The 144,179-nt window shown below is 43.4% G+C and overlaps 1 protein-coding gene across 2 annotated transcripts; it reads left to right on the forward strand.

Moving 5' to 3' along the window:
• The first annotated feature begins 9,746 nt into the window (after positions 1 to 9,746).
• On the forward strand, positions 9,747 to 91,017 carry NSUN3 (NOP2/Sun RNA methyltransferase 3). 2 transcript variants are annotated; one of them, XM_077480172.1, is made up of 7 exons: positions 9,747 to 9,903; positions 18,067 to 18,330; positions 26,337 to 26,416; positions 26,910 to 27,253; positions 41,967 to 42,121; positions 45,654 to 45,775; positions 90,748 to 91,017. In XM_077480172.1, the coding sequence occupies exons 4-7, from the start codon at positions 26,998 to 27,000 to the stop codon at positions 91,004 to 91,006; spliced, it is 792 nt and encodes a 263-aa protein (XP_077336298.1). In that variant the 5' UTR covers positions 9,747 to 9,903; positions 18,067 to 18,330; positions 26,337 to 26,416; positions 26,910 to 26,997; the 3' UTR covers positions 91,007 to 91,017. The 2 variants fall into 2 exon arrangements, with proteins under 2 accessions (XP_077336298.1, XP_077336297.1); XM_077480171.1 differs by lacking the exon at positions 26,337 to 26,416.
• The last annotated feature ends 53,162 nt before the right edge of the window (positions 91,018 to 144,179 follow it).

A 144,179-nucleotide genomic window follows, 5' to 3' on the forward strand; every position in this document is an offset into this window, starting at 1 on the left:
TTGTGTTCACACGCTCGGAAAATCCGACAACAGACATTTGTCCGCGGAAAATTTTATAAGCCTGCCATCCAACATTTTTTGGTTAATTCTCCTTTAGGGGTGTGGCAGGGGGCGTGTCCTATGCCTACTTACACTTGCTAGTAGGTGTCCCTCTTTCCCATCTCAAAATGTTGGGAGGTATGCACTACTATTCCTTTATATTGGCTTTATAAATGTACAAATGCAGCAATTTAGAAATTGGATGAAATGTTTAGCACTGGGAAACACTTTTTGATAGATAAATAGTGTATTATATATATAGGTATATGCATCAGACTGAAATGAGGGACAAATGAAGAGGAATGAGGGACATTGTTCCAAATCAGGGACAGTTTCTCAAAATCAGGGACAGTTGGGAGCTATGCAAGTAATGCTTCTAGGAGCAAGGAAATGGGAGCCTGGCCGGAGTTCCTTGGTAAGCAGCCCATAGATGATAGGCAGAATACAATGATTACTTCTAGCGGCTATAGCTGTTAGCAGTAATCACATGTAGAAAAATCCAACAGGCTAGTTGTACCCATGTTGATCGGTGGATCAACGTGGGTACAACCAGCCTGCCCATAGATGAATCAAACCTCAGATTGTCCCTGCTGATCCAGCCTAACTTCAGTACATGTATGGCTGGCTTTATACTGTGTTGCTTCTAGTACGTCAATATGTTAGGCCTTTTTCCATATATATTGTCTAGATTAAGTGGAATCATGTTTTTCCTCACGTCTTCCCTTTCCAAAGTTCCTGACTTCAAAGCCAACATTGTTTTCAAACATTCTTCAAGTCTCCGTTACCAGATATTATCTGGATAGGAAAGAGCAAATATTTGGAAATGCACATTGTAATGTGATTAGGAATCCACTGTCAAATTATCACTTTATCTCTGGGATAGTGCTTATACAGTGATTCCACATGATCCTACAGACCCTACCCAACACCAGTGGCTTCAGCTTCTGAAGGTACACATAAATAGAGATGATTGTTGCTAGTTGGGGATTGATCGGGTTGGGTGACGATGACTGTCCATTACAGTCCAGACCATTCGGGAATTGGCAGTCAGTTAGTTTGGAATGTTTTAACGCATAACTCTTTTCTCTCACATATATTGAGTACTGAAGTTGCCTCCCTTCGTACTTGGGTACTCACATGTATCACAATAACATCAAAGGTGCCCATAGCCATCTAGACCCAGTCTGAAGTCTTTCCAGGTAGAATTTTGCATGGACAGGAACACTTGCCAACCAACAAAGCCTAACAAGGTTGTGTTCTAATCCCCTTCTAAGCCCTTGTACACACAGTCAGAGATTCCAATAACCAAATCCGTCTGAGTTATTCCGACGGATTAATTCCGGACCAGGTCCAGAAGTGATGTTGCATACACATGGTCGGACTAAGTTGTTGGAAAATCCAATTGTACATAACGTGATGACGTTATTTCGTTACAACGGGGTTACGTTCAGGCTAGTAGCCAATAGCTTTGGTCTAGGAATTTCATCTGAGCATGCGTGGCACTTTGTCCGTCGAAGTAGGCTACACATGATCGGAGTATGTCCGATCGGAGCATTTTGTCGGAAAATATTTCTGGCAAGTTGGAAAAGTTGGTCCGACGGATATTCCGACAGAAACAGTCCGATGCAAACCACACACAGTCGGAATATCCGACAAAACGCTCTGACAGGAAACATTCTGACGGAATCTCCGACCGTGTGTACAAGGGCTAACATGTAATGCTTTGTATCACTTTCAACCAATGCTGTAAGAAGCCCATTTTTTAGAGCAGTGTTTCTCAACTCCAGTCCTCAAGGCACCCCCACAGGTCATGTTTTCAGACTTTCCATTATTTCGCACAGGTAATTTGATCAGGTTTACTGTCTTAGTAATTACCACAGCTGTTTCTGAGGGAAATCCTGAAAACATGACCTGTTGGGGCCCCTTGAGAACTGGAGTTGAAAAACACTGTTTTAGAGTACTTAGGCTTCAGACGTGTGGTTGGCGTGCAGAAAAAAATGTGTGGTTGAGCAAGTGTTTATAGGCTTATATGTTTATATATAAGTGGTCACAATGCTTTGCTTCACGCCAATGGCAAAGTTTCCCCGACATGTAATGACTACACAAACAAGCAAATGGGGAAGCGTTGCAAAGCCCCACAAGTATGTGCAAGGCATGCAGATGCAACATGTCTGTTGGCAAAAATGGGGTTAAAACAGGCAATAAAGAAGCACCACATCGCTTACTCATCACTAGGGATGGGCGAGCGGTTCGGCCCGAGCATGAGCATTACATAAACGGTTTGACCCCACCCCCCTCTGATGCCCAGGGAAAGTCCTCATGCGTTAGAGGGGGACAGGGTCACCCGGGAACATCACCGTGTGGCCCGCCCTCAGTTATATAAAAACTGTCAAATCGAAGATGCGTCATACAGTGGGTGCCTCCCATGGAGGCGGGTCGGTCGCAGCTTTGTTTTGTTTTTTTTCGGTCCGTCGGCGGAGCGAGAGAAGAAGATGGATGGATTTCGTGGGACAATTTTTATTTTTTTTGTTTTTTAATAAAGGACTTGTCCCAAGCTGTGTCTTGTCTTTTGTACCATTTTGACACTTTTTTGTGAAATGGTAGGGGTACATTTGTTCACACGGGGGGGGGGGAGGCCGGGATCCCCTTGTTAAAGGGTGCTTCCAGATTCTGATAAGCCCCCCGCCTGCAGACCCCCACAACCACCGGGCAAGGGTTGTGGGGATGAGGCCCTTGTCCCCATCAACATGGGGACAAGGTGCTTTGGGGGGCTACCCCAAAGCACCCTCCTCATGTTAAGAGCATGTGGCCTGGTACGGTTCAGGAGGGGGGCACTCTCTCCCCCCCTCTTTTCCTGCGGCCTACCAGGTTGCGTGCTTGGATGAGGGTCTGCTATGGATTTTTTTTCCACATTTTTTTTTTTTTACATTTGGCATGGGGTTCCCCTTAATATCCATACCAGACCTGAAGTGCCTGGTATGGAATTTGGGGGGACCCCCACGCAATTTTGTTTTTTAATTTTGGTTTGGGGGTTCCCCCTAATATTCATACAAGACCCAAAGGGCCTGGTAATGGACTGGGGGGATCCCATGCCATTTTTTTAAAATTACTTTTATCTGTATGGCCGGGACTGACAATTCATTATAGCCATTTATAGTACTTTTAAATGACTTTTTTTTTCGTTTATTAATGTCATTTTGTGCAGGGACTGTTCTAAACACGGGAAAAATGTGCCACTTTACAGGCATACTATAGACACCCCCCAGGTATGACATTTAAAGGAATATTTCACTTTTATTGTTTCACATTATTAAAATCACTGCTCCTGAAAAAAACTTCAGTTTTTAAAACAATTTTTTGCATACTTACATGTCTCCTGGGGCAGGACCCAGGTCCCCAGACACTTTTTATGACAATAACTTGCATATAAGCCTTTAAAATTAGCACTTTTGATTATTCATGTTCGTGTCCCATAGACTTTACCGGTGTTCGTGTGTTCTGCCAAATTTTTTGCCTGTTCGTTATGTTCTGCTGCGAACCGAACCGGGGGGGGGGGGGGTGTTTGGCCCATCACTACTCTTCACATGTCAGTAGCCTCTGAAGTGCAATCCGAATGCAGATCGAGCTTCAGAGAAAAGAGAGGTTTAGACGCAAGTATAAATCTATCCTTAGTGAGTCACCACTGCAGTGCAGCATAAGGGATATCTGGTTTGAACATATAAAGGTTGATCTGCATCATAAGGTTATCCATAAAGAGATCTCTCCTCTAATCTGGAGTTGCATTGTACAAGGACATACTGTTTTATACTGGACCTTGGTTATGACTGCACACACTCTGCAAGGACAGTTCCCTTTTCTAAGAAGAAAGGCAATATTTGCTGAGCTGCCAGAGAAGGTCTTTACGTATTAGAAAACTGCTATCAGTCCTAACAAACGCAGACACTATGGGTTTAAGAAGACAGATTACATAACTTAGAAAGTCAAGGTCTAAAAATTAGGGTTGTATTACTAAAGGAAAATACACTGCACACTTTGCAAGAGCAGTTGCAGTCTAAAGGGCATTTACCCCAGAGCTTAGTAAATGAGAAGAAGCTCTGCTGACTTCCGTCACCCAATCGCGTGAAAGCAAAAATGCATTATTTTTTTCATATTCCTTGCATACAGTATAAATGAGTATTGTTTGCAAAGTGAAGTTTCGCCTTATTTACTAAGCTCTGGAGCAAACGCCCTTGCTGAGTAAAACTACAATTGCAAAGTGCAGAGACTATTTGCCTTTGGCAAATCAATCCCCATTGCATATGCCTGGGTTCAAGGAGTACTTGGATTGTAGAAGAGTATGTGCAGAAATAATAAGTATGGATGTGCTGATAAACTCACTTTAATCCACATCAGACTCCACTATATACAGGCATACCCCACTTTTAAGTACACAATGGGGTTTATTTACTAAAGCTAGAAAGTGCAAAATCAGGCTCACTTCTACATAGAAACCAATGAGCTTTCGGGTTTCATAACCAAAGCTTAATTGAACAAGCTGGGGTTAGAAGCTCATTGGTTTCTATGTAGAAGTGAGCCTGATTTTGCACTTTCTAGCTTTAGTAAATAAACCCCATTGTGTACTTAAAAGTGGGGTATGCCTGTAAGTTAAAAAAAAAAAAACCTTCCCTAAGCAGGTCCTGCAAAACCGGAGTTTCACTTTTTAGTTGGTAAGGAGCACCACCCATTATCCTTATTTTGGCAACCTGGGAGATCGCTTTTAATTGATTGTGATTTGTGAATACAACATAATCAGCTGCGAGTTTCATGTACAGACAATGTAGTCTACACCGGTGTGTCTTCTGGCTGGGTACAATAGGATACAACAATGTTGGTTTCGCCTTCTTTTCATATTCAAACTACTAAGTGAAATCCTCTGTCAGCGATTGTTGAAGTAACGCCGTCTATCATGGCACAAACACCATGCTTTTGTTAGTTGTAATGACTGGGCAATCAATCTCATTTACAATATATACAGATCACACACAGTAACCCTGTGTCTCCTTCAGAATCGCATTATCACTATTTTGTATTTTGTCCAAGAAGATCCACCCATTAACAGACCTTGAGGGGAATGTATAGTATTTTCAATGTTTGCACTGTACACATACACACACACATATATATATATATATATATATATATATATATATATATATATATATATATATATATATATATACACACACACACACACTATCTCACCAAAAGTATTGAGACACATGTCTTTACACGCACATGAACTTTAATGGCATCCCAGTCTTATTCCCGATACACACGGTCGGACATTCCGACCACAAAACCCGTCGGATGTTTACCGACGGATTTTGTCCGAAACTTGTGTTCCATACACACCGTCACACAAAGTTGTCGGAAAATCCGATTGCTTGGGAACGAGGTGACATACAAAACGTATGACGGGACTATGTAGAGGCCAGGAGCCAATAGCTTTCGTTTCCAAATTTTTTCTGAGCATGCGTGGCACTTTGTGCGTCAGAATTCTCTACACACGATCGGAATAAGTCTGATTTGATTTTGTTGTCAGAAAATTTTAGATCCAGCTCTCAAACTTTTTCCATCGGAAATTCCGATGGAAAAAGTCAAATAGAGCCCCCACATACGACCGGATTTTCCGACAACATAATCCGATCTGACTTTTTCCGTCTGAATTTCTGACCGCGTTTATGGAGCATTAGTAAGGTTCAATATTGAGTTGGCCCACCCTTTGTAGCTATAACAGCTTCAACACTTCTGGGAATGCTGTTCACAAGGTTTAGGAGTTGTGTCTATGGGAGTGTTTGACCATTCTTCCAGAAGCTCATCTGTGGGGTCAAGCACTGATGTTGGACGAGAAGTAGGGTTGCCACCTCATCCCTTTAAAACCAAATATTAATTACACAGGTTCTGTGGCTGATTAAGCTGGCAATTAAACTCACTTGGTGCCTTATCTGCATTAAATTTGCCTCAGAACCTGTGTATTTCATATGTGTTCAGGTTTAAAGGGATGAGGTGGCAACTCTAACGAGAAGGCTTGGCCTGCAGTCTCCACTCTAATTCATCCTAAAGGTGTTCTATCGGATTGAGGTCAGGACTCTGTGTGGGCCAGTCAAGTTCCTCCACGTCAAACTCACTCATCTATAACTTTATGGGCCTTGCTCTGTGCACTGGTCCAAATCATTTGGTGGAAGGGGGATTATGGTGTGGGGTTGTTTTTTTTTGACCCCTTAGTTCCAGTGAAGGGAACTCTTAAATTGATATTAAAGTCTTGATTTTTTTCCTTAAAAAATAACAAACAAGTTATACTTACCTGCTCTGTGCAGTGGTTTTGCAAAGAGTAGCCTGGATCCTCCTCTTCTCAGGTCCCTCTTCTGTGATTGGCAAGCCAAATGATTGGTGAGTTGCAATATATTACATTTTGGGTTTTGGGTTTAGTACCGCTTTAAAATAGTTAATGTTCAGATTTGCTTTAACAATTTTATTGCACTTGAACAGTTGAAAACATTTCCGAGACCAACTGAAAATGATGAATTGTACATTAGAGCAGGATTTATGACCTGGTGCAGAATAATGATAAGAGGGAACACCTGGTTAGTCAGTTACCTGGAATAGAAAGGAAACTAAACACACGAGGCCTGCGACTGAGATAAAGGACAGCTGGGCAGGAACAAACATTACACACCTTCCTGGCTACCTTTCAGCTCTCAGTATTTCCGTACACTGCACTGCTTTACATGATCCTTTCTTGTAGCTCTAAAAAATTACAAAGTTGCAAACTGGGACCAGCAATCCTGTTCAGGCAAAGGCTTCACTTGTGCTAAGTATAGAAGTTCAGAAGTTTCTACTACTGCTTCCTAAATTGTTTTTTTATTTATTTTTTTGCTATTTTTGGGGGGAGACGGTCATTTTCAATGGCCTTAGCTACACCCGCGACTCACGCATTAGGCATGTGGTAGTGGTGTGACCACATTTTATTTGGGTACAGAGTCACATGACCGCACAATTGTCAGTGAAAATAATGCAGTGCAATATTGCAAAAAATGGCCTGCTCATGAAGGGGGGGGGGGGGGGGGGTAAATCTTCCAGAAGGCAAGTAAAATTGTAAGAAAAATAAAGAAAAAAATAGCCAGATCAAGGCTTGCTCTAGGTCAGTGTCAGATCTTTGACCCTAACACTAACCCTGGCACTGATCTAGATCAAGCCTTGATCTAGCTATTTATTTCTTTATTTTTCTTTCATCTAATTTCTACATTTTTGTAATGGTAAATGTCAAAAGCCAATAAAAAGGAATAGTAGTGGTGAAAAAAATAAAAAGAAACACTTGTGGGTTAGGTAGTTCTAAAGGCTCAAGGTTTTTTTAACATGCAATCACAGCCAGTGAGCCACTGAGGAGAGAGAGGGGGTGGGGCCGAGCCACAGCGCTGTGTGTGAATGGACATGCAGAGCAGCGGCTTAGGAGCAAGCCTGTTTGGGTGCCTCCATAGCAAGCTGCTTGCTCTGGGACACTTGGCAGGAGGGAGGAGCCAGGAGTGCTGACAGGGGACTCGAGAAGAGGAGGATCTTGTCTGCTCTGTGCAAAACCACTACACAGAACAGGTAAGTATGACATATTTTTCTAATAGGTGTCCCTTGTTCCTAATGCCTTCTCTCTGAAGTACAATCCAAGCGCAGATCGCTCTTTAAAGAATAAAGCTCACACGAACAAGTAAGAAGGATTTCCTCTTACTTCCTCTTTTGACTATGGGACAGGAAGTGAAAGGAAATCTTCCCAAATGGAACACAAATTGCAAACAAAATCTTAAAGCGGGGTTCCCACTTAAAAAAAAAATAATAATAATTAAACGTCAGCAGCTACAAATACTGCAGCTGCTGACTTTTAATAATCAGACATTAGCCTGTCCCAGGGTCCAGCGATATGAGGGAATCGAAGCTCCACTCGTCCCCCCCTCCGCTCGGCGGCGCCGGCATTTTAACTGTGGGTGCCCAGCTGTGCTTTCACAGCCGGGCACCCACTGCACATGCGCGAGCCAGCCACGCACTGGCCACACGATCATCTAGGACCTGTGACGTGTCCCAGATGATTGACAAGAGGGAGGGGGGAGAGGTGATCTCCCTTCCTGCACCGAAGTAAGTGACATCAGGAGCCCAGGCGCCGAAGGAGGCAGACTATGAGGGACCCCCTAGCAATAGGCATTTAGATGTGAGTAAAAAAATATTTTCTCCAAATTATTTTAACTTTTTTTAAGCACATTAAAGTGGATGTAAAAACAAAATGTTTTTTATTTTATTTTTTATGTCATAATGTAGAGTATGAGATTTCCTATCATTTGAGCCCATTCTTTCCACAAAGAGTTAATCCAGCTCTGAGCAATCCTCTTTTATTGTTCAGTCCTCCCCCTTGCTGTGAGTGACAGGTGATTTACATATCTCGTGCACTAGCCTGAGACATGCATTATTTTTTAATTCCCTCCCACTCCTTTCTTCTGCTGCTCTGCAAGGATTGGCTGTTCCACACCTCAGCATGATTTGGCCTGCTGAAGTCATGTGAGGACTTTTCTGGGTTTTGACTGGATGTTAGAGATCATAGCAGAAGTTCAGTGTAAGAAATACACAGGAGAAAATGCATGTTGATAAAGGGAGTGTAGAGGTGGGTGGAGAGTCTACTGACATCACGACTCCACCCACTGAGCCCTGGAAAACAGACCCATCCACAAAATCTGCAGTTTTTTGGGTCTCATAGCAGACAGAGGGGAGATATTTGGCAGATAAGTATACATGCAGGGGGCATGTATATCTATATCCTTCTAGATAACCAATATTGCAGTAGTTCAGAAAGGATGAGAGTGCGTTTATATCCACTTTAATAATTTTTTTATTTGGGGTGGAACTCCACTTTAAAGGGGTTGTAACCAAATGGAAAACAAATTTGTCCTAAAGTGTTACTAAACACACAACAATAAAATCAGGCTGTATATGTAGTAAAGCATGTTTGTTATTCTCACTATGGAACCTAAGTGGTTAATCCTCTGCATTGTGTAAAAAGGTTGTTTGATCCTGTCTTCTCTGACCCTCCCCTTCTTCTACTGTTCCCAATCCATCTCCTGATAGTACAGAGCCCTAGGAGGCACGCTGCACATGCTCAGTTTGGTGTGTATTGCTAGAGAGTTTGGTGCATGTGATTAGCACAGAGCCAATCACCACTGTCCAAACAGAGGGTCGGGGGTCCTGCAGCCTCATAGTACACTCAGAGGAGAATGTAAATTCCTCCTACAAGCTTTAACCAAGCACTGATAGAAGTTACAAGACTGCTATATACTGCTGATGATAAAATGTATTTAGCAGTTTATATTTACAAAAACGATTGCATTTCCATGTTCTGTGTACCGTGGGAGACCAGATATAGTGAATGCAGGGTCATGGGTTTTATTAACACTTTAAGTTCCAGGCACTCTCTTTAGGTTCCCTCTTTGCAAATCCAGGATTGTGCCCCCTGAATTTGTGTACTTCACCTTTCCCGGCTGGTCTTACACAGTGTACAGCCGCTGTACATTCAGGTCTATTCGTTTACATAAACTGGAACTTATACTGATAATTCTGGTAAATCTTCCCTCAGTAAAGATGGCGGCTCGGGTATCACAGGACACCTCACTGTACTGCACTGACCTCAGCAGACATGCCACCGGAATCAGACTACACTTCCCAGAATGCCTCCCTGCAGGAAGATTAGACCGACCAGCGTGGCGTTGTCACGTGGTGGCTCTGGTTAACCCTTTCCCGTCCGGACAGTCATGTAGACCAGGGAGGACCCCACGTGGTTTGTGCCATTAGAAGGTGAGGAGAACTTCCATGAATGAGAGGATGAGCTGGGAGCGTCATGGAGGGAGGCGTGACATGACTGATGGGGAATGCTGGGACTTGTACTTTGAAAGTTGATGAGCTGTAGGGGTTACACTGCAGTGTGTTCTGTTCTGTGCTTACCCAATATCTGTTTATTTCTAGTTGTGCTGTGTGATGACACCCTGCGGGCATTGCTTTCTTACTTTACGTGCTGCCATTGCTGAGTGATCAGCCGTGGAAACTCAGTGATGTCACACAGTGACACTTTTATATCAAACTGCTTGAAATCAGAGCTCTATACCCTGATAGCAGACACAGGAGCCATTGGGGAGATTTACGTCACTTCCTGTCCCAGTGACACAATAGGAAGTTAGAGGAAATCTGTACAAAAGAAGAGATCTAGTGTTTTAGGACTGCTTTTCCTTTGTGGCTGTCATTGCTGTGCGGTTGGCGGATCAGAGGTGATATGTTGCCTCCCAGTCTCCTTTAACCTGCCCTGTGATGTCATTTTTGCGGTGGCACCCCCTCTGGCCACCATGTTTTGTTTAAAGTAGAACTATAGGCAAAACCTTTTTTTTCCCTTTTTTGATAGAGTAAACCTTTCACACTGAGGCGTTTTTCAGGTGCTTTTGGGCTAAAATTAGCGACTGAAAAACGCCTCCCCTGCAGCCCCAATGTGAGAGCCAGAGGGCTTTCCCACTGGGGCGGAGCGCTTGCAGGACGTTAGAAAAAGTCTTACAAGCAGCATTTTAATAGCGGTGTCTACACCACTGCCCCTGCCCATTGGAATGCATGAGCACCGCTGCCAAAGCGCCTGCAAAATGATTCAGCAGCAGCACTTTTCGAGCGCATTTAACCCTTTCTTCAGCCACTATCAGAGGTTAAAAACGCCCGCTAGTGGCTGAAAATCGCCACTAAAACAAGCGTCACTTTACCGATAACGCGGAGTGGTGCCAGTGTGAAAGGTGTCTTAGAGAGGGTTACGACCTCTGTAAAATGTATTTCTGCCATCTGTGTCCTATTGCAGAGATTTCCCCTCACTTCCTGTCCCATTGTCAAACAGGAAGTGAGGGGAAATCCCTGCAAATGATGTGAAGTCGCTTTTGGGGGATTATAAAAAAAAAACGACTCAACCGCCCTCTGGCCACCCATGTGAACGAGCCCTTAGCCCCTTCCCACCGCCACCTCCCAGCCTTTTAAAAGCTTCTTAATGCCGGGAGGTGAAGGTGGGCATTCAGGTCATGTGACCGATGTGATTGGCAGTCACAGCTGTCACGTGATCAGTAAGCTCCCGATTGCAAGTGTGCATTGGGAGCTTTACGGTCCCCACAGGTGACTGTGATGGGAGCGCGCCCTCTTGGCATAGAAAAACGTTTACTTAGGGCCACATATAAGCAGCCTCTCAGCATTAACCGCTTGCCTATTGGTAGAGCGGCACGATTCTGGGCAAAATGAGAATCACTATTTTTTTGCTTAGAATAAAAAGATCACAATTCTTGCAATGTAAAATGTTTTTTTTCATTAATTAATTCATTAACCACTTGAGATCCGCGCTATAGCCAAATGACGGCTACAGCGCGGATCTCCTTTTCCGGGACTACGTCTATTGACGTAGTCCCGTGTACGAGCGGCCTGCGCGCCCCCTCTGTGATCGGCGAGTCCATGAGACTCGCCTGATCACCGATCCGTGCAAGGGGTCGATCCCGACCCCTTATCACGTGATCAGCTGTCAGCCAATGACAGCTGATCATGTGATATAACGGAGCCGGTAATCGGCTAGTATCACGATCACCGGCAGCCGTGATCGGGACATCAGTACCGATCACGGCCAGCAATGCAAGCGCCCACCTGCCCCCTGCCAGTGCCCATCTGCCCCCTGCAGTGCCACCCTAATAAAAAGTAAGTGCCCCCCGTCAGTGCCACCCAGCAGTGCCACCCAGCAGTGCCACCCACAGTGCCCACAGTGCCACCCACAGTGCCCACAATCTGCCTCAAAGGTGCTGCACCCTAGTGCCGCCCATCAGTGCCCAGCAGTGCCGCCCATCAGTGCCCAGCAGTGCCGCCCATCAGTGCCCAGCAGAGCCACCTATCAGAGCCACCTATCAGTGCCACCTATCAGTGCCCATCAGTCCCATCTATCAGTGGTACCCATCCGTGCCACCCATCCGTGCCATCTTATCTGTGCCCATCTTTGCCCATCAGTGCCGCCTTATCTGTGCCCATCGGTGCCGCCTTATCTGTGCCTATTAGTGCCGCCTTAACTATGCCTATCAGTGCCCACCAGTGTAGCCCATCAGTGCCCACCAATGCAGCCCATCAGTGCCCACCAATGCAGCCCATCAGTGCCCACCAATGCAGCCTATCAGTGCCGCCTAATCAGCGCACTTCAATGAAGGAGTCAGCAGCATTTTATAAAAGGTTTTGTCCATACATAGGAGAATGTCTGGGGGGCACTGCCATACATGTACAACCTCCGCAGACACAGCCGGGTGCTCTCCATACATCTGTGTCGTGTGGATGGCACATGTTCCTTCTGCTGAGTCTCAGGAGACATGAGCGTTTTCTTCCTGAGCCAACGCTGCCATGGCACCGAGTACCCAGCGGAGGGTGGCAGGAGACTCCCATAAGTGTGATGTCTTTCTGTTGTTTGCCTGTGTCTTAGCAGCATTACATTGGGGGCTCCTCATCGGGAGGGTGACGAGTTCAGTGAGATTTGGGAGGAGTGTAGAGTAAGTTCACCTTTACGCCAGCTTGTCAAAATGTTCCCAATTCACTACAGTGTCCCCGATATGTTACAACGCTGTGATCAATTCCCCAGAAAAAGGCCCACCTCCTCATCTTCTGACACCATTGTCCTCCCCAGTCGAGATGGTAGGAGGCACCCAGTGGCGGATGTGTATGAACAAGCATTTACTGGCCTCCCTCCCCAACCCACTGTCTCTCGCAACTCAGTGACCACTCTGTGCGTACTTACTCCTCCTGACCCCTGCACTCTATGGGATACTTACTCCTCCTGACCCCTGCACTTTGTGTGATACTCCTCCTGACCCCTGCACTCTGTGCGATACTCTTCTTGACCCCTGCACTCTGTGCGATACTCCTCCTGACCCCTGCACTCTGTGCGATACTTACTTCTCCTGACCCCTACACTCTGTGCAATACTCCTCCTGACCCCTGCACTCTGTGCAATACTCCTCCTGACCCCTGCACTCTGTGTGATACTCCCTCCTCCTGACCCCTGCACGCTGTGTGATACTTACTCCTCTTGACCCCTGCACTCTGTATGATACTTACTCCTCTTGACCCCTGCACTTTGTATGATACTTACTCCTCCTGACCCCTGCACTCTGTATGATACTTACTCCTCCTGACCCCTGCACTCTGTATGATACTCCTCCTGACCCCTGCACTCTGTATAATGCTCCTCCTGACCCCTGCACTCTGTGCGATACTTACTCCTCCTGACCCCTGCACTCTGCGATACTCCTCCTGACCCCTGCACTCTGTATGATACTTACTCCTCCTGACCCCTGCACTCTGTGCGATACTCACTCCTCCTGACCCCTGCACTCTGTGCGATACCCACTCCTCCTGACCCCTGCACTCTGTGCGATACTCACTCCTCCTGACCCCTGCGATACTTACTCCTCCTGACCCCTGCACTCTGTGCGATACTTACTCCTCCTGACCCCTGCACTCTGTGCGATACTCCTCCTGACCCCTGCACTCTGTGCGATACTCCTCCTGACACTTGCACTCTGTATGATACTCCTCCTGACCCTTGCACTCTGTATGATACTCCACCTGACCCCTGCACTCTGTGTGATACTCACTCCTCCTGACCCCTGCACTCTGTGCGATGCAATACTCCTCCTGACCCCTGCACTCTGATACTTACTCCTCCTGACCCCTGCACTCTGCACGATACTTACTCCTCCTGACCCCTGCACTCTGCACGATACTCCTCCTGACCCCTGCACTCTGTGCGATACTCTTCCTGACCCCTGCACTCTGTGCGATACTCACTCTTCCAGAGCCCTGCACTCTGTGAGATACTCCTCCTGACCCCTGCACTCTGTATAATGCTCCTCCTGACCCCTGCACTCTGTGCGATACTTACTCCTCCTGACCCCTGCACTCTGCGATACTCCTCCTGACCCCTGCACTCTGTATGATACTTACTCCTCCTGACCCCTGCACTCTGTGCGATACTCACCCCTCCTGACCCCTGCACTCTGTGCGATACCCACTCCTCCTGACCCCTGCACTCTGTGCGATACTCCTCCTGACCCCTGCACTCTGTGCGATACTCCTCCTGACCCTTGCACTCTGTATGATACTCCTCCTGACCCTTGCACTCTGTATGATACTCCTCCTGACCCTTGCACTCTGTATGATACTCCACCTGACCCCTGCACTCTGTATGATACTTACTCCTCCTGACCCCTGCACTCTGTGTGATACTCACTCCTCCTGACCCCTGCACTCTGTGCGATGCAATACTCCTCCTGACCCCTGCACTCTGATACTTACTCCTCCTGACCCCTGCACTCTGATACTTACTCCTCCTGACCCCTGCACTCTGCACGATACTCCTCCTGACCCCTGCACTCTGTGCGATACTCTTCCTGACCCCTGCACTCTGTGCGATACTCACTCTTCCTGACCCCTGCACTCTGTGAGATACTCCTCCTGACCCATGCACTCTGTGCAATGCTCACTCTTCCTGATCCCTGCACTCTGTGTGATACTCACTCCTCCTGACCCCTGCACTCTGTGTGATACCTATTTTTGACCCCTGCACTCTGTGAGTTACTTCCTGACTGCTGACCAATTTTTTCAGGGCAGATTAAAAATGTTATTTTGTGGGTGTGGCTACGAAGAAGGGGTGTGTGGTTTTGTGGGTGTGGTTATAAAAGTTTTGGCGGTTAGCAGAATGTCCATGGATTGTATTTTTCAAATCTGGTCACCTTACATCCTGGCCTCACACACATTACAGCCCCATAGACTTCTATGGAGCTCTCTTCCTTCATCTCCAGCCATGACCACAGGCTCATTGAGGTGTGTGGGGCTGTAATGTGCAGGCGCAGTCAGGAAAGTGAGACTTGCTGAAGTCACAGCCATTCGATTGAGGTAAGTATACATCTGTGGGAGGAAAGGGTGGGGCAAAAAGAATAGGTGCTCATTGTCTTACACTGCACTTTCAAATGTCAGCAGTGCCAGTACTGGAAGGTGACCTGGTATCAGCCTCTTGCAGTCCCTGTACAGCAAAGCTGGAATATGAGAGGAAAGAGCAGTACAAGGAGCCAATTAGTTCATGTGCCGACAAGAAGCATGCTGATAGGAGGAGAAAGCAGAGTGACAGGGAGGTGAACTCATCACCGTGGTGTTTCTTCCTTATCAGTCACAGGCTGGGGTGGGTCCAGGATGATCTGGGTTTAGAGAAAAGGAGTTGGATGATACTGGCCATGTTACTGAGGCCACCTAGTGGCAGAAACGAAGCACTGCAGGGGAAATCTCTGGCATGAAAGTGAATATTGTAACAAACAAAAAAAAATATTTTTTTATTTTATCTTTTATTAGGCTATTAATTTTTATCCAGTTATACATTTTGTACTTGATTCACCGGGGTGCAAAGGCAGTAGGCAGTAGACCCCTAATGTCTTCTTTAAGGGAACCTGTCTTATACGGTATGCGGGGTCCATTAGCTACCTATGTGATAGACATAGAAATGACAAAACAAATATAGTAACACACTGTAAAAAAGTAAAGAAACATCAATGTTTACAAGAACATGGCAATGCACAGCCATTCACTTGTATGGCAGGCTGCACACGGCACATGCAGCTCCCTGGAATCAGGAAAGTGTCAGGAAATTACGACAGGCATTTAAAATCTAAATACTGTAATTCTATTGTTATGTATTACAGAGATAAAAGAGCCATGTTTTCAAAACCTCGGCATCCCAGCGTGCCGTAGGATGTAGCAAAGCTCTGCCTTTCCTGCTCTACTTTGTGTTGGAAGACTTTGAACATTGTGTGCAGATATAGACGCCTGCTGATTACTGTGTATTCAAACCAGATCAAATACATATAAAGTATTATAATATAGTTGGTGCAGCGGTATAATTACTTTGACCGATAAAATTACAATAAGTATATGCTGTAAATAAAAAACGTAAAAAAATAAAATGCTACAAAAGGTGCGAATAGGGAAAAGTTACATGAAAGAGAAATTATAATATAAGCATTGTGAAAAAAAAAATACACTTTTCCTTAAAGTAAATACAATGTGATATGTTGTTGTTTCCACATAGAAGTCAACCGATTATCGGAGGCTGATCTTCACCTTTTTTGAAGCATCGTTATCAATCACAAACTTATCGATGTTACCGATATTGCTTGAAGGGGTTGTAGCGGGTGATGCCTGCAGCTGCAAGTATCACCAAGGTAGCGTTCTTTCGATGGGACAGTCAGCTTTCTTGTGATGACAACCAATGCGGCTCAGCAGCCGCTTGGCTGTTATTACAAGCAGCGTCAGGGGGCATCCAATCTGCTGCTCCACCGGGGCTCCCGTCCCCCCCCCCCGGGAGGGCCGAACAACCAGCCGCCACATCCGCCAGATGGCCGGAGACCCGGAAAAAAGTCAGATCAGCTTTGTTCAGGTCTCGGATCTAGTAACCTGGAAGCAATGTCATGACATCACTACTGGATTAATGACATCCTAAAGGCACCAAAAAAAAAAAAAAAAGTAGAAAGTATTCAAGAACTCCGATCTTGACGTTTTGAATACTTTCACGTGCAGAGGAGGGGTTTGGGGTCCCAGATCCCTCCATAAAGAGTACCTGTCACTGTCTGTTACTGTCACAAGGGGTTTACATTCCTTGTGACAGCGATAACAGTGATTAAAAAAAAAATTAAAAGGACAGTGTAAAAATAAAAAGTTTAAATCTACACAATATCAGCTCCTGATATTGGCTGTCTGCCTGAAAGGCAGCCAAGAATCGTTATTGGCCCTGAAAAAATTATATTGGTCGACCCCTAGTTCCACATTTTCAAACTATACTCTTCTAAGGCCATCACTAGGGATAAGCCCGATGTTCGACTCGAACATCGGATGTTTGCCGAACAGTGAACAATATGTGGTGTTTGCGGCAATTTCGAAAGCTGCCGGAACACCGCTAAAGTCTATGGGACACTAACATGAAAAATCAAAAGTGCTAATTTTAAAGGCTTATATGCATGGTATTGTCATAAAAAGTGTTTGGGGACCTGGGTCCTGCCCCAGGAGACATGTATCAATGCAAATATTTTTTTTTTTTAAATGTCTGTTTTTTCAGGAGCAGTGATTTTTTCTTTTTTTATGCATAAAGTGAAACAATAAAAAAGAAATATTCTTTTAAATATCGTGCCTGGGGGGTGTCTACAGTATGCCTGTAAAGTGGTGTATTTTCCCCATGTTTAGAACAGCACCACAGCAAAATTACATTTCTAATGGAAAAATTGTCATTTAAAACTGATCGCGGCTGTAATGAATTGTTGGGTCTCGGCAATATAGATCAAACTCACTGAAAAAAAGAGCAAGTACTGGTACGTGATTGTGCCTAGCTGTGCCATTCTATATGTGCAGGAGGCGGTCCTTAAGTGGTTAAAAATGATTAACATGTTGAGGGGGAGAAAGGAACCAGGAAAGGAAAATATAAGCAAATCAAAGTTCAGCATTCTGCTAAGAGAATCAGAAATGAGATCAGGAGACAGCCAGGAAATATATGAGCTAATTAGGGGTTAATATAATAATAAATGATAAGAGAACTCTATTAGAAGGGTAATTATATAGTCAGGTTGAAAAAAGACACAAGTCCATCTAGTTCAACCAAAAATAAAATAAAAACAATTCAATCCCATATAGTAATAGAATGCTTTAATATCCCTATTCCCATTCTATTCCATTCTGCAAATGACAGAAGGATAATAAACTGAGCTGAAGTATAAGTACATTTATATATCTGTCATACTTATTTTTTACATTTATAAATAAAAGTTAAGTTTTATTGGTTTGGGCTTGATGTGTGAGCCGCACTTCCTATTTGTATTGATAAATTGGATAATTTCCCTCTGACCTTCAAGTCTAATAATCATCATTTTTTTTTCTCTGCAGCTCCAAGTTTTACACAGCCCTGCTGAACATGACAGCGAAGTTTGTTTCTGGAGGGATCGCTGGCAATGCTCTGGTCATCGGGGTCCCCAGTGCAAAGCAGATTTTGGCCAGGATGTCTCGGTGACCATCAAATTACTGTTCGCATTTTGTATTTTTTCTCTGCGATCAGATGGGGCGATTTAGGAAACAGATCTGCAGATTTGTCCTAGATTACTTTGATCAAGCGTATTCAAAAGAACTTGGAGACCACTGGCATACTGTCAGGTAAGTAAAGTGCACTCAGAGCAGAACTACACTACATATGGGTAACCACAAACCAAAAACACAATTTAATCCATTTTTAACCACTTCAGCCCCGGAATATTTTACCTCCTTCCTGACCAGAGCACTTTTTACAATTTGGAACTGCGTCAATTTAACTGACAATTTGGTGGTCATGCAATGCTGTACCCAAACAAAATGTGCGTCCTTTTTTCCCCACAAATAGAGATTTCTTTTGGTGGTATTTGATCACCTCTGCACTTTTTATTTTTTGCACTATAAACAAAAAAAAGTGTCAATTTTGAAGAAAACAAAACAATATTTTTGCTATAATAAATATCCCCCATTTTTTTTAAAACACATTTCTTCATCAGTTTAGGCCAATATATATTCTTCTACATATTTTTGGTAAAAAAAATCTCAATAAGCGTATATTGATTGGTTTGCGCAAAAGTTATAGCGCCTACAAACTATGGGAAAGTTTTATGGCATATTTATTATTATTTTTTACTAGTAATGGTGGTGATCTGCAATATTTAGCGGTACTGCGACACTGTGACGGACAGATAAGACACTTTTTTTAACAAATTTTTGGGACCATTGATATTTATACAGCAATCAGTGCTATAAATATGCACTGATTACTGTGTAAATGTCACTGGTAGGGAAGGGGTTAACACTAGGGGGCGATCAAGGGGTTAAATGTGTGTTCCCTAAATGTGTTCTAACTGTAGGGGGGATAGGACTGACTGGGGGAGGAGACATATTGTTGTTCCTACTTGGTAGGAACAAATGATATGTCTCCTCTCCCCTAACAGAACAAGGATTTTTTTTACACACACAAATCCCCATGCTGGCTCTCATGCACGTGATCGTGCCCGCTGGCCACGTGCAGCAGGTATGTGCCCTTTGAAGGCTCTTAAAGGGGAAGACATATCGTATTGGGTTTCGCCCAGTGGTGCCATTCTGCCACAGTATATATACGTGAGCCGGTCAAGAAACGGTTGATATTCAAAGTAAATTCGCCCATCCATCCATGTCTCTATGCTTTATTTTGCTGACAGATCACTTTGAAAAACTTCCCCTGTTATTTCTGGCCATGGCTATCTTGAGTGCAGATGATTCATGTAGCGTTTACTTTCCAGAATCCATCTGTTCTTAGCTCAGGCGCACAAGAAGGGGGGCGTGATTAGCTGAGAAAACCCCTTTTTCCCCTCTTGAAGACCCCTTGGATGTATGACATCATTTGCCTAGGCCTAGAAACCAGGAAGTACCTGATAAAATAAAAAATAAATAAAAAATGTAATGATACTTTTCTAGCTACCGTATATACTCGAGTATAGGTCGATCCGAATATAAGCCGAGGCCCCTAATTTACCACAAAAAAACTGGGAAAACTTATTGACTCGTGTATAAGCCGAGGGTGAGACATGCAGCAGCTACTGTTACAGCTTAAAAGAGTGGAAAAGAGGGTCAACAATGCCCATCTGCAGCTGCATACCTCCCTGTGTCCCTCCCTGTGTCCCTCCCTGTGTCCATCCCTGTGTCCATCCCTGTGTCCCGTCCATCCCTGTGTCCATCCCTGTGTCCATCCCTGTGTCCCGTCCATCCCTGTGTCCATGCCTGTGTCCCGTCCATGCCTGTGTCCCGTCCATGCCTGTGTCCCGTCCCTCCCTGTGTCCCGTCCATGCCTGTGTCCCGTCCCTCCCTGTGTCCATCCCTGTGTCCCGTCCCTCCCTGTGTCCATCGCAGCCTACCTGTCTCTTTGCCTTCTGCAGCCTCTGTGTGCCATGCCGCACCTCTCCTCCTCGTCTGACAGACGGCGGCCATTCCACTGTTCAAAAGCCGCGCCTCTCTGTCTGTGATAGGCGGAACACTCAATTTCCCAGCAGTCAGTGTTCCGCCTATCACGGACATCCTCTCATCCTCGTCCGTAGTATGAGAATGAGCGGATGTCCGTGATAGGCGGAACACTGACTGCTGGGAAATTGAGTGTTCCGCCTATCACAGACAGGGAGGCGCGGCTTTTGAATAGTGGAATGGTCGCCGTCTGCCTACCTGATCTGCGTCACTCGAGTATAAGCCGAGGGGGGCACTTTCAGCCTAAAAAAAGGGGCTGAAAATCTCGGCTTATACTCGAGTATATACGGTATTTATTAATATTAGCAACATGAGGATTTAAAATAGGTGGTGTTGACTGAAAAAGTAAAGTTTCACTTTAAATTATAACACTATTTCCACTTTAAAGCAGGACTAAGCTGTATCTGAGCACCACAAACTGAAAATACTATGTAATTAATTTTTAATATGCAATGTAAGTTCACCCATCCATCCATGTCTCCATGCTTTTATTTTTGATGAGAAATCACTTTGAAAAACACTCCCTAGCACAGGGATATGCAATTAGCAGACCTCCAGCTGTTGCAAAACTACAAGTCCCATGGGGCATAGCAAGACTCTGACAGCCACAAGCATAGCACCCAGAGGCGTGATGGGACTTGTAGTTTTGCAACAGCTGGAGGTCCGCTAATTGCATATCCCTGCCTTAGCATTTCTGTCTGCGGCCCTCTTAAGTATCAATGAGTGGTTCATGATGTTTTTTCTTCATGGAATCCACTTGCCTTTAGCTCAGGCATACAGGCAGGGGGGCATGCTTATCTGAGAAAGCTCTTCCTCCAGACGAAATAAAAAAATGCAAGACTCCTGGAATATAAGAGATCATTCTGGCCTAGGCCAGAAACTGGAAAAAAAACCTGAATCAATAAAAAAAAAAGGTTGAAATGAGTAAATAAAATATAACTTCCTATCTATTTGCTGAAGCTAGCAGCTTAAGGGTTAAAAAGTAGTTAAAGCTGAACTGTGGGCATAACCTTTTTCTTTATTTTGGATAGAGAAAGGGAGGGTCATAACCCCTGTTATGCCGCGTACACACGACCGGACTTAGGTCCGACAGACTTTCAACGGAGTTCTGACGGAGTTCTGACGGACTTTCCGAATGAACGGACTTGGCCACACACAATCACACCAAAGTCCGACGGATTCGAACGTGATGACGTATGACTGGACTAGAATAAGGAAGTTCATAGCCAGTAGCCAATAGCTGCCCTCGCGTCGGTTTTTGTCCGTCGGACTAGCATACACACGAGCGGATTTCTCGGTAGGAACTGGGTCCGGCGGAGTTCTGTCGGAAAAATTTGAAACATGTTCCATTTCTAAAGTCTGTCAGACTTTTGCAAATCAAAAGTCCGTTGCAGCCCACACACGATCGAATAGTCTGCCGGAATCATTCCGTCGGACTTTTGATGTTGAAAAGTCTGGTCGTGTGTACGGGGCATCAGTTTATTTTTTGCTATCTGTGTCCAATTGGGGGGATTTGCCTTCACTTCCTGCCCCATAGCAAAACAGGAAGTGAGAGGAAATCCCTGAAAATTAAGGGAATCCCTAGGGGACCCCCGCCAGATCACCAGAACTAGTGTCCACATTGGAAGGTTTCCCTTCTATTACTTTTCTGGGGACAACCAAAAATTTGGGATTTTCTTTTACTTTCACTTTCAACAATAATGGTAAACACGGGAAAAATCGAAAGAGTGAATCTCCTTAATGGGGGCACAGATAAAAATAAAAACTGACAGGCGTTCTAATCCCTCTCCGATCAATCCAAAACGAAAAAAAAAGTATTGATTTTAGTTGTACTTTAATGTTGATTTAGTTCCACTTTAATCATCATCAGTTATGCATTAGGGAAGCCGGATGTTGGTCTGAAAGGCTGAACTAACAGATAGGAAAAGAAGGCTCTGCAGCAGTGGTTCTCAGCCTGGGACGGTTAGGGGTACCCGGAATAATTGAATACTAGTTGGAAAAAAAAGGCAGTGGCATAACATGAAAGTGTTGCTTTGTCGCAAAGCGATATTAGGTGGTGACCGTGCAGGCTTTGATGGGCAGTAGACTTGTGCACAACGGAAAATTTTGTTTAGTTTCGTGTCTTTCGTAAAATACATAATTTTCTTCTGTTATATTCGTTATGTTACGTTAATACGTTTTCAGATAATTCGTTATTATTCGTAGAGTGTCGAATTCATTCGTTCGTATTCGTTGAAATTCGCTGTTTATGTATGTATAGACATTCGTGATAATGATTCGTAGTTGGAAAGTCATTTGTTTATTGAATCTTTTAACACACACAATGACAACGTCTCTTCTCCTCGGCTCAAATACAATACAACACCCTTCTAACTCAGTTCTCAGAAATGCACTTTGCCAGTAATCCAACCTCCGGCACAAAATGAATTAGCTGATTGGACTATAAGATTTACTTTGAGCTGACCTTTTGTTTCATTAGATCTTTAAATAGTTTACCAAATTCATTCGAATTCATTCGTTATATTTCTTTCGTATTCGTTGTTATTCGTTATTTTTTTATTCAGACATTCGGATGCATTTGAATGTCCGAAAGATGCAAAATTCGGCCGAATTCCGATTAGTTATGAAACGAATTGCACAAGCCTAATAAGCAGCATACATGAAAACTTACCAGGAATCACCTGGTAATACCGGCTTTTTGATTCAGCTACTAGCTCTCCAGGCTTAACGTGAAATGTCTGGTGCCTGCAATGTCTGTAAACGGTGAAGTCACTCATGTAATTCAGTCTGTCAGCACCAGAAATGTCAATAGAGCAGAGTGCTGATGCTGGGAAGGAGGAAAGAGCAGGGAGAAGGTGTGGGCTGTGCTCTCTCCTCCTCCTGTCCTAGCACCTCGGTCTCCATTATGTCGACAAGGAGGGGCCCCACCTCTTTCTGTGACTGTGTCAGCTAAACACACTTAGGACCCAGGAGATCCTGACTCCTGCATTACTTAACTCCTGCACTCTGTGCATTCCTAACTCCTGACTCCTGCACTCTGTGCATTCCTAACTCCTGACTCCTGCACTCTGTGCATTCCTAACTCCTGACTCCTGCACTCTGTGCATTCCTAACTCCTGACTCCTGCACTCTGTGCATTCCTAACTCCTGACTCCTGCACTCTGTGCATTCCTAACTCCTGACTCCTGCACTCTGTGCATTCCTAACTCCTGACTCCTGCACTCTGTGCATTCCTAACTCCTGACTCCTGCACTCTGTGCATTCCTAACTCCTGACTTCTGCACTCTGTGCATTACTAACTCCTGACTCCTGCACTCTGTGCATTACTAACTCCTGACTTCTGCACTCTGTGCATTACTAACTCCTGCACTCTGTGCATTACTAACTCCTGACTCCTGCACTCTGTGCATTACTAACTCCTGACTCCTGCACTCTGTGCATTACTAACTCCTGACTCCTGCACTCTGTGCATTACTAACTCCTGACTCCTGCACTCTGTGCATTACTAACTCCTGACTCCTGCACTCTGTGCATTACTAACTCCTGACTCCTGCACTCTGTGCATTACTAACGTCTGACTCCTGCACTCTGTGTATTACTTACTTCTGACTCCTGCACTCCGTGCATTAGTTACGTCTGGAGCCCTGTACTCTGTGCATTACTTAGTCTGGAGCCCTGCACTCTGTGCTTTACTTATTCCAGACCCCTGCACTCTGTGCTTTACTTACTCTGGAGCCCTGCACTCTGTGCATTACTTACTCCTGACTCCTGCACTCTGTGCAATACTTACCCCCGGCCCCTGTGCTCTGTGCATTACTAACTCCTGATCCCTGCACTCTGTGCATTACACACTCTTGGCCCGGAGCAGTGTGGGTTTAGGTTTTATTTACTTTACACATTTAACCTCCCTGGCGGTATGATTCGTTCTGGTTTTAGGTGCTGAAAGCGGTACAATTATCTTGCATGGAAATCTGGCGTTTTTTTTTGTAGTCCTGTAATTCTTAGGAATAACTCTTAAATATGTTCAAACCAGAGTCTAGCAGACATCCCGGTATGATAAAGTTTATAATATAAAAAAGAATAATAAAAATTATTCAATAATGTAATCAAATCCTAAAACACTGAAAAAGGGACACTTTTTGGTTGCTATGGACAATCTCCAAATTCCAGGCAGAAAAAACAGTATTTATAATATAAAAGTGCATGCAGGGCACTGCACAGACCACTAGGGACAAAGGGGTGTGTAATTTTTTATACAGTACTGTAATCTGTAAGATTACAGTACTGTATGTGTTTTGTGTCTTTTTACTTTTTTGAATTTGGCGCCGATCTCCGCTCCCGTGCGCTGTAACGCCGCAGGGAACGGAGCTCGGCGGCATTCGGCACTGTGAATCGAGCGGAGGACAGCTCGATCACACAGCGCGGGGGACATCGCTGGATCCAGGGGACAAGGTAAGTAACTTCTCCCTGTATCCAGCGATGCGATCCCGAGTCTGGCTCGGGGTCACCGCTTATGATAGTAAAATCCCAACCCGAGCCAGACTCGGGATCACCGCCAGGGAGGTTAAGACCCTCCACAGTGCATTTTGGTTACATCTACCATTTGGTGCAGGGCTCCAGCTTACTTACTGTTTTGGGGAACAATTTATGGAAATAGGCCAAGGTATACGCATGTGAAAAAAAGCTTGGAAAACACTACTGTACAGCATCCTGGTGCCAGATAACATGAGCAACTGGGGCCTTGACATCAGCTTTGTTTTAAAGTGGACCTATTTCATGAATGTGGCCAAAATCCTACAGGTCACCGAAGCACTAAGTATTTCAAGTCAATGGGAATCGTGGAGCTCCTATTGTTTTGTGAGAGTTTGGGAGACCCAATACAAATGTGAATGTTTTTGGAGCAATTTTTTATAGCACAAGTCATTAGGCTGCTGGATCTTGCATGCATAGAGAAGAGCGTAAAATCAGATTCTTCCAAACTCTATGCAGATGGTGCCCTTGTGGGTCTTAAACCTATAGAGTCTGACAGTAATGCTGTGAAGGTACTTCCCTACTTAATTGCAGTCCACCCAATGTACAGTATATTTATTTATTTATATAGCCATAGCAATGTTTGCAGTACTATAAAGAGGATATAGAACCAGTTATAAAGGAATAAACTTGCACGCTACTATGTGTAATTTTATCTTTATAAAAATATAAACCTATGGTGAAAATAGTCAAAATAAACTCGGAAAAGGAAAAGGAAAAAATATATAATGTATAGTGACCATGAATTAGCTGCAACCACTTGGTAGTGTACCCAAAAAAATGACGTAATCAAATGTAAAAGGAAGAAGTAAGAGTGGTGCACTTATTCAGCAACGTGCCATGAATTAATATACTTAAAAAATGAACATGATAAGTATCCAAAAACATACAAATTAATAAATATGAATAAAAGTCCAACTAAAGCCCAATGGTGGGAGTCAGTTCATATAGAGATAAGAATCTCATAGGAGTAACACGATAGAAGAAAAAACAGAGAACACATCAATCCAAACATCGACTGTTATATTTATGAATTGGTCGCTCCCCTCCAAAAATGACCCAAAGGTCAAACAAAGAACAGCCATGTAAAAAGTAAAATATTGCACTATGGCTGTTCTTTGTTTCCTTTGTGCGCCATTTATACAAGAAGTGCCATTTCATGGAGTGAGCTGTTTTCTCTTCATATGGAGCTTCCTAAGCTGTTTTGATACCAAGATCTGGACGTAGTTCTTCGTCTTCGCTTGGGACCTGGATGTCTCTACAGATCCATCAGCAGGATATCTGATGAGCCTTGTTTGACCTTTGGGTCATTTTTGGAATGAATGGAGCAGCAGTTTGACCTATAGCGCCTGCAAAACACCCTCGGTGTGAAAGGGGTCTAACAGTCTATTTTTTTGGATTGATGTGTTTGTTGTCTGTTTTTTCTTCTATCAAGTTATTCCTATGAGATTCTTATCTCTATATGAACTGACTCCTACCATTGGACTTTTAGTTGGACTTTTATTCACATTTATTTATTTGTATGTTTTTGGATACTTATCATGTTCATTTTTTAAGTATATTAATTCATGGCACGTTATTGAATAAGTGAACCACTCTTATTTCTTCCTTTTACATAGGATCTAGAACCAGTCATCGCAGTCACTGCCCTTGGAGATTTTTCAGTGCCACACTATGGTCATACAGCCATAAACACATGGTACGAATCACATTCATTCATTCCTATGCTTTGAAACACATATCCATCATTGTGCACATGTGTAAGTATATGTTTTTCTGGCCATGAACTTGCCTTTTACTATATTCCTATGTGTTATTTCACAATAAATGTATGTGCAGATGATTATTGTATCTCAAGATCCTTAAATTGGAGTTCTAGCCAATACTGTTCTCATTAGGTTTGGATGGAATAGTGAAGGCTTGTCAGATTTTAATGCTGGCCTTGCCCCTGTTGGGGAAATTTGCACTTACTACTTGTCCCCACTGCCACACAGGAAATTATAAGAATCTCCAAATGGCGACATAGACATCAGTATAAAGTTGCCTGAGTTCCTTTCCCGCAGGATATGTCCCCCAGGGGTACAGACAATAGTGAAATCCTGATGTTTGTTTAAACCCTTCCCAGCTCTATCCAAAAAAATAAATAAATTGAGTTGCACAATAAATTGCCTTTTGCTTTTTCTTGTCTGCAGGGAGGTGCTCACAGATCCTGGGCTCTGGCAGTATGCTGTGCTGCTAAATAATTACCAGAACACTGTGGAGACGGAGAATCATTTGCTTATGCTGGGATACCATAAACTGTTCAGTGACAACTTTCCTAACAAGCAAAAACTGATAAAGTGCTATATTAGTAAGAAACCTGGAAAGTTTCCTTCTCAGCGACATCAGAGTGGAAAGATCAAAGACTACTATATACTCAATGCCTCATCACTTCTCCCAGTTCTAGCGCTAGATATTAAGGATGGTGAGATGGTCTTGGATATGTGCGCTGCTCCTGGTGGAAAGTCTGTAACACTTCTGCAGTGTGCCTCACCAGGTAAATGCCATTGATTAATATCTTTATTACTGTAATTATTTTCTCCTTGTTCAGAGACTTGAGACGTGCCATAGGAGATTATCAGAGGCTGAGCATATAACGCAGGAGATTGCCAGTGACTGGGTAAATGCCCCAGGATACAGTCAGAGACTAGGGACAATCTGCAGGAGATGGCCAGAGACTGGGGGCATGCCACAGGAGAAGGCCACTGACTGGGGACAATCCACAAGAGACAGTTGGAGACTTGGGACATGCCACAATAGATGGCTAAAGACTGGGGATGGTCAGAGACGGTGGACATGCAGCAGAAGACAATCAGACAGTGGACATGCATCAAGAGACAGACAGAGACTGGGGACATGCCACAGGAGGCAATCAGAAATTGTAGGCATGCAGCAAGAGACAGCCAGATACTGGGGGGTTGGCTCCTTGTTTTTAGTGCAAGGTCTGTCTGCTCAAAGGAGAACTCCAGGCAAAAACTTTTTTTCTATGCCCTTGTTGCTGATCTCCTACCTTCACCAACTATGGCATCCATCTTTTGAGCTCAGTAGTTTGTCTGTTATAGCCTGATGATTTTCAAGAAAACCCTTAATCCCCAGGGGTTTCCTGTTTGTAAGATCGGTGGCTCCTATTCCTCCTGTACCCTCAGCCACGGGTCTTGGCACTTCCCATTTGTAATCCTATCTACAGCAAGCAGATATGTACATCCGTCCCCGCTTGCTGTAGTGGGCGGAGGGGTCCCACCTCCTGGACCGGCATTCCCTGCTGCACTTATGGCCACTGATAAGCTGCACTGATGGGCACAGGCTGCAATGATGAGGCTGAACTTATAGGCACTCCCTGACACATATTTTTAGCTTATGTTAGCTCATGTGTCAGGAAAATTTCTCAGTAGTGACTCGTGCTGATAACAGAGGAACAAAGAACCAGAGAGAAATGACAAGTAGGCCCCATTCACACTTGAGTGTTTTGTAGCTTAAAGCCTGCAGCTACAAAACGTTGGAGGGGAAAAAAATCTATTATTCTAAATAGAGATGGTTCACAACTCCACTCCATGTCACCTGAAGCCAAACGCCAGAAGCTCAAACAATTTCTGGACCCTTTTTTGTCACTCAAATGGGGCAGATTTGGGCGTTTTTCTTCTTTTACTTCGTATCCTTGACTCAAGTACATCCTTATTTAAAAAATTTCAGATAATTAATAAATGAGTTGGACCTCAAATTTCAGCACCTAAAATCATACATGTAATGTCAGACTAACATTATAGTTTAATGTACACCAACAATATTGCGCAAAAGAAAAATTGAAAAAAAGAATAGAAGAATATAAAGAAATGTATATGATGAGCAGCCAACACGCTAAAACTAGGGATTTTTTTAGCTGGAAAATCGGTCAAAAATGTAGTGCAAGCGCTCAACCTATATACACTTCTTATAGTGCTACAAAATGATATATGCTCAAATGTATATATAAAATTACCCAAAGGGAAAAAGTGAATACACTGTTATAAAAGTACAAAATATAGAAAAATATATACAGTGACTTATATATGTATATATATAACAAAAAATAGTGGTAAATAGGATATTATATCCCAAAGAGAGGAGACAGTGACTGTGGATATCTGTAAACAATAATCACAGTGATGAAGTCCATAAATGGATATATAGTCCAAAACAATCGTGCAAAGTGCCAATAACAGCCAGGGTTCTGTGATATTGTGACCGAAGAAGACAATATTTCACCATGTGACGATCCCACCACCGTATGGGGTGCAGGCTTACCGGATCTATATGACCCTAGCAGACATACGCCTCAGGGGTCAATCAAAGCTTGCGATCCCAACAAAAATGGTCTCAAGGATTAGATGTGTCAGTCATGGCATATACGATCCCAACAGATAGCGAGATGTGGTCAATATTCCTCATGTGCATGTACAAATCCAACAACGACTCAGGCATAGAAGATGAGAAGACAAAGCCAACATGGCATAATAACGTTTTTAAAAAAACTTTAATAAAAAAAATTTTTTTGCTAAAACTCACATTTCCAAGAAGAACAATCAAGCGTGTCAGAGAGATAAAAATGGCAGTAGCGGAGTCCTCCCAACATTATAGTTTAACCACCTCAATACAGTGCAGTTACACCCCCTTCCTGACCAGACCAATTTTCAGCTTTCAGCACTCTCACAGTTTGAATGACAATTACTCAGTCATCCAACACTGTACCCATATGAAACTTGCGTCCTTTTTTCCACACAAATAGAGCTTTCTTTTAGGCCGCGTACACACGCGGGGACTGTTCGCTGAAACTGTCCGCTGAAACCAAGTTTCAGCGGACAGTCCGCTCGTGTGTGGGCTTTCAGCGGACAGTTTCAGCGAACAGTCCGCTGAACAAGGTTTTTCGGAAATTCCGAAAAACTGTCCGCTGAAACCTTGTTTCAGCGGACAGTCCCCGCGTGTGTAGGCTTGTTCGTCAAACAAAGTTGCGCGCATGCTCAGAAAGGATTTTCACGCCGAAAGTTATGATGCAGTGTATAGGACGTCGTATTTTTCGTCCCGTCGTACGTGCCGTTCACGTCATCGCGCACGGTTTCAGCAAACTGTTCGTCCGTCGTGTGTGGCCATGTCCGTCCATGCTAATTTTGAGCGGACTGTTTGCCGAAACTGTTTGACGGACAAAGTTGGGCGAACAGTCCCCGCGTGTGTACGCGGCCTTAGTGGTATTTAATCACTAGTGGGTTTTTTTTTTTTTGTGCTATAAATAAAATAAAACGTACATTTTGTGAAAAAAATGCCTTTTTCTTTGTTTTTGTCATAAATTTTTGCTAATTAGTAATTTTTCTTCATACATTTTGGCCAAAATTTATACTGCTACATATCTTTGGTAAAAATAACCCACATTAGTATATATTATTTGGTTTTTGTGAAAGTTATAGAGTCTACAAACTATGGTGCCAATCGCTGAAAATTGATCACTTCTGATCAGGCCTTTAGTACATCAGGTGTACCTAATTTCTTGAGACACTAACAAGTCAGGAAAGTACAAATACCCCCCATATGACCCCTTTTTACAAAGTAGACATTCCAAGGTATTAAGTAAGTAGCATGATGAGTTTTTTTAAGTTGTCATTTTTTCCCACAATTCTTTGCAAAATGAAGATTTTATTTTTTATTATTATTATTTTTTTACAAAATTGTCATATTATCTGGTTATTTCTCACACACAACATATGCATACAACAAATTACACCCCAAAATACATTCTGCTACTCTTCCCGAGTACGGCGATACCACATGTGTGAGAGTTTTACACAGCCTGGCCACATACAGAGCACCAACATTGATGTAGTACCTTCAGACGTTCTACGAGCAAAAATGACGCATCTCATTTCTCAACCACCTATTAAACTTTTGAAGGCCCTGGAGTACCAGGACAATGGAATTGCCCATAAAATTACCCCATTTTGGAAAGCAAACATCCCAACGTATAATCTGTGAGGCATAATGAGTCTTTTGAATGGTTCATTTTTTTCCAGAAGTTTTTGGAATATGTGGAAAAAAATTAAAACGCATTTTTTTTACACAAAATTGTCAATTTATGAGATATTTCTAACACATAGCATGTATATAGCAAAAATTACACCCCAAAACACATTCTGCTACTCCTCCTGAGTATGGCGATACCACATGTGTAGGACTTTTACACAGCCTGGCCACATAGAGAGGCCGAACATTGAAGTAGTAAGTTCAGGCGCTCTAGGAGCATAAATGATACATCTCATTTCATTCCTACCTATCACACTTTTGAAGGTCCTGGACCACCAGGACAGTGAAATTACCCACAAAATGACCCCATTTTGGAAAGCAAACATCCCAACGTATATTCTATGAGACATGGGCTGCAAATAGGTACTGGGGTACTCTGATGGGCTGGAGATAGGTACTCTGGTACTCTGATGGCCTGGTGACAGGTACTCGGGTACTCTGATGGCCTGGTGACAGGTACTTGGGTACTCTGATGGCCTGGTGACAGGTACTTGGGTACTCTGATGGCCTGGTGACAGGTACTCGGGTACTCTGATGGCCTGATGACAGGTACTCGGGTACTCTGATGGCCTGGTGACAGGTACTCGGGTACTCTGATGGCCTGGTGACAGGTACTCGGGTACTCTGATGGCCTGGTGACTGGTATTTGGGTACTCTGAAGGGCAGTGACAGGTACTCATATGGACTGTGACAGGTACTCGGGTACTCAGATGAACTGTGACAGGTACTCGGGTACTCAGATGAACTGTGACAGGTACTCGGGTACTCAGATGGACTGGGACAGGTACTCGGGTATTCTGATGGGCTGTGACAGCTACTCGGGTACTCTGATGGGCTGTGACAGGTACTCGGGTACTTTGATGGGTTGTGACAGGTACTCGGTTACACTGTTAAACCGTGACAGGTACTCGGGTACCCTGATGGACCATGACAGGTACTCAGGTACTCTGATGGACCGTGACAGGTACTCGGGTACCCTGATGTGCCGTGACAGGTACTCGGGTACCCTGATGTGCAGTGACAGGTACTCGGGTACTCTGATGTGCCGTGACAGGTACTCGGGTACTCAGATGGACTGGGACAGGTACTCGGGTACTCTGATTGGCTGTGACAGGTACTCAAATACTCTGATGGACTGTGACAGGTACTCTGATGGACTGTGATTGACAGGTACTATGAGGGGTGGTGACAGGTCCTCTTTATTGGGAGGGGGCACAATCAGTGTGATTGGTGTACACTAGGCGGTAACGAGATGTTACCGCAATCTCCTCCTCACACACGATCGGTGTGTGAGGAGGAGAACCCGGTAACATCTCGTTACGGCGGTTTGTTTACATTTTAGTGATCAGCTGCGATCCTTTCACAGCCGATCACGTGGGTAAACAGCCGGCCAATGGCTGTTTACCAGCGTTGGTGACGAGCAGTGTTCCCGGGGAACACGCCGCCACCGACGCGCAGCGCGCTCGCGATCGCGCGCATGCGCCGTGCACAGCCGGGGTGTGACCATCTGTGATCGGCCGTGACTTCATCACGGCCGATCACGTGGTAAACAGCAATAACCAATGGCTGTTCACCCCCTTCGGTGGCGAGCGGTGTCTCCGTGACACGCCGCCACCGAAGAAACATGGATGCGCACGCCCGATCGTGCGCATTCCCTGTTTAAACGGGAGGCCGTCATATGACGGCCTCCCGCCACAATAGGTGCGCCGCCTGGCCGTCATTTGACGGCCGGCGGTCAGCATCTAGTTAAAGCAGGGGTCTCCAAACATTCTAAACAAGAGGCCAGTTTACTATCTTTCAGAGTAAAGGGGGCTGGAATGTGGCCAGTGGCAGCAGTAAATGTCCTGGTGACAGTGGGAGTAACATCTTTAATCTTTACTGACATCTTTAATGAAAGGAATAGGAGAACTTTTGCCCATTGTTGGTGTAAGTGGGAGGAATAGTGCCCCATCATTGGTGCAAGTGGGAGGAATAGTGCCCCATCATTGGTGTAAGCGGGTATAGGTTCTTTGCAACCTATAAAGTGTTTTGAAACATACTTTGCATAATAATTTGGAACAGTGCATTGTAATTTTTAAATTTTTTTTTTTTTTTTCAAAATAATCAGTAGGAGGTTTGTTCAATAAAATTTGAATTCTACTCTTAATAGTTGATAACATGAGAATTATGCTGACTGTTGTATACATCAATTATTTAGGTAAATGAGAAAAATATCATTGGCATAATAATTTGGAACAGGGTATAGATTAAAAAAGTATCTAGTTTTCCTTGCATTGCTTCCTTTTTTGCAAAATACCCGGTAAACCTGCCAGTCCCCATGGTCAATCTGACCACTCCAGGGCATGGAAGCACATCCATCAACAATTTAGAATCACAGAGGGACGCGGATTAAGTTGCACTGCCTGTGAGCATTGAAATTGCAGTATAAAACTCAAAGAAATCACAACACATCAGTGTGAACCTAGCCTAAAGCTTAGGACAAACGTTTAGAAAACTGTACAAAAAATATCGTACTTAGAGTGATTGTCCGATAATCTGATCTTTAGTACACATTGGTTGAGAGCCGATCGCAACATTATCCCAAAACATGAACATTTTTCTTGTATGATACCAGATCGGATGACTTTTGTTTAACCACTTAAGGAGCGGAAGGTTTTACCCTCTTAATGACCAGGCCATTTTTTGCGATATGGCACTGCCTTATTTTAACTGACACTTGCGCAGGCGTGCAAAGCTGTACCCAAATAAAATGTATATCACTTTTTTCCCCCATAAATAGAGCTTTCTTTTGGTGGTATTTGATCAGCTCTGCGATATAAAGAAAAAAAGTCAACAATTTTGAAAAAAAAAAAAACAATATTTTTTTACTTTTTACTAAATACATATCCAAAAAAGTAAAAAAAAATAAAAAAATTCTTCATAAATTTCGAACAATATTTATTCTCCTACATATTTTTGGTAAAAAAAAAAAAAAAAATCCCAATAAGCTTATATATTTATTAGGTTGGTGCAAAAGTTATAGCGTCTACAAAATAAGGGATAGATTTAGGGACTTTTCATTTTTTTTATTGTTTTTACTGGTAATGGGGGTGATCAGTGATTTTTAGTGGGACTGCGACATTGTGGCAGACAAATCTGACCCTAAGTAGAGGTCGACCGATATGGGTTTTTCTCTGGCCGATGCCAATGCCGATATTTAGAAATCATGGTGGCCGATGGCCGATATATGATGCCAATTTTTTTGGGCCGATATGTTAGACCGATTTTTTATTTTTTTTTTAAATCCCCATTCATCTCATAAAATCTAACACACCTTTCCCACTGGGGCGTTTTTCAGGTGCTTTTGGGCTAAAAATAGCGCCTGTAAAGTGCCTGCAAAATGGCTCCCCTGCAGTCTGTGTGAAAGACAGAGTGCTTTCACACAGAGGCGATGCGCTGGCAGGATGTTAAAAAAAGTCCTGCAAGCAGCATCTTTGGAGTGGTGTATACTGCTCCTCCACCACTCCTGCCCATTGATATGAATGGACACCACTGCCGAACTGTATGCAATGTAATTTGGCAGCGGTGCTTCACGGGCGCATTTAACCTCTTCATCGGCCGCTAGCTGGGTTATAAGTGCCCCACTAGCAGCTGAATAGCACCGCTAAAATGATGGTAAAGCGCCCCTAAAACTAGCAGCGTTTTACCATCAACGCCTGCCCGCTCCAGTGTGAAAGCAGCCTTCATAAGTGACGCAGAAAATTTCTTACATTTAAACATTTATTAAACAAAAAAAACCTCCAATGAGTTTACTTGTATGTATGATTTAAATAAAAAAACAAAAAAAAAAAACGATATATTAAATAAAAACAGGTAGTCAAAACTTTTGGACGAAAAAAAAAAAATGGGCTAACTTTACCGTTTTTTTTTTAAATCATTCGTGTATTTTTTTTCCCAAAAAAATTGCATTTGAAAGACCGCTGTCGCAAATGCCGTGTGACATAAAATATTGCAACAACCGCTATTTTATTCCCTAGGATCTCTGCTAAAAATATATATATAATTTTTAGAGGGTCTAAGTGATTTCCTGGCAGAAAAACAGGATTTTTACTTGTAAGCAACAAGTGTCAGAAAAGATTTAGTCTTTAAATGGTTAAACTGAGAACTTCTACACACAGAGTTGAGTTCATTCATTCAAGTGTAAACATTGCATCTCTTTGCTCTTTTCTTGGCAGACTGCCCAGAGAGGAGACAAGTCTCTTCTATGAAGACTCAGGCAACTTACACTGACTTCTATTACAGAAGTCATTTGCAAGTCGCACTGTAGTTCTAAATCGGCCTTTTTATTAGTACAATCGGCCGATGCCGATTAATACAAAAACGGCAAATATCGGCCAATATATCGGTCGACCTCTAACCCTAAGTGACACTTTTTGGGGACCAGTGACACCAATACAGTGATCAGTGCTGAAAAAAAAATGCACTATTCACTGTATAAATTACACTGGCAGGGAAGGGGTTAACACCAGGGGCGGTCAAAGGAATAAGTGTGCTCCTAGGGAGGTGCTTTCTAACTGTGTGGGGGATGGACTGACAGGTAGTACACAGAAATCGCTGTTCCTGATTACTAGGAATAGGCAATCTCTACTCCCTTGTCAGAACAGGGATCTGTCTTGTTTACATGGGCAGATCCCCGTTCTGTCTCTCTGTGGAGCGATTGCGGCCGCTGGACCCGCGCATCGACTGCCACTCCGTGGCGCGGGCACGCACACGCCCACAATATCTTTTACACGAAATTACGTATGGGTACGTTGTTTCGCTCAAAAGAGCCACCCTGCCACAGGGCAGTCCTTAAGTGGTTAATCAGTACCGTATTCCTCTGAAAATACAATACAGTGTAATACATTACATCACTTCAGAAGTTGTATTCTGTCGTTCGAGAATTTTTATAACTTTAGTGACCTCTTCGTTTATGATATGAGACTAGCATGCAAATAAAATAAAATAAAATATTCTCATGGCGTGCACAAGGCTTTATTCTGGGACAACCAGGCAAATATGGTAAAGCCACATTTGTATTATGTATACATTGGAATATTTGTAATATGTAATTGTTTGGGCAGCAATGCCATTTATCTATTTATCTTGATTGCAGCTAATCAAATGTGGCTTGTTGTCCAGATTTGTGCAATGTATATAAATGTATATTTCCTCAGTCGTTCTTATTTTCTTTGTATGTCTGTGATAACGACCACACTTTATCCGCTGTCTCTCTGTAGGTTATATAGACGTATCAAGATCTTAGAAATGACATTTTTGAGAGAGCGATAGTGGAGTCATTCAGGCGCATGGGAGACAATAGTGCTTATCTAGCTGCCAGAATCAAGTCACTTGTCAGAATCATTGCTCTCCGCTCACCCAGACTTCTGATAACTGCATCCGAAGTGCATCTTTCCAGCCGTGATTGATGTTACATAATGTCAGGCCAGAACTGCTTAGTAGGATGTTATGGGGGAAATGAGCTGAAGGAGACATGACCACTTCCACCATCTGCATCAGCACACTCTGTTCTCCTCCGTGTAATGGAGAAACGTAACAGACATTTTACCTGGGCTTAATTGTTTTTTTATTTTTTGGCTCCTTAGTGTATAATTCCTTAAACCACACAGTCATCACTTTTTTTTCATTGCAATAAAAGGGGAGAATTGCAGGATAATGTCAGAAACCATGAAACCAGACTGAGACAGAAGTACAGTTAAATCACACTTGTTTAATAATAAAAGTAAAAAGAACAAACGTAGTCAAAACATAGCCAAAGTTCTGTAACAGGAACGGATAGTCAGCCAAGCCAGAAGTCAGAGATCAAAGTAGTGGAACAGCAAGCAGGATCCAGAGCCAGAAGGGATGTCAGCAAAGCCAGTCTTTAAACAGGAACGCAGGAGATGTTTCTTGTGATGTTGTCCAAGGCGAAGGCAGAGCTCCTCTGGACTGGATGGCTTAATTAGGCAGGACTGGCGAGCAGGATATCAACAACAGCTGAATTGGACCCCTTTCACACTGGGGCGCTTTGCAGGCGCTACATCGCTAAAAATAGTACCTGCAAAGCGCCCTGAGAGCCGCTGTTGTGCGGGGCTTTCACACTGGTATACACAGCTCCTTCACCTCTCTTGCCCATTAGAGCTGCACAATTCTTGTGATCTCAATTCAACCCCTCTGATGATCGCGGATTCTTTCATATAACAAGTGGAGAGACTTCTCTGCTCACTCAGCTGTCAAAAGAAAACATGGGCAGCCTGCCAAGTTTTTAAAATGAAACATTGTAACTAACTCTTCCTTCTTAGATCAAAGGGATCAACTTCTGTGTGAAAAAAAATCCAGGCAGTATGCCAAGTTTTTAAACAATGTGTAAATGCAGGACGTTAAATGTACGTCGGCAGAATGGCATGGCTGGGCACAAGCACGTACCTGCACGTTTCTTTTTAAGTGCCCAGCCATGGGCCGGGCTGCTGGCGGCGCGCTCCCGATCCGGTCCTGTGCTCCGTGACCGTGGCCGCGGGACCAGCGGACCCGATCGCCGCTGGTGTCCCGCGATCGGGTCACAACTGAAGAACGAGGAGATGTCTGTGTAGACAAACCTCTCCCCGTGCTTCACTGTGTGGCTGTCACCGATCGTCTGTTCCCTTTTATAGGACACGCCCCCTACAATAAAAAAAACACATAACGTCATGCATAACACCTACACTGCCCCCTAGTGGTTAACTCCTTCACTGCCAGTGTCATTTACACAGGAATCAGTGCATTTAAATAGCACTGATTGCTTTATAAATGACAATGGCTCCAAAAATGTGTCAAAAATGTCTGATGTGTCCGCCATAATGTCGCAGTCAAAAAAAATCGCTGATCGCCGCTATTACTAGTAAAAAAGAAATATTAATAAAAATGCTATAAAACTATCCCCTATTTTGTAAACGCTATAACTTTTGCGTAAACCAATCAATAATCACAATTTTTTTTTAATTAAAAATATGTAGAAGAATACGTATCGGCCTAAACTGAGGAAAAAATAAATTTATATATTTTTTGGGGATTTATTATACCAAAAAGTAAAAAATATTTTTTCAAAATTGTCGCTCTAGTTTTGTTTATAGCGCAAAAAATAAAAACCGCAGAGGTGATCAAATACCACCAAAACAAAGCTCTATTTCTGGGAAAAAAAGGACGCCAATTTTATTTGGGAGCCACGTCACACGAAAGGCTTGGTCCTTTGGCTGCAAATTGGCCCGGGGCTTAACTGGTTAAAGTCTAAATCTTTTTCTGACACTTGTTTCTTAAAGTGGAGTTCCACCAAAAAGTGGAACTTCTGCTCATTTGATTCAACCCCCCCCCCCCACCCGTGCCACAATTGTCACCTTTCAGAGGGGAGGGGGGTGCAGATACCTGTATAATACAGGTATCTGCACACACTTCCGGGCATAGACTCCCGTGGGAGTCACGCCATTTCCCACACCCCCCCCCACACGTCTCCTGGAAAATGCACAGGTCCCAGGAGATAGGGTGGACCACTTACGATGTGCAGTGTGACTCGCGCATGCGCACTAGGGCACCAGAAAGTGAAGCCACAACTCTTCACTTTCTGATTCCTTCAATGAGAATGGCGGCAGCAGCAGCCGAGAGCCAAGCGATTGTTCGGCTTCGGCTGCCAACATCGCTGGACCCTGGGACAGGTAAGTGTCCATTTATTAAAAGTCAGCAGCTGCAGTATTTGTAGCTGCTGGCTTTTAAAATTTTTTTTTTTTTTTTTAGATGGACTCCCTCTTTAAGTTAAAATCAATATCTTTTGCTAGAAAATTACTTGGAACCCCTAAACATTATATATATTTTGGCAGAGACCCTAGGGAATAAAATGTCAATTGCTGCAATATTTTATGTCGCGCTATATTTGCCCAGCAGTCTTTTAACCACATTTTTTTGGGCAAAAATACACTTCAATGAATAAAAAAACCAAAAAAAAAAAGAAACCGTAAAGTTAGCCCAGTTTTTTTTGTTTTAATGTGAAAGATGATGTTATGCTGCGAGAATCGTGAGAGAATCGTGATCTATCTTCTAAGCAAAAAAATTGTGATTCTCATTTTAGCCAGAATCGTGCCGCTCGACTGTCCATTGAAATAATGGGGCAGCGCGGCTATACTGCCGGCTAAGCACTGCTGTAGCAGCGCTTTGCAGTGGTTTTAACCCTTTCTTGGTTTTATCCCCCGCTAGCAGCCAAATACCGCCGCTAAAACGACGGTAAAGCGCCGCTAAAAAAAGCACTGTTTTACCGCCGACGACACTCCCACCCCAGTGGGAAAGGGGCCTAATTGTGGTGAGAGATGGGAGCTGGCAATTAGCCGACAGCTGAGCGGCCGACTCAGAGAAGGAAGGACTGAGCCCAGCCCTGACAGAGAAGTCCACACTAATGCCGCGTACACACGATCAAACAATCGGGTGGAAAAGTCCGGCAAACTCAAGTCCGCCGGACAATCCCCCCGTGTGTAGCCTCCGGCATACTTTTTTGACCCGAAAGTACGGCGGACTTAGAAAGTAGTTTTGCACTCCAATCTTCCCGCCGGACTTGCATTTCGGTGGACAATCCGGCCGTGCGTATGCCAGTCCGCCGTACTTTTGAAATGAACTGACTTTTCCCGTCCGGAAAAAAGTCTGCTCATTTCGAGCAGGTCTCCAGGTAGGCGGGGCCCGCGAAGAAGACGTCACTGGCCCCGCCACCTGGTATGGACTTAAAGGGGAACCCCAACGCCGAAAAAATCGTCGTGGGGGTTACCCCCAAGTCCACATCAGACCCCTGTCCGAGCACGCTACCCGGCCGGCCAGGAAAGGGGGGGGACGAGCGAGCGCCCCCCCCCCTCCTGAGACATACCAGGCCGCGTGCCCTCAACATGGGGGGTGCCCACCCCAAAGCACCCTGTCCCCATGTTGATGAGGACAGAGAAGAACAGAAGACGGCGGTGAAGACGGCGGCGACAGAAGACCCGACAGAAGAACCGAAGAGGGGGACAAGACCCCCGAAGTCAGAAGAAGAGGTCGACGGCGAGGAAGAAAGCCGGGCTCCTCCACTAGCAAAAGAGCTAGCAGAAGAAAGCGGAGGAGTCCGGCGAGAAGACCCCCGAAGATGGAAGACCCCGGGAGCTGTGCAATAAACTATTTTTAGCATGTGTTGTGTTATTTTATGTACTTTTTTTCACAGGTGAATGGGTAGGGGTACATTGTACCTCATACTCATTCACATAGGGTGGGGGGCCGGTATCCAAGGGCCACCTTATTAAAGGGGGCTCCCGGATTCCGATAAGCCCCCCGCCCGCAGACCCCGACAACCAACGGCCAGGGTTGTCGGGAAGAGGCCTTTGTCCTCATCAACATGGGGACAAGGCGCTTTGGGGTGGGGGGGGCGCGCGGCCCCCCCTTCCCCAAGGCACCCCCCATGTTGAGGGCACGCGGCCTGGTACGGCTCAGTAGGGGGGCCGCTCGCTCGTCCCCCCCTTTCCTGGCCGGCCGGGTAGCGTGCTCGGACAAGGGTCTGATGTGGACCTGGGGGGAACCCCCACGCCGTTTTTTTTCGGCGTTGGGGTTCCCCTTTAAGTCCATACCAGGTGGCGGGGCCAGCGACGTCTCCTTCGCGGGCCCCGCCTACCTGGAGACCCGCTCGAAATGAGCGGACTTTCCTCCGCGTGTGTGGGCGAGTCCGTTCATTTAAAAAGTAGGGCGGATAGTACGGCGGACTTAGTACGCCGTATTAGTCCGCTGAAAAAGTGCCGTGTGTGGGCAGGTAGCCCTTTCGGAAAGTCAGACGGACAGTCTGGCAGGAAGTCCGTCGGATAGTCGGCTACGTGTGTACGCGGCATAAGTGACAGTTCAGTTACAGGTGGAGTTTGCTGAGCTGAGTCCCTCCATGACTTGTTATATCTCCAGAGCAATTCAGCTATAAAATCTTCCAGCCCTTCCGGATTCTCCAATCACTCTGGAGTTGTGGGAGTTCATGCCCACCTTGTGATGATCCCATTTCTCCTGCTTCATTTTTATACTATAAAAAATATGTGGAAAAGCTGAATTTTCAAGGTACCCACCATACAATACAATCATTAAAATTACAAATGTATTTATAAGGTTAACGTTTATCATAAAATCAAAGTGGTATAAAGTATCTGTTTACTTAAAGTGGTTGACTGTGTAGAGGGGGTGTGTTCCTTCTCTCCCCCTCCCCAGTCAGGTCTCAAATTACACTCAGCTCCCTGTCTTATGCTGTGCAGTGTGTGATGACAGATCCCCACCCCCTGCCTGCTGAATTTTAGAATTGGCCTTTGATCCCTGTATTTTAGAGGGCTGTAGAGCAGATAGACTTACAGATAAACAGGTGCAACTTATGTAGGAGATTTGTTTAATCTGTGTATCGCATTAGGCCAGTCACCTCACTGGGTAGATGTAATGCCACGTACACACGATCGAATTGTCTGGCGGAATTGGTCCGGCAAACAATCCGCCGGACTTTATAACGAACGGACTTGGCCACACACGGGCGCTCCAAAAGTCTGGCGATTTCTAACGCGGTGACATACAGCACGTACAACGGGACTAGAAAAAGGAAGTTCAATAGCCAGTAGCCAATAGCTTCCTTCTTGTACTTGCTTCAGAGCATGCGTCATTCTTAGTCCGGAGGGGGAGGGAGTGAAGGGAGTTAACGTGAATTACGTGAGTCGGTAGAATACCTGGTGATCTTGCTATGTAGGCCTTTGTTCAGGCCACTTTTGTTATTGGGTGATGACACTGTCATAGTCTCATAGTTGTTTCCATCAATGCTGACGCATATGTCACAAGTGGCTTAGGGAAGCTGGGGTATGTCATTCTCACCTAGGCAATAATACTGGAAGTGCAAGACTAAAAAAAAAAAAAATACAAAAAAAGGTCCACTTTAAGTGAAGAAAAAGTAAAAATATCCAACTTAGATTTTTTTTTTTGATAGCCTTGTGCCCATTTTATCGGAAACAAATGCTTTGTGGAGCACCCCTTTTAGACAAATTAATCCTAGCAGAGGATCTTTTCAGTATAAGAAGGAAATAACAGTACTGCAAAACAAGATTGCTGCCAGCGTATTCAGTTTATAGTGTTTGATGTACCTCTGAAATGGCTTTTCTCAGGACTTCTTCATTGTAACGAGCCGGATGTGCACAGATCCATGTGGCTGAGGAAGACACTGGAATCCTTTGTGCCGCTGTCCCACATGAATGTCCTCTCAACTACTCAATTAGACGGAAGGTTAATTGGGAGATTATACGCCAGCTCTTATGACAAGGTGGGTATTGTTTTATGTCATTAAAGGAACAGTGAAACTATAAATACAAGTTATATTGCTCTAGAAGAGCCACTAAAAGACTACATTTATAATGTCAACTTTCACCTGTCTCTTCAGCACGTGGCTTCTGCTGTGAGTTTTTGTTTTTTGTGCTTAACATGTTCTTGGTGGCCTTACACATACAGTATCTTACAAAAGTCCGTACACCCCTCACATTTTTGTAAATATTTTATTATATCTTTTCATGTGACAACACTGAAGAAATGACACTGTGCTACAATGTAAAGCAGTGAGTTTACAGCTTGTATAAGAGTGTAAATTTGCTGTCCCCTCAAAATAACTCAAGTAAATACACCCCTAAGTGAAAATGTCCAAATTGAGCCCAAAGTGTCAATATATTGTGTGGCTACCATTATTTTCTAGCACTGCCTTAACCCTCTTGGGCATGGAGTTCACCAGAGCTTCACAGGTTGCCTTTGGGGTCCTCTTCCACTCCTCCATGAAGACATTACAGAGCTGGTGGATGTTGGAGACCTTGCTCTCCTCCACCTTCCATTTGAGGATGCCCCACAGATGCTAAATAGGGTTTGGGTCTGGAGACATGCTTGGCCAGTCCATCACCTTTACCCTCAACTTTTTTAGCAAGGCAGTGGTCGCCTTGGAGGTGTGCTTGGGGTCGTTATGTTGGAATACTGCCCTGTGGCCCTGTCTCCAAAGGGGGGGGGGGGGGGGCTCATGCTCTGCTTCAGTATGTCACAGTACATGTTGGCATTCATGGTTCCCTCAATGAACTGTGGCTCCTCAGCAGCCCCAGACCATGACACTCCCACCACCATGCTTGACTGTAGACAAGACACATTTGTCTTTGTACTCCTCACCTTATTGCCGCCACACACACTTGGCACAATCTGAACCAAATATGTTTATCTTGGTCTCGTTAGACCACAGAATATGGTTCCAGTAATCCCTGGTCTGCTTGTCTTCAGAAAACTGTGGACTTTCTTGTGCATAATCTTTAGAAGAGGCTTCCTTCTGGGATGGCAGCCATACAGACCAATTTGATGTAGTGTGCAGCGTTTGGTCTGAGCACTGACAGGCTGACCCTCCCCTCCCCCTACCTCTGCAGCAATACTGGCAGCACTACTGCATCTATTTCCCATAGACAACCTCTGGATATGATGCTGAGCACTTGCACTCAACTTCTTTGGTCAACCATGGCGAGGCCTGTTCTGAGTGGAACCTGTCATGTTAAACCGCAGTATGGTCTTGGCCACCATGCTGCAGCTCAGTTTCAGGGTCTTGGCAATCATCTTATAGCCTAGGCCATCTTTATGTAGAGCAACAATTCTTTTTTTCAGATCCTCAGAGAGTTCTTTGCCATGAGGTGCTATATTGAACTTCCAGTATGAGAGAGTGGGAGCGATAACATCAAATTTAACACACCTGCTCCCCATTCACACCTGAGACCTTGTAACACTGTTATACTCGTTAATCCTGTAACGAGTCACATGACACCGGGAACATTTTCACTTAGGGGTGTACTTACTTTTGTTGCCAACGGTTTAGACATTAATGGCTGTGTGTTGAGTTATTTTGAGGGGACAACAAATTGACACTGTTATACAAGTTGTACACTCACTACTTTACATTGTAGCAAAGTGTAATTTCTTCAGTGTTGTCACATGAAAAGATAGAATATTTACAAAAATGTTAGGAGCGTACTCACTTTTTTGAGATACTGTATATGATAGGTGGTCCTTAATGCCCAGCTGCCATACATATGCGTCTAAGGGGACTATAAACAATGTTTCACACAAGGTGCCGATGGACATTTTTGGACACCCTCGCTCGGTTGCGGCGGTGTTCTATCAGATTAGCAAACCTGTCGAATCACTTTATTGCTATAATGAGTCTGAATTTCAAGACTTGGCTGGGTTTAACAAAATGTCCACTGCTACCTTCAGACTGTAGGTGTTCTGTCAGATAAGCAAAGCTCCTAGTGGTGGGACGCATGAGCAGTAAGTATTTTTGGTAAGTCAGTTGACAGGTTTGCTTATTTGACAGAACACTGGGGCCGCTACACACTGTTGGGGCCTCCTGCAGGCAGAGGACAGGGAGAAACATCCACTCTTCCCCTTCTTCTCTTTGCCAAATGAAGTGACGTGGATTATGTCACTTCTGGTTTTAATTCTTTGTTTCTGGCCGTTATTGGCCATTGAAACAGCCAATCAAACTGATTGGCTGCTTTTGAGGTCAAAGGAGGGATCGGGTGTATAATAAACCTCAGATCTCTCCCAGATCCCAGAGGACCTGTCACTGCCCCAGCTATCACAAGAGATGTTGTTCATCCCTTGCGATAGCAAAAAAGTTGAATCAGAAAAAAGTGTAAAATAAAAATAAAGAAGTTTAATAAAAATATAAATATTTTTAAAGCACCCCTGTTCCTCCGTGCTCATATGCAAATACATACGTTGGTCCTGCACATACATATGTAAACAGTGATTGCACTACATGTGAGGTATTTGCCGCGAATGAGTGAGAGCAGTAATTCTTGCATCAGAGCTTACATTTAACTCTAAACTGGTAACCTGTAAAGCCTTGTAAAGCTAAGTACTGTAATTTTTCGCCATTGTGTAATATATTGTGTTTATGTGCACTAAAATTCATTTAAAGCCTAGTACACACGGACCGAATGTCTGGCTACATCGGACAGTTCAACAAAATCTGGCTAACATTTGTCCCGTGTGTATGCCAGCTGGCCTGACAAAAGCCAGCTATTCAGTCAGCTTCTGTCGGACGTGCATGCTGGAAGGCCAGCAGCCGACCAGCTCTCAATCACTGGAGTGTTCTGGTGGGGGAGCCATCCCTCTGTCAGAGCACAACAGCTCAGCAGTGGAGATCGCTGCACTAACATCGGATGGTTAGTACAGTGGCCCTGAAGTTGATCATCTTCAGTGCAGCTGAGGCTGCTGATAAAAGGAACTGGGGAATCTGTGTCCTTAGTCCCTTTCCCTATCTCAAAGGGGAGATGTCAGGAGTCTGTTTAGACCCCTGATATTTCACCAAAGCCATCCCAACAGGGCTGATAAAAAATAAAATAATAATTTTATTTATATATAATATATATAATAAATTAATACATTTTTAAAAGGTAAAATTGTAAAAATAAAATAAAAAACACTGACACGGTCCCATCCTGTCCCCCCCCAAAAAAAGCATTGTAAAAACAAAAACAAAAAAAAAACAAAAAACAAATATAGATTGCAAAAATAATAATAAAAAATAAATAAATTGTAAAAAATAAAATTGTTGAAAGAAAACCCCCCAAAAAAACTACTGACACAGTCCACTGTCATATGACATTAAAAAAAGTATCAGCACTTGTACTCCACTAAAAAGTGGTATTGGTGCACCCCTAATTAAAATGACACACGTATAGGATGACTATTGTAACTAATATAATTTAGTATATAATTTTTGGGCTGTATAGGCATTTCACTTTTTTTTTTTCCTGTTACGTCTTGTGCTACAGGTGTTGGTCGATGCCCCTTGTTCTAATGACAGGAGTTGGCTATTCTCTTCTGATACTGAAAGAGCCAAATCTCGAATATCGGAAAGGAAGATTCTTCCTGTAATACAAACAGAATTACTCAGGTACACAGCGACTCATGATGTTCATTACTGGGATAAGCGCTGAATTCTTGTATGGTAGGAGTATCCATTCCTCATAGGGGTGCACGGAATCGGTTCTTTGGTGCCGAAACTGATACCAAAAACTGAAACCGATACCGAAACAGCACTGATACCGAAAGTGACTGTTTTTAAAAAATATTTTTATACAAGAGATGTTCAGAGACTGGGGACATGGTACAGGAGATGGTTAGAGACTGGGGACATGGTACAGGCAATGGTTAGAGACTGGGGATGTGGTACAGGAGATGGTCAGAGACTGCGGACGTGGTACAGGAGATCAATGCAGCCTCACCAATGTCCATCAAATGCAGCCTACCAGTCAGTTGTAGCAGCCTGCCTGTGCCCTTCATGCAGCCTCACCAGTATCTGTGCCCATCAAATACCGCAGCCTGTCTGCCAGTGCCCATGTTATGCAGCCTCACCAATGCCCATGCCCATCAAATGCAGCAGCCCGCCAGTGTCCATGTTATGCAGACCGCCAGTGTCCATGTTATGCAGCCCGCCAGTGCCCATGTTATGCAGCCTGCCAGTGCCCATGACATGCAGCCTGAGCCTACCAGTGCCTGGTAATGCATGTCACGCTGTGTGGATCTGAATCACCGTGCAGCCGATGTAATGATGTTCCGCCTCCCTGACCGCCTCTTGTGATAGACGTCACTCTGATCCAATGCTAGGAATCATTGTGCCGCGTGTCATAGGAGGCGTGACATTGTTACATCGGCTGCACAGCGATTTAGATCCACACAGCTTAACATGCATTACCAGGCACTGGTAGGCTGTGTATAACGGTAGTGAGAGGAGGAGGAGGGAGGGGAGACTCTGAGGGGCGTGCTGGGATGAAGCTGGCTGTGTGGTGATTCAGATTCACACAGCACGACATGCATTACCAGGCACTGATAGGCTGTGTAAGACAGGAGTGAGAGAAGGAGGAGGGAGGGGAGACTCTGAGGGGTGTGCCGGAATGAAACATGTACAGCACTCAGTGGGATGGCCCCGCCCCTTTTTTCTGTGCCATTATCCGCAACATTTCTCTTTTGGCAAATTTTTGGCAGATATGTTTTGGTGGCCGAAATTTCGATGCATCCCTAATTCCTCATTTTTGTTCCTCTGTGAGAGGCAGTTAAAGGAAAAAAAAAATCAAGTATAGATATCACAGTTTTTTTCATTTTTAGTTTTCTTTTTCCATGTTACAAAATATTTTTATATAATTATATATATATATATATATATATATATATATAAAATCAACTTTTTCCAGATCATAAAATATATTTTTGAATTTCAGTCAGTATCCCTATCTCCTCCTTAATATCAAGCTCAAAGTTGTTTCAATGACTGAAAGCTGGTGCTCAAACTGGCCCACCAGACCTGTGGAGGTTGTGTGGAGGTGGTTGAAGCACCAGTGATCAGATCAAAGTGAGTGTGCCATCTCTGCATTACCAGGACCTCTCCTCTGGCAGGGGCCTGAAAGTGCTCTGTGCATAAGTGTTCTGGACCCATGTAAAGACTTGAATTATATGTACACTGAGGGACTAGTTTGAAAGCCCCCTTAAAGAGAGAAATGGGGAGGGGTGGGGGGGGGGGGTGCAGGGTCACATGTGAAAACAGTGTTGGGGTGTGGCAAGTGTCACCTCAGGGTAGGTTAGCTGATCTCTAGTTGGATCCCCAAAGCCACTCTGAGGGCCCATATACTGTATATTGTCATGGAGGGTGGAATATCTGCCCTGACAGGAGGACATTAGAAAGTACTTTAGGCTAACCAAGGAAAACCTAGGAATCTACACTGATTAGGTATTTTCTGTAATAAAATAAAGATGTGCTTGCTGTAAGCTGAAAGCCCACAAGAATAATTTTATAACATCACCATTGTAATAACAAAACAAACAATAGTTACATTTGACAATCCAATATAAGCTTAACTGAAAAATCTTCTTTCACAATTTGAGTTCTTCCTGTCTCCTGGCCACCTCTTTTCACAACTTCCTGGATTCCCTGCATGCTTTGCACCTTCCCCTCCCTTATTTACTTTCAGTTTCTAAGGACTACATATGCCATAGTACCTTGTTACCCGCAATCAGATTCCTGTACTAACTCCCCCTGCTGAAACTCCTCCTCTCAGCATTTATGTAGTTCAGTAGGTAAACTCTGTGGCCTGTGTGACACAACAGTGCAAATGTATTTGTGGGGGACTTCACTCACAAACTTCAGGACCATTTAGATAAATAGGAGTAGGCTAGAAATAAGAGATACAATGTAGAAATGAATATATCATTTTACATTTTGACTATAGATATGCTTAAAAGTGGTTGTAAACACATATAAAAAAAAAAAAAAAAAGAATAAAAAACAGCCTGCAAGACAAAGGCATAATGAGCTAGTATGCATCGCATACTAGCTCATTATGAAATACTTAGTTTGGATCAAAGCTGTTGCAGCGGTCCCCGTACACTGCTGTGACTGGTTATTTTCGGGTTTGTGGGCTCCGGCGCTGTGTTTGGCCAGAGCACACAGGAGCTGCCGGTCACGGCACAGGCCCTTTAGAAATGGCATAACATCTGGTTGTGGCGCCACACGAGGAAAAAGTGAGGTCCAGCGGCTCCGATCCCACCTGTATACAAAGCCATCCACACACTGCTGGCAGGCACCCGACACCTCCCCTGCTCTCCCCCGTGACCCGCAGAGTGGATCGGAACGTATTCCGCATCGGTCCTGGCACGGCTGCGATCTCCAGCCCAGATTCCGAATCCCCTGCCTTAGCCCCAGGCAACATGGTGGGCGAGATGAACGTGGAGGTGGGCGTGAATCCTCAGCAACCACTCAATGCCTCTGCAGGCCCCCTAGGTGAACAATACTAAAAGATGGCCCAGGTTGTAGCTGCACTGCTATCCCCAAACATTACAGACCCAGCAATACATATTGGAAAAGCTTGATGACCTTGAGAACCGTTCCAAGTGGAACAATCTGAGAGTTTTAGGTCTGCTTGAATCATTCAATTCCAGCTCTTTGCAGGAGATCTGTGCTCCACGTTTACCTCAAGTTCTGGGGATAACAACGCCATGTGTAGTAGAAAGAGCACACCGCATGGGGACATCTTCAAATGATCGCCGCTCCCCCTGCCCGGTTATCATCTGCTACCTTAACTACACTGACAGAGTGGCCATCCTCAGATCCTTCCGCAATGCCAAATCCCTTCAACTGGATGACCATAAATTGCTACTCTTCGCAGACACAAGCTTCCAACCCATCTGTGCAGCTCTCTTCCAGAAAGGAGTGAAATTCACTCTAACCCAGTGATGGCGAACCTTGGCACCCCAGATGTTTTGGAACTACATTTCCCATCATGCTCACCTACACTGCAGAGTGCATGAGCATCATGGTAAATGTAGTTCCAAAACATCTGGGGTGCCAAGGTTCGCCATCACTGCTCTAACCTATCCTGCTGTCCTTCGATTCACTGACCCGTCTGGTGATCCAAAATGTTTTTTACACCCTGAGGAAGCTGCCAACTAGCTACAAGCCTACCCCCAGGAGCGAATTTATCAGTCGCCTTTTGAATCTGCAATATCACAGGTTGGGTAACGAGGCAGGAAAGTTGCTGGCTCGTCTATGCAGGGATCCTCGCACCCCATACCCACATATCTGCCCTGAAAAACTCAAATGACACACTCTCCTCCTCCCCTAAAGAATAAACTCTATCCTAGAATGATTCTATGCCAGGTCCAGCTCCCCTGGATAGAGACCCCTCACTTCTAACCCAGCTCAATGCCCCGATCACTATTATCGATGTGACATCCACAATGGCTTTGCTGGCTTCAGGTAAAACCCCTGGCCCAGACGGATACACCTCAGAATTCTTCAAATTGTCTGCCCAGCTCATTGCTCCAACCCTTATTCATCTACCAAATTCTTCTAACCCGTATTCGTCTACCAAATGATCCTTGTTGGGGGCCAATACTTTACCTTGGGCTTTCAAGCCTTCATCAAATTGATCTCCAAAAAAGGCAAAGACCCCACAGAGCCAGGCTGTTCAATCTTGGCTCAAATATTCTTTCCAAGGTCATGGCCAACAGGTTGGCATTGATTATGCCATCACTAATCCAGGCTGGCTTCATGCTGGGACATTCAGCCACATCCACTATCTGTAAAGTCCTCACGGTCCTAAAACAAGCAAGAGCCAATCCCACCAGTGACATAGCCATTATCACTCTAGACGCCGAGAAGGCCGTTGATAATGTCAGCTTCCACTGGTTGCGATTGGCCTTTCAGAGATTCAGTTTTGATAGCCCCTTCCTTCACTTGATATTAGCCATGTACATGCGCCAATGTGGTAGCTGCGGGCCATATTTCAAATAGGATACCCCTACACAAAGGAACCAGACAGGGATGCCCCTTGTCCCCTCTGTTTTTCAACCTGGCACTAGAACCTTTGTCACGTTTTCTGCTTTTCCACTCCAATCTTCACTGAGTCACAATTGGCCAGTAGGAAATACATACAGCCCTTTTTGCCGACTGTTTCATTTTCACTTCAGACCCTCAAGTCAGATATGCCTCATATTCAGGATATGTTCACATGGTTCCGAGCCTGCTCAGAACTCAGGATTAATTCCTCCAAAAGTGAAGTTTTGCCCCTATTCCACGCCCCCCTGGACAGATCACTCTTTTCTTTTCACTTTTCTCTGTCCCAAGCACACATTACCTATTTCATTATCAAAATAGGCAAATCATCCTCCTCCCTCTATCACCTCAATTACCCCCTGGTCATCTCCAAAATCATTAGTGAACTGGTAAACTCAGCAGACCTCCAACTCTATTTAAAATGGTCAGCTTCCCCAAACTCCTATACCCCCTGCAAACTATCCCCTTCTACTGCAGCACAAAGATATTCAGATGCTTCATAGGGCTCTTTCAGTATTCCTTTGGCGTGGACGCCATCCCCGTATATCTCTTCAAAAGCATCTCTCCCCAAAACGTGAGGGAGGTGCAAATCTACCAAATATTTAAATCTGTAACTTGTCTTGCCTCCTCAAAGTGGGTTTGGATTGGTTGTCAGGGGCATCCAGATACTCCCAATTATGACCTGAAGTCCCAGATGGTAGATCCCTGTGGACTGTCTGCATTACTGCACTGGAATATAAATCCCTCCCCCCTTAAAGCATAATTTACTGCTACGTGATACCTTAATAGGATGGAGAGAGATCTGGAAAAAAAGGGGGCTTTCCCCTTTTCTAGCTCAGTACCTACCAATCACTGACAACCTTCACACACGAACGACAGTATGTGGCCTTTTCCACATGGGCCTCCCACCGGCTCTCACTAATTTGGTCCAATTCTTTGATCTATCCACTGAGAAAGCTCTCCCCTTTCCTACAGTACAATCCCAGTACAACCTACCTGCCCACCACTTCATATATGCACAGCAAGCAATCAACTTTGTAGCCAGCTTCTGCCCCACCAGAGTCACTCGCTTCTGCACCCCCCTACTAAACACACTCCTGAGCCATGATCAACCTTAAGATCTCCAACATTTACAAACCCATATACTCTCGACTCATCAAACCTCCCCAGTCGGGTCCAACCTCCCAGTGGAACAAAGATCAGAGATAAGAGAATACATATTGGCGGGCTACAACACCACCTTTGCTTTTATCACAAATTAATTCTAGCAGGAACAACAATTCAAGATCATGCACCATGCTTACCTACCATTCTCTTTGTCCTCTGCCTCTGATTTAGCAACAGTGTCCATGGTGCCACCTGCACAGACCCACCCTATTCCATAGATTATGGTGCTGCCTTCTCATCTCTGGTTTCTGGGACTGAATAGAAAGCTTTGTCACCATGGTCACAGGGTACCAACCATGTAAAGACCCCCTCCCTATGCTGTTCAGTTTCCTGGATGGCTCCTTCCCAGGATATACAAAATTTAAACAAATGACAATGCAACGCAACAAAGCATGGCTCTCCACCTGTTTCGTGGCTGCTAGGAAAGCCATCCTCAAACTATGGACCTCCACCACTCCCCCAACAATCTCAGAGGTGAAGATGGAACTCACTAGTTTTCTACGCAAAGAAAGTTTGGACCTGTCATTTTCCCCTCGTTATCACTCAGTCACAACAAATGGGACTTCTACATGACGACAAAAGTTTTGCATAATACGGACATTTCTCTCCCAGGCCTCTTCCCACCTGATAATGGGTGAGACCTATACCATCCCCTCCCCACTACTCAACGGAAACTGATGCCACACTCCCTTCCCCCGTTTTAGTAAGCTTGATGGATGCTGCTGCCCTATGAGCTTTGTTATACTTTCCTGGTTAAAGAGTATTACTACTGGCAGCTTTTCCTTTCCCCTCCGGTGTTTGATACCATCTAAATCTCATTTAAAATACCACCTAAATGTCATCTATTTCTTCACTGAATGAATGCTTGCTACCTCATGGGCTACATAATAGCTTCTCTCATGTAAGACCTCAACTTTGGTTCTTCCCGCGCCCCCTCCCCTCTCCTACCCCCCCTTGCCTCCCCTCTCACCCACCTTCCTCCTCCACTTTCTAAGTTTGTTTTCTTATTTCAGTTGATTATTAATGCCCCCTGGGGACTTCCCAGGGATCTATGTAACTATGGTTCTTGATACCCTGCATGTTTTGAAATGACGACGGTGCAAGTATATATGGTAAATATCTCCTAAACCGTGCAGGTTTAGGAGATATGTACAGTACCTACAGGTAAGCCTTTTTATAGGCTTACCTGTAGGTACAAGTGGTGTAACTAGGTTTAAAACCACTTTAAACCTAGCCAAACTGTTACCACAATATAATTTCTGTATAATAAAAAAATATTACTAGACTTTACTGGATGCATGCAAGTTTTTACATGAGGAACGCACTGTAGAGGAGTGGCTTCAAGGCAAGAACCCTAAAATTTGAAAGTAAGCCAACAATGGCACATATTTCTGTCCTCACAGCTTCACTTTAAGGGCCCTTTCACACGGCTCTTTGATCAGGTCCACCTGTCAGTTTTTCAGGCGGACCTGATCGGATGCTCCATTCACTCCAATGGAGCGGCAGATGTCAGCAGTGACGTCCACTGACACCAGTTGCTATTCGATCCTGTTCGTAAAATTCTGATGGATGGAAAAATTCTATTTTCCATCCATCTGGATGATAGGATCGGATGAAAACGGACAGGCAGTCTGTTTTCATCCAATCTCTTCATAGAGGAGAGTGGGGCTCTGACAGGTCCGTGTGAAAGGGCCCTAAATTGGCAAAGCCAAATACACTTGATCCTTCATTATTTTACAGAGGTGCAGCCACCGCTGGATTCTTCACTATCTGGCAAGTAGCCGCTGGAGAGTGGAGGGTGGAACTGCAAGCAGGGAGATGCAGGAATTTAACACTCAGAATTGATGGATGCTGAGGATTCCAGAGGTGTCTGTAGCTCTGCAATGAGTAAAAATGGGTGTCACTGATGCATTACTGTTTCTGGTAGTATTATTACATGTGCTTTAACAGGCTTTCTTTATGTCCCCTTTTTTTTTTTTTTTTTTTTTTTTTTTAATGACCGCGTCAGCTTTTTATTCCTAAATATATGGTACCGTATTTATTTTGAAATGTCAGTAGTTCTGTATTTTTTTGCTTCTGGCCTTCTGCCCCTGTGTGACCGTACATTTGCCAGTTTGGCAGCCACCAGCTTGGGAGCACGACCTCTTGTTCCAGCATTTTGTCTTCTTTGATATATGCTTTTCTACTGGACTGTGCTAAATCCAATAATGCTTCTGAAATTACCATCCCATCAGCTTCTCTATTTTTCTTATTCTGCCAGCAAATCTAAATAGTGGAGCAGACTAAGATATCTCTGTAGACAGTCTGGAGTGAAATATTTTCAGATTATCCACGGATTTTTAGAGCTAAATGAAGAATTTTAAGATTTAAAGCTTCTCTCTGGGCAATCACCAACACCCCCCTTTTCCCACACCCTCTAATTGCTGGCACCGACAATAAAAAAACGACAACCCCCTTTTTTTTTTTTTTTTTTTTATTGAAAATTTGTTGGAATACAGATAAAGCAAGTTATACACATTAAAGTCAGAGAAATCAAACATAAAAAGAAATGACAAAGAAATAAAAAGGAAAAATATGTTGATCATAATACAGGCAAAACTACTGAAAAGGCTATAGCCAATGACATTTGCATGTTCTCTGGGTATACTCTAGGGACATAGACCTAGGAGGTGTTAAGCAGTGGGCTGCTATGTCTAACTAGGTCAACAAGGTGATAGGGGGGATCGGTGATGACAGGGTGACATGGAATTATATGTGGGGTACTGGAGGGATTTAGGGAGGAGAACCAAACTTGCAATGATCCCACATATCCCAGATCTTGTCAAACTTGTCAACCACATCCTCTACCATACCCTTCATATACTCCATTCTTGTATGACAGTAATAGCTTGGAGAAACTGAGCTTAGTTTGAGGGTGAGGGAGAGCCAACACAATGGAATGACTCTCTTTGCAGCTAATACAATATAGGAAGCCTGTATATTCAAGGTCTTTCCCATACCCGGAAATGGGAGGCCCAGGAGGGTCCAGCAAAATGGGGGACTCAAAAATTCGCTGGAGAAGAGATATCACCGTGGACCAGAGAGGAACAATCAATTCACACTGCCAGAAGAAATGGTAGTGAGTTCCTCTAGTTTTACCACATCTGCAATAGAGGGGGGAGAGGGAGAGGTCAAAATGATGTAACACCTCGGGGGTCATATACCAAAAAAATAACACTTTAAATGCTGTCTCTCTCTGCACCACACATCTGGATATTTTGGCCCACTGTTGGAGGGAGATTGGTTTGAGTATATAGGCATGTAGGTGTGGGAGTCTCCAGAGAGTGGAAGGATAAAGTGTAAGGAGGAATGGGATTATAAAGGTGCTGAAATAAATGGTACATAACAAGTTGAATAGAAAAAATATATAGTTTCTTTATTAGTACAAAAAGGGAAAATCCGGGAACAAAGAAAATGTGAAACAATTAAAATCAATGTAGAGCATATACATAACACATGTAATGGGTTGCTGGTGTCCCAAGAGGTCATAACCAGATGTTTCGCCAGAGATAGCTTCCTGAGGGGATAATGTGGGACCACCACAAATAATCCAGCTCTAACATAAAAGGCAAAAAAATAAATCTAAATAATTAAATACATAATGGCATAAGAGCAAACTTTTGTCATGACCTGAGGGAAATGTATGGCACGTACCTCAGTCAGTCTCAAAACAATCTATGGGGGCCCCCCCAGGGGGAGGTGGAATAGATGTCAAAAAATGGCCCCAGTCAGGAATGATGCAGGGGAGACCTCGTATGGCCGCAGAAGGTAGATAAAGACCCAGCTAAAAAAAGTAAAAAGAACAGACCAGGGGGTCAGTTAATATAACCACATTCTGGACAAAAAACACTGCAAGTCCAGTTAAATGGGCCAGAAAGAAAAGACCCAAACAGAACACGCAGTAACAGGAGGGATGTATGTAGGTTGCTAAGCGTCAGAAGTATATCGTCCCCAAATAGAGAGAGTTTGTATTCCCTGTGATGCATGAGAACCCCTTGAATGTCAGGACGGGTTCTTATAGCCTCTGCTAGGGGTTCTAGGCATAGGATGAAAAGAAGTGGGGAGAGAGGGCAACCCTGTCTAGTGCCGTTGGACATTGGAAAGGATCAGGACGTGAAAGAAGCCATTTGGATCTGGGATGAGGGGTTGGAGTAGAAGGTTTTGAGGGCCAAAATTAAGGGGCCGTGAAAAACAAATTTAGTAAGGGTTGCAAACATGTAGGGCCAACTTAATCTATTAAATGCCTTTTGGGCGTCAAGGCTGAGGATCAAAGCAGGTCTACATACTCTATTCAACATATCAATGAGGTCTAAAGTGTGCCTGGTATTGTCATCCACATGTCTAGTGGGGACAAAGCCCACTTGGTCTCTAGCAATCAGTTTTGTCAAAAATCGGGAAAGGCGGTTAGCCAAAACTTTTGTGAATAGCTTATAATCTGAGTATAAAAGTGCTATCAGTCTGTAGCTATCTGGAAGCGACGGATCCTTGCCCAGTTTAGGTATAACTGATATAAGAGTGTAAGAACTGCTGATTGGGGGACTTGCCGTGAAGAGGAGAGTTCTATAAGGAGACTAGATGAGTTGATAAAATTGGGAGAAATGTCTTGTAGTAGGAGTATGGGAGGCCATCTGGACAAGGGGATTTGTGGGTTGGTAGGCTCTTAACAGTATTGGCTAGTTCCTCCCCGGTAATGGGGGCATTCAGTGCATGCACATCCCAACTGGTTAGTTTAGGCAGCTTCAAGTTTGACATAAACACCTCAAAAGCCTCCTGGTCAAATGGGGAGTGTAGGTTGGGAGTAAGGCATTTGTAGAGTTTATTGTAAACTCTCACCAAAGAACTGGGTCATGATCTGTGGGCAGTGAGTGGGGGTACCATCCGGTCATTTGAGGTGATCCTGGAAGGAGAGAGAAGGCCTGGGATTTAGCCTGGAGACCAGCATTCTATGTGGCTTATTGGGAAAAAAATTGCCCATAAGAGGGATTTATCTATGGCTGACATGTCTAGAGATTTTATTTGATTGCGCAGCACGGTTACTGCCCGCAGTCGAACCACCAAGGGAGAGCAGAGCAGGGAATGTTCAGCGGCTAGCAGTTTGGTTAGTAAAGAGGATTTCAAGAGGGTTGCTCCTTCTTTCTTCGTGAGCTTACAGAGATATACTGCCCCCTGAATAATGCCTTGTGAGCCTCCCATAAGGTGGATGGGCTGAGTACAGAACCCATATTTAGCTGGAAGTATTCAGTTAGCGCTTGTGAGAGTTTATCTTTGGTTTCAGGATGTTTTAGCGGAGATTCATTGAGTCTCCAGTGGCACTTCCTGGGAAATGCAGCTGAGAAGCAAAGATCTAGGGTCAGGGGTGCGTGTTCTGACCAGGTGATGGGGCCCATGTCGGATGACACTGTATGAGGTAAAAGGGGGGCTGCCACAAGGAAATAGTCCATCTAGAGAACATCTGGTGAGGGAGGAAAGTAAATCGGACACTTTTGGCGTGATTTTGGGACCATTCACATTTATACAGCCATCAATACGATTCAAAATGAATTGATTACGGTGTAAATGTGGCTGGCAGTGAAGGGGTTAACCACTAGGTGGCGCTGTAGGGGTTAAGTGTGTCCTAGGGAGTGATTCTAACTGTGGGGGGAGGGGCTGTGTGTGACACGTCACTGATCACCGCTCCTTATTACAGGGAGCTGTGATCAGTGACAGTGTACTAGGCAGAACGGGGAGATGCAATCATGGAGCTCCCGGAGGGCACGAGCGTGCCCCCAAGCCACCTCTTAAAGGGCAATGTACAGGTACTTTAATATGACTGTATGTGCCTTTCTGCTGCAGTATATCTGTGTGAGGCAGTCGGGAAGCGGTTAAAGGGCCATTTTTTTATTTTATTATTATTGCATTTTTAGTGTAAATATGAAATCTGAGGTCTTTTTAACACCAGATCTCATATTTAAGAGGTCCTGTCATGCTTTTTTTCCATTACAAGAAATGTTTACATTCCTTGTAATAGGAATAAAAGTGACACCATTTTTTTTAAAGAACAGTGTAAAAATAAAAGGTAAAAATTAAACGTGCCCTGTCCCATCGAGTTTGCGTGCAGAAGTGAACGCATACGTGAGTAGGGCCCCGCATATGAAGACGGTGTTTAAACTACACAATCGAGGTATCGTCACGATCTGTAGAACTAGAGCAATAATTCTAGCCCTAGACCTCCTCTGTAATGCAAACCCGGTAGAATTTTTTAAAAGTCGCCAGTGGAAATTTTTAAAGATAAAAGTTTGTCACCATTCCACGGGCGCAATTTTGAATCATGACATGTTGGGTGTCAATTGACTCGGCGTAACATTATCTTCCACAATATAAAAAAATTGGGCTAACTCTACTGTTGTCTTATTTTTTTTATCTCAAAAAAGTTTTTTCAAAAAAGTGCACTTGTAAGACTGCTGCGCAAATACAGTGTGACAGAAAGTATTGCAACGACTGCCATTTTTCTCTAGGGTGTTAGAAAAAAAAAGTATAATGTTTGGGGGTTCTAAGTAATTTTCTAGCAAAAAATAAATAAAATGTTTTTAACTTGTAAACAACAAATCTCAGAAAGACACTCAGTCCTTAAGTAGTTAAAGCCATCCACCGTTTTTTGATGGAATTCAGATCTTTCACGTTATATGACAGCAGTTTCAAAGCCATAGTATAGCCGTGAATTTTAGGCAGTGAACCTTCAGTATAGTGGGCGATAGCCCATCAGTATAGATATACATATATATGTAGCCTTATAACAGGTAGTAATCTATGATGTAACATAGAGTAAAAAAAACTGATTAAAATTAATGCAAGAAAAAAAAAGAGAACAACAAGAATTGTTTTTTTTTTTAAACTACAAAACCAAGACCCTAACACTCACACCAATCCTCTCTGCAACCTTAACCTTAACATTGACCCTGTCTGTTATGCCAATCCTCAAACAGACCCTCTCTGTAACCCTCACACGTACCCTCTCTGTAATTCCAACCCTCACACTTACCCTCTCTGTAATTCCAACCCTCACACTTACCCTCTCTGTAATTCCAACCCTCACACGTACCCTCTCTGTAATTCCAACCCTCACACTTACCCTCTCTGTAATTCCAACCCTCACACTTACCCTCTCTGTAATTCCAACCCTCACACTTACCCTCTCTGTAATTCCAACCCTCACACGTACCCTCTCTGTAATTCCAACCCTCACACGTACCCTCTCTGTAATTCCAACCCTCACACGTACCCTCTCTGTAATTCCTACCCTCACATGTACCCTCTCTGTAATTCCTACCCTCACACTGACCCTCTCTGTAATTCCAACCCTCACACTGACCCTCTCTGTAATTCCAACCCTCACACGTACCCTCTCTGTAATTCCTACCCTCACACGTACCCTCTCTGTAATTCCTACCCTCACACTGACCCTCTCTGTAATTCCAACCCTCACACGTACCCTCTCTGTAATTCCTACCCTCACACGTACCCTCTCTGTAATTCCTACCCTCACACGTACCCTCTCTGTAATTCCTACCCTCACACGTACCCTCTCTGTAATTCCTACCCTCACACTGATCCTCTCTGTAATTCCAACCTTCACATGCACCCTCTCTGTAATTCCAACCCTCACACGTTATCTCTCTGTAATTCCAACCTTCACATGTATCCTCTCTGTAACCCTCTCACCAACTTTCTCTGTACCCAAACCATCACACTGAACTTCTATTTAACTCTAACCCTTACACTAAACCTCTGTAACCCTAACCCTCACACTGACCCTATCTGTAACCCTAACACACACACCAATCCTCTCTGCAACCTTAACCATCACACCACCCTCTTTGTAATCCTAACCCTCACATTGACCCTGTCTGTTATGCCAATCCTCAAACTAACGCTCTCTGTAACCCTAACCCTCACACTTACTCTCTCTCTAACCCTAATCCTCACACTGACTCACTCTGTAACCCTAACCCTCACATCAGCCATCTGTAACCCTAAATTCATTCTGACCTTCTCGGTTACACTAAAGCACACACCAGTCCACTCTGGAATCCTAATAGTTTGACCCTCTCTATAATCTTAACTCTCACAGTAATCCTCTATAACCCTAACCCATCCACTCTGTAACTTTATCACTTACACTGACCCTCTTTGGAACCCTAACCCTCACACCGATCCACTCTGTAACCTTAACCCTCAAGCAAACTGTCTCTGTAACCTTAACCATCAAACCACTTATCTGTGTAACTTTACCCATCACACTTGCCCTAACCCTCACACCACCCCTTCCTATTGCGGTAATCCTCAAATTGACATTCTCTGTAAATCTAAACCCCACACAACGACCCTCACACAGACTGACATTCTCTGTAATTCTCACACGTACCCTCTCTGTAACCCTAACCCTGGCCTTTTCTGTAATCCTAACCCTCACCCTCTCTATAATCTTCGTACCAATCTCTGTCACCCTCGCACTGGCCTTCATATTGATCTTCTCTGTAAATCTATATCTGACCCTCACACTGTGACCCTCACAGAAAAACTCTCCTAAATCTTATCCTGCACACTTACTGACTTCTGTAACCCGCCCCCACCCGTACCAAAAATTATTAGTCCTGTCAAAAATGTATTGATTTGGTTTGCAGGTACCCTTTCATATCTACAGCAGGAATTAGTTCTGCAGATGTTTTATTTGATGACATGCTATTTTTAATTTTGATTTACTGATTTTTCCATGTACAGTATGTCATAGGCAGTCTAATTCTGCACAGCAGTGAACAGATCACAATCCTTTTCCACATTATTGGATTTGAGTTGAATTTATTAAAGCTGCCACTTCCTGCTCGGATTCTGTGCCTTTGTTTTACAGCAACGCTCAGAATATCTGCTGCCAAGTGATTTAGACACTGAAAATATTTCTGAATATATAGATCTCTAAATAAAATAGCATCAAGCCACTGAGGATCTTGAACAATGGTTATTTTTTTCCATGGTAAAATGAAAAATGCCGAGTTCAAAAACCATTCTGATTGATCACAGAAATACTTGCGTGTCTTATTGGGCTAATGCATCATGTCATATATTTCTTATGGAGGAATCCATCAAAAGCCTCAATCTTTCCTTATAATTTTCTCACTCTAGACTTGACATGAAAAATAAAATTTGTGAAGCTGGAGTAAAGGCGAGGCATACATCATTGTTACCCGGAGTGTGCCGTGCCGGTGTCATTGTGAATGCTTTGCCATATCTGGAGAATAAGACAGGCCTGTTCAGTTATTGTGAATATGCTACAGGACTTATCTCTGATAAACAGGGCTGTCCAAAACTATCTTAATGTGTAAGTCACTCTACTTCCAGATCCTCCCATGTTAATCAACCCCCATACGCTCGCCCTCTGTGAATATCTTCCTTGGCAAATGGCCCTGCCAGGGAGAGTGAATGTATCGTGTGGTTACTTCTTCACAGCTTGTCCCCTTTAGCCCCATTTCTTAACTCAAGATCTGTTTTTCAGTTTGTATTATTTTCCATGGTATAAGCAAGTCATTTTTTTGTGAATCTGTTGCAACATTTCTTACTTGGAAATCCTGCCAAAAATAGCACTTCCTTTTGCACAATTATAATACTAAGCCACTGCCTTGTAATCATGATTGGCATCAGTGTTGTCAGCCTGCCCATGTGTGCTCCTTCAGTTGGCTGTTGGGCTGCCTCAGGTCTATCAGATAGGCAGACCAATGGCCAGCTAAAGGACTTTACATAGCAGACTGTCAACACTGCTGCTCATTTTGAAGCAGTGACTTAGTATTGTCAGCCTGTAGTGTTGTTACTGGCAGGATCTCCAGAGAAAAAAAAACATTCACAAAAAACAGTGAGGCATGGTGGAAAACATTCCAAAAAGAATCAGATTTTGGTTTTAATACAGTTTAAGGGGAAAAAATGGATCACAGAGAATCTCCAATAGTGTAACCAATGTATTTAACCACTTAAGCCCCGAACCAATACGCAGCTAAAGGACCAAGCCCCTTTTTTGCCATTCGGCACTGCGTCAATTTAACTGACAATTGCGCGGTCATGCGACGTGGCTCCCAAACAAAATTAGCGTCCTTTTTTCCCCACAAATAGAGCTTTCTTTTGATGGTAGTTGATCACCTATGCGGTTTTAATTTTTTGCGCTATAAACAAAAATAGAGCGACAATTTTGAAAAAAATGCAATATTTTTTACATTTTACTATAATAAATATCCCCCAAAAATATATAAAAAAAAATTTTTTTCCTCAGTTTAGGCCGATACGTATTCTTCTACATATTTTTGGTAAAAAAAAAAATCGCAATAAGTGTTTATTGATTGGTTTGCGCAAAAGTTATAGTGTCTACTAAATAGGGGATAGTTTTATGGCATTTTTATTATTATTTTTTTTTACTAGTAATGGCGATCAGCGATTTTTTTTTTCTATTGTGACTGCGACATTATGGCGGACACATCGGACAATTTTGGTATCCATTTTTGGTATCATTGGCATTAATACAGCGATCAGTGCGATTAAAAATGCACTGATTACTGTAAAAATGTCACTGGCAGTGAAGGGGTTAAGTGTGTGTGTGTGTTTTTTTTTTACTGTAGGGGGGCGTGGCTTGGCGTGTGACATCACTGATCATCTTTCCCTATGACAGGGAACAGACGATCACTGACAGGCTCACTAGGAAGCACAAGGAGAGGCTTGCTTACACTTACCTTTCCCCGTTCTTCAGCTCTGTAACCCGATCGCGGGACACCGGCGGGAGTCTATGCCTCTTCCTGTCCCGGTGCGCTGTCTGCTGGGACACACACGGTTCCCAGAGACAGGGTGGACAATTCAAATTGTGCTGCGCGACTTGCGCATGCCCAGTAGGGAACCGGGAAGTGAAGCCGCAATGCTTCACTTCCTGATTCCCTCACGGAGAATGGCGGCAGCAGCAGCCGAGAGCCGAGCAATCGATTGGCCTCGGCTGCCGACATCGCTGGACCCCAGGAAAGGTAAGTGTCTGTTTATTAAAAGTCAGCAGCTGTAGTATTTATAGCTGCTGGCTTTTAATAATTTTTTTTCGGGTGGACTCCCTCTTTAAGTGGTTAAAATAATAAAAAAAAAATCATAAATTAGTTATTTTGTATTTCTTCCATTTGTAAATAATTGTTTCAGCAGTTGTCTCCTTCTCACCAAGCTTTTTGCTGATGGTCTTGTAGCCCATTCCATTCTTGTGCAGGTCTACAATCTTGTCCCTGACGTTCTTTGACAGCTCTTTGGTGTTGCCTATGATAGTGAGGTTTGAATGGAAGAAAGATTCTGTGGACAGGTGTCTTTTATACACATAACGAGTTGTCATTAGGAGCACCTTCTTAAATTGACAGGATCTGTGTACCACATGAGCACATACGGTAGCCAGTCTGTGGGAGCCAGAATTATTGTTGGTTGGTAGGGGATCAAATATTCGTTTTTTACTCGTAGAACTGCAACTCAGTTTATCACATTTATATTGTTTTTTCTGGATTTTTGGCTGATATTTTGTCTCTATCATTTAAAATACACCTATGATAACAAATATAGACCCTTCATTTCTTTGTAAGTGGGCAAACATACATCAAATAATTATTTCCCCCATTGTAATCTGGTTAAAAAAAAGGCACAAGTCTATCCAGTTCAACTAGCACAACAATTTGTGCCCAGTAGAAGTTGAAAATGTCCCAGCAACAGTGGAAGTAAATGATATCTCAGGCTTTGTGGTCAGTGGGAGTAAAAGTTGGAGCCTTTAGTCAGTAGGAGGAAGAATAGTGCCCCATTTGGTATCAGTGGGAATAATGGTGCCCCACCATTGGTATCAGTGGGAATAATAGTGCCCCACCATTGGCATCAGTGGGAATAATAGTGCCCCACCATTGGCATCAGTGGGAGGAATAGCGTCCCCTTGGTAGTGTCAGTGGGAGGACCTAGTACCTCAAATCGGTGGGAGAAATAGTGTACCAAGGGCCGGCTAAAGGTAAGCAAAGGGCTGTGATTTGGAGACCACTGGCTTACATAATTTAGGTATGCCTGCTGCCCTCTATTGGGGATCCCATAAAGTGTAGCTAAGGGTGCACATCAGCGTAGGTGGCTCCTGTGTGACTACCATACTTCCAGAGATTTCAGCACCTATTTTTAATTGACAGTCATCCATCAGCAGTTTTACTGTTGCATTCAGATGTATATAGTTTATTAAATCTCCTTGTTCATGGCCTCATCTTGCAGGTTTGTTACCTTGTTATGTATTGACATAAATTCTTGTTATATATATTTTTCCGCCAGCTGGAACTTTATGTAGCATTCCTTGTAATGTTCTCTCATTAGCAGGATATGAACATGTCTACCATCCTATCAGGGGTAATGAATGTGAGTGAATCCTTCACTCCTCTTGATTTTACTGTCCCTCCGACAACAATACCCAGAAGTTATGCTTTCTATTTGCAGTTACTTTATGAACATATTCTGTGGATCTCAAGAACAGCTTGTAATGTTTTTGGGTTGATATAAAAAAAAAAAAGCAAGGTAATTGAAAGGAATGTACCTTCTTGGTGAGCAGACAGAATAAACCTGCTAAAATGTGTATCAACCAAATAATTGGAAGTAAGAAGTGAATTGCTACAAATATCAACTTGTGTGTAATGTGCAGTATTTTGCCCGGGTTTATGAGGTGTATCTAACATACTATGGAGTCTGTGCTGGCTTGTAATGGAATCCGATGCACAGAATAGAACACGAGGTGGCACTGTTGACACGTACAGATGTGCTACTTAATGCAAGTTTAAGATTTAGCTGAAGTGACTTGTTTCAGCTTGCTTTTAACATTGAATATGGTTAAATTATGGTATCATTAAATCTTCCCCTTTTCTCGGCATACAGCATATCTATTCATTCATTAGCGTACACTGTATATTTAAGGCTCTAAAATGTTATGGATGGAAAAATCAGGTTTTTAGAAACTGACAATGTTTTTTTTTTCTCTTCAAAATCTTTTCCCATGGGACACATTGAAAACATTTCAGTTTTACTTGTGTCCTTACGTACTGAAAAGTTGATAGTGGATGACCTTTGCAGTATATGTCTTAATTAACATCATTGTTTACTGTACATGTATTCAATCGCTGAATAACAGTCTGATGTCAGGATGGAGTGGCACGCTCAAATCCCCCTTTCCCTTTATCCAGGGTTGCATCTACCATAATGGCACTCATGGGCCAGTGCCAAGGGCAGCAGGGTTATAAGGGAGAATGGCCCAGTTTATAAAAGTAAAACATGCTGTGCTAATTTCCATGCTATTATTCTTAATAAACCTAACCTCAACACTCCCCGACTGCTATATTCAATTCTCAAGTATAATCTGATTCACAACTAAATGAATAAACACCATGTAGTGCTCACAGTTCTACAATGTGAATTAATCCTCACTCAAATAACCCTCACAATCATCACTCTCCCACGTGTGAAATTAAACAAACCTATTAGGCCTTTTACACGCGGTCAGACATTCCGACGGAAAGTGTCCGATCGGACCGTGTTGTCGGATAATCCGACTGTGTGTGGGCTCCATCAGACTGTTTCCGTCGGAATATCCGACGGACAAAGTTTTAGAGCTGGGTTATAAAACTTTCCAACAACATGATCCGATCGGACTTTGTCCGATTGTGTGTAGAGAATTCCGATCGGACAAAGTGCCACGCATGCTCAGATCAAATTCCTAGACCAAAGCTATTGGCTACTAGCCTGAACGTAGTCCCATCATAACGAAATAAAGTCGTCACGTTACATACGATCGGATTTTCCGACAATTTTGTCCGTGTGTATGCAACACAAGTTTCGGACAAAATCCGATGGATTTTGTTGTCGGAATGTCCGACCGTGTGTACGGGGGCTTAGACTGTTCTAACAGTTATGTAACTAGTAATAAGATCTGTTTAAATAAGTCCCATATAACCAAATGCACAGTAAGGGAATCTAAATTATTTATTAGAAGCTATCGTTGTGTTTCTGGTCAAACCATATCCATTGGTACACACACGTTGTCTCCACCTCGAATGGAAACACACTCACCCTTTTCACTTTCTATAGCAGTGTTCCTCAACCTTTTTTCAGCTAAAGCAAGCCAAGGCATCATTTTAAAATTATGGACAATCTCAAGGCACCCTTTAAAAATTATGGACAGTGTCGCGGCACACCATTCTAAAATGTAAAAACGATTTTAATAGTTTTGCATAATACAGCAACATCCACACGTAGAATATCCTAGGTGACTTATTATTCCAAAGCAAATACACTTTTAAAAACTGGTATTGACTAGTATTCCAATGTTTCTTTTTTCCCCTCAGCTAGTGTGATCCCAACGCTGATGGAGTGGGGCAGGGGAGGGTCAAACAAGGATGCTGTGCAGGCAACTGACATTCTTCATATCAACTGTTGATGCCATTGGCCATTAGGATGCCAGCAGCTAGAAGGTTGTACTGCTGCACAATAAAAACCTGTGGCTTTATGTAGATAAAAGGCAGGCTTCATCCACACACTGCCTTGTATACAATTTTCTGGGCAATTTTTAGGCATTTTACCAAGGCACCCCTGAAGAAACCTCAAGGCACCCTGGTTGAAAAAGGCTGTTCTATAGCACTAAAGTAAATAGCACAAAGATTCTGTGGTTACTCCCTCTGGTAGTATGTACCCCGTTCAGAGATTTCTTTTTTAAATCAAAAAGGTTATGATTGCTCACAAAACAAACAGTATTACCAAAAATATGTAGAAGAATACATATCGGCCTTAACTGAGGAAAACAATACCTTTTTTTAAAAAATGGGGATATATACTATAGCAAAAAGTAGAAAATATTGTGGTTTTTTTTTTTTTTTCAAAATTGACGCTCTTTTTTTGTTTATAGAGCAAAAAATAAAAATCACAGAGATGATCAAATACCACCAAAATAAAATGCTACTTGTAGAAAAAAAAAGGACGTCAATTTTGTTTGTGTACAACATTGCACGGCCGCGCAATTGTCAGTGAAATCGACACAGTGCCGTGTCGCAAAAAATGGCCTGATCATTGAGCAGCCAAATCTTCCAGGGCTGAAGTGGTTAAAGTGATAGTAAAGTCTTTTTTTTTTTTGTTAAAAAATAAATAAAAATGTTATACTTACCTGCTCTGTGCAATAGTCTTGCACAGAGCAGCCCCAATCCTCCTCTTCTTGGGCCCCTCGCCAGCTCTCCTGGCCTATCCCTCCTTCGGAGTGCCTCCACAGCAAGGGGCTTGCTATAGGGGCACCCAAGCCAAGCTGCTGCCCTGTGTGTCCATTCAGACATGGAGTCGTGGCTCGGCCCTGTCCCCCCTGTCTCATCATTGGCTCACTGACTTTGACAGCAGTGGTAGCCAATGGAGCCCCCTGCTGTCTCTCAGCCAACCAGGAGGAAAAGTCTCAGACAGCCAAGTCTCATGCAACATTGCTGGATTGATATGAGCTCAGGTAAGTAATGGGGGGCTGCTGTACAAAAAAGTCTGCCTTTAGAACCATTTTAATATCTCATCATCAGCATATCTCGCTTTGTAAAAAAAAAAATCTAATAGTGTAAAACTATATATATATATATATATATATATATATATATATATATATATATATATATATACACACACTTACATGGTCCTAATGCATATAAATACTATACATAATAACATAATATTCCACAGACTTTCCAATAAATCAGCTGCTACCTTTCATAGCATAGGGTTTCACATTGCATATGTGATATTATTATAACACTTTAATAGGTTTGTATCATTACACATGTGGGAGGTTGTTGATTTAAGATAGTTTTAACATAGTAGAACTATGAGTGCTGGGATTTCTCTAGGGATCATTTAAATGTCCAGTCCTTTCTGCCAAACACAACGTGTGGTGTCAATTCTGCTGCATCGTGACTGCAGCAGTGTGTACTAACATGTAACAAGGGATGCTGGCGCTCAGTAATCCAGTGTCAATCACATAATTAAAATTAAGTTTATAAAATTAATAAAATAATTAAATAAATCAACAACAAAGATATCTTCATAAGACCAATGTCCAAACAAGAGAATATATATTAAAAGTACTTGGAATATATAGATGGTCCAATCACCATTTCTTGCTAGATGGATGGATGGTGTATATGCACTGTCACAGAAGGCTGCTTCTCTCCAGAGTGAAGTCAACTCAGAGTCATAGGCAGAAAAGAAAAAAATAGGAGAGCGCCACTCAGTAAAAATGCTTTAATCAATCATAGAACAGTATAATATCACTTACATATTAAAATACAAAGCGCTGTACGTAAGCAAGCGGCTGCTGTCATAGGCATGTGTCCAAAAGTCCAAACCACTGTAGTGAAGTTCGCAAGACACTGGGGGGGGGGGGACTCAGCTGTGTCTCGCGCCTGACAGACTGCAGAGCGGCTCGTGGAAACAGTGTGGGACGTCAGCGGGAAACACAACGCATTTCAGAGCATGAGCGAAGTTCGTGGGGCACATGCACGACCCTTTCTCAAGTGTTAGCATAGGGGAAAAGGCAGAGAGACGCCGCTTAAATACTACACCTCCATGAACAATGTAACTAACGACATAATACATACTTGGGAAGACATAAAGCTGTGGCAATATCATATGTGCCCTCAATAGGGGAAAAAAACAACTAGCACAGTACTAATTTATAGAGGGTTGCTGTTATGAAAATAATATAATAGAAAATAATCAAAAAGATGTAATAGAAAAATAATCTACAAAAACAGTAAAAAATATATACATATAGTAAAAAATAATAAAAATAAATACATTTTTTTTAAAATAAAAGTATTAAATTCATTACAAATATGTAAATCGGCCCACTAGCAAGGTCAGGGCTATACCAAAAGGCTACAAGAAAATCATGTAGAAAGGTCTGTATGCAAAAATTGATTTAAAATGCATCGCTAATTAATTATTAAAGATAAAAATGTATATGTATAGGATCCCAACAGAAACGGGGCATCTAAAAATTATGTAAAAAAATATAAATATATATACTAGAAATGTCTAAAGTGACAATTAAAAATGCTATCTATATATATATATATATGTATGTATAGAGAGAGAGAGAGAGAGAGAGAGACATGTACAGAAGTATGAATACATATAGTCCTAAATGAACTCATATAGTCATGAATGAACTAAAAAAAACGCTGTGGCACACTGTGTTTGTCACAACCCAATTCTGCCAAGAGTAATTCTCGTTCCAGGTGTAAGGAGACAGGAGGTCCAAAAGATGTATGGAATCTCGTATATATGATGCCATATCTTGAGCCAGGGGCTGCAAGAAAGAATCAATATATAATGAAAAACCACTGCTGACACTATTCATAGATTCAAAGATGCCACAATGGGTCTCATCCGCCTGGTAGACCCATTGTGGCATCTATGGATAGCAGTGAGAATTAGTCTTGGCTATCCCTTGATGTTAATTCTCTATACACATCGATTCCACACAACATGGGCCTATCAGCAGTACAGTATTTTCTGACCATGGATCCTCAACTCAACACCAGACAAGCTTCATTTATTTTGGAGGCCACCTTTTTTTTGTCTAACTCACAACTATTTCCAATTTGAGGCCCAGTTTTACCTGCAGACCCATGGTACAGCGATGGGTGCTAATTTTGCACCCTCTTATGCCAACCTTACCATGGGTATGTGGGAAAACTATATATATGGAACAACAATCCCTTTGCCCAACATGTGGTGTTCTTTGGTTGATATATTAACAATATCCTCATTATCTGGGGTGGCACCTCATCCCAGGCTGGCGATTTTGTCACTTATTGCAACACAAATGACCTGGGTCTTTCTGTTTCCCCTGTCTGGAACAAGGAGAGCCTAGCTTTCCTTGACCTTGAGCTCAATCATGAAGGTAGTAGCATCTTCACCTGCAACTACACCAAACCAACTGCAGGCAACTCGTATTTGCACTATGATAGCTGTCATCACCCTTTATGGGTGAATAACATTCCCAAAGGACAGTTCTGCAGGCTTAGACAGAACTGTACTAAGGACTATGATTATATATCCCAGAGCTCACTCCTTAAAGAAAAGTTTATCGAGAAAGGCTATCCCCTACAATTGGTTGAACAGGCGTATAACACCTTTCTTCCTGGGAGGAAACCCAAGGTTGCTAAACCCCCAGAAGAACCTGTTTGTACGCTTTATCACAGGGTTCCACTGGCAGTATAAAAGAAAGGAACACATTCTCGGAAAGCATTGGAATATTTTAAATCAGGATCCCCGTCTGAGTTCCACCTTGAGCGATAGACCTAAAGTCACTTATAAGAGGTCCCCCACACTCAAAGCCCTTGTACACACGGTCGGACATTCCGACAACCAAATACGTTGGATTTTGTCCGATGGATCTTGTCCGAAACTGTTGCATACACACGATCGGACAAAGTTGTCGGAAAATCCGATCTTTCAGAACGTGATGACGTAATTTCGTTACGATGGGACTACGTTCAGGCTAGTAGCCAATAGCTTTGATGTAGGAATTTGATCTGAGCATGCGTGGCACTTTGTCCGATCGGAATTCTCTACACATGATTGGAGTATGTCCGATCGGAGCATTTTGTCGGAAAATATTTTCCGGCAAGTTGGAAAATTTGGTCCAACGGATATTCCGACGGAAACAGTCCGATGCAGACCACACACAGTCGGAATGTCCAACAAAACGCTCCGACTGTGTGTACAAGGGCTAAGATAAGTAAGTAAGTTAAAATGCAAACATGATCCTAATCCTCTGTGTCTCATTCCACTCAGAGGGATGTATAGGTGTTACAAGCCTCTTTGCAAAACCTGTGATTTTGTTAATCACTGCAAAAAAAACTTTACTCACAAAGGAACAACCTACCAGTTCAATCAATTTCATAATTGCTCCAGCAATTATGTGGTTTATGGTCTGACCTGTCCATGTAAAATGCTATATGTAGGCCGCACCATTTGTCCACTTAGACAATGCTTTGGTAAGCACCGCCGACTTACAGAATTGGGTTGTGACAAATACAGTGTGCTATGGCATTTTTTTCGAGTTTCATGATCAGTCTATGGTGGGCCTCCGAGTTTGGGTTATTGAATCTATACCCGGTGGGATTTCTGAGGCAGAACATTTCTCGAAACGATGTGAATGCGAAAACGTTCTGGATCTTTACCTTGGACACACTTGCCCCCAATGGCCTCAATGAGGAGCTTGAGATACACACTATTCTTTGAGTCTGTGGAATTTTCTGATAATATATTAGCTCATTCATGACTATATGAGTACATTTAGGACTATATGTATTCATACTTCTGTACATGTGTCTCTCTCTCTCTCTCTCTCTCTCTCTCTCTCTCTTTCACATATATATATATATATATTTTATATTTTTTATTTTATTTTAATTGTCACTTTAGACATTTCTAGTATATATATTTATATTTGTGTTTTTTAACATAATTTTTAGATGCCCCGTTTCTGTTGGGATCCTATACATATACATTTTTATCTTTTATAATTAATTAGCGATAAATTTTAAATACATTTTTCCATACAGACCTTTGTACATGATTTTCTTGTAGCCTTTTGGTATAGCCTTGACCTTGCTATTGGGCCGATTTACATATTTGTACTGAATTTAATAATTTTATTAAAAATATATATATATTTATTTTTTTATTTTTTATTATATATATATATATATATTTTTTTTTACTGTTTTTCTCGATTATTTTTCTGACCTCTTTTTGATTATTTTCTATTATACCATTTTCATAACAGCAACCCTCTATAAATTAGTACTGTGCTAGTTGTTTTTTTCCCCTATTGAGGGCACATATTTATACTGATGCCGTTCTATTGTTCTATTCCCCTTTGTCTCTTCCATGTCATTTAAGCATAACATGCAGTGTAATTGTAATCTGTATCTTTTAATGATATTGCCACAGCTTTGTTTATGTCTTCCCTTTTATGTATTTTTGCGTTAGTTACATTGTTCATGGAGGTGTAGTATTTAAAGCGGAGGTCCACCCTAAAGTGGACCTTCCGCTCATCGGAACCCTCCCCCCCTCCGGTGCCACAATCGGCACCTTTCAGGGGGGAGGGGGGTGCAGTTACCTGGATAATCCAGGTAACTGCACCCACTTCCGGGATAGCTCTCTGCGGAAAGGGGCGTAACGTACGCCCCTTTCCGCAAGTGCCCGCCCCTTCCCGCAAGTGCCCCGCTGCCTGCTGGGAAACACACAGATCCCAGAGGCAGCGGGGAGCGTCCTTATTGCGCAGCGCGATTCGCGCATGCACAGTAGGGAACCGGGAAATGAAGCCGAAAGGCTCCATTTCCTGATTCCCATACCCAAGATGGCGGCGGCAGCACCCGACGGGCGACCTAGAGATCGGCTTCGGGTGCCGACATCGCGGGCGCGCTGGACAGGTAAGTGTCACTATTTTAAAAGTCAGCAGCTGCAGTATTTGTAGCTGCTGGCTTTTAAAAAAAAAAAAAACGCGGAGTCCCGGTGGACTCCCGCTTTAAGCGCCGTCTCTCTGCCTTTCCCCTATACTAACACTTGAGAAAGAAGCTGGCCTGTGCTCAACGGACTTCGCGCATGCTCTGAAATGCGTTATGTTCCCCGCTGATGTCACATGCTGTTTCCATGAGCCGCTCTGCAGTCTTTCAGGCGCGAGACACAGCCGAGCCCCCCCCCCCCCAGCATCTTGGGGACTTCACTACAGTGGTTTGGACTTTTGGACACATGCCTATGACAGCAGCCGCTTGCTTACGTACAGCCCTTTGTATTTTAATATGTAAGTGATATTATACTGTTCTATGATTGATTAAAGCATTTCTACTGAGTGGTGATCTCCTATTTTTATCTTGTGTGTACTAACATGGCCACTGCCTACATTCACTTGCTAATCGACAATTGGGGTCATAGTAAAACTGCAGTTTCAACCACCTGTTTTTGCTGTTCCTTTCCCACTTGTCTAAATTAAGCCTTTTAAACTCTTCTAGAAGCTAGCAGTGTTTTTTCAGAAAAAAATGCCTGACACTTGTTGACGTGTCTAAGGCTACTTTCACGCTGTGGCGCTTTTCAGGCGTTTTGGCGCTAAAAATAGCGCCTGTAAAGCACCTCTCATGCCTCCCCAGTGTGAAAGCCTGAGTACTTTCACACTGGAATGTTGGGCTGGCAGGACGAGAAAAAAAGTCCTGCAAGCAGCATCTTTGGGGCGGTGCGGGAGCAGTGTCTACAACGATCCCAAAATGCCCTGCTTATTGAAATGAATGGGGGGTGCTGCCAAAAGTGCCTGCAAAACGATTCGGCAACGCCGCAACATGGGCTCTTTCAACCCTTTCTTCGGGCGCTAGCGGCCGAAAAGCACCGATATAACAGCAGTAAAGTGCCCTCTAAAACTAGCGCCGCTTTACCGCTAATGCCTGGCGCTGGGCAGTGTGAAAGTACCCTAAAGCTTTCACAAGTTTTTAGGAGCTTTTACAGGCGTCACACTCTTGGGTGTTAATTAATTTCCTTGGCCATCGAAATGTATTAATGCTCAGGCACTAATGTTTAGGCGTGTTTAGCAGCTTTTAGTAGCTTCAAGTATTTTTTCTGCCCAAACTCTGCTGCTCCTGAACTCACTGGCAGTGGGTTTTTTTTTTTCCTGTCTCTAAAAGCTCCTGCCACAAAAAGCTTGTAAAAGCCTATGTGTGCAAGGGCTAACATGCAGGGGAGTTTAGAGGCAGGGAAAGGAAACACCAGGTGCCCCTAGAAGCAGCTGTAAAAACATCAAGTGTGCATGAGGCCTAAGAATGTACTAACTAGATTTTTATTTATTATCCTGTTTCCCTTAACATGCTGCTTGTGGATATTTTTGGTCAAATTGTAAAAACTATAGAAGGAAGGGAGGTGCAGGGCATATTAAAGTGGCTCTGGGGGGGGGGGCATGGCTAGAGGCTGACCAAGATTGATGTGTGATTTCCCCACTCCTCACGGACCTGCTCTGGGAACGCTCTTAATGGGAACACAGCTCCACTTTGATGGGCAGAAATAACAAGGGAGTACCTCTGAATGCTCAAATTCACGGGGTCCCCCGATCCAGACCTACTTTGCCCCGCTCCCAGATTCTGCCATGCAGGAGGCGGACAGCATGGCGCAGCAGCGCCCCACGCAGCCACCTCCTCTCCTTCACCCGGAGGCTCAGGGAGTGCATCGGGCTGCTGTAGAGGCTCCCATAGAAGCCCCACTGAGCAGAATAACCACCCTCAGCAGGCCCGCTACTAAGACCTCTGCCCCGCCAGCGGTGCACAGCCCTCCTCCACCACATCATGGAGAGATACCACCGCCATCTTGCGGCCTACACTCCGGGACTTTACCAATGGCTCCACGAGTGAGTCCCCCCCATCCCCTCTCCCTCTGATTGTCCCCTGTCTCCCAATTGGGCCGCTCACGATCCCTGCTGTGGCTGCGGCCTACCTCTCCAGCCACCCTGACCCCATCTTCTTCCCCAGGCTCACCAAAGCCCCAGAGATCCATCCACTCCCGTGAACCCAGCACCATGGCTTGACAAATTTGCTTGGAATCTAGGAGCCAGCTAAAAAAGTTAAGAGCCAGGTCCGTGACGGCGATCCGGACCTGTCCCTGGCCTGACATGGAGACGAGTGAGGGGAAGCTAGCCCCCCCCCCCCACCTGTCTCCAAGTCATTGCCCATAGCTCTTAGGGGGACATTTTATTTATTTATTTATTTATTTTTTTCAAATGATAATTTTTTTTAAATTGCATTTTAGTGTAAATATGAGATCTGAGGTCTCTCTGACATGTCATGCTTTTTTCTATTACAAGGGATTTTTACATTCCTTGTAATAGGAATAAAAGTGACACAATTTTTTTTAAACGTGCCCTGTGCCGCCAAGCTTGCGTGCAGAAGCGAACGCATATGTGATTAGTGCCCGCATATGAAAGCGGTGTTCAAACCGCACATGTGAGGTATCACCGTGATCGGTAGAGCAAGAGCAATAATTCTAGCCCTACCTCCTCTGTAACTCAAAACGTGCAACCTGTAGAATTTTTTAAACGACGCCTATGGAGATTTTAAAGGGTAAAAGTTTGTTGCCATTCCATGAGCGGGCGCAATTTTGAAGCATGACCTGTTGGGTATCAATTTGCTCGGCGTAACATTATCTTTCACAATATAACAAAAAATTGGGCTAACTTTACTGGTGTCTTATATTTTATTAAATAAATTATTTTTCCCCAAAAAAGTGCACTTGAAAGTCCGCTGCGCAAATACGGTGTGACAGACAGTATTGCAATGACCACCATTTTATTCTCTAGGGTGTTAGATAAAAAAATATATATAATGTTTAGGGGTTCTAAGTAAAGGGAAGGAGATAGGCTGGCAGGCAGTGAAAACAGGCAGGGGAAGCTGCATTAGCATTGCTGGTTGTCATACCAATATATCAACGACCACCACAAGAGGGCGCCAGATTCCAGAAGGAACCATAGGACCGCAGAAGGCCTCAAAGCCGCGGCCTCAATTACCGGCCGCCGCCGGCACGGCCCGACACGATCACGCCGAGGGGGTCCACAGAGACAGGATACCCCCAGCTGTGCTGCCCCAGGTGCAAGGTCGCTAATTTTAGTCGCAAATGCGACCTGGCACCCGGGTTTTGTCGAGCCCTGCCCTGCACCACCGGTTGAACCCTGGGCCCCCCCCCCCCCCCGTAGCCTCCGGCCCATCATCAACCCCTGCCCAGGATCTTCACAGCAGATGAACTGATCCCCTGGCGGGAACAATTACATTCACTGACCACAAAAGCTGACTTTAAGCTGCTGATATCTGAGGTCAAAGAAGTGTGCAGTGAAATCAAGACCCTGCAAGCGGAATTGACCACACAGGTGGAAGATCTAGATGAAGACCTGCAAGCCACTAAACTCACAGTCCACTGAATCCAATCCCACCAAACAGGCGACCGATATATGCTCCGTGACATGCTGGAAGATTTGGACAATCGCAATCGTCGCAACAATATCAGGATTTAGGGGCTCACTGAGTCTTCCAGTCCAGGGGACTTACAATCGATTCTCCAAACAATTTTTTACAACTTTCTGGAAGTCCCTATCTCTACCCACATTGAAATGGACAAAGCCCACAGAGCCTTGAAGCCTAAAGAAAAACTGTCCAAACCTAGAGACATAATTTGTAGAGTGCACTCGTCCGGCTAAAGGAGGACATCATGCTCAAAGCCCGGGCGATCAAACCTATCCTTGTGGATGGCACTCTGATCCAACTCTTCCCTGATCTCTCCTGGATTACCCTACAGAATCACAGGCTGCTCCAACCGCTTCTTCACTCTCTGCAAGACAACACCATCACCTACCGTTGGGGATTTCCTTTCAGCCTGACTGCTACATACGCCAGGAAGACAGACATTTGTTTCTTCGGTGAGACTCTGAACGTCCCCATCACAGACCTCCCAGGGTCCCCCCCCCCCCATCGACTGGCTGGCAAAAAGTCCCTGCGAACGGAGGAGACAGCCACAGACACCCCCCGTATGAGCCCTAACCACCACCCTACCTGAACACTACCAGAGCCATCTATCGCCCTTTTTGATCTATTCTTTTTTCACATATGACCGGCCCGTTCCCGGAGGGACACTTTGTCTATGCACAGTTTACCACAATTGGAGTTTGGATGTGCGATAACTGCATTAATTTGGTTTCCCTCCCTAGGTGGTCAATCCCCCTCAGCGGAAGACGACCGCTGTCCCTCCTGGATGCTCTGTCCTCCGGCATCTGGGCTGCCTAATTGGGGTCTTGGACTTTCTGACATCTGGCCCTGATGCAGACGACCCTATGATTGTGGCTCATAGCCTGTTGGGAAACATAGATAAATGCGTAGATGGGAAAAACACCTTGGAGAGGAACTAACACCCGAACAATGGGCCACTATATGGAGATGGTTGGCCAAGAGCTCTATATGCACATTTTACAAAGAGAACTCATATAAAGTGCTCTTTCACTGGTATCTAACGCCTTCATGCCTGCATGCTATATACCCATCAGTCTGGGAACGCTTTTGGAGGTGTCTCCAAGGCCGGGGCACTCTATACCACATCTACTGGAGATGTCCATCCTTCCAGCCCTACTGGCGCACGGTCCGGGACCTCGTCCACCGGCTATTTGAGGTAGATATCCCTCTCCCCCCTAAGTTTTTTTACTGGGCCTCCCTTCCCCCACACTCCCCGGACTAGCCAAAAAGCTGGCAACACAAATATTAACGGTAGCCAGATGTCTAGTATCCCTCCACTGGAAACATTGAAACCCCCCATCATTCTCTGATCTTTACACCAGAATTAAAGATGTAGAGATTATGGAGTCCATGACGGCTAGACTAACAGATTGAGTAGACAGACACACAGCGACATGGGAGCCGCGACACTGGCGATTGGACCGCCCATGATTCCATGAGACCCCTCTACCCTGTACACTGGGAACACCCGGAGCCCAGGAGAGATGTGACCCCCCCCCCCCCCGGAAAGCAATCTAATCTATGATATCTACTGTTGGTCTGGTTGACAGAAGGGCTAGAATTGTGATCGCCCCTGTGCTCTTCTCGTGCCCAAACTCTGCTGCTCCTGAACTTGTCTTCTCGTTTTATAGAACGTAACTTTACTTAAATGACACTGTGGACTTTATGTTATATGTAGACCACTATGCCCTTTCCTGAGCTGTGTGTTACTATTACTGCTTTTTCATTACCTTTTTTCTCCCACAATATTGTTTTAAACAATTGTATTGTTCACACTGAAACGTAATAAAAATTGTCAATTATAAAGTGGCTCTGAAGGCAGAAAGTTTTGTTTACCTTCATGGGTTCTATCCATGAAGGTAAAAAAATTACAGCATGCAGGCTCTCCCCCAATACTCACCTGAGCCCATCTTGAATCAGCAATGTGCATGAGCGCAGAGGCTCTCTCGGCTCTCTCACTCCTCATTGGCTCAGACACAGCAGTGGGAGCCATTGGTTCCCACTGCTGTCAATCACAGTGAAGAGGGAGTGGGGGGCAGGGCTGAGCCCCGCACAGTGTCTTATGGACACGCAGGGCTTGGCAGCGAGCTTGCATGAGTGCCCCCATAGCAAGCATCTTACTGTGGGGCCATGCAGCAGGGGGAAGGAGCCAAGAGCACTGACAGGGGACACGAGAAGAGGAGGACTGTAATGCCTTGTACACACGGTCGGAAATTCCGACGGAAAATGTCCGATCGTATTATATTGTCGGAAAATCCGATCGTGTGTGGGCTCTATCGGACTTTTTCCGTCGGAGATTCCGACGGAAAAATTTGAGAGCAGGATCTCAAATTTTCCTACAAAAAAATCCGATCGGACTTTTTCCGATCGTTTGTAGTCAATTCCAATCGACAAAGAGCCGAACGATCGGATTTTCCGACAACTTTGTCCAGCCGTGTGTATGCAACCAGTTTTCGGACAAAATCCGTCGGAATGCGTCTTATTGGACCGTGTCGTCAGATAATCCGACTGTGTGTGGTATGCATCGGACTGATTCCGTTCGAATCTCCATCGGACCCAATTTTCCAACATGTTGGAAATATTTCCCGACCAACTGGGCCGGTCGGACGTAATCCGATCATGTGTATAGCATTTTGATCGGACCAAGTGCCACGCATGCTCACATTCAAATTCCTACATCAAAGCTATTGGCTACTAGCCTGAACGTAGTCCCATCGTAACGAAATTACGTCATCACGTTCAGAATGATCAGATTTTTCGACAACTTAGTCCGACCATGTGTATGCAACAGTTTCGGACAAAATCCGACGGATTTGGTTGTTGAAATCTCTGACCGTGTGTACAGGGGCTTAGAGTTTGCCTGTCCCAAGTCTGTCCTTATTAACATAGGCCAGCCTCTGCACCTTTAGCTCTTTGTTAGGGCAGACAATGTAAAAATCTAGTTACAATTGATAATGAAACTACAGTGCCTTGAAAAAGTATTCATACTCCTTGAAATTTTCCACATTTTGTCATGTTGCAACCAAAAACATAAATGTATTTTATTAGGATTTTTTGTGATAGACCAACATAAAGTGGCACATAATTGTGAAGTGGAAGGAAAATGATGTATGGTTTGTAAAATGCTTTACAAAGAAATATGTGAAAAGTGTGGTGTGCATTTGTATTCTGCCCCCCTGAGTCAATACTTTTGTAGAAACACCTTGTGCTGCAATTACAGCTACCATGTTTTTGGGGTATGTCTCTACCAGCTTTAAACATCTAGAGAGTGACATTTTTGCTTTTCTTCTTTGCAAAATAGCTCAAGCTCTGTCAGATTGGATGGAGAGTGTTTTTAAACAGCAATTTTCAAGTCTTGCCACAGATTCTCGATTGGATTTAGGTCTGGACTTTGACTGGGCCATCCTAACACATGAATATACTTTGATCTAAACCAGTGTTTCTCAACTCCAGTCCTCAAGGCGCCCCAACAGGTCATGTTTTCAGTCTTCCCATTATTTTGCACAGGTGATTTGATCAGTCTCACTGCCTTAGTAATTACCTCAGCTGTTTCATATGAGGGAAATCCTAAAAACATGACCTGTTGGGGCGCCTTGACTGGAGTTGAGAAACCCTGATCTAAACCATTCCATTGTAGCTCTGGCTTTATGTTTAGGGTTGTTGACCTGCTGGAAGGTCAACCTTCACCCAAGTCTCAATTCTTTTGCAGACTCTAACAGATGTTCTTTTAAGATTGCCCTGTGTTTGACTACATCCATCTTCTCATCAACTCTGACCAGCTTCCCTGTCCCTGCTGAAAAAAAGCATCTCCACAACATGATGCTGCTCCCACCATGTTTCATGGTGGGGATGGTGTGTTCAGGGTGATGTGCAGTGTTCGTTTTCTGCCACACATAGCACTTATTTATTTATTTTTATTTATTTCAGGTACTTGTATAGCGCCGTCAATTTACGCAGCTCTTTACATATACATTGTACATTCACATCAGTCCCTACCCTCAAGGAGCTTACAATCTAAAGTCCCTAACTCACATTCATACATACTAGGGACAATTTTAGACAAAATCCAATTAACCTACCAGCATGTCTTTGGAGTGTAGGAGGAAACCGGAGTACCCGGAGGAAACCCAAGCAGGCACAGGGAGAACATGCAAACTCCAGGCAGGTAGTGTCGTGGTTGGGATTCGAACCAGCGACCCTTCTTACTGCTAGGTGAAAGTGCTAACCACTACACCACTGTGCATTTACTTTTAGGCCCAAAATTTATATTTCAGGCACCTTCTTCCACATGTTTGCTGTGTGCCCCACATGGCTTCTTGCAAACTGCAAACGGGACTTGTTATAGCTTTCGTTCAACAAAGGCTTTCTATTTGCCACTCTTCCATAAAGGCCAGATTTGTGAAGCGCACGACTAATAGTATTCCCCCCCTTTGGCAGATTCCCCCTCTATTGCTGTCCTGCTGACAATCCAAAATTTGGGATTTTATTTTACTTTCAATGATGATGGTAAACAGGACAAGTAGCGAGGGTGACTCTCCCTAATGGCGGCACAGACAGCAATACAAACACAGGTGTTCTAATCCCTCTCCACTCTATCCAGTTTTGCCTTTAGTTATACTTTGAGGTTTTTTGATCAGAACAGACTTGGGTGTCACACATGTGACATCTCTTTTTCCCTTCGTATCCAACTCAGCAGAGGATCTGTTTATGGATGCTCTACGGCAGGGGTCTCCAAACTTCGGCCCTCCAGCTGTTGCGGAACTACACATCCCATGAGGCATTGTAAATCTCTGACATTCACAGACATGACTAGGCATGATGGGAATTGTAGTTCTTGAACAATTGGAGGGCCATAGTTTGGAGACTTCTGCTCTACAGAGATGGGAATGGAGTGCCCATGGGAAACTATTTTAGGGTTTATTGACTGTTCTCGCATTACAAAGGCGTAAATGGCCAGTGAAACGAAAATGGAGTATACATTATGGAGCATGGAAGATGACCTCATAGTAAACAAAGAAACAGCCCAAGAAAATGTACAATTAACATACAGAAAATGGCAATATACAGAATATGAATGCAGTCATATCCTGGTTTACAACGTGAAGACAGGTAAGCATTTAAACATGTAGTATTAAATGCATAAGACGAAGTGCTCCAAGTAATGGGAGAAAATCAACTGGGAATTGCCTAGGTGAAAAAAATACTGATTCATCGAGTCAAAGGGCTTAACTATTTTTTATCTGCTAAACTGAGAAGTGACAATGGTGTGCTCCACCATTTTATTGCTCCCTTTGCATTAATTATTGACATAGTTGGTAGGAGCTCTAAATCTGGTCTCACTGCATAGTATGTTTGTTTTGTTTTCTCTCACGTATGAGGTAAGTAGTAGTAACGTTGATAATGTACTTTTGAATTGTGCCTGCACATTGGTTTTTATTTATGTACTGTAGAGGGGGCTTATTTAAAATATTACTCCCAGGGAGAGGTTTTCTTTAAATATAATATTGTTTCCAGGTATACTGTAGCTAAAAACTGAACTTTACTAAGCTTTTCCTGGCACCTGGTTGATTGCTAGAAGGTTTAATAAATGCCTGTTGTAGTTCTGGAGAAAACTCAAATAAGCAGAGCTCTTTCATATAATGTTTCTGTATAACCTTGAACACCGAGGTTCAGCTAAATCCCAGCTATGTCAAGTTTCTTATTGTTTTTAAGTCTCCTTCCAATTATTCCAGTTCCACTGTAATAACAGTAGCCATCCTGGTATATTCAGTTCACATGCTGCTTTGTAGAAAACACAGGAAGAATATAATGGGCAATAAAATCCATAGGGCAAAATGTATCCGAGAGGAAATAAGAGATTTATAAATGTGAAACTTGATCATTCTTAAAGGCGTAGATCAAACGACGTCCTGAAAGCCTTTCAAATACCCTTTTAGATCTAGTGTGGAAGTGTTGGGCCGGGGTTTTAATGTGTCCTGTTTCTTTAAGAACTGTTGATAGACTTAAGCTGACTTTTGTGAGAGTGGATGTGTAGAGTCATGGTGGCATTCTTTAAAGTGGTTCTAAGGTCTAAATCTGGCCAAACATTAAAGTGATATTAAAGGTTCATTTTTTTCAATAACAAGCAGTTTATGCTTACCTGCTCTGTGCAGTGGTTTTGCACAGAGCAGCTCCATCCTCCTCTTCTCATGTCCCCTGCCAGCGCTCCTGGCTCCTCCTCTTCTCAAAGTACCTCCATAGCAAAATTTCTTTGTTTCTTTTACATTTTTTTGTAAATAGCTACATTTTCTTCAATGACAGGCACTGATATGGCTGCACTGATGGGCACTGATAGGGGACACTGGTATGCAGCACTGATGGGCACTCATAGGCGGCACTGATGGGTACATATGGGTGGCACTGATGGGTACTTATGGGTGGCACTGATAGGTGGGCACTGATAGGCACAGATGGGTACTGATAGGCACGGATGGGCACTGATAGATGCCACTGATAGGTGTCACTGATGGACACTGATGGGTGGCATTGCTGGGCATCACTGCATTTTTTTGTTTTCATAACGGTGCCAGTCAGTGCCCATTTATGGGCACTAGCATAGATTGGGCATATGTTGACACATATGGATGACCATGGGGGATGTAACTGGCCATCCACATGTTATGTGATTCCCTGGTGGTCCTGGCGGCTTCCCAGTGTGCGCACCCGAGGGGGCGGGGCTGCGTTGATAAACAATTAGCACAGACCCCCCCTCCCCGTCAGGAGATCCGCCGATCTTCTCTCCTCTACTCACGTCTATCAGACGCGAGTGAGGAAAAGCCGGTCAACGGCTCTTCCTGTTTACATCATGATCAGCCGTGATTGAATGTGGCTGATCACGTGGTAAAGAGCCTCCGGCAATTTTTCAAACACGTTTTTTTCAGAAAAAAAAACAGTTTCATGCTTTAAAAAAAAAAAAAAAGTAGAGTTAGCCCAATTTTTTTGAATAATGTGAAAGAGGAAGATAAGCCAAGTAAATAGATACCCAACATGTCACTCTTCAAAATTGCACGCGCTCATGGAATGGCGCCAAACATTGGTATTTAAAAATCCCCATAGGCGAAGCTTTACATTTTTTTACTGGTTACATGTTTTGGGCTACAGAGGAGGTCTAGGTTTAGAATTATTGCTCTCGCTCTAATGTTCGCAGTGATACCTCACATGTGTGGTTTGAACACCGTTTTCATATGTGGGCGGGACTTACGTATGCGTTCGCTTCTGCGTACGAGCTCACGGGGACAGGGGCGCTTTAATTTTTTTTTATTGTTAATTTTTTTTTTTTTTTTTTGTTTGACACTTAAAAAAAAAAATGTATTACTTTTATTCCTATTACAAGGAATGTAAACATCACTTGTAATAGGAATATGGCACGATAGGACCTATTTACAGTGAGATATGGGGTCAATAAGACCCCATATCTCACCTCTAGGCTGGGAAGCCTAAAAAAAAAAAAAAGGTTTCCCAGCCAAAACGGCGCTGTTAATTTGAATGCAGAGGCCGGGCGTGATGTCATAACATCGCGCCCGGCCTCTGAAACGATCATAGAGACTCCAGGGACCATCTGGTCCACCGAAAATCCCTATGGTATCATCCGGGGGCCGGGGGGGCATCCCCTCCCGCCGCCCACAAGAACGATCAAGCGGGGGAACAGCCGCTATAATCATTCTTATGGTGCAGGGAATCGCCGGCTGAAAATGCAGATATCTGAATGATGTCTGTGGCCTCAGGCATCATTCAGATATTACACCACAAAGCCCATGATGTCATATGATGTAGCTTGGGTGCCAAGTGGTTAAAAAAATAAGATGACAGACGAAGATCAACTTCAGTACAACCAGCCTGCCAATACGTGGATTGAGCTTCAGCTGGTACCTGCTGAGGTGGCTGATTTTCCATCCATCTATGGCCAGCTTTAGTGTTTATCTTAATGCATTCTCTGCATTAAGGTAAAAAAAACTTCCCACTACTTGTTGCCTTCCTCCAATCCCTAACACTTATCTGTCTCCTCTCACAATCCAGCGCTGTCCAGGTTGCAGCACCACTGTCCCCTTTTCTGGTCTCATAGGAGGCACAGGCAGTGGCGGGAGACATAGGCTCCTGCTGTTGTCAGTCAAACTCCTGTGGGGAGTGAGAGGGGACAGGGCTTACCAGTGCTGTGTTTGTCTATGTAGGGGGCACCCAGAAGTGAGGAGGAGCAGACAGTGCCAGCAGGGGATCACCCAAGAGGTGGTAGGGGACTGCGCGTGCAACAGCTGTTTTTATTCTAGCCCAAAAAAAGCCCTTAATATCACTTTAGAATTAATAAATTAGACTCCTTAGCAACCCCATTGTGAAAATCAAGTTCCATCATTTTTGAGGCCAGAAAGACATCATATGAACAAAGTAACTGATGTGCTTTAAACTTAAAACTGTTTATTTTATTCATTAATTTTATTATTTTTGCATGTGATGGCGTGTATCCCATTACCTGCAGGCTGCCGCTTGTTGATTAATTCTTTCCCTTCATAGTCGCTGGATATTGCGACTGTTATCATTTGAGTGGTTATCATTTGAGGCTGTGAGAGTTAACAGCCACCGTTGATAGTCTAAGGCCTCCTGCACACGATACTCCTGGTTGAGCATCTACTTTTTTTCAGACTTTTTTTTTTTTTTATGTATTTGCATGCACTATCACGCATATGCGTTCACGCAATTTCAAGCACATGGTTAAAAATGTATTCTTGCGTTTTTGTTTTGTACAATATGTAAATAGAAATTTGCTCATATTTGTGCGCAATTGCATGTATTTGCGCACATGAGGCATAAATTACTGACCAAAAATTCTGATTTTTCAATATTTTGTTTATCTGAAGAATGCACGTCACTTGTTTATGTGCCTGTGTGCATAGGCACATTACAATTAATAGACTATATTTTAGCTCAGTAAAAAAAAAAAAAGCTAAAAAAGCTGTACTGCAACTTAAAAAAGCTCAGTATGCAAGAGGCCTTAGAAGTTGTGTTGCTCATCCACCCCGTTCTACCCTTTAAAGCGCTTGTTACCCTAAAAAAATAAAAATAAAATCCTGTTCCTTTAACCACTTCAGCCCCAGAAGAATTTAACCCCTTCCTGACCAGGCCATTTATTGCGATACGGCACTGCGTCGCTTTAACTGACAATTGCGCGGTCGTACCCAAACAAAATTGATGTCCTTTTTTTCCCCACAAATAGAGCTTTGTTTTGGTGGTATTTGATCACCTCTTCGGTTTTTATTTTTTGCACTATAAACAAAAAAAAAAAACGTAAATTTTGAAAAACAAAACAATTTTTTCCTTTTTACTATGATAAATATCCCAAAATAAAAAAAATTCTTCATCAGTTAGGCCGATATGTATTCTACATATTTAAAATAAAAAATAAAATATAAAAATAAAAATCTCAATAAGCGTATATTGATTGGTTTGCGCAAAAGTTATACTATCTACAAAATAGGGGAAAGATTTATGGATTTTTTTTTTTCTACTAGTAATGGCGGTGATCAGCGATTTTTATCGTGACTGTGACGGACACATCAGACACTTTTGATGCTTTTTTTGAGACCAGTGACATTGATACAGCAATCAGAGCTAAAAATAGCCACTGATTACTGTATAAATGTCTTTGGTAGGGAAGGGGTTAACACCAGGGCACGATCAAGGGGTTAATTGTGTTCCCTAGGTGTGTTCTAACTGTCGGGGGGGGGGGGGACTGACAAGGGGAATAGACCGATTGGTGTTCCTACTTAGTAGGAGCACACGATCTGTCTTCTCTCCCTTGAGAGAACCGGGATTTGAGTGTTTACACACACAGATCCCGGTTCTTGCTCTGTCACGAGCGATCACTAGTGCCCCGGCAGTCATGGCACCCACCGGGCACTCGCATTGCCTCTGAAAACAGGCTGCGGCACACGCACCCCTGCAAAAGTGTCTTAAAGAGTCGACGTACAGCTACGACAGCTCACGCAGGGGCGCCAGACTGCGGCAGCTGGTCGGGAAGGGGTTAAAGCACGATATACAGCACAGTGCTTGTGCTGTGTAATTTGGCCCATTGTATCGCCTAAAATACTTGGTTGATCCTGCCTGGCTATACCCTCCCCTTGAAAACTGACCATGGTTAATCATGGCTGCTGAGCCCTGACACGGTGGTCAGTTTATGTGCCTGCTCTTTGCTCTCCTGTGTCTCCTCCCTGCTTGTCAGCTCTGTGTGTGAGCCGCCCCTCCCATCCCCTCCCCTTCTAGCACCGTTCTGAGCAGTGCAAACACTACTGCACACAATCACTACCAGCCCCACTTCTAGGATAACACGTAGTATATACTGTATGCCGTTTTGTAAAATTCATATTCTAAATACCTTATTTCTTCCCCCTGATCAGCAGTCACGTGACCGTCCGTCGCTCTCTTCCTCCGATGTATGCACTGCAGAGGGAGGTCACGTGACTGCCCGGCAAATGTCAGAGGGAGATCTTGGCCTCCCTAGTACATACATCAGAGGAAAGCAGCGACGGGTGGTCATGTGACTGTTGATCGAGGGGGAAGCAATAAGATATTTAGAAGATGAATTTTTCAAAACGGCATACAGTAGAGGGCAGAATTGGGCAGGGCACGCAGCTCAACTTTCCCCACTAGCAGCAGCCTAATCGATGAAGGAGGGAGCAGACCTTTCAATCATCCACACATCCTCCATTTATAAATCCTGTTTCAAACATGGAAGCTGTAGTACCAACTTCTGTCAATATAATAGTTGGGCAGAAAGGCTGGGCATAGGCAAGCACTTTTGATGATTGTCTGTCACAGCCTCTTAGTTCTATTAACCCCCAATGCACCAGAAGATTACAGTGGCGGGGGTGGGAAGGGGAATCGAAGGAGGAAGAATTAAGGACACAACAGCACAAGGGACACATCTCACTGAAGAACTGGGAACTAATATCCCGTTTGCTGATTTTTTTTTTTTTTTTTGGGCTTTAGTTAAGCTTAGGATTATTTAAATAGTTACTTGGCTAGTCAGGTTGAAAAAAGACACAAGCCCATCAAGTTCAACCAGTAGACAAAATGAAGGAATAAGTACATTGAAAAGCCCCGTACATAACCATGTACCCACAATTGATCCAGAGGAAGGAAAACAATTAGCAAGGTCTGATTTGCTCCAACAGGGAAAAAAGCCTTCTTCCAGATGCCCCAAGGCAATCGGATTTTCCTTGGATCAACAATCTCTGATATTAGTACTTATAAATATTAATAGCCAGTTATATTCTATGAATGCATCCAACAAATTTTTTACATCAAGCAGCTGAGCTTGCTGGAGTTAGTTCTGTAGGCCTGGTTGACAGCTATGCATTTTTTTAGTGCTTTTTCAATTTTGCAGAAACACACTACAGTCCATTTTACATGGTTTCCTATGGATGTAGTTCACATCTGTGCATTTTATGGAAAGAATCAGGGACTTTTTTCTGATTTTTGGTTCCATGGACTTTAGTGGATCGAAAGCTTGTATTGCAAAATGCACCTGGAACATGCAAACTGCATCCTGCATAGGTGTGTATCAGTCCTAAAGGAGCCTATTGCATATTTTCACAGCTCTAACTGTGAAGAAGCCTTTCCATACATGGAGGTTAAACCTTTTTTCTCCAGACATAAAGAGTGCCCCCTTGTTCTTTCCAATTACCTAAATAGTATATAACTCTGCACCACGTTCAATATATGGACTACTTATGTATTTATACAAGTTGATCTTATTCGCCCTTAATCTCCTCTTCTCGAGATAGAATACATTTAGCTCAGCTAATCTTTCCTCGTACTCTGATCAGCTTAGATTTGACACTATGGGGTTGATTTACTAAAGGCAAAACCACTCTGCAACACAAGTGCACTGCAAGTGGACCGCTTTAGATCTGAGGGCAAGATCTGAAATGTGGGGAAGCTCTGCTGATTTTATCATCCAATCATGTGCAAGCAAGAATGCTGTTTTTTTTTTTCCCTTGCATGTCCCCCTCAAATCTACAGCAACTGCACTTCCAAGTGCATTTGTAGTGCAAAGTGGATTTTCCTTTAATAAATAACCACCCACGGGGTTGATTTACTAAACGTGGAGAGTGCAAAATCTGGTGCAGCACTGCATAAAAACCAATCAGCTTCCAGTTTTTTTTTTTTTTTTTTAATTAAACGCTTAATTGAACAAGCTGAAGTTGGAAGCTGATTGGCTACCATGCACAGCTGCACCAGATTTTGCACTCTCCGGTTTTAGTAAGGGTCCTTTCACACGGGACGGATCCGTGATGATCCGCCCCATGAATATCCGCTTGCTCAGCAGCGATAACTCCGTTGATCCCTGTTGAGCCGGCGGATGACAGGGACCGCCCTGTCAGATCTCCGCTCTCCTCTATGGGGGATTGGATGAACATGGACCATCTGAAAAATAGGATTTTCCTCCATCTGCAGAATTTGACCATAGTGGAGATGGATGATATCGGGTGTCTTTGGATGTTCATCCGCTGACACCCGCTATCCCATAGGGGTGCATGTATGTCCGTATTTCATCCGAAAACGGATGGATGAAGTATGGACATACTGTCTACATGTGTGAAAGGGGCCGAAATGAACCCCATAGCATCTAGTTTACTTAATTGAACTGTTCAGCAAAGCTGAGTATATTCGTTTAGATAGGAGCGATGTATGAAAAATGTGAGTTGTTATTGCAGTGGGATTTGTGCTGGCTTCACCTCGCACATTCAGTTCACATAAGGATGAAAGAGGGGCATGGACAGTCATGTGACCCATTTTTTCTCTTCAGTTTTGGGGTAAAAAAACACAGAAAAAAAATTCGGTCTGTAGGAGTTTTGTTTAAGGCAATTAGGCCAGGTGCGAATGACCGTGGCAGGAATCTGCTGACAATGACAGGTCAACGGCACCTGCAGCTATCTATGGCTGTCTGCACAGCAGCAGATTCCTGCCACTGTCATTTGCACTGGGCCAAATCACCAGTGACAATGTAGTTTTACTAGCTAATCAGTTAGGCTATGTTCATACTTGTTTATTCCCTAAAAAGTGATCCACTGTCGCCTCCTGAATACATGTTTTTTTCTTCCTGAATACATGTTTTTTTCTTCCTTTTTTTTTTTTTTTTTTTTGCTGAATGGCAAATTGGCAATAGGCACTAATGTTCTGCAACCATGGGGTCTTATTTACTTGAATGGGCGAGTTTGAGAGATGAAAACTGTACATACCGTAATAAATTTGCCAGACACAAGCCATCAAAGGAGCACAATGTGAACAGCCCCTCCAGCTGTAGAGTAGGCTTTAAGTGGGCAGTCAGGAAGCAGTAAAACTGTGGCTCAACTGCCTGATATTGCCACCTGTGTGAAAGAGGCTTTCGTGAGCCACCACAACATCACTGGATTCTTAGATGACAGTAATGAAAGAGGTTTATGACAGCCAGGCAGAAAGCATTTTCAAAAGGGCTCATAACTTGCATTGCACATATTTCTCTCATGACAAGTTATTTTTGAAAGTGTCTGCTATTAGACTGAACTTTCTGATTCTTGCACTCTACATTGATTTTATAACCCACCAGATAATGTGCAAAACAAGCATTACATTTAATTGGCTGCAGTTTCCCTTTGTGTTAGTACCAGCTTCAGCTTAATGATGACATTAAGATGTGATGTAATAATTTGTTTGTTTGACCAAACAAACAAAACCTATTCTTTAAGGTTAATGACGGCTAATTATTGTAGTTTGTTCACCAAAATTAGAATATTTAGTCGCCTAATGGTTTTGTGTTTAATAATGTACCAAGGATAGAAACAAAAGTTTCAAAAGGGGGTTTTAAAGGTGCTCAAAAAGATACAGGCTTTCTACAAAGTTACTTATACATTAAATTTGATTTTTTTTATTGATGCTCTTAAAGTAATATTAAAGTCTTGTTGTTTGTTATTTTTAAACAAACAAAAAAAAATGTTCTACTTAGCTGCTCTGTGCAGTGGTTTTGCACAGAGCAGCCCCGATCCTCCCTTCCCCGATTCTTTTGCCAGGGCTCCTGGCCCCTCCCACCTGCCGAGTGCCTCCACAGAAAGCAGCTTGGCATGGGGGTCCGAGCTGCTGCTCTGTCTGTCGATTCAGACACAGAGCCGCGGTTCTGCCCCACCCCTCTCACACTTAATTGGCTCACTCAATTTTATTGACAGCAGCAGGAGCTAATGGCACTCGCTACTGTGTCCAAGCCATTCAGGAGGTAGAGTCCCAGACCATGGAGTCTCTCGTGCAACATCGCTGGATTGACATAATGCTCAGATAAGTATTGGGGACTAAGGGGCTGCTGCACATAGAAGGTTTTTAAAAAAAACCTTCTGCCTCTATAACCCCTTTATTATTGCCAGCACTATGTTTTGGTGTGAACTGGCCCTAATGGAGAAGTTTGGGACTGATTAAAAAACAAACGCATATACTAACCTCCATGCTGCAGGATTGGTGTGATGCTGCAGCTGTTCTCCGCTGGTTCAAAGCCTGAGAACTGAGCGATTACAGGACCACTGATTGCTCAGTTCTCTGACCATTGTTAGCAGAAAGGGTGACTGTCAGTCACCCCTCTCTGTCCTCCGGCGCTCACTGGGGCAGCGGGCTGGAGAGGGGGTGGGAGTGGCTGTGCCAGCTGCTGATCAGGCACATGGGTTGATCTAAAAAAAAATGGTTGAGATCCTTCTAGAGCCTGGTGTGGCTCTGTGACGCCAGCCCACAGTGGACTTTAGCCCGCTGTTGACTAAATCTGGGTCACAAGAGAGCGCAAGTAAGTGCATTCCTGAGACCCACAAGTGAAGTATGGACAAAAAATCTTTGTCTATGCTTCTCTTTTAACAAACATGTCATATTACTGCAGCCAGTACTTCTGACAGTTGTATTACATATTCAGTGATGCATAGGGGTGCAGTCTTCTTCTATCTCAACATGTTTCGCCAATTGCTTCCTCAGGGGATCAGAGAAGGGTCCTTATTGTTTGTAATAATGTAAGGCCATCAGCTGCAAAAGGGAACACCTAACCATTATATTTTAGAACGTAAATGTCTTGAAGGCAGACAACAAAAGTATCCCAGCAAAATGAAGTTGCTGACTTTGCAGACAGGGCAATCTTTCCTTTAAATAAAGCTTTGTTATTTATTTGCTCTTGTTTCTAATTGTGCGCAGGTCTGCAATCAATGCCCTTAGACCTGGAGGAACGCTGGTGTATTCTACATGCACTCTCTCCAAAGCAGAAAACAGTGATGTAATTTCTGATGTCTTGAACTCCTGCAGTGATGTTACCCCCGTGGACCTGAGTCACCTGGGCAGAACATTATCTAATGAATTTAGGTTTGCTGAACAGGTCCTCCATGGACTTCTAGTTTTGCCTGATAAAGGAAAATCCTGGGGCCCCATGTTTGTATCTAAATTAATAAAAATATAGTTATAGCCATATTTATGTGTTATGTTACTTACTGATTACTATTTTTGCAAAAGATGGTTCTCATTTGGTTTGGTCGATTAGTTGATATATTTTACAGAAGCCTGGGATGGATAATTAGGATAGAATTCAGGAGTCAATTATTCCAATCTAGGATTCAATAGACAGTGATAATCCGTGTGAGTGTAGAATAATTTCTGGGGGACAAGTGTTTGCAATGGATCTTCTTAAGAGCCGGTTCACACAGGGGCGACACGACTTCCAGGGCGACTTTGTGAGGCAACTTGGAGACGACTTGAACACGACTTAGACACGACCTGGGGCGACTTACAACACGACTTTAAGTCGCCCCAGGCCAGGCGACTTTTGCCGTGGCCAATCAGAGAATGAGCTCTGAAGGGGGAACTCCACAACAAATTAAAAAAAAAAATGGCATGGGTTCCCCCTCCGAGAGCATACCAGGCCCTTAGGTCTGGTATGGATTCTAAGGGGAACCCCCTACGCCGAAAAAACGGCGTGGGGGTCCCCCCAGATCCATACCAGACCCTTATCCGAGCACGCTACCCGGCCGGCCAGGAAAGGGGGCGGGGACGAGCAAGCGCCCCCCTCCTGAGCCGTACCAGGCAGTGTGCCCTCAACATGGGGGGTGCCTTGGGGAATGTGGGGCTGCGCGCCCCCCCCCCCCCCACCCCAAAGCACCTTGTCCCCATGTTGATGAGGACAAGGGCCTCTTCCCGACAACCCTGGCCATTGGTTGTCGGGGTCTGCGGGCAGGGGGCTTATCAGAATCCTGGAGCCCCCTTTAATAAGGGGGCCCCCAGATCCCGGCCCCCCACCCTATGTGAATGAGTATGGGGTACAAATTACCCCTACCCATTCACCTGTGAAAAAAAATGTACAAAAAAAACACAACACACAAGGGTTAAAATAGTTTATTGCACAGCTCCGGGGTCTTCCGTCTTCGGGGTCTTCTCACCAGACTCCTCCGCTATCTTCTGCTCTTATTAAAGGGGGCTCCCGGATTCCGATAAGCCCCCTGCCCGCAGACCCCGACAACCAACGGCCAGGGTTGTCGGGAAGAGGCCCTTGTCCTCATCAACATGGGGATAAGGTGCTTTGGGGTGGGGAGCCGCGGGCGCTTGCTCGTCCCCACCCCCTTTCCTGGCCGGCTGGGTAGCGTGCTCAGATAAGGGTCTGGAATGGATCTGGGGGGACCCTCACGCCGTTTTTTCAGCGTACGGGGTTCCCCTTAGAATCCACACCAGACCTAAGGGCCTGGTATGCTCTCGGAGGGGGAACCCACGCCAATTTTTTTTAATAAATTTGGCGTGGCGTTCCCTCAGAGCTGATAATTCTGTGAGAGTCACCTCCGTATAGACGGAGATCCGACTTGTAGGCGACCTCCATTGAAATCAACGGGTACAAGTCGGATTGAAGTAGTACAGGAACCTTTTCTGAAGTCGGAGCGACTTCAGTAGTGTGCATTAAGACGGCTCTCATTCACTTACATTGATTTTTACATGTTGTCCGACTAGGGGCGACCTGAAGTCGGATCTGAGTCGCCCCTGTGTGAACCAGCTCTAAAGTGGTTCTAAAGGCAGAAAGTTTAAAACGTAATACTTTCTCAGTATGCAGCTCTCCCAGCCCCCTCTTATACTTTAGAACGAAAAGGAAAAAGATCTCAGCTAGTGATTTAAACGTGATAGCTGCTGAACACTACTTATGATATCAAGAACATCAAATAACATAAAACAAAATTGCAGTGCATATATTTTGCTAAATTCATAAAAACATTTTCAGCAATAAAATATCAATGTGAAAAAATGTCCAAAAATAAACTGTGACGTGTATTAATCCGTGCATCTCCAAGGTGAGTATGAGAAAGGAGAAAAAGCCCTAAAACAATGACTTCTTGTGCACTTGGAAAGGGATCCAGGAATAGCCAGGGTGGCACCCAAAGAAAGATCCACACAAGAAGCTTATCGAAATGCCAGTGACCCCTCTATTCAAAGTGGTCAAAACTCGCTCTATCAGGCAAGAAAGATGGATCTCATTAAGGAATGAGCACCAACACAGGAACCTCCCAGCAGCAATGGGCATATATCCAGCAATCAGATAAGCTCCAACTTCCTCTCAGCAGAATGTAACATGTAAGGTAAGGGCCCAACATACCATCTTTTCATACTGTAGAAAAGGAAATAACATAAGGTTTAGAAGGTACAGAGAAAACAAATGAAGCACATTTAAGAACAAGCAAAAGAAAAACTTTTCCAATGGATGACTTGAATACAGTAAAGAGAACATAGGAAACAAAAAAAAAAAAACTATAAGTATAAATGTGTATGTGTGTGTGTGTGTGTATATATATATATATATATATATATATATATATATATATAATGTATGTGTACCTCAGCTGTTGATAAGTCTGGAATATTTTAAAGCCACCTTAATAATTGTAAAGTATTGCACTTACATGATTAAAACCTGCAAGACCGCATGTAAAAAATGGCAGAAATTAATACAGGTTCTTCCTCCAGTAACCAAAATGTCCGATGTTCGGGCGCGCATGCGCAGTAGCGTGTGTACGCGGCTCCGCCATACGCGTTTTATCATAGATGGCTTTATCAGGGGCACGTACACATGCCTCAGACATGTCACTATATACAGAGCCTGAGTGAAGAGGATCCGCAATAATTGGACAATCGGCAGCACAAAAAACTGCAGTATATTTAACACAATGACCCAGTATAGAGGCAGCAGCAGTCAACCACTGCCATCATGTGGATAATAGTAAAATTACACTCATGCCATTGTGTTAAATAAACAACATAGTAGATAGAGAAAAAAATTAAATCAGCCTGTAACATGTTATAAAGATCCCTACCACTTCCTCTAGTAGTTAGCTGTAAATGCATACAGACCATCACATTATAGGAAAAATAGTAAAACTTGACATTAGAAGGCACCCTCTTGTGGTTTGAGTTACACTGACCTCCAAGTTACAAACTAGTAAAAAAAATGCTTTTCAAAAAAGATAGATCATTTTTGTATTGCAGGCTCCGGCGCTGTGATTGGCCGGAGCTGCGATGACATCACTCTCACGCATGCGCGGGGGAAGCCACTGGTAACAACACACTAGCTTAAGCAACGGCACAAATGATCCATTGCTTCAGTGCGCATGTGCCGATGACGTCAGCACATGCTGAAACGGGATATCTCCTAAACTGTGCAGCTTTAGGAGATATCTGAGGTAGCTATAGGTAAGCCTTATAGGCTTACCTGTAGTAAAAAGTGTATTGTAAGGGTTTACAACCACTTTAAGGACCAAGCCCATTTCTGACACTTGTTGTTTACAAGTTAAAATCATTATTTTTTGCTAGAAAATTACTTAGAACCCCCAAACATATATACCGTATATACTCGAGTATAAGCCGAGATTTTCAGCCTCTTTTTTGAGGCTGAAAGTGCCCCCCTCGGCTTATACTCGAGTCATCGCTGTCTGCCCGCTCGATCAGCGTGTCGAGCAGACAGACAGCGGCCATTCTATGATTCAAAAGCCGCGCCTCCGGCTCCGCCTTCGCCTGTGATAGGCGGAACACTGAATTTCCCAGCAGCCTGTGTTCCGCCTATCACGGGCATCTTCTCATCCTCGTACTACGGACGAGGATGATACGACGTCCGTGATAGGCGGAACACAGGCTGCTGGGAAATTCAGTGTTCCGCCTATCACAGGCGAAGGAGGAGGCGCGGCTTTTGAATTTTACAATGGCCGCCGACGAAGAGGGCACGGGACGGAGGCAAGGCAAGGCACGGCACGGGACAGGACGGGACGGGACGAAGGCAAGGCACGACACGGGACGGAGGCTCGGGACAAAGGCTCGGGACACAGGTAGGCTGGACACACACACACACACACACACACACACACACACACACACACACACACACACACACACACACGGATGGAGACACACACACACGGATGGATGGATGGATGGAGACACACACACACACAGGGATGGATGGATACACACACACACAGGGATGGAGACACACACACACAGGGATGGATGGATGGATGGATGGATGGAGACACACACACACAGGGATGGATGGATGGATGGATGGATGGAGACACACACACACAGGGATGGATGGATGGATGGACACACACACACACAGGGATGGATGGACGGACACACAGGGATGGACGGACACACAGGGATGGACGGACACACAGGGATGGACGGACACACACACAGGGATGGACAGGCATGTCTCACCCTCGGCTTATACACGAGTCAATAAGTTTGCCAGTTTTTTTGGGGGTAAATTGGGGGCCTCGGCTTATATTCGGGTCGGCCTATACTCGAGTATATACGGTGTATATATATATATATATATATATATATATATATATATATATATATATATATATATATATATATATATATATATATAATATAATATAAGCAGAGATCCTATAGAATAAAATGGAGATCGTTGCAATAATTTGTCACACAGTATTTGCTCAGTGGTCCTACAAACAAATTGTTTGGGGAAAAGATACACTTTTTTAAATAAAAAAATAAGAAAACTATGAAGTTATCCCAACTTTTTTATATAATGTGAAAGATGATGTTAGATGACGAGTAAATTGATACCAAACATGTCATGCTTTAAAATTGCACACACTGGTGACAAACTTTGGTACTAAAAATCTCCATAGGTGACACTTTAGAGTTACAAAGGAAGTATAGTGCTTGAATTAATGCTGTTGCTATAACAATCGCGGTGACACCTCACATGTGTGGTTTGAACACTGTTTACATGTGTTCGCTTCTGCGTGCGAGCTCGGAGGGACGGGCCACTTTCAATTTTTTTTTTCTTATTTATTTTACTTTTGTATTTTGACACTGTCCCTTTAAAAAAAATGTTATCACTTTTATTCCTGTTACAAACAATGTAAACATTCCTTGTAATATAAGTAAACAGGACAGGTCCTCTTTAATGTGAGATCTGGGGTCAAAAAGACCTCAGATTTCACATTTATACTTAAAAGCGATAAAAAAAAAAAGGGCTCTTTAAGGCCGGAGGGCAGAAGTGACGTTGGATGGTCCTCCAAGGGCATAGAGTCGAGTGCGGGCCATCTTGCCTGCACTTGACTCCCTGCCCATATGTTCATTGGATCCGATCGTTTTCCACCGCTGCCGATCTCTCCGGTAATCGGCAGAAACGACCAGGGAGCATCAGGGGCACCTCTCGCCCCTGAAAGGGAGCTTATGGCGAATCCACCGCTGATGTGAAAGAGGATCGCCAGCCGTGGATAAATATACCGGGGTTATGGCATTGGGGTTGATTTAGTAAAGGCAAATCCACTTTGCACTACAAGTGCAAGTTGTGGAAGTGCACTTGGAAGTTCAGTCGCTTTAGATCTGAGGGGAAGATCTGAAATGAGATGAAATGAAATGAAATGAAATCTCTGCTGATTTTATCATCTAATCTTGTACAATCCAAAATGCAGTTTTTTTATTTTCCTTGCATGTCCCCCTCAGATCTACTTCCGAGTGCACTTGCAGTGCAAAGTGGATTTACCTTTAGTAAATAAACCCCATTGTCTATGCCTTTTTGCTTGGCTCCCTGTATCCATCTGTTGCATTTTCAGCTGTTCCTCCTGTCCTTCCTGGGTCTTACTGCCTGCTTGTATTTTTCTGCTTCTGTGTTTACTCCCTTTCATGCAGCCATGTCTGTCTTACTGCACTCCAGGGCTCTTTCCTGTGTTCTTAGAAAAATAAGGCTCTTCACCAGCACAACTTGATATAGTGATAATCTTGTGCTTATACCTGCTTCTGTATGTGAACACAAGACAAGATGTATCACTATACTAAAGCTGGACACACACTATACAACTTTTGTTGTAATATTTCCTTTAGATTTACCCTTAACTCTGTAGTGCAAGGGCCTGCCTGATTGCATACAAATTGAAAGTGTTTAGGTTTGACCTCCATATTATATGGTTTTGGTAAAAAGGAAAAAATATAAAGAGAATATTATAGTGTCTATCCAGCTAGTCTTGCTGGTGAACATCCTTATTTTTCTATGATTGAATGGTGGTACCATCCACCAATTCTCTGCAGAGCCCTACGTGGACTATTGGTGAGCCTTAAAGGTGTGTGATGGATACAGTAAAACTGTTTCCTTTGTTCTGGTGCATGTACATCCTACCTATTTATTTGTTTATGTAAACTGGGCACATGCATGAGTGTTGCAAAGCCCTCCTTATTGCTCTAAACCAGTGGTTTCCAAACTGCAGCCCTCTGGCCAGATGGGGCCTTTTGCTTGCCTTTATCTGGCCCTTGAGGGCTGGCCACTCCTGCCACTTACACCAATAATGGGGCATAATTCCTCCTACTGACAACAACTATGGGGCACTGTTCCTCCCACTGACACCAACTATTTCTCCCCCCTAATACCAAAGATTGGGCATTTTTTACTCCCATTGGGCACAGTCCAGCCCCCTTAAAGTCTGAAGGCCAGTAAACTGGCCCTTTGTTTAGAAAGTTTGGAGACTCCTTTTATAGACTCTTTTAGAAGGTCACAACCATCCATGCTCCAGTTGCCCATTATAGTGCTTAGCTAATGTCCATCCCTGACATGTTGTATACTTGTCTCAGTCTTTGCCTTTGTTTCTTCTATTCCAATTATAGCTTAGTTCCATCCGATGTACTCATCTCCCAATTTGCTTTTTTTATTTCTGGTTCCTGTCTGGTTCTCTATGTCCCTGGATTTGACTGCTCGCTTGCCAGACCTAGCTTAAGAGTCTTCTGCCCTCACCTTAGCTTTGTTACTGATTACAACCCTGCTCAAACCTGTGGCTTAGACACTCATCTCTTGTTACCTCTGGCAATGACCTACTTCAGTCAACTTCAATCAAGTGCTCAACTTCATTTGTCCTTCTGATTCTGGTGCTTAAAGTGATTGTAAAGGATCATTTTTTTTTTTAAATAAACATATCATACTTACCTCCACTATGCAGCTTTTGCACAGTTGCCCCAAACATCCTCTTCTGGGGTCCCCTGTCGGTTCCTCCCCGCATCAGATAACCCCATAGGAGAAGAGCTCTCCCGAGGGGGTTACTTTGCGGGCGCGTCTCGAGTCCAGAATTTTCATCCATAGACATGAATGCCCCTTGCATCTTTGAATTTGATTGACAGCAGCGTGAGCCAATGGCTGCATTGCTATCAATCTATCCAATCAAGAGCCGGGACCCCATGGAGAGAGGGACAGCGCATCCCCATCGAGGAGATGAAGGGGCTCAGGTAAGTAAAACTGGGGGGGCTGGTGACTGCCAGGTGTTTTTCCACCTTCATGCATAGGATGCATGAAGGTGAAAAAACACGGGAGTTTACAACCCCTTTAAGTCTTATGCCGCGTACACATGATCAGACTATACGGCAGACTTAGTCTGGTGGACAAACCGCCGTAAAGTCCACCGGACTGTCCAAACGAGCGGACCTGCCCACACACGGGACTGTCTGCCGTACTTTTGAAATGAACGGACTTGCCCACACACGGAGGAACGTCCGTTCATTTTGAGCGCGGCTCCAGGTAGCCGGGACTAGCGAAGGAAGTCAATGTCGCCGCCTTCGCCGCCATAGAATGCATTAAGGTGAAAAACCATGAGGGTTTACAACCCCTTTAAGAAAACCAAAATCATGGCAACTGGACCCACCACTCCTTGGCAAATAGAAGGAGCAAAAATGGAAACAGTGACAGATTTTATCTTCCTAGGCTCCAAGATGAAGGCAGACGGTGACTGTAGCCATGTAATTAAGAGATGCTTGCTTCTTGGGAGGAAAGCAATAGCAAACCTAGACAGCACACATCACCTTACCAACAAAGTGCTGTATAGTCAAAGCTATGGGATTCGTAGTTATGGCTGTGAAATTTGGACCATAAGGAAGGCTGAACGCCGAAGAATTGAGGCTTTTGAACTATGGTGTTGGAGAAGATTCTTAAAAAGACCCTTGGATGGCAAGAAGATCAAACCAGTCAATCCTGAAGGATACCAACCCTGAATTTTCACTGGAAGGACAGATCCTGAAACTGAAACTGAAATACTTTGGCCACCTTATGTGAAGAGAAGGAATTGGAAAAGACCCTGGTGCTGGGGAAAACATGGAAGGAAAAAGGAGAAGAGGTCCACAGAAATCAAGATGGATAGATAGCATCATCGAAACTGGCGCACTATGGTCTATGAGGTCACAAAGAGTCTGACACGACTAAATGACTGAACAACAACAACTAAACTGCACAACTTAAAAAGCTAAGCCTTATTCATGGTGACCATTTCTAACTGAAACATCAGACCTTCTGAACAATCTTAAGTCTTTCAAACAATCACTAGTATTCAGTGCTTAGTGTTGTAGAATCTCACCAATACTGCCTATGAGAAGGGAACTGTACGTTACCATTTAAATTGCATTTGAAAAATTTAAATAGATTCCGCAGTCAATTTATTCATCTTAAACTAGCCAATCATCTCTACTGTTGTGCCTCTACCCTGCTACATCTGTGTTCTTTTTTCCAAATATTTATCGATTAACATTAAGTATAGAAACTTTAGTACAACTCATGCATAAACATTAAGCATGCTTTCATTTTAAATGCATAAAGATTTGTATTTTAAAGTGATGATTTATATTCAGAGGCTGTCATCGGAAAGCCTAAAAAGCCTTATTTGCTAAGTTGTTTACTGGTAACGAGAGACTTGCGTTTACTGCAAAGGTCAGAGATTCTATTGACATTGCCTTTCATCTCTCCCAGATTAACTAAATAGAAATTGAAAGGTTAAAGTATGTCGAAAAAACAGCTTGAAGTTCCATCCTCTCGCCTTAAGTAGTCCATTCGCACCAGCATGTAAATTGAATTACCGAAGATGATTAGTAACAATAATTGTTTTGTGTTCTTTGTGTTTTGCATATAAAACCTTCCAAGCGTGGGAAACACTTTGATAGTTACTATCATTTTACTTTGTAATTATCATGCACAGAACTTTTCTTTATAGCAAATACCCTTCTTTTATGTACTTTAATGCTAAAAATGATTAATGGTGTAAATCTAAGAATGGGATTCAGCTGGGACTGGTCTGTACAGAAGTAGAAATAATTAAACCGGACTTATCATAAATGTTCCTAGGAAGACTATTAACCAGTTCAGCTCTCACACCTGTATATCCGTTATGGATCAAACCAATGTATACCTTTCTACTATGGGCCTGATTATTTGGCAGTAAATTTGTCATTATTTAAGATAACAAAGTAATCCATTTTTACTTTTTACGATAAACTACAATAAGCTACGATAATTTTACAATAAGCTTTCTTTTGGTGATACTGTCTATGCCTGCGTTTTTCAACCAAGGTGCCTAGGCACCCTGGGGGTGCTTTCTGAGTTCTTTAGGGGTGTCTTGGCAAAATGCCTAAAAATTGTCTAAAAAAGTCAGCGGGTGGATCAAGCCTGCTTTTTTATTGCACAAATCCACATGTTTTTATTGTTCAGCATTACAACCTTGGGCACTGTGCAGACCAGCCACCAGTTTCCTAACATTTGCTGACATCGTTGGTTGATAAGGAGGACATGGGGAAACTGTACAGCATCATTGTTTGACCCTCGCCTGCCCCTCTCTGTCAGCAATAAGGTCACGTTATCTGCATTGGGGAGAGAACATGAGGAAGAAAAAAATTTCTAATCCTAGTCTGTACTAGTGTGTAAAAGTGCATTTTCTTTGGAAGAATAAATCACCTCTACTGTTGGGTGTCTTACATATATGGATGTTGCTGAAGTATGTAAAACTATTAGTTTATTTTTTCGAACTTTTTAGAATGAGGCGCCTCAAGATGGTGCATGATTTTAAAGGGGGCCTTGACTGGAACAATGTTAAGAAACCTGGTTCTATGCAATCCATAGTCAACTTGATAAAAAATAATATTCTTTAACCACTTCAATACCGGGCCATAGTCATATGACAGCCACAGATGGGATCTCCCATCCTGGGTGGACGTCATATGACGGCCTCGGTATTTCGCCGCTCCTGCGGGCCCCGGGGGGCCCGCAGGAGCGGTGATCGTGGATGAGGTGTATCCCTCGGACACAGCCCATCCCCGATCTGTGGGATTTTCCTCCTCACCTACCCCCCGATACATGTGACCGGCCGTGTCCAATCACAGCCACATGTACTGTGCCGTTGCTTTAAAGCAAGTTGGAATTTCTTCCCAACATGATCTCAGAGCTGTCTGAATAGCTCTCATCTCTCCCTATTTTACAGAGCTTCGATCCCCCGCACACCCCCTTGTCCAAGCTGTCACTATTTAAATCCAGCTACTAGTTCAAAGGGGGTGTGTTTTTGACAAAGGAGTAGTGAACCTCTGAAACATGTGACCACCCCCCCCCCAGCAGCACTCAACCCAGTACACATTATCTCCAAATCAGTGCCAGTGCCTCACAAATGCGCTTCTGGAAGAATGGTCAAACATTCCCATAGACACACTACTAAACCTCGTTGACAGCTTTTCCAGAAGAGTTGAAGCTGTTATAGATGCAAAGGGTGGGCCAACCCAATATTGAACCCTACGGACCAATACTGGGATATCATTGAAATTCATATAAAATAAAAAAACAAAAAAACACCAAAGCACTAGTCCAAAAAGAGTCAATGAGAGCAATTAGGATAAACGATGAGCTCATAATAAGAGTTCCATAAAAGTTGTTATAAATGAGAATATAAATCCTTAATGGTGAAAAGACTATCAGCATCTTGAAAGGTCAAAGGAAGGGGTTAAAGCAATATGGTTTACGTTAGTTTGCCATGCTGCTCCATCACCCAGCGGGAAGACTGATGGCAGCAAAGGCCCCTAGTGCATCACAGTTTATTGGATATGATTTAAAAACATAAAAGTAACAATGAACACTCATTGGGGGTTATTTACTAAAGGAAAATCCACTTTGCACTGCCCCTTGCACCGGCCCCTATTGCAACACTGTTTATTGGATATGATTTAAAAACATCAAAGTAACAATGAACACTCATTGGGGGTTATTTACTAAAGGAAGACACACTTTGCACTGCAAATGCACTTGGAAGTTCAGTCGCTGTAGATCCGAGGGGGACAAGCACGGAAAACAAAAAACAGCATTTTAGCTTGCACATGATTGGATGGTAAAATCAGCAGAGCTTCCCCTCATTTCAGATCTACCCCTTAGATTTAGAGCAACTGCACTTTCAAGTGCACTTTCAGTGCAAAGTGGATTTGCCTTCGTAAATGCCCCCCATTGTGTTGGTATAGTTGAATGCGTCTGTTTAAGGCTGTAGTGGCTCTCCTGAGTTTAAGATTGCAGGAATCCAGGCTGGATCCAAGGTAAGCTGACAGTCTCTGTCTGTGATGCATCTATGAGCAGCCGCCTACAAACCGCACAAGAGCCGCCCGCTCACAGGGAGGTTCCTGAAAAAAATCAGGAAGACTCCACACGGATGCACATGATCCTCAAACAAATCCAGCTGGTAAGTGACGCTTGGTTGCTAGGACTACATATTTCAGAGGGCGTAGCCTCCTTCAGATCTACCATGTGTTCTCACAGGGGCCCTTAAATAGTGTCCTTCATAAGGTAGTTAACCCATTCAGTGCCAAATAATAGGCAATCGCCAGGAACACATGGCTACAGATTAGCAAGACCACCTTGATATATAATAATAGTGCACGTTTAATATCATTAGATGTCATGAGCCCCTTTATTTTATAGTCAAAAATATGGTAGAGGTCAGCTCCAAATAAACCGAACAAGCTATGGTACCAACATCCCTAAAACTGATAAAGCAAAAGGATTGAAGAAATGGGACTTTAAAGGTACATCGTATAGGAAAGCACACAAGTTTTAATATAAAAAATATACAAATCATTTATTTAGAGAAACGGAATAAAAGTAAGGAGTACAGTTACAGTCACAGTCATGGGTATACACACATTTCCTATTCCTGCCAAATGAGGGTACTGTAGTCACATAGAAGATATTCCCACGTCCACAAATTTCAACATGTTTCGCAGAGACGGCTTCATCAGGAAAAAAGGACGAGGGTATTCAGTTGATAGATATAAAAAAGCATGATATGTTTAACCTCATAAATGAGTCCTGGGGTGAGTGCAATTGGGAGAATTCCATATGGCCCCAGTGACCTGCATCCAAAAAACAATCCAAAACATGCCAGATCTCCCATAGGGAGGGATGTGATTTTTGTTGTTTAACATCATATGAAGTTATAGCAATACAATAATCCTATTTGTTGGTATGAAAATATCTATACTGGGAGCTCATGTGGATGGGAAAAGCACAAGAGAAGACATTGGTGTGTACTTAATGCGTGAAACAGACACACCCATCTGAAAGATTCTCCTTATGTATTGCTACTGTATAGAGGACCCCTCCAACCTGCCCATAACGCCAAAGCTGAAAAAAATGCATGGGAATAGAAAGATAGCAGAAGACCAAAGAGACAAATCCCCAAAGAAAAAGGGATGGCTAACATCAATCTGAAACCACCGTCTGCATTCCTCATGAGCTCCCCAGATGCACTTTGTTTTATATGCTAAAAGCAACAGTATACACCTGTAGCTACCCTTTATTACTGGTGTTCTCTAATACAGGCATCTGCAGGCGTTAAAGTGGATGTTGTCTGCCTCCAGCACAGTATACACCTGTAGCTACCCTTTATTCCCTAAAGTGCTACCCAATTGCTGGTTTTCCCATCTCCCTGCAGGCCATTACTATGTCTGGAAGGCCAACAAGGAGAGGCAGACAGTCATGAGGCAATAAAAGAGGGCAAGCAGGCTCTGTGTCTAGAGGCAACAGTGCTGGTCGTGGGCGCGGTGCATCATCATCAGCACGTGGCCATGGGACACGCTTGTCCTTATTTTCGGCACCTGATCATGTTGAGCCACATCATGCTGAAGACTTAGTAGAGTGGATGACCAAGCCCTCCTCATCCTCCTCATCCTCTCTCACCCAGGCTCAGGGTACTAGCAAAGCAGCTGCCAACACGTCCTCTTCCCTTGTCTCAATGTCATCAGTCGCTCCGTCCCTAGACCCACCATGTCCTCCTTTGGAGTCCCCCGAACTGTTTGAGCACAGTGTTTGGTACATGCTCCAGGAGGATGCCCAGCGTTTTGAAGGCTCTGACAATGATACCCAGCTAGAGGAAGGCAGTAGCATGAGCGCAGAGAGAGGGGATTCTCAAAAAGGACAGCAATCTACCAGTCATGTTCCACCAGCTGCAGCATACTGCCAGGTTTGCTTCAGTGATGAAGAGGGAGGGGATGATGAGGTCACTGACTCCACATGGGTGCCTGATAAGAGAGAGGAGGAGGAGGAGGCACATCTCCAACGAGGCAGGATGCCCTCCGGGGGCCAGCTTAGGGGCAGCACACCGACTGAATCACACCGCAGAGCTCTGCCTGTGCAGGGCGCTGCCTCTGCGCATTATTACAAAAGTTATTTGGTGTGGGCCTTTTTTGAGATGAGTGCATCAGATCACACTGCTGCTATTTGCAATATATGTCTCAAGTGTTTCTCGCGTGGCCAAAACATGCTTAACCAGACATATGTTGACCTGCCATGCAGCTCGTTGGCAAGCGTACCTTAAAGACCCACACCAAAGAACAAAGCAGACCTCTCCTTGCACCTCATCAGCTGGGATCTCCAACCCCACTAGACCTTCGGTCCTCTCTGAAACCTGCACTGAGAGGAATGAAGGTGTAGAATTAGGTGTGTCACAGCCAAGTCCTTGTGGGCACTCTGCTAGCAGTACACCAACGTCCGATTGTAGCAGGAAAATTTCCCTGCCCCAGCTGCTGGACCGTCGAAAGAAGTTCACTCTCAGCCATCCACATGCCCAGCGGTTGAATGCTATCTTGGCTAATTGCTAGCACTTCAACTGCTGCCTTTTCAGTTGGTAGACTCGGCCCCCTTCCATGAGTTTGTGCAATGTGCGGTTCCTCGGTGGCAGGTCCCCAAACGCCACTTTTTCTCACGGAAGGTGATTCCGGCTCTCTACCGGCAAGTGGAAGGCAATGTCCATGCTGGACAGGGCGGCCAGCGGTAAGGTGCATATTACCGCTGACTCATGGTCTAGCAGGCATGGACAGGGACGTTGCCTATCTTTCACGGCCCATTGGGTCACTCTTCTGGCAGCTGAGAAGGATGCAGGACAAGGTGCAGTAGTGTTGGAGGTTGTTCCGCCACCACGTCTCCAAAATGCTACTACTGGTTGTGACACACCTCTCTCCTCCACCCCCTCCTCTTCTTCTTCCTCCATGGCCTCTTAAAGTGCTTTGTCCTCGGAACCAGCGGTGCTCCATAGGCGTTCAAGGGGCTACGCAAGTACACAGGCAAAAAGATGCCATGCCGTGCTGGCGCTGGTTTGTTTGGGGGACAGGAGCCACACTGGGCTAGGCTGAGAGGTGGTTGACGCCACGCCAGCTTAAGCCAGGAATGGTGGTTTGCGACAATGGCACCAACCTCCTCTCCGGCCTCCGACAGGGACAACTGACCCATGTGCCCTGTGTGGCTCACGTCCTTAACCTGGTGGTGCAGCGGTTCTCAGGTACCCGAGCTTACAGGATGTCCTGAGGCAGGCCAGGAAAGTCTGTGTGCATTTCCACTGATCATTTAATGCCAGTGCTCGGCTGGCTGATCTCTAAAAGGAGTTGAACCTGCCCAATAACCGCCTTATATATGACATGCCCACCAGGTGGAATTCAACTTTGTGCATGCTGCAGCAGCTGCACACGCAGCAGAGGGCCATCAATGAGTACCTGTGCGACTATGGCACCAGGACAGGGTCAGGGGAGCTTGGTTTTTTTTCACCACGCCAGTGGGGCATGATCAGGGATGCATGCACTGTCCTATCACCATTTGAGGAGGCCACAAGGATGGTGAGCAGTGACAGTGCATGCATCAGTGACACTGTACCTCTTGTCCACCTGTTGGAGCATACGCTGCGTGGAATAATGGACAGGGCACTTGAGGCAGAACAGAGGCAGGAAGTGGAGGACTTCCTTGCCTCTCAAGGCCACCTTTAACCAGACAGTGTTCCTGCTGTCCCACCCATCACACAGGAAGAGGAGGAGGAGGAGGATTGTGTCAGCATGGAGGTGGAGCCTGGCACTCAGCATCAGCAGAAGCAGTCTTTTAGGGATGATTTACAGTCCCATGAAACCCATGGACTTCTATGTGGCTGGGAGGAGGTGGCTGCGGATCATGTTGTCCTTAGTGACACAGAGGACTCTGGACAGAATGCCTCAGCTAACCTACGCTGCATGACCTCCCTGATCCTTCAAAGCCTGCGGAAGGATCCTCGTATTCTTCGGATCAAGGAGAGGGACCATTACTGGCTAGCCACTCTCCTTGATCCACGGTACAAGGGTAAGGTTGCCGACCTTATCTTCCCATCGCAGAGGGAGCAGAGGATGAGAAATCTCCGGGAGGCCTTGCAGAAAGGTCTGTGCAATGTGTTTCCAGAGACTGGGAGGTTACAAACTCCTGGTCCAATGTGTTGCTGAGGCTTCGGTCAGTCACAAAAGGATCGATGGAGAAGGTGGCCGCCTGACCGATGCGTTCAGACAATTTTTTAGTCCGCAGCCCCAAGGTATGATCGGTTCCAGCAACCATCACTAGTGTCTGATTTACATGGTGCAGGAATACCTAGGGGCAAGGTCAGACCTGGACACCTTTCCCACTGAAAATCCTCTGGCTTACTGGGTCTTGAGGATGGATCACTGGCCAGAGCTTGCAATTGAGCTACTGGCCTGTCCTGCATCCAGCGTTTTTTCGGAATGCACCTTCAGTGCTGCTGGAGGCTTTGTAACCGATCACAGGGTGAGCCTGTCCACTGATGCTGATGTAACGGAATAATTTTTTTTGAAATGTCACATCCCTTCAAGACTGCCTATGCTGATGCTGAGTGACTGTCCTGTTATGTTGACTGACTATCCTCTTCCTCCTCAATGATCCTGCTGATAGCTTGGAATAACATTTTTGGTTCTGGGTGACGCCACCAGCCCAATTTTTCAGCCCCTGTTTAACAGGGGCGTGTAATTACAATTTTTGATGCAATGCTTTGCAGCAGGGCTCATTCCTGCACTACAACTAGAGTGTATGGGAGAGGTTGCAGTCTCATGGCACCAGCCCCAGTGCCAATTTTTCAGCCCCTGTTTAACCACTTCCTGACCAGCGCATGCCAATGTACGTCGGCAGAATGGCACGGGCAGGCATATTGGCGTACAGGTACGTCCAATCTTAAATGTCGCCCTGCCATCGCGAGTGCGCCACCAGCAGAACGCTCGCATGCTGGTCGGGACCCCCGTGAGTTCGGTCGCGGGTCCTGCGGACTCGATCGCCGCGGGCATATCCGTGATCATCTCACAGGGCGGCTGAACTGGGAGATGCCGTTGTAAACAGCATCTTCCCGTTCTGCCTAGCAACAAGTGACGCTGATCTCTGCTCCATGTGATTGGAGCAGAGATCAGTGTTCACTAAAAGAAAGCCCAGCCCCCAACAGTTAGTAACAAACCCCTAGAAATACTTAACCCCTACACTGCCACCCACTGGTTAACCCCTTCACTGCCAGTGTCATTTACACAGGAATCACTGCATTTGTATAGCAGTGATTGCTGTATAAATGACAATGGGCCCAAAAATGTGTCAAAAATGTCCGATGTGTCCGCCATAATGTCGCAGTCACAATAAAAATCGCTGATCGCCGTCATTACTAGTAAAAAAAATTATTAATAAAAATGCCATAAAACTATCCCCTATTTTGTAAACGCTATAACTTTTGCGCAAACCAATCAATAATCGCTTATTGCAATTTTTTTTACCAAAAATATGTAGAAGAATACGTATCGGCCTAAACTGAAGGAAAACATTTTTTTATATATATTTTTGGGGGATATTTATTATAACAAAAAGTAAAAAATAATGTGTTTTTTTCAAAATTGTCGCTCTATTTTTGTTATAGTGCAAAAAATAAAAACCGCAGGGGTGATCAAATACCACCAAAAGAAAGCTCTATTTGTGGGAAAAAAAGGACGTCAATTTTGTTTGGGAGCCACGTCGCATGACCGCGTAATTGTCAGTTAAACCGACGCAGTGCCGAATCTCAAAAAGTGGTCTGGTCTTTGGCCAGCAAAATGGTCCGGGCTGAAGTGGTTAACAGGGGCATGTAATTACAATTTTTGATACAATGCTTTGCAGCAGGGCTCATTCCTGCACTCCAACTAGAGTATCTGGGAGAGGTTGCAGTGTCGTGGCACCAGCAAGCAGTGCCTAATGCCCAAATTTTCAGCCCCTGTTTAACAGGGACATGTAATTACTATTCTTGATATAATATTTCACAGCAGAGCCCATTCCTGCACCCACTGAGAGTAACTGTGAGTACTTATAGTGTTGTGTCACCAGCACCACCACCAACATAACCACCAAAGGCCCAATTTTTCTACCACTGTTCAACAATGGCATGTAATTACAATTCTTGATATAATCGTTCACAACAGGGCACTCCAGCGCCCACCAAGAGTCATTTTGAGGGCTTACAGTGTTGTGGCAACACCTTAGGCCCCCATTTATGCAGAGCATATAGGTCAGGCCTCTACTTTCAAACATCCAACTTACAAACGTCTCCTACTTGCAAACGGAAGGAGACAACAGGAAGTAAGATGAAAAAAGACGGACGGCCAAAAAAATTATACAGGGGTGATAACCCTTCCCTATAGTTTCCAAAAAGCTTAAAAATAGATTTTTTGACTGGAGCTACACTTTAAAAATGTACCAGTTCAAAATTACAAACAGATTCTACTTAACACAAAAAACCTACACAGTCCCTGTCTTGTTTGCACCGCCTGTATACTGCTGAGTATATAGGGCCTGAGCCCCACGCCTTTCCTTTTTTTAATTTGGGTACGGGGTTCCCCTTAATATCGGTACAAGACCCAAAGGGGCTGGTAATGTGCAAGGGGGGCTACCCATGCCATTTTTCTCAATGATTTCCATCCGTATTGCCGGAACCAGATATTACATTAAAACCGCAAGCAGTTTTAAATGACTTTTTTTCTTTTAAATGTCATTTTGTGCAGGGACTGTTCTAAACACGGGAAACATGTACTACTTCACAGGCATACTATAGACACCTCCCAGGCATGATATTTAACCACTTGCTTACTGGGCACTTAAACCCCCCTCAGTCCCAGACCAATTTTCAGCTTTCAGCGCTGATGCACTTTGAGTGACAATTACGCGGTCATACAACACTGTACCCAAATGAATTTTTTATCATTTTTTTCCCACAAATAGAGCTTTCTTTTGGTGGTATTTAGTTACAGCTCGGAGTTTTATTTTTTGCTAAACAAACAAAAAAAGATGCAAAAAAAAAAAAAAAAAAAATCATGTTTTAATAGTTTGTTATAAAATTTAGCAAACGGGTCATTTTTCTCCTTCATTGAAGTGCGCTGATTAGGCGGCACTGATAGGCTGCATTGGTGGGCACTGATGGGCTGCATTGGTGGGCACTGATGGGCTGCATTGGTGGGCACTGATAGGCTGCACTGGTGGGCACTGATAGGCATAGTTAAGGCGGCACTAATAGGCACAGATAAGGCGGCACCGATGGGCACAGATAAGGCGGCACTGATGGGCAAAGATGGGCACAGATAAGATGGCACGGATGGGTGGCACGGATAAGTGGCACGGATGGGTGGCACGGATGGGCACTGATAGGTACCACAGATAGATGGGACTGATGGGCACTGATAGGTGGCACTGATAGGTGGCTCTGATAGGTGGCACTGCTGGGCACTGATGGGCGGCACTGCTGGGCACTGATGGGCGGCAATGCTGGGCACTGATGGGCGGCACTGGGGTGCAGCACCTGAGGCAGATTTTGGGTGGCACTGTGGGTGGCACTGCTGGGTGGCACTGTGGGTGGCACTGTGGGCACTGCTGGGTGGCACTGTGGGCACTGCTGGGTGGCACTGTGGGCACTATGGGCACTGCTGGGTGGCACTGACAGGGGGGCACTTACTTTATTTCAGGATGGCACTGCGGGTGGCAGGTGGGCACTGGAAGGGGGCAGGTGTCCTTTTACATTGCTGGCCGTGATCGGGACTGATGTCCCGAACACGGCCGCCGGCGATCGGCTTTTTTTTTTCTCCTCGCGCTGTCAGCGCGAGGAGGAATACTAGCCGATTACCGGCTCCGTTTTATCACATGATCAGCTGTCATTGGCTGACAGCTGATCACGTGATAAGGGGTCGGGATCGACCCCTTACACGGATCGGTGATCAGGCGAGTCTCACGGACTCGCCGATCACAGAGCGCGCCGCGCGCGCCCCTCAGGGGGCGCGCAGGCCGCTCGTAACCGGGACTACGTCAATAGACGTAGTCCCGAAAATGTGGGTCCGCGCTATTGCCGTCATTTTGCAATAGCGCGGATCCCAAGTGGTTAAAGAAATATTTCACTTTTTTTTATCACTTTAATCATCATTAAAACCAGTGCCCCCAAAAAACGGCCGTTTAAAAAAATAAAATTTGGCATTGACCAATGTCCCCTGGGGCAGGAGCAGTGTTCCCAAACCCTTTTTAGGACAATATCTTGCATATTAGCCATTAAAATTAGCACTTTTTATTTGGAACGTTCGAGTCCCATAGACTTCAATGGGGTTCTAAAGTTCGGACAAATTTTCGGTCCGTTCGAAAGTTCTGGTGCGAACCGAACTGGGGGATGTTCGGCTCACCCCTACTCCTGACACAGATTCCCTGCCTGCCTTTAGCTTGCTGAGTGCAAGGGGGTAACAGGGTCTCTTTAAGCTGCAGTATCTACAGGTCCTATGGCTGGATGTACAGGAACACCAGGAGAAGAAGAGGTGAGGGGCTGCATAATACGGACGATGGATGATACACATTCCAGATGCATTTGGTAATAATGTTCTACAAGTGAAGGCAGGTAGACAAAATGAGAGATACATTTTTCAGTCTGAACAGTTTTATATATTAATACCTTTATTATGTTTTTCTCACAACCTGCTAATCATTCACTGCTGGTCTTTCATTAGGCAGATTTTCTCTGGAATAAGATGGAGCTTTTACCATAAAACAACAGGTTATGTCCCTGTTAAATCACTATGTCCATTCTGTGATGCAGCCTGTATATCATCATCAAGCATAATATCTTAGCCATTAGCAAAGCTGTTTACTAATTCCCAGGCTAGGAGATGAGTCACACAGTACTTAGCAAGCGGCCTGACTTGGCTCTATAAAGCTTTGGTTTAATCGTTCTTACAGAAAAAGCAGCTAGAACAATTGTAGAAGAGACATCGTTTTATCAGTTTAGTTTTAATATCAAGCACTGGGTAAGGCAAACATACCAACCATGTTGGCACTGTGCTGGGTATGTTTTAGCCTCACTCGGCACGGGTGTCATTTAGAGAACATCTTGTTGTCAATGAATGCAAAGAGCTCTCTGACTGGACGAGGTGGAGGGGTGGGCTGGATACATAACCATCTATACCTCAGTTTTCCTTGTCAAAATATTTTATTATGTATTCAAAGGTAAATTATACAAGTGTACAATATAATCTGTTATCAATCAAATAAATGAAGCTCAGTTATATAAATGCAAAGAATAGTATAGATTGCTATTATATATTATTAAATAAAAGTAATAAAGTTATAAGCAACTCTTGATCGGTTTTTGAATGAAATAGCTTAATTTATACAGTTACAATTCTAACTGTAAAAATTCTATATGATCATAGGTAGCATATGTGGGAGCTTCCAAATTCAAGAAGTAAATATAGATATAAATAAAGATAATAAGGGAAGAAGGAAAGAGAGGGATGTATAGAGAAAGGGTAATGAGTTCCGCAGGATTTGGTCGGGAGCCACTACAACGTCCTTGAACAACCATATTTGAAACGAAACCTATCAAATTTACTACCATGGTAATAGTACTCTGTTAACAAATGTTGATAGCAAAAAAAATTCTATCCAAGGTTGCCATATTTTTTCATATTTAGGGATTTTATCCGTTTCAAGAGCTTATATTTTCGCTTGTATTATAGTATTATATATTCTATTCACAGTCTCATTGACTTCCAAAGTCAAGGATCTCCACGCTTTTGTCAGCATTTGTTTCCCCGCTGTGAAGAGCTCTATCAACAATTTAAACCCCTTTCACACCAAGGGTGTTTTGCAGGCGCTATAGCATTAGAAATAGCGCCTGCAATCCACCCTAAAACAGCTGCCCGAGGGCTTTCACACTGCAGCAGTGCGCTGGCAGGACGTCAGGAAAAGTCCTGCCAGCCGCTTCTTTGGAGTGGTGAAGGAACGGTGTGTTTACCGCTCCTCCATCGCTGCTCCCTATTGCGGCATATTGCCGGCGGTTTTAAGCCTTTCTTGGCCGCTAGCGGGGGGGTAAAAGCGGCCCGCTAGCCGCCGAAATGCTCCGCGAATCCGACGGTAAAACGCCGCTAAAAATAGCGGCATTTTACCACCGACGCTATGGGTGGCGTGGTGTAAAAGGGGTCTTAAAGCGGGTATGCGATAAGAATTCTGGTTTTAAATTGAGTAGAGCCATTGTAGGGTCCAAACCTCAGTTTTCAATCAGAAAATACAAAGTGTTTTCCGAATGTCATCCCCTGTGGTTATTCTGCAACAGGACAGCCACTTAGCATTGGATGGGCCAGGTAGGGAATATGCATAATCACATTGGCCCAAGCTGGACTAATATAACTAGGCAAAAAAATGTGTATGCCATGACTTAGAACTTACACAGAAATTAAAGGCTCTCTCCTTGCCTCCATATGACAGTGTCAGGAATCAGCAGCAGATATGGCCAAATCTGCATAGCTACACTAGGAGAATGAGACAAGACTTTATATAGTAAAGTAAATGCATTAATAGTAAAACAAAAGACATCCAAATATCAGCAAACAGGACACAGCAAATGTGAAGATACAAGTGAACCATAACCCAAAGACAAAATACCTAACAAGCTAACTATAAAAAACAATGTATACAAAATGAGGAAAACAGATCACAGGGTAAAACTGGAGATGCAAGGAAGATGCAAGGAAGGGGGAGGGGCATGGGAACTGGGATTAGGAACAAGGGGAGCAGGTACAAGGCAACAGGGTACAGGCAAGCAAAACACTGGAATGAGAGGCACTAGTAGAGGAAGAACTAAATACCCACCCAGCAGCCAGTATCCAGTGGAGACTGATTACTGGGATCGGCTGGGTGCTGCTGTAAGGCACCCACTAGTGGACACTGGCCCTACAAGCCTCCACTCAGGGAATCACAATGCCACCAGCAGGTGATCCAGCTCCTGCCATTTTGGGTGCTCAAGTGGCCAAATGCCAAGCACATGTGATGACACATATAAAGTAGAGATGCACTTATTGGCACTTATTAAAATGCGGGTATTTAGTTGTGAGCGGGTAAATGGAATCGCCATTTATTTATAAACAATTTTGTCATGATTATCAAAATCATGTATTCTGATTAAGCAAGAGTATTTGTTTCAAATACACAGGATGTGTTTATAACTGTCTTGATAGTGTCTAAATGCCAATCACACCTCCAGCTGTGAATGGGCATTTTCCCAGAGAATCTGGAAGTGACACCTAGGTGCAAAGTGACCATCCCTTTGTGAATATAAATACAATTACAACTTGATTAGACCTTCAAAGAGACGCACAAGACTTCCCCCCCCCCCTTTTAGAGTGTATAAATATAGTCAGATGCCCAGCTTTAGTCAGAACAATATATTTGAATGTATACCATGTACTGATACAAAGTTGTTCTCCCTGCCTATGGCTAAAACCATAGGCTTGTATATTAAATACATCTTTTATAATGTGGTTCAGCAGTCAACATGTTATTGGAATCCCCTAACTTCTGGGGGTTCCCTATCAGCTGCAGGGTGCTATACGGATACGCGGTCTACCCTAATGGAACCCAGATGCTGAAAAGCCCTCTCTGAATATTTCCATCATAATGGGCGAAGCCTAGACCCTGATTAACCACTTTACCCCCAGGCCAATTCTGACATTTCTTTCATACGTTTTTTTTTTCCCATAAAGAGTTTATTTTATTAAAGATAATGCAAAATACAACAGAAATATTGCAGAAATAATGAAACAGGTAATTCTGGTACGTTTTTAGTTTCACAAAGAGAGACAGTCACGTACACAAAGCAGTAAGATTATACATCACTTGGTTGAACCCAGATTGAAATCTTGCATCAGCAAACCAATTTGATCATACTTGTTTTATAACGTTACCATAAGTTTTTTTTTTCAAAACTGTTCACAGTTCCAAAACCCAATTTGGATATTTGTCTGATCCTGCACCTAAAATCTCTAAACAAGTACATTCACATTCCAAAGTTTTGCATGGAATCCACTCTGAGACAAGAGCAACATTTAGTATCAGTAGACATCCAAGATTTTCATCTACATATTTCTATTACCTACTTCACAGGTGCTTTCTACACTTCGCAGTAGGAGACAAGCACTTCCAATCTGCCACACTACCAAATAGGCTATCCTCTGCACCCACCCTCTGTGTTCACGAAGGCACCTCTTCTTGCCCTCCTAAGACCTAAGGGCATTCAGGTAACAAGTTACCTAGATGACCTTTTTCTAAAGGATTCATCTACCCTTCAACTATCTGCAAATATCCAAAGGACTATTCAGATGCTTCAGGCCTTTGGTTAGGTAATCAATTTTCGAAAGTTTGCTCCTCAGCCTTCTATTTGCCTACTTAGGCTTTATTCTGGACACAGCCCAGGCAAATGTCATTCTTCCAAAAAACAAAATTTTCTCTCTTCCTTCTATATGCCACTCTAGCCAAGCAAGGAACTTCAGAGCTTGGTGCATTTCCAATTCAGCCTTGACAATGGGCAAGTTGTTTCTACCACACCCATGGAGCGTGATAACAACAGACCCCAGCCTTACAGGATGAGGAGGTGTGTGCCAATCACTCAGAGTTTAGGGAACATGGTCATCCAAAGAAACCAATTTCTCTATCAACATCCTGGGGAGGGGAGGCGTATTCCAATCACTCAGAGCTTAGGATATATGGAAACCAAATTCTCAACATCCTGTTGCTTAGGGCTATAAAACAGGCTTTGACTAACTGGACCCCTTTTTACTGGGTCACCCGATCAAGGTACATTTAGACAACACCACAGCTGTGGCCTATATCAACTACCAATGGGGTACCAGGAGTCAAGCAGCCTTAATAGAAGTAAGTCACCGGTGGTCATCTTATGGGCGGAGAAACAATGTCCAGCCCTCCCTGCTGTTTACATCCCAGGAGTGGAAAATTGGAAGGTGGGTTACCTCAGCTGTCACAGCATAGACTAAGGGGAATGGGCCCTTCATCCTGACATATTCATTCCCCTATGTAAGAAATAGAGAACTCTGCCTCAACTGCTTCGTAAGTGGAGCAAGATGAGAAACTAGCGATTCCCATTGCACCAAAATGGGTCAAAATAATCTGGTACACCGACATACTCAAACTTCTAGGAGATTATCCTTTGCCTCTTCCAAACAGGTTAGACCTTCTGCCTCAAAGCCCCCTGTTCCATCCTGCTTCTCACTTCTCAGTCTCTGGCTTTAACAGCATTTCTGTTGAAACTCAGGTGTTTGGTTCTGTCATTCACACATTGTTCAATGCCAGAAAACTAACTTCCAGAAAATGTTACAATCGTTCCTGGCGGTCCTTCCTTGCCTTATTTGAAAACAGACATTTCATTCCAGAGATTTTTCTGTGGTTTGTATTCCGACCTTCATACAATCGGGGACACAGAGATTACCTCTTCAACCTCCCAGATCCACAATAAATTGCTCACCCTGATGGAACTCACAGGTGCTGGCTCTGCTCAAGATTGAGGAGAAAAATAATTCCTGGATGGCTGCACATCAAAAAAGGATCTTTATTGGCAAACAATTAAAATCGAAGTACAGTCACCTCATAAAAATAGGGAAAACAGGACAAATAGCTAATGTGTTTCACGCCCCATCATGGCGCTTATTCATAGCTCATACAATTGGGACTTGACCAGAATTTGGGCTTGAGTAATCTTAAGGGACAGGTTTTGCCCTTATCCATTTTTCCTAAAATTTATGACTTAATTTTCCCTCGTAAAAACATGATTTCAGGTGTTTCTCAGATTACACCTACCTTCCAGTCCCTTGTGTTTCCTTGGGATTTAAATTTTATTCTTTCTGCCCTGCAGAGAACTCTTCTTGGATTATTTTTTCTGCAAAGTGGCCTTTCTAGTGGCTATCCCCTCTGTGAGGCATGTCTCTGAACTTTTGTTTCTCTCATGTAAGGAGCCATTCTTGATTCTTCACAAAGACAAAAGTAGTTTTGCACCCAAGGCCTGTCTGTTTGCCTTAGATGGTATTTTACTTCCACATTAATGAAGACATAGTTCTTCCTCATTGTGCTCTGCTAATAAAAACCCCAAAGGGATTACTCTATATTGTCTGAAAATTATCAGAGTCTTATCTAAAAGTCAAAGCAATATCTCTTTGACTTGTCATCAGGGCCTTGCAAAGGATATCCAGCCTCAAAATGCACTATCACCAGGCGAATAAGACAACTCATCTCAAGGGTTTACACTCTAAAGAACACTGGACACCCATCTTGTCTGTTCCTGCAAGACTTTGCATTCCTTGCTATAAAAAAAAAACAGAAAAACATACAAGCTCTCACAGAGTGGAAAAGAAGCATAGATGGGCATGTCCAGCAAAACCTGCCAGTTTCCATTCACCTGAAGATACCAGCCTATAATCTAGGGCCTATGAATTCCCAACCTGTGTCCTGTATTGTACTATAAGATATGAAATTTACAGGTAAAGTACTGGTACACACTGACAGCCCTGGTCAGAGCTCCGGTCAGAGACACTCTACTAACCATGCAAGGTTAGTTCAGTGATCTCCTCTGCTAAGCTGCTCTGACAAGAGGACAGCCATTGGCTGAGAGTGCTGATCGGGAGTCGGTGGGCTGCTGGTTTTCTAGGTTGCACGTCCGACAGACCAACATACACATGGGCAGAATGTCGGTTGTTTTTTTTTTTTTTGAACCAGCAAATGCCTCTCAACATTCTGCCCCTGTGTACATAATTTCTTCTTTGTTTCTTTGTACTGTGATCGTCAGTTTTGCTCTAGTAGGTTTTGTATATAACCCACAGATGCGCCAGTTCATAGGCAGGTTAAGGGCATACCCCAGACAAATTGTTTATTGGAAGTTTGCACGTTTAATCTTTCACTTTAAGCATTAATAACTTTTTTTCTCCCCACAAAATGGAATTTTAAATTTGCTCTTGCTTTGGATTATTTTACTGAAGGCAGTGCCCAGCTACCCACTCCCCCACCCCCCCCCCCCCCATTCCTCTCATGGCCACATGGCATTGTTTGACAACACCTTGCCTATTTGCCCAGAAAAGGGCCATTACTCTTTTCTCTAACATTTTGCTCCCATTAAATCAATGGGGTTTGGATTCGGCCCCTGAACTTTATAAATGTTCAATGACCCTAGCTATGTTCGCCTCATCGCTAGTCATGAGCATTCATTCATTTTATATATAGTATGTGGTGGGGTCACAGGCATAAACATTAAATCAATTCCATGCCTCCAGAAATTGAATGGCCCACTGATGATGACTGATGATACTATTGCATGTTCTAACAATTAATTTTGCAGAATTTGCTTATAAATATTTAAACAAAATTCTACCTATGTGTAGCTAGCCCTACTGTCCCAGTGGCAGAGGGTTCAAGGTAGAAGTAATAGAAAATCATTCCAATGGGGATGGAGATAGAAACATATTTTCTAGTAGTGTGGAAAGGTGACTTCCAATTACTGCCTGTTCCCCTCATTTCTTGTTTACTGATGTGAGGGAAATTCTTCAGAATGCTTCCTCTTATGCCTGACTAAGGGGCCCTGCATGGCTCTGAAACATTGCACTACTTTGTGTTGTAATCATGCAATAAAAATCTGTTTGGACACTACCTTGTCGATCCATGGTGTGCTGGCAAATATCTCTATTTTATTCTTCAGAATGGGGACACAGACAGGACAAAAAAACCTGACATGAGTTCTAGACCCTCATCGCTCTAGGCTAGAACTGGGCGAATTTAGCTCTTCAGCTGTAAGTGTCCAGCCCACGATGGCTCCACTGTCATCTTGCCTCTCAAGAACAGCATGCTGACAGATATCCATGTGGGGATCTGCAAGAACTGCAAGAAGAGAGCCTGTTTTGGTGATTAGAACAGCAGGGGGGCTCGGTTCTGGTGGAAGAGCCATGCCCAGGAGATGTCCCAACGCTCTCCCGGCACTCTGCTACCTGTCCAAGTTCTTCTTGTGCCAGCACCTGCACACTTCATATCCAGGGAGCCATACACCTGTTCATCACAGGTCAGGATCTGCAGAAATCCCCACTTTACTGATCTCAGGCTCTCTCCTTCCAGTCACATGCCAGTTATCTCCATGAGCCTGTCAGTCACACATCAGCAGTCAGAATCCCAGATCAGTTAATAATTCACTGTGTCTGTCAGCTCCCTCACTGATTTTACCAGCTTGAGCTATACCAACATTGTGACCAGCAGATCAACAGATGACATTTCTTTACTATTGCCTCTAATGATCGTGAGCGTGCACGCTATTTCATGAGCAGTTGTACCTATTATTGCTAGTACCAGGTGTTTGTTTACTATATATTTATGTACTTACAGAGATTCCCAGTCCAGTGTTGTTCATGTTAGGCTGCTGATTTAATCAAACATTTTTTTGCTATACACTAAGGCAGTGGTTCTCAACTCCTGTCCTTGGGACCTACTAACAAGCTAGATTTTAAGTATTACCTTGGGGAGATGCAGACTAGAATACTGACATCACTGAGCAGCAAATTATATCACCTGTGATGCATTTCAGTTATCTTGCAAACCTGGCCTGTTAGTGGGTCCTGAGGACAGGAGTTGAGAACCACTGCACTAAGGGCTTATGCACACTGCAGCTCAAAAAAACTCCCCTTTGTGTTAGCCAATGTGTCCATGCACACTATAGTAGTAGTTTACAGGCATATGCGCTTACAGGCAGAATAAACTTTAACAACAGTTCCAGTTTCTCATATTGCCCATTGGGAAAATTAATTACTTCTACTTTAGGCAAAACTTAAAGTGACTATAAATGCTATGTTATACTTACTTCCTCTGTAATGGTTTTGCGCAGAGTGTCCTCCATCCTCCTCTTCTGGGGTCCCCTGCCCCCACTCCTGACTCCTCTTCTTTTTTGTGCCACCACAGGAAGCTGCTTTCTATGGTGACAAACCTGCGTGCTTGATCCTGAGCCCCGTTGTCACAGGATTTGATTGTTACCCCTGTTGCCCTGTGAGAAGAGAGAGACAGCAGGGAGAGCTGCTGCTCTTGAGCACAGCGCTGGATCAATAATGGGCTCAGGTAAGTATAAGGGGGGTATGAGGAGGAGCTGCAAACAGCTACTTCTACCTTTAAAAGCACTTTAAAACTAATTTTGAGCATATATGTTTTTCTCTTTAATGCAGTGTTTTTTTCTGTTCTACTTTCCTTTCCCCTATGTTTTCTCCTATTTTCTGTATAAATAAGCCCAAAGCTAATTTATGCAGTGGCAGCAACAGTGTTGAATAATTAGGTTTTAATCACAGTTTAACATGTTTCAGAAGCCTGGGAGTTGCGAATGATGACTGGAGTATTATTGTGCTATGCTCAGCAAGCAAGATGTATGAGGGAGGCTTTCAAAATAAAGCAAAACTGCAGCCAAAACATTTTTAGTATTGAATACAGTGCAGAAAGGTTAGTAACTCTATCAGATTTTAGACTTGCCTACAATGGGAATGCTAAGGCCATTATACTTGACAGCTCCCATAGAATTGGTTTCTCCCTGGTCAAACCAGGGGTCACTTTGTCACAATCCTCCTGTTGTAAAGTAAGATTCTTCAGCGTTAAAGCCAGAAAGGAAGCAACACTGTCAAAACACCTGAGTGATCTCTTCAGCAAGTTTGTTGCTAGACATTTGATTTGCAATCAAGATCAGGATCTGGATACTGGGACAGTTCCTCTTACTTCCTGTTCTGTGTCTAGGAAGGCAGAAGAAAATCTCCTACAAGAACCCAAACTTTCAAAAAAAAAAAGTCTTTGGAGTGTCTGCTGTTTTTATTGCTGTTGGCGTCCCGCTTGGTGAAATACACTCACTTGTATCATTAGGAAAGAAGTGGAAGACATTTCCCCATCCATGTAGACTTACACAATAATAAGGTCTGCCACTCTAATCAAGATAAAAAAAAATGTTTATCGTCTACTTAGGGAGAAAGAAGGTCTTTTACCTTTGGGTTATACTGCTTGTAGGCTAGCCCAGGATAACCCCTCCTAATACCAGCATGTTTTTTGTCTATGCGGATTAATTTATTTTTCTTTAGCTTTCCTCTGTAAAGATTAACCTATTACTTCTAGCACTATTTTTTTTTCTTTTACTTTCTTTATATTATTTACATTTGGCCTGCTAGCAGTTATTTGCTGTGTTGCCCACCCCTTAGCTAGACCACTGTTGGACAACCCAAAGTTGAGAAACTTCCTGTCTTCCTCAATGGACAAAAAAGAAAAGGATTCTTGAACTTACTGTACAATCCTTTCTATGTAGTCAATTTAGAGGAACAGTCCCTGTCCTGATTTGTTTTTGATCTTGTTCTTGGTACTGCTTTGCTGTAAAACTGAGACTTACTAAAAAAAAAGAAAAAAATAGTGCTAGCAGAAATAGGTTGTCTTTTACACGTCTGAGATGAAGGTAAGGACATTCATCCTTCTAGGACAGGGATATGCAATTAGCAGACCTCCAGCTGTTGCAAAACTACAAGTCTCATCATGCTCTGCCTCTAAATGTCATGCGTGTGGCTGTAAGAGTCTTGCTATGCCTCATGGGACTTGTAGTTTTGCAACAGCTGGAGGTCCACTAATTGCTTATGCCTGTTCTAGGACACTAGCAAAAAAAAAACAGAGGCATGCTGGTATTAGGAGGGGTTATCCTGGGACGGCCTACAGATACTTTCTTAGCTAGTGTCCAATCTTCCTGTAGGCAGCATTATAACTTGAAGGGTTACCATGTCCCTCGATGGCCTCCAAGAAAATTATTTTATGGTAAGCAGAAAAATCTTTAAAGTAGAGTAGAAGACCTTTTGCCATGTACCTGTAAAAGTACTTATATAATACATTTCTGCAGCCACTGAAGTGAAAAGGTTAAGAAGTCCATTTTATTTTTAGACACAGCAATTTCAGGAATCTCAGTGGTTTGCAAAAAATCCCTTTGCTTTATAATGTCCGTTGTGCAGACTTTCGGGCCTGTGACACTCCGCTAAAATACACAATCTCAAAGCCTTGCTGTGATTTTCTGCACACAAAATCCTAATCTTCTGACTGCTTGCTGGGATTCCCTTTTTGTGTACTGGGCAGAGACATCATTTCTGAAAGCTACACATTGGCGTGAGTCCCAGAAAATGATTGTTAATGTCCAACTGAGACAGAATGGCACCTCCAGCTATGAAGGTTTTGTATCTCTCTTATTCCTGCCAAATTGTCTACAGCTAGATCCTAAACAAATCTATAAAAGTGAAAATGTTATAAATGCTTTTTTACAGTAGAGGAATATGCTAATGAAATAAAATAGTGTTGTTTTTGCGCAGAGAGTGCCTGCTCCGGAGCTTCCCTTGAAATTCATTGGATGCGACTGACAAGAGGCAGTTTTTAATATAATGCAGAAAAGGAGAAAATGCAGACTGCTTACCATCTAAGATCATTGAGATTCTCCTGCTTAACCAGATGCAAGCAGATACACTAATCAGTGCATAGGGAGATAAACCAGAATGGGTCGGTACACTGAGAGGAAAGTTCGGTTTAAATTCAGCTTTGTATTGGCATTTTTTGGTAGCTTCACAGAAGGACCAAATTAAGGTGCCAATCCCACATTAAAGCAGGAGCAAACAACTCTTGCTCAACTTTTAACACCTCCCAAAAAAGGCTAGAATTATGGAGTATCAGTTTGCATTTTCAGAAAAATTGCTATTTTAAATTAAAAAACAAAAGAAAACCTTCTCTGTGTCTTAATTTCCCTTTAAACCAGCCCCTGGCCTTGTGTCCCTCTTTATTGTGTTATTCCATGCTGGACCAGCACCTTTTTTCTATATGGCTGTACAAAGGCCGACACAAACAAGAGTATGTTCAAACCAGCCCATGCGTTTGTTGATAGGCTGCCATGATAGTTATGAGATCATCATGTAGTATTTTGATATGTACTGCTAGAACTATATACTGTATATAAAAGAAAACCGGAAGGCCATTGTACATCTGTCTCATGCCACCTTCATTTTGTGACCCCTTCAGTGTATTCATATTAATTACCATTTTGTCCCGCTGCTCTCTTTCTGTCACTAACCTCTCTCTCTTTCCTGCCCTCTCTTCTTCCCATCCTCCTTTTATATCTGAGCTCACTATCTCCTTCCTCTGTATTCTCTGCTCAGCCTTCTTGTCTTGTCTCTTTAAACCAAGGGTCTTCAAACTGCAGCCTGCTGGCAGGATGGGGCCCCTTGCTTACCTTTATCCGGCCCTTGGGGCTCTACCACTTCCACTGATATAAGACACTATTCCTTCTACTGACACCAACAATGGGGTACTATTCCTTTCACTAACACCAGAGATAAAGAACTAATTCTCCAACTGACACCAATTATGGGGCACTATTCCTCCTACTGTAATTTTTTTACTCTTATTGACCACCAAGCCTATGACATTGTCTGCTTCCACTGATGCTGGGGCTTTTTCTACTCCCACTGGCCACAGTTCGGCCCCCTAAGGTTTGAAAGGCAGTGAACTGAAGGTTTGGAGAACCCTGCTCTAAACCATTCTACTCTACTCCAACATGTCACTCTCGTGATGTCCCGACATACACTGCGCTCACTGATCTATTACCAAAGTTTTTTCTCCATCACTGCATAGCCTAGTAAAGAGCTAACATTTCAGTCAGTTTATTTCCATCTGTGATCATAGATCCCTAGCGTCACCACACCATCTCGGGTACAGTCGCATAAACTGACCACAGTACACGTCCCTGACCGCAGAGAACAGGAGACTCTATACCTAAGATGAATCCCTAAACATTTGTTATAATCAAAAAAATTAACCGCCTTAAAACACCCAGCAACCCACTTAAAGTGACTGTAAAGTCTTGTTTTTTTTTCTATAAAAATAACAAACATGTTATACTTACCTGCCCTGTGCAGTGGATTTGCACAGAGCAGCCCGGATTCTCCTCTTCTCGGGTCCCTCTTCTGGTCTCCTGGCCCCTCCTTCCTGTCAAACGCCCCCACAACAAGCAGCTTGCTATAGGGCTACCCAAGCTGAGTCACACCTCCCTGTGTCCATTCAGACACAAAGCCGCAGACCGGCCCCATCCCCTCTCTCTCCCTATTGGCTGACTGACCTTGATTGACAGCAGCCGGAGCCAATGTCACCACTGACAATGTCACACAGAGCTGTGTGTCAGCCAATCAGGATGGAGAGTCTCAGGTGGCCGAGAGACTTGTGGACATCACTGGACAGAGATGGGGCTCAGGTAAGTATTAGGAGGGCTGAGGGGGGCTGCTGCACACAGAAGGCTTTTTATCTTAAGGCATAAAGATAAAAAACCTTCTGACTTTACAAGCCCTTTAAAAGCGGCCACAACTTCAAAACAGGTAACACTATTTCCAGTAAATATATGGCACTTGGGTATGAAGTTCTCTCAACACCTGCATAGATCCAACTGATCAATGTCTTGTTACATAGTTACATAGTCTGGTTGAAAAAAAGACACAAGCCCATCTATTTCAACAAATAGAAGGGAAAAAAATATAGATATATATATACAATCCTATACATAAAATCCTATGCCCACAGTTGATGATCCAGAGGAAGGCAAAACAAAAAAAAAAGTAACTAATGATCCAATTTGCTCCAGCAGGGCAAATAAATCCTTCCTGATCCCCCAAGAAGCAATTGGATATTCCCTGGATAAACTTTACCTATAAATATTAGTATCCATTTATATTATGTGTATCTAGGAAAGAATCCAAGCCTTGCTTAAAATAATCTACTGAGCTGGCCAGAACCACCTCTTGAGGGAGTCTATTCCACATTTTCACAGGTCTTACTGTGAAGAAGCCTTTCCATCATAGGGGATATCATAGCAAAACAGACTATTTCTGTATGTCCAAAAAAAATATTATACATGAACAAAGACCACAATACAGATCTGCCCATTGCATCACCGATCAAAATATATTTTCAATGAAGATGCCCAAATCGCATGAAATATGCTAACACTTAAATATATTCTCCACTCTCCAGGTATATCTAGCTACTAATCTGGCATAACTAAATGTATTATAAGTCTTTATGAACTGGAATAGTGTCTGAAAAACAGGGGTGGTTATCAGGCATTTGTTAAAAGCTTATGAAAAAAGAGCCACTAGTGTGGTCAGAAAGCATTAGCAATACTCTGGCAGATCAGTAGGGGTTAAACTGCTACAACAGCCATATTCAGACAAATGGGATTGTGAAGGCAGTGGAGTGAAATCTTCAGCTTTAGAAATAGTATGGATTAGCGTTTATACACACAGTCCTCACTTAATAGCAATAATTGAACATATGTTACCAAAATCTTTAAATCAGTGCAAATAAAGCCAGTCTATTGCTCAGAGTGCAGACGAGCGGTTTTCCCGATAGGAACTGGTTCCATTGGAAATATTTAGAACATGTTCCATTTCTAGGTGCGTCAGAATTTTTCACCTAAAAAGTCCGATGGGGCATACACACGATCGGAATATACAATGAAAAGCTCCCGTTTGACACTCATGTACAAGCGGCATTACATCAATATTGACGTGTGACCTATGCTTTTTCTAGTAGTGTACCTATAGAAAACAGTAACTACTGTATTTTTCTACACGTAATAAAGGATACATATGTTTCTGCATCATTGATTGACATAAACAACAAAATGATAAACAACCACAACTTAATTAAATAGCAGATTTAGGATCTTGGTGACCTTGGCATGCCAGAATATTACATGTGAACATAGTTGCTGAAATATGAAGCCACTAAGACGGGAGCAGGAATTACATATAACATTGGTAGAAACTATCAATCCAAGATATTTATAAGTGCTTCTGCTGCCATTGAGGCCCCTTCCAGAATTGAGGACCCTTGGCCCTGTGATAAAGCTTGACTAAGCCTAAAATCTACTTTGTCCATGCTAAACAACAAAAAAAAAGTTTTTGGCAGAGATGGGCTTTAACTTAAAAAAACACTATGCCCTAACCCATATTTGGCCTAATAAGTAGGGACGAGCCGAACACCCCCCGGTTCGGTTCGCAGCAGAACATGCGAACAGGCAAAACATTTGTTCTAACACATGAATGCTGTTAAAGTCTATGGGACACGAACATGAAAAATCAAAAGTGCTAATTTTAAAGGCTTATATGTAAGTTATTGTCATAAAAAGTGTTTGGGGACCCGGGTCCTGCCCCAGGGGACATAGATCAATGCAAAAAAAGTTTTAAAAACTGACGTTTTTTCAGGAGCAGTGATTTTAATAATTTTGAAAGTGAAACAATAAAAATGAAATATTCCTTTAAATATCGTGCCTGGGGGTTGTTCTTAGTATGCCAGGTTGCATTTCATTGAATGTTAGCCAGCCGAGCACTGGCATTGTATGACCGCCAGAAATGACCACAGACTTTTCTAGCCTGCCTCAGGAGATCCTGTACGCCTGGGTACCTGGTCAAGAACTGCTGCACCACCAAATTCAGGACATGTGGCAAACATGGAACATGGGTCAAGAGTCCCTATGTTAATATTGAATTGGAGATGCCGTGCATCATGTCCATAGTGGCCCAAAGATTGCATTCTCCCGTGTGCTGAGATCGCTATAGTAAGGAGGATTTGAGCCTTGTCACCAACACACGTGTCGTGAATATGGAAATATGCGTTTCCCCTCGCCATGCGCCTCTACTGATGGCGCGCGGCTTTCTTAAATCACCCTCTGTATTAGATACGGTGTACACAGCCTGCACTGTATTAGCAACTTACTACGGCTGCACTGTATTGTGTACTGCGCACACCACCAGAAGTGTAGTAGAAACTGTACACACTGTATTAGATACTGTGCACACTGTGTGAAGTGTATTAGAAACAGTACACCACAGAATGCATTGTAGATATAGGCTACACTGGATGCAGAGTATATTTAGTCTATGCTAAATGCAGACTAGATACTACTAATACTAGACTGACTATATATATATATATATATATATATATATATATATCAAACTGAATAACCTGCCTGCTTAATCTAAATCAAGCTATCTCTCTGGCCACACCAACACTGCACACAACCGCTGCGTAAGCAGTCTTATATAGTGTGGAGCGTGGACTTAGTCCCCCTGACCTGAGCCATGATTGCCCAATTATGGCTCTCTTAGCAGAGGGCGCTGTGAATGGCCAAAGCATGCAGGTCAGGTGCATGCCTGGCCAATCATCATACAGCAATGCACTGCGATCTCGAAGTGCATTATGGGGCATTCCGTGGCACTGAAATTTGCCACGGACGCCCCATAATATTTGCTTTTTGGCAAACAGGCGAAAACCCGATGTGTTCATCAAGTTCATCCCTACTAATAAGCACAAATTATGCTGTTTTTTTAAAAACCTTTTTAAACCTGAAAACAAAGCATTATTATACTGTAATGTAGATTACCAATCCTTAGAAGTTGTGGCTACATTTGTTTTCTTTTTTCAGACTAAGGATGTTTTCAGCAAGTACAGAAAGTACCTGTTGATCTTGCCAGAAGTGCCATGTCTATGTCACTTTCTGTGAGCTGAAAACACAAGAATCCGTATCTTTTTTGGGTAAGCTACTAATTTTATTAGGCTTTGTTCACAAGGCCGTAACAAAACGCATATAAAAGTTTTTTTTAACTGCTTCCCGACCGTAATTACCTAGTATGTAATCCAAGTGCACGGGCAGAGGCGCATGTGCACCTGCTATTGCTGTGATTCATTACAGAACAAGCCAATCACCAGGTCCCAGCCAATGACGGACCATCAGAACCTACTGATAGGCTCAGCGTTTCATGGAACAGAGCTCTGTGATTGTAAACAATCACAGAGTTCTGTTCACTGACAAGGGATCTTGCTGTTTTTATTCCCTCCTAAGCAGGGAAAAAAACATCAAGATCATTTGTAAAAGCAGCACATATTACACATTGTTAGGCACTCAGTTAACCCTTTGGTTGCCCCTAGATGTTAACCCCTTCCCAGCCAGTGTCATTAGTACAGTGATAGTGTATAGTATTAGCACTACGGCTTTTTTTCTGGCGGGATGAGCCGACACTGTGTTCTGACACCTCCTCCAGAGAAAGTGTGGAGGCACAGTGAGCAAAGCTCGCTGCCACACTGGGGTGATCATATGGCGGAGCGGGGGCGAGCAGGAGATACAGCTGAACTCTGGCTGCTGCCTGAGGGAGTGGAAGGTGGAGTGATCTGCACTCCTCTTCACCTCTCCCTACACACCAGAAGCTCATTTTGGCACACTTGCACCAGTGAAGTCGCTGTGTAATAGAGGTGCAGAGTGGATCAACCATGTGTCTCTGTGGAGTTTTTAGCCTTTTTTTGATATTTTATTTGATTTATTTTAAATGATTGGGCCATCTCTTTGCTGAACTTTGGCTGTGTCTTTGCTGAACTGGGCTGTCTCTTTGCTGGATTTGGGCTGTCTCTTTGCTGGATTGGGCTGTCTCTTTGCTGGACTGGGCTGTCTCTTTGCTGGATTGCACTGTCTCTTTGCTGGACTGGGCCATCTCTTTGCTAGACTGGGCTGTCTGTTTGCTAGATGGGGATGTATCTTGCTGGATATGGGCCTGTCTCTTTGCTGGATATGGGCCTGTCTCTTTGCTGGATATGAGTCTGTCTCTTTGCTGAATATTCATCTGTCTCTTTGCTCAATATAGGGATGTCTCTTGCTGGGTATGAGGGATGTGTCTTTGCTGGATATGGAAATGTCTCTTGCTGGACTGGGCTGTCTCTTTGCTGGATTTGGGCTGTCTCTTAGCTGGATTGGGGCTGTCTCTTTTCTGGATTGGGCTGTCTCTTTTCTGGATTGGGCTGTCTCTTTGTTGGCTTGGGCTGTTTCTTTCCTGGATATGGGGCTGTCTCTTTGCTAGATATGGGCATGTCTCTTGTTGGATATAGGCCTGTCTGTTTTCTGGACTGGGCTGTCTCTTTGCTGGATTTGGGCTGTCTCTTTGCTGGACTGGGCTGTCTTTTTGCTGGACTGGATTGTCTATTTCTTGGACTGAGCTGTCTCTTTCTTTTATTGGGCTGTTTCTTTGTTGGATTTGGGCCTGTCTCTTTGCTGGATATGGGTCTGTCTCTTTGCTGCATATGGGTCTGTCTCTTTGCTGGATATGGGTCTGTCTCTTTGCTAAATATGGGGGTGTCTCTTCCTGTGTATGAGGGATGTGTCTTTGCAGGATATGGTAATGTCTCTTGCTGGATGCGGGCCTGTCTCTTTGCTGGACTGGGCTGTCTCTTTGCTGGATTTAGGCTGTTTCTTTGCTGGACTGGGCTGTCTCTTTTCTGGATTGGTCTGTCTCTTTGTTGGATTGGGCTGTCTCTTTGCTGGATATGGGGCTGTCTGTTTGCTGGATATGGGCATGTCTCTTGCTGGATACAGGCTAGTTTGCTGGACTGGGCTGTCTCTTTGTTGGATTGGGCTGTCTCTTTGTTGGATTGGGCTGTCTCTTTGTGGGATATGGGGCTGTCTCGTTGCTGGATATGGGTATGTTGAAATTGTCTGGAAGTGCCTCTGAGCTTACATTGGTAAGTACTGGATATTTCTGATGTTTTGTGCATTTTACTACATTGCTTTTTATTAACAAGTTCCATACAAATGTTTTGTATAGCCCCCTAAATTATACTTGGTTACCTGTTCTCTAAAGGGGGCTGTTCTAGGAGGTGTGTAGTGGTAGAGACAAGGGTCAGTCCTAGAGGCGTTTCCAGGGGGTGGGTAGGGGGTGGAGACAAGGGGCGGTCCTAGAGGTGGTTCTAGGGTTGGTTGGGGATGGAAACAGGCATGGTCTAGGGGAAGAAGGTGAGTTTCTGCATCTTTTCAATGAGGAAAAAAAAGGCCTGATTAACACTGATCACTGTATTAGTTTCACTATTATCAGTGTCAGTTTAATCAGTTAGTGTATCCCCCCAACCAGTGTAAGCTAGTGTCAGATTGCCTGCTATAAGTTGCTGATATAAAAAAAAATACAATTTCCAGTATATATACCATTGTTTGTAGATGCTATAACTTTAACACACACTTAATATTATACACTTATTGAGATTTCTTTTTTTTTTACCAAAGACATGTAGCAGAATACAGTATATATTGGCCTAAATTTATAAAGAAATTCAGTTTTAATTTTTTATTTTTTTACATAAGCATTTTTAAATTGGGTTTAAACATATTAATGTTTCTTTTTTTGAAAACCATCCTGAATTTTCTGTATAATATTGATTTTTAAACATCTGTATTTTTATAACTCCCTTTTTTTTCACAAAAAAAAGCTTTTTCTGAAAACAGTTGATATGTGGTATAACTATAGTCAGAGAAAAAAACCCAAACAAAAGGTACAGTCACGGTGCAAAATGTTCTCCCAAAATGCTAAGAGTACAGTCAAACATAAATTCTTACTTCAGGATCTTATTTGGTTAGGCAAAGACTACCCCTTTGACAAACTCAAGAATCATACAAGGTATGAAGTACGTCCTGACAAAAATGATGGGGATCTTAATTATAGAACAGAATATATCCTGATCAATTTGCCGCTGATATGATTGGTTTATTCGGTCATCGGGAACCTTTAACCTGCAATACGATAGATGTCTTCATTTTCTCGGTGAAACAGGATCAGGTTATCAGGTATATCTATCCTCTAAATAGTCAGGTTGGCCTGTGAACGAACAGAAGAAAAGGAAACACTAGAAAGCAAAAACCCCATTACAGAGCCTGTAGAGATTGGTGTGAGCATTCTCTGGGTTTTGCGGCGGTGTTTGTGTGTGGGCTGATAAGTTTTTCTTTCTCTACAATATAGAAAGAGTACGAAAAGGAGGAATCTAAGATGCAGGTCCAAGTAGAAAGTAAAGAAAAGCTGGGATAGGACATACAGGTGGGGGAGGGGGGAGTATCAAAATGCCATCGTGCAGAAATACACATTATGGCTGCATTGACTAGATGCATGGTTAGTGAGCGAAAATAAGCAGGCTTCGGGATGGATGAGTGGTGTAATAAGAACTGGGCTGGGGAGTCATCAGGTGAGTGTGTGGTGATTTGGTTTATGAGGTGGTAGACTTCCTTCCAAAAAGGTTGGTTTAGTAAACACGACCACCATATGTGTAAAAGCAAACCCAACTCCTCCCTGCAGCACCAGCATCTGGGAGAGATTGCAGGGGTGATTAAGGGGGAAAGAGGGCATCCCTGTCGGGTTCCATTGGAATTGAGAAGGCATTTAATAGGTGGCCATTGTCTTGGACCCTTGCTGTGGGTGAGGAGTAAAGTGCTATAATGAAGTTCAGCATTCACTCTTGAAGGCCTACAGCCTTGAGAGGTTCTGACATATAGTCCTAGGCCACTCTATCGAATGCCTTCTCTGCGTCAAGGTATAGGAGAAAAAATTGAATCGGTCAGGGCCGGTGCTCTGTAATAGACTTAAGTCTACAGGTATCTTCCTTATTCGGATCGGGGAAAAAAAGATTATGTAATTAGGAATAATATTGTACAAATTGGTTTGCTATTTCTGAATTTGAAACTACTGCATGTCCCGATGGATCAGTCAATGAGTGAACTGTTGTTTCTGCTTTTTTGGCTTGCAAAGCTCTTGCAAAGAATTTCACCGCCTGCTTGCCGTATTCATATTTTTTGAGAAAAATTAAAGTTGCATTTTTCTCTTCTGCCTAGTTCTTCTCGTAGGTCAGGTCTAGCCTGTGTCAGGTCCTGTAAGATCTTTGGGACCTGAGATAGCTTGTGTGCCCATTCCAAAGTATGGATACGGAACATCAAAGCATGAAGCCGTGCCTGTCTTTCTTGTTTGCATTTAGAAGCTGCAGCAATCAGTTCACCTCTCACTACAGACTTGTGGGCTTCCCATCTAGGCATAGATAAAATTAATTGTCTGAGAAGTAATGTTTAAGGTGCTGGTGTATTTTTGAGGCAATATTAGGATCTGTTAGCAAAGAAGTATCCAGACGCCACGTTGAGGGGCGTTTAATGATCTCCGAGAATACTAGGGTCACAGAGATGGGGATGATAGTCTGATAGGAACATCTGGTCTATTGGGGCATGAAATAGCATTGGCAAGTCTCTCTGGGAAATTAACAGGTAGTCAAGTCTAGAGTACCATTGGTGTGGGGCTGAGAAAAAGGTATACTTTTTAACATTTGGGTTTCAAGTATACCAAGAGTCATGCAGGAGCAAATCACTAAGTTGTGTTTTAATTGCACGTAGGGCCTGAAATGGTAAAGTTGAGGTACCGGTCGATGTGTCTTGCACTTGGTTTAAGGGGACATTGAAGTCACCTCATAAAATTAGGATGCCTTCTTGGAATGATGCGAGTACCTGCGTAATAGAGCGGAAAAAAAGACCTATTTTGTGTTTGGTGCATAAATATTGGCTAACGTGATGGGTTTTCCTTGATATGTCCCTTTAAAGAAGAGGTATCTGCCCTCCTTGTCTGAGAGGGAATGCTTTAATTGGAACGGGAAATGTTTAGCAATAAGAGTAGAGACCCCTTTAGACTTAGAATCTTAAGAGGTTGCATGGAATACCTCGGTACACAGAGCATTCGTAAATTTAGGAACAGAATCTGTTCGCAAATGTGTTTCTTGTAAAAAGACAATATCGGCTTTGCTTTTGGGCATTGAAAGAAGTAGTTGGACTCACTTTTCTAGAATAATGAGACCTGGTGCTTTAAGGGATATGATTTTAAGGAGGTGTTTGTTCTTATTTGTGACAAGAGGTGCCATAATGAGGAAAGAATTGTCAAGTTATTGGGAATTTTAATATGGCGATGTGCTATTCTTGCCACACAGGTGAAGAGGCAAAATGGTGGGAAAGGGGGGGTTGTACTAAGAAAGAGGGCTAGGGAAGAGAAGGAGAGATAAAAGAAAAGGAGGTTAGAATAGTATAAGACTGAGTATTCGTTGACTTGTGAGTTCCAGCTCTGATTTTTTTTTTTAATTGGATATGTTTTATAGCATAAAGTAAAAAATATTGTTCTTTTTTCAAAATGTTTGATCTTTTTTAATTCATATAATAAAAAATAAAAACCCTAGTGGTGATCAAATACCATCAAAAGAAAGCTCTATTTGTGTGAAAAAAAGATGAACATGTAATTTGGGTACAGTGTTGCATGACGTCGCAATTGCCAGGTAAAGTAATGCAGTGTAGAATAGCAAAAAATGGCTTGTTTATGAAGGGGGGTAAAAGTTAAACATGTACTGCATTCAGAGCCATAACACAGAATCCAAAAATCTGCCTGTAAGAAGATGTACTTTACGCCATTACACATAGTAATACATGTACAGTATATACATTTGTAAGAGTGTAAATTAAATCTAAACAAAGGGAAAAAATAATTTAATTATCATTATGTATGCATACATGCCTTTGCTCATTTAAACGCATCTATATGAAAGTATGTTACTGATTATTACGTAGTAACTTTTCTCCTAGAAAGCTTATGTGCGAAAACATCAGTAAAGTGTTTATGGCCATGTGTGAATGAATGTGAAAAGGAGGGGATAGGTATGGCGCTGCTCTTATTAAGAGGTGACCTACAACCTCTAAATACTTGAGGGGTGTGTGTCACGGTGCATTTTGTTAAAAAAAGTGACTAAAAGTGCAGAAAATAAATATTTGTATATTCGCAAAAATCCACAAAAAATCCTACTGTGTAAACTTCCTAACCGCTTATATATAATGCATATTGTTATGTTCAAACAGGAATAAAATAAAATAAACACAATCCTGTGCAAAATCTGCAATTCAAAGTGACATTTCTGTGCAAAAAATCCAACATATACTTTATGACTAGTGTATATTGTTGCTGTGAAACTGGGTTCAGAAATATGCATATACTGTCCTTAGACTCTGGTGTATAAAAAAAAGTCCAATAAAGTGACAATGTGCTCCTTCAAATTGTTCTGTGCCTCCTGGAAAACAGTGCCCCATAAGAAACCCACTCATCGCTATTATTCACCCCACAAGAAGGTATTTCACCTTCACAGTATGAGCCACTGTGCAGCCTGTGGAGTGGAAGGAAACACAGAACAATTTGAAGGAGCACATTGTCACTTTATTGAACTTTTTTTTATACACCAGGGTCTAAGGACAGTATATGCATATTTCTGAACCTAGTTTCACAGCAACAATATACAAAAGTCAATGTTGGATTTTTTTTGCACAGAAATGTCACTTTGAATTGCAGGTTTTGCACAGGATTGTGTTTATTTTATTTTATTTCTGTTTGAACATAACAATATGCATTATATATTTTTCACATTTCTTCTAGATTTACCTTAGTGTGAATTTATTGATAGGGACTGCAGCTCCTCATTTTTACTTTTCACCATAAGCACGAGGTCTAATTTTTTTTATCGCGTGTGAATGAAGCCTTAATTTGTCACATAATGCAGATGAGCAAAGGCAGAAATGGTTGGAGTTTAGCCTGCATGGCAACCATGGTTCTCTCCATAGATACAATGGAGAAATGAGCGTATACACAAAAGGATAAAAAAAGTGTGTTATTGTGCAGGATTGCCAGATGAAAATAAAGGAATATTATCTTCACAAAAACAAAGCTAGCAACACATCTAAGCACTGGAAAGCTGCAATATATTGCATTTTTGGTTTTAAATATACTTTAAGCATTGCCTGAAGCTGTCAAAGGGATAACAGGCACTTTGGCAGTTAGAGAAACGTATTAATAAAATTTTCCAGCACATTGGAATTTCTTTTCTATGCTGTGAACCTTAAATTTTGACACTTGCCAACTTTGCAGGGATTTGTGTAAGGTTTATCATTTTCTTGGCCCGTATTAGCTTAGTGGTGCTGCTCCAAGCAGATGCTCTGTCCTGTTGGTGCTCAGGATCAGGAGTGTCAGCGCAGGCTATTGCGTATCCAGTAGTGTAAGAAGATCCGAGCAGAAAAACTGCCGCACGCCCAGCCTGATCCTGGTAGTTACATGTATATGTGGCAGCCTCAGCCAGGGCTGCTCCACAGACTAAGCCCTCTGATATGTTTCACCCTGCCCATCGGGGCTTAGTCAAAGAGGTGGAAACCACCAGGATCAGGCCTGTTTTTCTGCTCTGACCATTTTCTTGGCAACATATGTCCATGTATGCCACCCATAGTTAATTGAATTTACCTATGCATATAGGAAAACTTTAACATACTTAATTTCCCATTAAGTTCCAGCATATCCCTTTCTAAGTTTAGCATTTCCCATGATACATTTAGAAAAGATTTCTCTGCTTATACACACGCATGGCTCCATAACACTGAATAATAAGTCAGGACTTGCAGCAGATGTCAGGAGCCTTGAAATGGGTCTATTCTCTCAGTGCTAGCAGATGTCACAGTGTGCTGGAAATTTATAGAAAACTATAGGGATTCTTTTGCAGATTCAAATTAGCAGCCATGAAAGATGTCAACAAAAGAAAAAATGTTACCTAAATACCTCGAGTTAAGATTCTAAAGCAGACATATGCTTATTTGTATCAATTTCTGGCTTTTTTTTCTCCTTCGCATAATAAGGAGTTTAAACTCAGCTAAAAGCGCCATTCATCTCGCTGTGAATGTGGAGAGAATCATAACCGAATGTAAAATCGAGAGATACATTCCATCTTCCTGTCCCCCTTGATCACACTGAGAATTGCACTTCTCATTAAACAATGTTGAGACTGTTTTCGCTAGGAAACCTGTTAACAGGCTGGGACATTTGTGTCGAGTTAGAAAAAGCTCACTTGTTTGAGTGGTTGTCAGGATTTATGTGGTTAATATACGATAGAGAAATGGCAGCCATGATGCATTTCATGCCATTTTTACCAGGATCAGTCCAGACAAAAAAGTTAAAGCCCAATTCTAGCTGAAACTTTTTTTAATTGTTGTTTTGTCCATATTCTGGAGTTTTTCCCTCTCTTTTCGCCCGTGACACCTTTTCACACAAGGCATTATATTAGCTAGAACTCTCTGGCTTTCACCCGAAGACTATGGTTAATAATGCCTTGTGTGACAGGGTGTTACTCGGTCTCTTCTTGACACCCTGCCAGACAAGGCATTATAATAACTAGGAATTTTCTGGCTTTTACCTGGAGACCACAGCTAATCAGTCTGATCACCTGGTCTCCAGGCTACTAGGAATTCCTCATAGACATACTGCCTGTGTGATAAATGTAGTAACAGTAGTTTATTATTAATAGTAGTTGTGCCGGCCAACAGCCAAAATGGTCGAGCTGGTGCTGTAGTGGAAAAGGAATCTGAGAAGAGGTGTCAACTGTGCTCAATCCTCCTATGAGCTATGGCCCCTGAAGACTATTGTATTATCGTATCATTCCAGTTACCCATTTCTTGCTCATCTTCTGCAACAGTTGCCTATTTGTAGCCCACATTGCATCAATTCAATGTTTGTTGCCCATGTATTGTCATGATAACCTACGTATTTGTTTGAAGGAACATGTTACTAAATTGAAATTCCCATAAGGCCTGTTACAATCAAATCACTTATTTTATCTACGTTTTTCTACTGAACACTACATGTCATTATTCATTTCTTTAATACACACATCACTTAAACCCCCCACATTTACTGTGGCATACTGCGCACACCTATTAGCTCTTCCCCTTGGCCCCAACCCAAGTCTCAGTTTCAATGAATTCTAAATGTTCACAGGTTCCAAATCAAAAATGAGGAACAGCCTCCCCAGCATGCAAACTAATAGTGGTAAACACTTGAAGTCACAGTGTACAGTTTATAACCTTTTTCCACAGGAAAAAGATATCAATTTTTAGCTAGAGTAGCCTATACTGTATATCTAGTTAACCTGTATAGTCCTTGGTTCTGATTTAAATTTTAGGTGCATGTAATCACACAGTTCACTTCAGAAATAAGAAAAGGCACTGAAAGGAAGTATGATGTTTCTAAAATCAAAGTCCGTCAACATTTCCCGTGAAAGAGATTGTGCCTGAGCATTTTGTTGCAGGTTTCCTGTATGACAACATTCGACAATAACAAGGCCTGTTCACATTTAACTGATGTGTTGTTTCTTATCTGACCAAAGAAGAACAGATATTTCTATGGGGGCAAGACTACGCATTTATAGCCATATAGACTGAAAAATGTGTGAATCAATGTTTTTCATGCATTTCACACCTAACACTTGGTCTCCTCCTCCTTATAACCTTCCTTCCAAAAATGCTTACACCTGAAAGTGCGAGTGTAGCACCTCTAGCTTAGTGTGCTAATGTATATAGTTGTTTGAGCAGGTACATTTGGCTTGGCTGGCAGCCAAGCCTGGGTTGAATCTGCACCAGGGCTGATTGATTTTGGAAGCCTGGAAAACTCAGCAGGCAGCATCTCTGGTAACTCCCCCTGCTCCCTGAGACATTGGAGAGGCTTCCAGAAGTAAAGAGGGGAGTTCAGGAGGAGCTGCCTGGAGTATTATTGAGGGCCCTGCCAATCCCCAGTAAGGGGGCTGGCAGGGGGCAGGTACCTCATAAATAATCATGGGTCAGGCTAGCAGGGGCAATCAGGTGGAAGATGAAGAAGGAGTGCTGAGGAGGCTGTCGGTGACCCTTGAAGGTGCCCCCTAGTTTGAGGGGGGCGTGTGACCTCGGGTCTGGGGCTCGGGCGCTGGAGGGAGTCTCTACAACACACAGAGGATATCTGGATGCATGGGATCAAGTTTGAGGACAGTGGGAGAGAGTAAGAATGTCCAGGAGTTCTCGAGGAGAAATCAGCCTGGTGGGCTAGTGCGTGTGCAGTCATGGAGGACTGTGGTGTCAGTCTGGAAGGACTGAGGAGAATTATCCAGGAGGTCTAGTGAAAGGGGCAGCTGCAGCCAGGTGGGCTGACAGTGCCTGAAGAGGTGGTGTTAGGATCAGTAGCCACAGGGATTTAAGATGGACACTGGACTTTTCTACACAATTAAAGGGGCTCTTGTTTTATCTGGCTGAGTGTTTTTCCAGATTTACTTAAAGTGTTCTAGCTGAGTCTGTTGTTTTTGCACGCAAGCGAAGTGCTAGATTAAGAACAGGAGTGTACATAGAGACTCTGTATATAGGAAAAGTTGTCCCTGTAGAGTTTTGTGAAGTCAGGTAGACATTCCATAATACCCCTACTCCCCATCCAAGTTCTAATTCCCTTAATAAAATAAAAAAAACAAAGTGATGGACTGTTTCCTGACTCAAGTGTGTCTGTGAAAATTTGGTGTGCATAGCTGTGCAGGGTGGGGGATCCCTTTTCACTTGCGGCTCCTACGTGGGGTGGGCTACACAAGTAAAAACATTTCAAAAACACCTAAAGAAGTTGGAACTCAAGTGTGAACCAAAATTTATATTTTTGTAGGAAATTAATAGTTAAAATGAAAATACATGTACCATTGTCAAATGAACAGGATCTAGGTGGGATCCTTGGACGCAGCTGGTGCATGGCACAGGCCCCAGAGACAGGAAGGTGAATCTCTATGGACCTTTATAGAATGGTAAGTAGAAGTGGTATAAAAAAATACAGTACACAGTTTTAAACATGAATAAATATTCTGCATTGCTCAGGCACAAGTGTTTTGCTAGTTTCCGTTTTCTGATTCTACTCTTGGCATTAGTAAAAATGCTTAGTTATAATAGTTAATTTTATCTCTCCAGTGCTGCCCAGAGATGGGACACGTAAGTGGCACATAACCAGTCAAGGAGTCTTTGACCTTTTTTTTTAAACACCTTAAAGAAGTAAAAAAAAAGGAAAAAAGAAGGTCTAGCATTTCCAGTGATATTTGTTTGTCTGACAAAGAATCTTGTACTCAGATCAATTCGCTGGCATCCAGTACTTTCTAGTCTATTATGTATTGTTTAGACCACTAATATGTGAGATTACTCCTGCAATTCCTAGAGTCTAGTTATGGATTACTTGTCAATTGGCTCACCATATCATTCATATGGATCCAGGTGTGACCGAATGTAAGCAATGTACGTCAGATCGCAATCTGTGGGATTCAGTTTGCTCATTACTTTTATGCTCGTGGGATACCCGCCAAACAAGATCAGGTGTAAACTTGTGGCTGATTGTATTAATTTTAATTCCATAATTACAGACCAGTCCAGGCAGTGACATGCAGCCTGACCCCACTGATAAAGCTAATTGCGAAAAGAGATGAAGAAACTACAGTGCCGGTGAGCCGAAATGGGGAGTTAATAAGCCCTGCCACATCCTATTTCCCGCTAATCAAATTACCTTGCAGTTGGAGGATTGGACTTGAATGGGAGCAGGTAATGAAGGAGCTGAGTACCAAATGAATGGGTGCAGTTGGCATTTCCATTAATGCACTCAGGCCATTATTAGTTTCATCACTATAACCGCGAAGATTAACTCAGGCATGCGCCAGTATTGACAGATGGTGCAAGTTAAATTAAAGTGTTTCATATCTGCTTTTTTCAAACGTACTTTGGCAGATCACAGTGTGCTGCCCAAAAAATGTGTATTTTTATTGGAGCCATCAAGATCTCATTACATTAGGCAAACAATGTGCAATGAGAGTAATATAACATGTAAGTGAGCCTAATATTATTCATGATTTCAGTCTTCAGCACAAAATAGGAGGCATGATACAAATCTACTCTTACAGATGACCTTGTCCAGAAATTGTATTTTATTTTTTTTTAGTCTAAGAAATTCATAGCAGACTTTTCTACTCAGTGCATGATGGTCACAAATCAGCTAAAAACAGAAGCCTATTGTAGATATTTTTGTTAAAAAAACTTTCTGAGGGTCAGCTTAAAGCTGGCCATACATCTTACAGTTACAAATTACTCCATCCACACAAACTAGGTGGCTGGAGGAATCCCTCCAACTGGGACATTGTATTCTGATAGTGGGACCCGGCTACAACTTTAATTGAAATGTCTTTTTTACAAGAAGTTGATCAAATTAATGACTTCTGTTGAGCTAGGGTGGCTACACACTGACCAAAATTCAGCTGGTCCCCGCGCAACTGGATTTCAATCAGTATATGGCCAGCTTAAGTTAAAGAATTCCAGTCTCAGAAAGCTGGTTAAATTAAATAAACTTGCATTAAAATGTATTATGGAGTATGATTGTATAATTGTATTAAATCTAACCTTTCTAATTTTAGAAAGAAAAAGGGGGTGGCAAGCAGATGAGAGGAAGTTGTTTTCAGATTTCTTTATTGTCCTATGCACGCTCCCTATTGTCCACTGACGCACATACCTAACCCCAGAGGAACCTTTGAAATCATTTTCACATCTATGGGAACCTGCTAAACCCAATTGGGTTGGTGGTGGTCAGAATGCCAACTTTACGGACAGCTCAAATGATCACTGGTGACATGCAGCCGGCTCTGCCTATGGCACTGGCCTTTGACTTCCTATTTTATGGTGCCTACATAGGTCAATCAGCCACAGCGCACCTTAAGGAACCCCTAGCAACCTCTGGAGGAACCCTAGTTGAGAATGGCTGCATATTTTTATTTAAACATATTGCATTTATTTTATTTCATTTTTATTTATTTATAGCATTGTCATAGTTCATTAAGAACTACAAGCCTGTAGTTTTCTATTTACAGTTACTAGGGGGAGAAGATCCCCGCTAGCTGTCACAGCGGGGGAGCAGGGGTCAGTCCTTTCATAAACATGTTACATACACCCTGAATATGGGCAAACATGTAACATGTTATGAAAGAGGTAAGGTACAGGCATGCAGATACACAGACAGGTCTGCAGGAGTCCCGCATGGCATCAGCAACCTGCTGATCGCTGGTGCAATGCTTTACAGGCTCCTGTAACAAAACACAATCAATGCACATTTTTTTACCTGCAAATAAATGTGCATTTATTATTTTTTTGTCAATAAGTGAACTTATCCTTTAACCACTTAAGCCCCGGACCATTTTTCTGGCCAAAGATCAGAGACCTTTTTGTGATTCGGCATCGTTTAACTGACAATTGCACAGTCGTGCGTCGTGGCTACCAAACAAAATTGATGTCCCTTTTTTCCCACAAATAGAGCTTTCTTTTGATGGGATTTGATCACCCCTGCGGTTTTTAGTTTTTGCGCTATAAACAAAAAAAGAGCGACAATTTTGAAAAAAAAATGCATTCTTTTTTAAATTTTTAATAAATATCCCTCAAAAATATATAAAAAAACTTTTTTTTTCCTCAGTAGGCCGATACATATTCTTCTACATATTTTTGGTAAAAAAATCCCAATAAGCATTTATTGATTGGTTTGTGCAAAAGTTATAGCGTATACAAAATAGGGGATAGTTTTATGGCATTTTTATTAATAATTTTTTTTTTTACTAGTAATGGTGGCAATCAGCAATTTTTTTCATGACTGCGACATTATGGCAGACACATCGGACATTTGTGGCACATTTTTGGGACCATTGTCATATATACAGCAATCAGTGCTATAAAAATGCATTCATTCCTGTGTAAATGACCCTGGCAGTGAAGGGGTTAACCACTAGGGGGCAGTTAAGGGGTTAAGTAGGTCCTGGGGAGTGATTCTAACTGTGGGGGGGGGTGTGGCTACGTGTGGCACATCACTGATCTCTGCTCCCGATCACAGGGAGCAGTTATCAGTGACATTGGTTTACATTAGCATCTCCCCGTTCTTCCTCTCCGTGAGATGATTGCGGGTATCTCCGTGGACATCGAGTCCACGGGACCCGCGACCCGACTCACGGAGCTTGCCGCGGGCGCACACACCCGCAGGCCGCCTCTTAAAGGGCAACGTGCAGGTACATTAGTTTGCCTCTATGTGCCATTCTGCCGCAGTATATCTGCGTGAGGCGGATGGCAATCGGTTAAACACATTTTTTATTTATTTTTTATTGCTTTTACTTACAATTACTATTTATTACCACTTTCTGGTTGTGATACTGGTGATATAACTAGGGCCTCTCAGATGCATCCTGGGAAGGTAGATCACCAATGCCTTCCTCTCAGATGATGTTAACCATCAAGAGGCACATGCAGAGTTCTAGAATGGATTTATCTTCCCTTAGTGAAATTGACCACCATGTGAAGAATGTATGTAAAAATATGGTATGCAAAGAATAAAAAAACTGCAATTCTTTGTAAGTATATGTAGATTGTCATTACTAAAAGTTTTTAACAGTGCCTTTCTTGATTCTACTAAATTACATTTCTGTTTGTAATGACAGATGGATAAATGACTCTGGGTGACATGATTGGTTGTGCATTTACATTGTGCGACATGTTTTTGGATTTTTTTTTTAATTAAAATATCTTTTTAGCACCAGATGCCTCCCCTGTAGGGTATCTTCCTAATGTTAAGAGTGTTGGAAAGAACCACAGCATGGTTTCTAATAAACTGACAATGCTGTATGCATTATACCTATCTATGCAGCAGGTGGCACTGTAGTATTATAGTGTATAGTTCATGTATTCTATTGTAGCACTGAACCCAGAAGGAGCCGGTGGTTTTATTGGGCTTACCGTTACCTTCTTCACCTCGTTTTGCGTCTAGGGGTTTCCTGTGGTAGATGGCCCAAGAACTATAGAGACTGACGACAGATCCGCTAAAGGGATTTTTATTTGCAAAAATGTAGTTAACAGCAGTCTCTCAGTCTAGGATCAGAGGATTCAGGTGAAAAGTCCAGGTACTCTTAGCCCTTGTACACACGGTCGGACATTCCGACAGAAAATGCTCGATCGGACCGCGTTGTTCGGATAATCCGTCTGAGTATGGGCTTCATCGGACCTTTTCCGTCGGAATGTCCGACCAACAAAGTTTGAGAGCTGGATATAAAAATTTTCCGACAACATGATCCGATCGGACAAAGTCCAAACGTTTGTAGAGAATTCCGATCAGACAAAGTGCCACGCATGCTCAGATCAAATTCCTAGACCAACGCAATTGGCTACTAGCCTGAACGTAGGCCCGTGGTAACTAAATAACTTCATCACGTTACGAACGATCTGATTTTCTGACAACTTTGTCCGACCGTGTGTATGCAACACCAGTTTCGGACAAAATCCAACGGATTTTGTTGTCGGAATGTCCGACCGTGTGTACAAGGGCTTAGTGTCAAAGTCAGTATAGAAGAACTCTCTTACTTTGAATAAATCCAGAGAATAGCCATTCACAGCTTGATCTTCACCCTAATTGGATAGTCCTTCTCTCACCAGGCCTAGCAGCCAACAGGGTGCTTGAATCAGGAACAAGTCTCTGCCACAGACTTTGTTATAGAACACGTGTAAGGAAACTTGAATACTTGTAGAACGCTTGTGTGGTACCAGTATCTTGGTATTCCTTCAACTTTACCAGGCTCTTGTTGAGAAGGCAACGCTTGTGTTGCCTTCTCCCGAAGAGTCCTCCCCTGGATAACTTTGAAGTTGCTGGGCCTCTCCACAACCTGAGATGGCACCGGACCACCTCCGAATCCTTCCTTTAGTTTCCTCGCCTCAGGCTAGCCAGCCCCGAGATGTAAAGTCGGGTGGATCTGCACCCCAGGCCATATCCGTCCTGGGGACCGGTCAGGAGGACCAGGACCATGCAGTCAGAACATACTTCTGGACTCAGAGAGAAAGTAACCTTAAAGCACCCAACCAGACTGTGTTACCATGCCTGCCAGAAGTGACAGCGCCCCCCATGGCCAGGCAGAACACCTTGTAGTCAAGTCAGACTTAGCTGTTGTACACACGGTCGGAGATTCCGACGGAATGTGTCCGATCGGACCGTTTTGTTGGATAATCCGACTGTGTGTGGTCTTCATCGGACTGTTTCCGTCAGAGTATCCGACGGACCAAGTTTTCCAACTTGTCGGTAAAATTTTCCCACAACATGATCCGATCGGACCTTGTCCGATCATGTGTAGAGAATTCCAATCGGACAAAGTGCCACGCATGCTCAGATCAAATTCCTACACCAAAGCTATTGGCTACTAGCCTGAACGTAGTCCTGTCGTAACGAAATAACGTCATCACGTTCTGAACGATCTGATTTTCTGTCAACTTTGTCATACCGTGTATATGCAACAGTTTCGGACAAAATCCGACGGACAAAATCCGACGGATTTGGTTGTTGGAATGTCCGACCGTGTGTACAAGGGCTAATGCTGAGGTAAAAATTTGGAGCAATCAGACCCAAACCAAACTGCGGTTTAGATTTAACATTAAATTTCAAAAACACATAGCGCATGCTCTTCAGGAGCCGACGGCTACCGTATTTTCCGGCGTATAAGACGACCTTTTACATGTAAAAAAATTGGCCAAAAAGCAGGGGTCGTCTTATACGCCGGGTCAGCCCCTCGAATGGCTGCTTGGTGTTTGGTAATACTGTATGTAGCTTTGTCTACATACAGTATATACCGCTGAGCCAATCTTGGTGAGCGATGTATTCAAATGAATACAAAGCCTGCTCGGATTGGAGTAACGACCTCTGCCAATCCGAGCAGGCTACTCTGTAGCCTGCTCGAATTGGCTTGGAGAGTCAGAGAGGCGCGGGCTGATGATGTTACAGCCTCTGCCAATCCAAGCAGGCTTTGTATTCATTAATAGAATACATCGCTCGCCGTGATTGGCTCCAGCAAATGCAGGAAGAAGGAAGAAATATGAAGCCTCGAAAGCCGGGTCGTCTTATACGGTAAGTACAGTTTTAAAAGCGTTTTTGTCATGTAAAATTAG

The sequence above is a fragment of the Lithobates pipiens genome, unplaced genomic scaffold (assembly GCF_037356315.1).
Source record: "Lithobates pipiens isolate NorthernLeopardFrog02 unplaced genomic scaffold, aLitPip1_a1.2 Scaffold_16, whole genome shotgun sequence".
Classification (NCBI taxonomy): domain Eukaryota; kingdom Metazoa; phylum Chordata; class Amphibia; order Anura; family Ranidae; genus Lithobates; species Lithobates pipiens.

Excerpts from the sequence above, each read along its gene's own strand:
- NSUN3 (XM_077480171.1), top strand. The coding sequence starts at position 18,236 with ATGGGGCGATTTAGGAAACAGATCTGCAGATTTGTCCTAGATTACTTT. Across the intron at positions 18,331-26,909 it reads GACCACTGGCATACTGTCAG|GGAGGTGCTCACAGATCCTG; the intron begins GTAAGTAAAGTG and ends TCTTGTCTGCAG. Across the intron at positions 45,776-90,747 it reads ATACAAACAGAATTACTCAG|GTCTGCAATCAATGCCCTTA; the intron begins GTACACAGCGAC and ends AATTGTGCGCAG.